At 34.8% G+C, this 119,354-nt stretch overlaps 12 protein-coding genes and 1 pseudogene across 21 annotated transcripts; 5 read left to right on the forward strand and 8 right to left on the reverse strand.

The window, feature by feature from the left end:
• Positions 1–589: 589 nt before the first annotated feature.
• Positions 590–4,393, reverse strand: LOC147394663 (uncharacterized). Of its 2 annotated transcripts, XM_086453870.1 has the most exons (5): positions 4,207–4,393; positions 3,652–3,718; positions 1,912–2,844; positions 1,086–1,243; positions 590–995 (listed from the first exon to the last, which is right to left on the reverse strand). In XM_086453870.1, the coding sequence occupies exons 3-4, from the start codon at positions 2,772–2,774 to the stop codon at positions 1,090–1,092; spliced, it is 1,017 nt and encodes a 338-aa protein (XP_086309996.1). In that variant the 5' UTR covers positions 2,775–2,844; positions 3,652–3,718; positions 4,207–4,393; the 3' UTR covers positions 590–995; positions 1,086–1,089. The 2 variants fall into 2 exon arrangements, with proteins under 2 accessions (XP_086309996.1, XP_086309997.1); XM_086453871.1 differs by lacking the exon at positions 3,652–3,718.
• A 1,933-nt stretch (positions 4,394–6,326) lies between these two features.
• On the forward strand, positions 6,327–9,755 carry CRR7 (chlororespiratory reduction 7). The gene is made up of 3 exons (XM_086454807.1): positions 6,327–6,477; positions 8,360–8,487; positions 9,310–9,755. Exons 1-3 carry the CDS (start codon positions 6,423–6,425, stop codon positions 9,595–9,597), a joined length of 471 nt encoding a protein of 156 aa, XP_086310933.1. The 5' UTR covers positions 6,327–6,422; the 3' UTR covers positions 9,598–9,755.
• On the reverse strand, positions 9,561–11,178 carry LOC147394665 (hydroxyproline-rich glycoprotein family protein). Its single transcript, XM_086454809.1, has 3 exons — positions 10,973–11,178; positions 10,769–10,874; positions 9,561–10,600 (listed from the first exon to the last, which is right to left on the reverse strand). Exons 1-3 carry the CDS (start codon positions 11,143–11,145, stop codon positions 10,577–10,579), a joined length of 303 nt encoding a protein of 100 aa, XP_086310935.1. The 5' UTR covers positions 11,146–11,178; the 3' UTR covers positions 9,561–10,576.
• Positions 11,179–21,323: 10,145 nt separating this feature from the next.
• EXO70E1 (exocyst subunit exo70 family protein E1) lies at positions 21,324–24,691 on the forward strand. Its single transcript, XM_086453643.1, has one exon. The coding sequence runs from the start codon at positions 22,510–22,512 to the stop codon at positions 24,469–24,471; it is 1,962 nt and encodes a 653-aa protein (XP_086309769.1). The 5' UTR covers positions 21,324–22,509; the 3' UTR covers positions 24,472–24,691.
• Positions 24,692–27,147: 2,456 nt separating this feature from the next.
• Positions 27,148–32,713, forward strand: LOC147394667 (glycine-rich RNA-binding protein 4, mitochondrial-like). Its single transcript, XM_086454167.1, has 5 exons — positions 27,148–27,288; positions 29,441–29,592; positions 30,446–30,514; positions 31,083–31,189; positions 32,147–32,713. Exons 2-5 carry the CDS (start codon positions 29,457–29,459, stop codon positions 32,477–32,479), a joined length of 645 nt encoding a protein of 214 aa, XP_086310293.1. The 5' UTR covers positions 27,148–27,288; positions 29,441–29,456; the 3' UTR covers positions 32,480–32,713.
• A 1,217-nt stretch (positions 32,714–33,930) lies between these two features.
• On the reverse strand, positions 33,931–40,030 carry LOC147394668 (uncharacterized). Of its 2 annotated transcripts, XM_086453893.1 has the most exons (4): positions 39,854–40,030; positions 38,565–39,516; positions 36,327–36,757; positions 33,931–34,785 (listed from the first exon to the last, which is right to left on the reverse strand). In XM_086453893.1, exons 2-4 carry the CDS (start codon positions 39,436–39,438, stop codon positions 33,979–33,981), a joined length of 2,112 nt encoding a protein of 703 aa, XP_086310019.1. In that variant the 5' UTR covers positions 39,439–39,516; positions 39,854–40,030; the 3' UTR covers positions 33,931–33,978. The 2 variants fall into 2 exon arrangements, with proteins under 2 accessions (XP_086310019.1, XP_086310018.1); XM_086453892.1 differs by having other exon boundaries at positions 38,565–40,030.
• A 5,493-nt stretch (positions 40,031–45,523) lies between these two features.
• Positions 45,524–56,139, forward strand: LOC147394669 (cyclin-T1-3-like). Of its 4 annotated transcripts, none has more exons than XM_086454030.1 (7): positions 45,524–45,845; positions 47,309–47,659; positions 50,855–50,936; positions 52,573–52,707; positions 54,011–54,186; positions 54,284–54,435; positions 54,779–56,139. In XM_086454030.1, exons 2-7 carry the CDS (start codon positions 47,433–47,435, stop codon positions 55,744–55,746), a joined length of 1,740 nt encoding a protein of 579 aa, XP_086310156.1. In that variant the 5' UTR covers positions 45,524–45,845; positions 47,309–47,432; the 3' UTR covers positions 55,747–56,139. The 4 variants fall into 4 exon arrangements, with proteins under 4 accessions (XP_086310156.1, XP_086310155.1, XP_086310157.1 ...); XM_086454029.1 differs by having other exon boundaries at positions 47,321–47,659; XM_086454031.1 differs by lacking the exon at positions 52,573–52,707 and having other exon boundaries at positions 47,321–47,659.
• A 1,074-nt stretch (positions 56,140–57,213) lies between these two features.
• LOC147394670 (ureide permease 2-like) lies at positions 57,214–61,494 on the reverse strand. Of its 2 annotated transcripts, XM_086454033.1 has the most exons (8): positions 61,346–61,494; positions 60,431–60,733; positions 59,126–59,264; positions 58,810–58,984; positions 58,559–58,602; positions 58,360–58,460; positions 57,910–58,284; positions 57,214–57,674 (listed from the first exon to the last, which is right to left on the reverse strand). In XM_086454033.1, exons 1-8 carry the CDS (start codon positions 61,373–61,375, stop codon positions 57,516–57,518), a joined length of 1,326 nt encoding a protein of 441 aa, XP_086310159.1. In that variant the 5' UTR covers positions 61,376–61,494; the 3' UTR covers positions 57,214–57,515. The 2 variants fall into 2 exon arrangements, with proteins under 2 accessions (XP_086310159.1, XP_086310160.1); XM_086454034.1 differs by lacking the exon at positions 60,431–60,733 and having other exon boundaries at positions 61,346–61,485.
• Positions 61,495–66,652: 5,158 nt separating this feature from the next.
• Positions 66,653–71,063, reverse strand: LOC147394671 (ureide permease 2-like; annotated as a pseudogene). The gene is made up of 8 exons (XR_015181460.1): positions 70,947–71,063; positions 70,066–70,361; positions 68,546–68,684; positions 68,230–68,404; positions 67,980–68,023; positions 67,781–67,881; positions 67,330–67,704; positions 66,653–67,092 (listed from the first exon to the last, which is right to left on the reverse strand). The product of XR_015181460.1 is annotated as an ureide permease 2-like (transcript).
• A 4,416-nt stretch (positions 71,064–75,479) lies between these two features.
• Positions 75,480–79,706, reverse strand: LOC147394672 (ureide permease 2-like). 2 transcript variants are annotated; one of them, XM_086453717.1, is made up of 8 exons: positions 79,585–79,706; positions 78,655–78,957; positions 78,079–78,217; positions 77,795–77,969; positions 77,586–77,629; positions 77,383–77,483; positions 76,889–77,263; positions 75,480–75,936 (listed from the first exon to the last, which is right to left on the reverse strand). In XM_086453717.1, the coding sequence occupies exons 2-8, from the start codon at positions 78,889–78,891 to the stop codon at positions 75,778–75,780; spliced, it is 1,230 nt and encodes a 409-aa protein (XP_086309843.1). In that variant the 5' UTR covers positions 78,892–78,957; positions 79,585–79,706; the 3' UTR covers positions 75,480–75,777. The 2 variants fall into 2 exon arrangements, with proteins under 2 accessions (XP_086309843.1, XP_086309844.1); XM_086453718.1 differs by lacking the exon at positions 79,585–79,706 and adding an exon at positions 79,176–79,305 and having other exon boundaries at positions 75,481–75,936.
• A 2,268-nt stretch (positions 79,707–81,974) lies between these two features.
• On the forward strand, positions 81,975–90,679 carry LOC147394673 (alpha/beta hydrolase domain-containing protein VTE7-like). Of its 2 annotated transcripts, none has more exons than XR_015181396.1 (11): positions 81,975–82,293; positions 84,029–84,123; positions 84,211–84,308; positions 84,409–84,458; positions 85,448–85,543; positions 86,337–86,426; positions 88,425–88,517; positions 88,708–88,803; positions 89,279–89,344; positions 90,191–90,316; positions 90,409–90,679. XR_015181396.1 is itself a non-coding variant. In XM_086453719.1 (11 exons), the coding sequence occupies exons 1-10, from the start codon at positions 82,117–82,119 to the stop codon at positions 90,274–90,276; spliced, it is 993 nt and encodes a 330-aa protein (XP_086309845.1). In that variant the 5' UTR covers positions 81,978–82,116; the 3' UTR covers positions 90,277–90,316; positions 90,409–90,679. The 2 variants fall into 2 exon arrangements, 1 of the variants encoding a protein (XP_086309845.1); XM_086453719.1 differs by having other exon boundaries at positions 81,978–82,293; positions 90,145–90,316.
• Positions 90,680–92,180: 1,501 nt separating this feature from the next.
• On the reverse strand, positions 92,181–95,519 carry LOC147394674 (protein CANDIDATE G PROTEIN-COUPLED RECEPTOR 2-like). The gene is made up of 6 exons (XM_086454697.1): positions 94,940–95,519; positions 93,165–93,356; positions 92,871–93,033; positions 92,659–92,761; positions 92,488–92,569; positions 92,181–92,390 (listed from the first exon to the last, which is right to left on the reverse strand). The coding sequence occupies exons 1-6, from the start codon at positions 95,234–95,236 to the stop codon at positions 92,313–92,315; spliced, it is 915 nt and encodes a 304-aa protein (XP_086310823.1). The 5' UTR covers positions 95,237–95,519; the 3' UTR covers positions 92,181–92,312.
• A 3,007-nt stretch (positions 95,520–98,526) lies between these two features.
• On the reverse strand, positions 98,527–112,277 carry VIP4 (leo1-like family protein). The gene is made up of 12 exons (XM_086454696.1): positions 112,080–112,277; positions 107,713–108,053; positions 106,798–106,930; positions 106,493–106,678; positions 104,790–104,966; positions 103,638–103,769; positions 102,953–103,132; positions 102,557–102,688; positions 102,175–102,282; positions 101,831–102,070; positions 100,418–100,580; positions 98,527–98,731 (listed from the first exon to the last, which is right to left on the reverse strand). The coding sequence occupies exons 1-11, from the start codon at positions 112,197–112,199 to the stop codon at positions 100,446–100,448; spliced, it is 1,884 nt and encodes a 627-aa protein (XP_086310822.1). The 5' UTR covers positions 112,200–112,277; the 3' UTR covers positions 98,527–98,731; positions 100,418–100,445.
• Positions 112,278–119,354: the final 7,077 nt, after the last annotated feature.

Genomic DNA, 119,354 nt, shown 5'->3' on the forward strand with positions numbered 1-119,354 from the left:
CACGTTCTTTCCCAAAAAAATTTAGAATTACATTTACCTGTCTTTTTTGTTTTCTTCTTTCTTCGCCCATGACATACAACATAATTGGAGCATTTAAAAATGAATTTCAATATGCAATAATAATACATGCAAAAGAAGAAAAATGTCGAATCTATTTGATTTATAAATGACCTTTTTTATTATGCAAAGAACATCATTATAAAAGTATTAGTTATATTTTTGCAATAAATATAAAAAAGTTATTTACTACGATCACATTCAATTATTCCAATATCAAATATTTTTTCTCGCTGAAAATATAAAATGGTAGTATTTAAACTAATATTAATGTAGGGAACTAAAATTGGAATTTAATTAAATGGATTTGAAACTTGAGATTTATAAATGTGTGGTGTGGTGGCTACCCTAACTTTATAAATTATTTAAACATATTTTATTTATGTAAAAAATTCTAAACATGTGAAGCTTACGCCTCAAGGCGTTGGCCAGTCAAGCACCTCATCTCATGCTTCAATGTCTAGAAACATTGTTTCAAAGTCAATAACACATTAGATGATCAACCAATTTTGAGAAAGATTAAAGAATGATGTTAGAACAAAGGCACTAAGACTATTAGCTATATATCATGTATGTCGAAGAACAATTATACAACATTGTCATCAGAAATGATGCATGGAGATATAACAACATAAGTGAAGAAAAATTCTAAACAAGAGATACAAGTTTCTTCCCATGTTCTACCACCTTTGGTTCTTCCTTCTTTCACTTAATCTCATATACAAGTGAACCATATAGAACATGGGAGAAAGAAATGTATCTGAACTCAAAAGTAGATAGATAGTACAGTATATCAAGTTGATTGATCCAACGGTGTGTGCTAGAGACAGACAAAGACCTACTGTAAACTATAAGCCTTTGCACTTTAATAGACCGATGATGCTTCAAACAATGCAACAAGCTTCTAGACTCCCAATATTGGGAAGAACACTAAAAACCTACAAGCAAGTTAGGGAAGTATTCGTTAATGGCGGTGTAGGTGTTTTCAATGTTATTTATGGAAGAAAAGAGAAGTGTTGACTACTCACACACTTAACGACAAAACGAACAAGCGAAACAAGAAAACCACTTAGTGTCCGTAACAACTGGAACCGTTCCCGGGAGTGTCTGTGGTTGTGGCTGCTGTTGGGGTTGTTGTTCGGGTTCCACCTTCACCGAGACACTTTTGTTTCCTTCGCCTGTCAATCTGCAATGTACCAACAGACTATAAATTAAGTCAATTTGTTGGGAGATGCTTGTGTGACACACTGACATGTCCACAGTTTTATTATGGCATGAAAAGACATATTAGTAAGTAATTATGCAAATAACAGTTTATAAAAAATCAATCAAGATTTTTTTCACTAGAGTTATAAACAGAGGTAAGAGCTTCTCTCATAGGTAGACCTTGGACACATATAACCAGATAAGGGTCAACTACCATACACGATGAAGGATTACACCTCTAAAATGCTTTGCCACACAGAAGTTTGTCTACAAAACAGTTGTGCATGTTTTGGTAAATCTGCCTAACTTTATTGAGCCAAAAATCATAGATGGTATGGATACATAAGTAGTTCATAGAATCAGGATCCATAATTGGTGTCCCATTCCTATACAATAGGAACAGTGTCAACTTGGCACGTTTTATTTGAACTTTGAAATGCGTTGGGCTCCTAACCAAGCCATTTTCTTCATGCCACGCAGTCCAATGTGTTTATTTTCCAATAAAAATGTGTCACGTAGACACCGTATTTTGCTATAGGAACAAGACACTGTTCTGGATCACGACTCTAGTTCATATACACCTAGATATAGATGCTTGACACACATATGTTTGTGTCTACTTAGATAGCATCAAGAGATATATCTTACATTGGAAACGCAAAAGAAACGATGCTGGCTCCACTCCCATCAGAGCGGTGAGAAACGCTAGATGAAAGACGGGTGCCCTCAGCAGGAGGTGTACTTTCCTTGTTACGATCTTCCGCCGTTGCCCTTAACACCTCCTTCATGGTTTCCGCTGCTGCTTCAGCAACACCTAAGTTCTCCCCCAAATCTGAACTCTTCTTCTCAGGGTTCACTACTGCTGTCGACGCTGGGGAAAGGTTATTAGGAAAGTTCATCATCAACTCCCCAGACATCGTATTAGGTAACGTAAACAACTCCCCGGACTTTCCAAGCTCTCCGGATCTACCCATTAAAAAAATTTGATCTCTTGAGAAACTATTATTCCCCATATGAATGCTAAACAACGACTCGTTAGATGCCACACTCCACTCGACGGGTGTTGTAGACTTAGTTCTTGCGAATACCGTAGATGGAATCCTATATGGATCGGGTACATCTGACCTCTCCATTACTTGGACTGGAGGGGATTGCTGTGGTGACTTGCCGTGCAAGCTAGGTTCGGGAGTAAGAGCGGGCATACCCGGTGGGGATATAGGTCCAAGGGACCCCATATCAGGTGATCCAAATGCGGTCGGGACATCCTTTTTACCATCTAGAGCTAAATGAGCACTCTCATCAAATTTAAGAGGGCCGGTAATGCCTACAGAGGACTTACGAGGTGCACTTTCATCCAATAGAAAGAAATCTTCATCAAACGAAGAATTCGAAGAAGAAGAGGAAGAAGAGCTTGATTTTTTTCCTAGCTTAATACGTTCACCTTTGTCGGTAGTAGCCTCGGGAGGTATCTGTGAATGCTTACTACTTCCATTCTCATGTCCTGTTTCCATAACTCTAACCTTTTTTATCCAAAGTTAGGCTTCAAACCTCCAAAACCATTTCATCATATGGACATTGATGCTGAAATGAGAAAAAAAAGCTGTAAGGTTCACAAATCAATTGCATTGAAAAAGATACAAAAGCACAGCCTAAGAGCTTCATATGTTGTAAAGTTGATTTTCTTTTTCGCTTAAAGAAAATGTACAAACAGCCATCCAATTTGAAAATACAAAACAAATATCAATTTGACTAGCAAAATAATCCACATATTATCCATGAATCAAATAAGAATCGTGATTTTCTGACGTCCCCTCTGACACATGCCCCCATACACTCCTTGATGTGGTATGAGTTAGAACCATAGATTTCTTTACCTCGAGATACACAGCTATACATACCCATAAATATGTCAGGGGGGGGCGTATGGAGGCATGTGCCAGAGGGGGGCATCAAAAAATCATTATTCATCAAATAAATGTTCGAACGCGCTTTGATGGTTGAGAGAAGTTTTTTATGAAACTTCCCGGGTGTCAAATAGGCCTTTTCCACAAAAGAGGGAATCTTTTCTCACAATAGAACCGTAAGAGATGTTCATTATTTAAGAATCAAAGTTGATTTGCTTTATAAAAAGAAGATATCAATGAACTTCTATGAATGTTTTTTTTTTTTTTTTTTTTCGGGATTCAGTCAATTATCTCGATCGTGAGATATCATTGAGAAATAGAAATCAATGTATCGAAGGATTTCATGTTTCATACGAGACCATTTTATAGAAGTTTATTGATATCTTCTTTTTATAAATTGACTTCGATTCTTGAATAATCCATGTCGCTTTTAATTCTATTGTAACAAAAGATACCATAATCTCTAATTGGTTATCTCACTTACATTGGTTGTGTATTTTGGCCCAATTTCACTAATTAAACCACAATCTCTCCACCATCAATATTTCTTCCTGAAAAGAGAAAAAAGAATATATATATATATAAACACAACAAAAAAAAAAAAAAAAGATTTATATTTTAAAGCATAATCTCCAAAATCTGAAAATCATGAAAGTATAATACAAGTCCTACTAAAATCCATACAAACAAATTAATTAATGATTTCTAAGGTCCTAGAAGAATAAAAAAGAAACAAAAATACCCAATCTGATATTTCAAAAATATCATTTTTTTTTTAAATTTCTTAGTCAATTAATTTTTCATAATTTTAATATTTATTATCTTAAAAAATATATATAATATTGTAATTAAACATCTTCTAATCTATATTATTTAATTTAAAAAAATAATTATAGATTCATAAATAATTATAAATCGAGTTAAATAGTTTATCTGGTCGAGACAATATATTTAAAACCAAATTATGGATACCGATGAAATTACATTTGAAAGAGAGAAGAACAAATGAAGAATAAACGAAGTTTCAAAGGGTACTCACAGAATTAGAATCAATTGGAGACGAAATGCACCAAAGAAATAAACCCTAAAATCGTTTCTTCTTCTTCTTATTATTTTTCTTCGATCGAAAAAAAATTTAAGAAATCAAATTTCTTTGCTCTATGTAGTTTTTTCTATTAGATTTTTTAGATTCAGCTCTAATTAGGGTTTCATGATCATCATCAAAGTAGAAAGATACGGTTAGAGTAGTTGATGTAACGGTTTTTTCCGTTAAATATTCTCGTTAGTTAAAGTTCGAGCAAGTTTCGGGCTGTGGACCAAATCTTAATCATAGGAAAATAACCGTCACCTATAAAAGACTCTAACGCCACGTCATCAAATAAATTGTTTTTTGCTCACAAGCGCAGTGACGAATGTAACGATAGATAAAATTTCTCTCTCCTGTTAACGGTGAAAATTCACATTTTTGGGATTAATAAACATGATCCAATACGACAGTGTTGTAGTAGAAGATTAAATTCGACGAATTTAAAAATAAAAAATAGTTATTTTTCACCGTTTAATTTTAATTTTGGGTGCTCGATAACCGTCCATTTTTTGTACTATAGATCAAGATCGAATAACTTTAATTTTTTTTTTTTTAAATTGATCATAAAATTTTTAATGAAATCTAGAAGGTTGTGGTGTTCGATTACCGATATGATAATCCATGTGAGCCTTACGATTGTTTTTAAAATTTGAAATCTGAAAATTAAAATTTGTGGGTAGAGGATGTGAGGGTAGGGGGTAGGAGAGAGCATATATTATTTACGTCATCTATGCCATGTGTCAATCGATTATTGGGCTGTGAGTAAATTAACTCACAGACAGAATTGTGAGCAAGGTTTAAAATCTTTGCAAGGTTAGTAAGGAAAATGTTTCTCTTATGGGAAGAAGAAAGAAATAAGAGTCCAACTAGCCTTACTAAGTTAGTACGGATTTCCTTGGGCCCACCTTGTGGTATCCAAAAACACGATCTGATACAAAATTTTATGAACTTTAAAAAAAGAATTTTCTGAAAAAGGTTATTTTGGGTCTGATCCGATCCATTGACAGACCTAGATTTATGAAGGAAAGTGGGTGCATTGAGCATAGAAATGGTGGATGCAAAAAGCAAATAGCCTGGACCATAAGCATTGGGCTGTTGTTAGAATGGACATGGACTATTCTCAAGCCTAGCTCATTTGAATGGGCTTGGGCTTGACACTCATTAAGATTGACTTGACTTGGACGAATCAAATCCCTATTAAACCAGAATTGGTCCAGTCCGCTTCAAAATTTTGAAGGAACTCTCTCCATTGGATTACACGTGGCATTTCTAAGGAGGTGTTTCAAATTTTGGTGGAAATGTAGGGGCATTAAATAATGCAAAATACCACGTGTCTGATAACAAGGAGGGTTCCTTCAAAATTTGAAGTGGGCTGCCCGCTTCAAATTCAGACTCGTAAACAATGGTCATCAATGGATTGGATCAGACCCAAAATCTGTTCCAATAAGACAATAATTTTTGGGTCTAGATCGAGGAGAGTTGCACTTCGATAAGGATCCAATCCAATATCTTACTAGATTGATTTTAATTAATCATGTCCCGATCTGATAAAATGTGAGAAAATATATAATTATATTATATATTTTATTTAAATTTATGATGTTTTTTTTAGATTTTATATATTAAATTGGGTTTAGTCTTATTCCAACCCGGTCCAATTATTGATGGATCGGGTTTGGATACTAATGCTGAGATTCGATTAATCTAACAAAAGCAAGAGTTTTGTATGACAAAACTCTTGCTTTTAAATTAAAACATTAAACAAGAATACATTTTAAATGTATAATAATTTTCCGACACCCCCATCATAGAATCATAGATCAATTGCCTTGGGATACGCATAATTATAAATCTTTTTCTTGTGTATCCCGAAGTCATTGATCAACGGTTCTATGAAAGGGACGTGCATCAGAATGGGCGTCATATTATCACGACTATTTTAAAATATGTTTACGAAAGAAACATAATTGTGGAGGATGTTGCGGTCGAAAAAATCTGATATGGAAGAAAAATAGTAGGAAATAGAACTTAAAAAGAGATTGGGGGACATTTTAGTAAATTTGTTGTGAACAAAGGGGCTAAAAAAAATAAGGAAATATGAGAGGTACAGTTTAGTTTGTTATCCCCTAAGATTTTTGCTCCATGAAGTTGGAAGGAGTCTGATATCAATGGTGGGAGTTTTTGAGAAACAAATTTTCAACCTTGGAGTTCATAGCTTCAACTGTAAGTTATATCTATTCTTCTGTTCTTTGCTTGAGTTTTATTTCTTTAACTGTTATCAGATGGGATTTATACATATATATGCAAAGAAGTAGATAATCTTAAATGTAGGAAGAATTTCTTTGATGAGTTTATGTGAAAATTTGAAGAAAAAAAAAATGTTTGGGTTTTTGAGAAATTTGTGAAAATGTGAAACCTGTTTTTTTGATAATTCGGAAGCTAAATTTGAATTGGGTTCTGTAGATTTATGGAATTTGTGGATATTTTTAACAAGATCAGCAACTCAATGGTGCAAATGGGTTTTAGTAATTTTGAACATAAATTATATAAAGAAGTAGGTAATCTTAAATGCAGGAAGAGTTTCTTTGATGAGTTTATGTGAAAATTTGAAGAAAAAAAATGTTTGGGTTTTAGAGAAATATGTAGATATTTATTGATCTATTGTGAAACCTGTTTTTTGATAATTTGGAAGCTAAATTTGAATTGGGTTTTGTAGATTTATGGAATTTGTGAATATTTTTAACAAGATCAACAACTCAATGGTGCAAATGGGTTTTAGTAGTTTGAACATAAATTATATAAAGAAGTAGGTAATCTTAAATGTAGGAAGAGTTTCTTTGATGAGTTTATGTGAAAATTTGAAGGAAGAAAATGGTTGGGTTTTAGAGAAATATGTAGATATTTATTGATCTATTGCGAAACCTGTTTTTTGATCATTTGGAAGCTAAATTTGAATTGGGTTCTGTAGATTTATGGAATTTGCAGATATTTTTAACAAGATCGGCAGCTCAATGGTGCAAATGGGTTTTAGTAATTTTGAACATAAATTATATAAAGAAGTAGGTAATCTTAAATGTAGGAAGAGTTTCTTTGATGAGTTTATGTGAAAATTTGAAGAAAAAAATGTTTGGGTTTTAGAGAAATATGTAGATATTTATTGATATATTGTGAAACCTGTTTTTTGATAATTTGGAAGCTAAATTTGAATTGGGTTCTGTTAATTTATGGAATTTATAGATATTTTTAACAAAATGAGCAACTCAATGGTGCAAATGGGTTTTTGTAATTTTGAACATGAATGAAGGAACATAATAAATGTTTAGAAAAGAGTTTTATGGAGTTCCCAAGTAGTGGCTATTAAGGTTTGAGGAGATTTGTACATTTGGAGTAGATTTCTTATCTAGTTTGACATGTCTCGTGCTTTGGCTTTTCAGCCTCCACTTGATTGGCCGAAGTGCTAAAGTCCCTTCAGGAAACCTTATGGACTATGGGTTGATACCGATAATTGACGATGAAGGAAAATGGGGGGAAAGGGGATCCAAATGTCCCATCAATAAAGTGAGGGCTTTCCGGATTAAAATGCCTGAAAGGGAAAAAAATGAAGAAATCAATTTATGTTTGTCGAAATTTCCTTAGATGTGGGTCTTCAATGTAATATAAGGACCTAATGAAATTGGGCAGGACCATGGTTTTAAATGTCATCCGATTAGTCTCGGTATCGTCCACCAATGAGACAGATAGACAAGTCAAACATATCGGACGAGATTTAAAATCATAGTTCATTATTCTCATTGTTGAACGAGACGTCTCAAACGTATCAGAAAACTCGTCTAAGACGACATGGATGAGACGAGACATCAAAACGAGTTTTAAAACCATGGGCAGGACAGAAAAGTTATTCTTGTTAGCTCTAGATGATGATCTGTTTTAGGCATCTGATGTAAGTATTTTGATTTTCATTTTGTGGTCGAGTTAGTCATCCAATCTCTAATTCACTATCAAAATTTTATTGTACAAATAATCAGATTTGCAATTAATCAATCTTGAGAGGATGAATTTGCATTTTTGGCTTACAAAATATGTAAACCCATTATCTTCATTGCAGGCAAAATATCATGGAGATGCTGTATTCGGACTCCGTTTTTTCGAGCAAGACCAGTTGCTATAACTGGCTATGTGGGCTCTTCAGAGTATCTAAAACTGCCCAAAATTGCCAGACATGACAAGCATCGGGTAAAATGTAAATTTGGTTCTTGCTTTCTTATTCATAAGTAAATTATTTTATCTATTTAATCGTTACTTTTCATATTGATCCAATGCAATTAATGTTCATATACTCAAATATATTTACAAAGTGGAACTACCGAAAATTCTTTTGTTATCAGGATTTTCAAAATACTAACACATTTGTTAGTACCATCACACAACCTTATATGATTTGTTCATAATCACAATGTTAAGAACCTAAACCAATGATCCAAAAGGCCTAGGAACGCATTGAATTTAAACCCACCAGGCTCCGCAGCCGACGTCCACAGTGGCTTTCACTCTGAGTGGGACATTTCTCAGCATTTTCTTCCCGTAGTCCTTGGGCACTTCTCAGGGTTTTTCCGTAGCATGTAGTCCTCCCAGGTAGCCTTTTCTGTGACTCGAACTTGAGATGTGGGGTTGGCTCTGATACCAATTGTTAAGAATCTAAACCAATGTTCCAAAAGGCCTAGATCTACTGGAATGCATCAAATTTAAACCCTTGACCACTTAGGCACGAAACACACAACCTTGGAAGGACGACCTGTGTTTCTTTAAGACATTTAGACAAGAAGATATTTTGAAGTAAATTAAATCCGAGAGGGGATTGCTTGGTGATTTTGTTCGTAGAAATTCTGTATTCACAACCTCGTAGGATGATTGGTTTCTTTGAGACATTCAAAGAATTTCAAAGCCCACTTTTATTACACGTGTTGTATTTTCATTGTCCGCATTTCTCCCAAATTTTATTCAACATAATCCAGACTTAATCTACGAAAGGCTGTCCAACTTATTCAAAAATATCAGATTTGTGCAATCAGGAGGAGAAGAGCATATTTACAGACCGAAACTTATGTTCTATTGGAACCGGGCAAGAATGAGGAATTTGTTTCTGAGGACGAGTTGAAGGAGAGGTTGAAAGGTTGGCTTGAAAACTGGCCTGGAAATGCCTTGCCTCCCGACCTTGCAAGATTTAAAACAATTGATGATGCCGTTTCTCACCTTGTAAAGTCTGTTTGTGAACTTGAGATCGATGGAGAAGTTGGTTCCATCCAATGGTATGAAGTTCGATTGGAGAATGAGTCAGGCACTTGATCAGAGCCCATCCCACGTTACATAGTCCACTTTCTTTAAATCTGTTTTATCTACATGGCATAATGCGCTATACTAAGAAAAAATATTGGTGTAAGAGGCACATTTCATGAATGTGTAATTCTGGCTGTGTTCATATATATAGTTTATATTAGAATTGATGGAGATTTTTATTAGATAAGCTTAATTTTGACAAGAGCGATTAAGCTTTTTTCCTCTATTTTCTTTATTTATGTGTGGAATGCTAGCAAGCAACGCAGTAAAGGCGTTTGCACACAGGTTGTAAAACAAGGAAAGTTCTCCAAAAACCACACTTGATACAACCATGACAACACATGATATGGGGGCCAAAGCACTGAGCAACTTTGCTAAGCTCTGGAGGGGCTGTGGAGCTTTCCAGGTTAATGCGCACTTGGCGCAGTAAGCCAAGTGCAACACAAGCACACACCGACACAAGATAGGGCCCGAAACACCAAAAAAGTCTCGTACCGAATATAACTTGGTGCCGGCCCCTCTGGATGGGTCAGAGCAAGTTAATTATAATCATTGTTTTTTTTTGCATTTCCCCATATTTTTGTTGAATTAAGACAGAAGAAAACCTACTTCGGGATTAACTTCGCAAATAAATCAGTTTGCACTTTTTTTTTTTTGGAGGGGGGGGGGGCTTTTGTTATATAAGTAGAGACATCAATTCAATTTTCCAAGCATGCCAAATGAAATTTTGAACTTCGAGAACCTCTTTTAATTGCAGAATTATTTGCAAGATTGCATATAACAGAACTTTCAAGGAAGTCCAAAGAGTTCTAACCCAGCCCATTTCGGGGGAAAAAAAAAAACTTTACAGACACAAAGCCCAAACATTAAAAACACTAACTCCAAATGGATTGTTGTCATCCATTTCCATGACATAGCAGAAAACCCATAGCAATTTCACCAAGACCACAAAAATCCATCCGATTAAGCTTATCCGCATTGCCGATACTCAGATTTGAAAGATACCCACATCCTGAAAGCATGGATTTTGAATCAGTAAGTACTAGAAGACATCAATCAATAAAAATTGAATCTGTAAGGGTGATATCTAAGAACTAAGGAATTGCCCATCTCTGGGAAGAAATCAATTTCAAGAGTGATCTCTAAAATTAGTCCAAATGTAAAAGATGAAAAGAGGCACCTTTGATTGATTCATAGCGGGCGGCAAGGGTAGGACCGATTTTTTGTTTCTTGCAAGTAGGCCTTTGGAAACAGGGGACATCATGAGATCTGTTGGGCTCCTATACCTGCAAAAATGTATCAAATAATCTGTAAAACAGAACACAGAGAACACAGATTTTGAACCCATTATTGGATTGGAAGTTAGATTGTAGAATTTAGGCACCTTTCGGGGTATTTGAATGCTTTGGGGACTTTGAGGGGATCTGGGGTGCCGTATTTACGAGCATCTTCGATGGAATTTGGGGATTTCTGATCAACTTTCAGAGTTTGAGGTGGTGTTTTCTCAACCAATTCAGCGGGTTTGAAGGGAGGTGGTGTTTCTTGCAGTTTCTCCATTGGATTAGAGAGAGAGAGAGAGATGTGGATTGAGGTTAGAGTGAGACTTTAAATATTTAAATTAACATGGAATTGAAGAGATGACCGTTTGGGGTAGGAAGTACAACGGTCGAATTCAAAGAAGAGAAAAAGTTCCTTTTGAATTCGAAAAAGAGAAAAAATTTGTATATTTTCAGTCACCCAATTTACCCTCTCTAAACATAAAATTACATATTAGGAATAATATTAGGGGAGTTTATATTCCCACACCAATGTTTACTAACGCCTCACCAATTGTGTGCAATTATTTGAAGATTTATAGAGGGCTTAAAATGGGTTGAGTTTGGGCCGGATATGTGTCTACCCATATCCATATCCGGATTTTTAATTCAGGTCCAAATCCAATCCGACTGGATTAATTGAGTTGGATCGGTTGGGTCGGATAATTTCAAACCACTACAAAGTAATTTCAAACTCTTTTGAAAAGAAACTTTGACCACTATACTTAATACTCATTTGTTCATAAATAATAGGATAAAAAATATAACATACAAAATAGTATATCATCCGGATATAGGAGGATCTATGGATCTGTATCTGACCTTTATCTGATTCAGGTCAAAGAACATCAACCTATATCCAAATATTTTAATTTGGATATACTTCAATAAACCAAATCCACTAAAAATCGGATTCGGATCACTCGAATTTTGGATAAAATCCAACCCATTTTAAGCCCCTCGATTTATACATGAATTGGTGTGGCATTAGTAAAAGTTGGGGGCGGGGCAGGGCAATAGTAGCTCTCTAATATTAGTAAGGGTTCATTGGCGTTACCATTAAATGGAGATGGGACCCACAGTGCACAACTAATGTTAAACAAAAGATGTCAATGGGTACTCATATTTAATTGGAATCGAAAACCTCGATTTAGTTCCCTTTTTATTGGAATCCATTAGAATTGGTTCTAAATGGAACCGCACCAATTGGAATTACAACCATTGATTTTTATCCTATGGGAATCCATGGGTATTTTGAATTTTGATTTATTTAGTCATTCTATAGATTTTTTAATGTTTTCATATATTCTAATATGAATACATATTATATAAAGTTCTTCGATTTTTCATATAAACTATGCATTGGAGTTTAAAATGTGTATAATTTTATTACCTATAATTATAAAGAAGATGAATTTTAATTTTTGAAAAAAATCATTAACTCAAATTTTTAGTAGAATAAATTGTAATTAAGTTGATAGTTTTGCAGATAATGTGTTGATTTTTTAAAAGGAGAAAAAATTTTATACTGATTCCACATTTTTTTTCTTATTTGAGACGACTCGGTTTCGTTCACAAACGAGACAAGACGTCAAAAAACATTCATTTACGATAGATAACAAAGATTTGAGAGAAAGAAAAAAAAAATTAGAGAAGTGATAGGGATTAGGTCACTTTCATTATTTTGGATGAGTCAACAACATTGACAAAAAGTCGTGGTGTAAACCTAATCCTGTATTTCGTCGGGTACCACTAATTTCTACGATTTCTTGGAGTGTGAGATAAACCTAAATTTCTCAATTTGATTTCGCTTTGATATTAATATCATTTTGATTTTTCTTCCTATGAATCTAATCTCATGTACCCTATGTACGATTTTTCATAATTCTCCATTTGAATTGGTGATGTAGACACAATTGCGAAAGGTAAATCGACTTTTTGACGTAAGTGCACCTAAAATAATTATCACTTGTACCTACCGAATTTATCAATTTTTCTTCCTCCCATTGTCACTTTTTGCCCGTCGTTTCCTTTTCCCATGCTAGCAAACAAACAATCCTTTTTTGTTTTTTTTATCCTCTTCTTTACAACGAAGCAACCTAAAGAAAGATATATATTTTTCCTCTCCTTATATTTTCTATTTGTTGTCGTCTATTATAATGGTAAAATGATAGAAATTTAGGGTTTCATTTGAGGTAATTTTAAGATTTCCTTCTTTATTTCCCTTCTTCCTTTTTTCTACTTTCAGTTAATCAGATAAAAAAAAAAAAATATAACTTTTTGTCAATCCATGTCAATAGTCTAGTGTTGACATGGTCTGAACCATGTTGATAGGAAGCTATCAATATGGCTTAAACCATATCAGATGAGCCCTATTGACACAATAAGGTTTCAAGTTTTTATTTGTGTCAATAGGGATCATTGGAGATGGCCTATTACATGTTGAAAAATCAGTGTCAACACATAAAAATAGTATTCATTGAGCCTTCCTTTTCTTTTCTAACATATTGTCTTGTCTTGCTCATTGACTCATTGTTCATTGAATCTGTTTGAAGTTCTTTGAATTCAACATTCCATTTTTATTGAAATTGTTGAGTTCAATGGTGAATTCACTAGGGCTTAGACCCATAGCTCAATTGGTTTGACACATTGCAAAGCAACTTTGAGGTTGTGAGTTCAAGTCTAGCTTACCCATAAAAAAATGGTGACTGCATTAAAAAAATTTTAATGTATATATCTCGATTGACACACATCTATTGAAGTAATCTGTTGAAATTTGGCTTTATATAGGTTTATAGTGGAATAATCGATCGAAAAATACAAGAATTAAGATTTCCAATTCGTCCAAAGTAATTTTCTTTTTTTGTTTAAGGGGATGTACTTACATGAAATGGTAGGTGCAAATAGAGCGACCCCCAAGTATGGACACATGTATTGTCCAAATGTATGGTTAGACACCATGTGGGATCCGAGAAGATGATCATTTGTGTTAACATGATAAGCATTTAGGGGTGCACATTGGATCGGGTCAAATCGAGAATCGAACCAAAGTATTTTGGATTGGGTTGGTTTGGCTTTAGCATGCTTTGGTTCGGTTTTGGGTTGTAAAAAAAAAAATCGATTGATTTGATTTGGTTCTCAGTTCAGGGGTATCATAAAATGGAACCAACTGAAAATTGAACCAATATATAATTTATTTATTTAACAAATAAAATAAATCTAAAACTCATTCTATCTTTCATCTCTTCTCTCTTCCTTTTCAAGTGTGGAACTTAACAAACTCTAGTCGTCATCTCCCTCACTAGTCAAGTCAACGTCACAACCACGTCAAAAAATCGAAGAGATAAGATCTCTCTCTCTCTTAAATTGACATTTCATTTGGAACATTGGTGTGCACAGATGATGGTCACAGAACCATAGATGCTTCTCACTCGTATCTCGATGAAAAACATATACGATTTTATAAACACATTCACGTCAAAAAGGTCTCCAACATTTGGGACATTGAGTCGTGTTACTGGAATAATATTGAAATTGGTCGTTTGGGTTTGGGAACTGAGAATCGCAACCAAGGTCGATTTTGGTTGGTTTGAATCCATGGGGTAATTATATTGATTTCGGATTTGTAGAATCGATCATGTTTGATTCGGTTCCAACTTTACCACTAAATCAAACCATGTACACCCTTATAACTAGGTACATTTTTGTTGATCATTTAATTGTGGTAACTCTCTAGCAAGGGTAACCCAAATTGTCAAATCCCAAGAAAGATCAAGGATCATGATCAAAAGGAATCAAAGTGCAATCAATGACTAAATTGAGACCAATTATTGAAGCCAAAATTTATATAAATTTTGGTGGTGGTCCGATGTGATGTATCGGACCAAGTTGGATTTGGTGGGAGAGACCAAGTCCGATATTTTATATCTAACTAGTTAGAGAATTGGTCCCCCACATGCCACATATCCAACCAAACTTGAATTTATTAGGCACTTAAACCTTTGGCAGTACTGGGACATTCTTATCTTTTCAAATCAAATATCTTTAGGGTACATTTATCATTCTACCCCTCTTGCAAATCTTGAAACACCTAAACACATCGATTTTGCATTTACATTCCTTGAGTTCACCTTGTGACACCCAAAAATATGATCCAATGCCACAAGGTTGTAGAAGACAAAATTCCATGAGCTTTAAAAAATTTAAAAAAAATATATATATTTTTTTTCTGTTTAATTTTAATTTTAAATTTGGGAGTTCTATGAAAATTCGGTAGCCATCCATTTTCAAACCTTGGATCGAGCCAAACAAATGTTTTTGGAATCTTTTATTTTAAATCTAAGTCTTTCCACGAAATTTAGAGGGTTGTGGTGTTAGATTGCCAACGTGGTAATCCATTAGAGCACAAAGACCCACAATAAGAGTTAAAATCTTACTTAGTAAGTAAGGTAAGTGTTTATCCTATGAAATCAATCTCATGCATTATACCCATCGAGGCTTAACTGAAATGGTAAGAAGGGTCTGAGTTTGCTCCCAATGTCGTGACTTCAAGTCTCTCTATATACCCCTCCACAAAAATGTGACTACTTACTTGTCGTAATACATGACTCGGTGGGAAGATGTGTGCGGCCCAGGGAGATTAGCCACACCAAAGGTGGGGATGCTCCTTGGGTTTCACAATAAATAAATAAAATCCCATGTATTATAAACTGGACATAATTAATAAAGTCGATCCGATTAAATATAATCGAAATTTTCTAAAGACCCCAATTTTCTTATAATCGATGTTTCATACATGGAATCAATTGAAAGTCTGGTTTGTGTAAATTATTTTAGAATGTAATTTTTTTTTCTCAATATATGATTTTAGAAAAGATGATGTGTGAGTCAAAATTAACAAACTATCATCATAGGATTTATTATTATGTAGGAAAAGATGAGAGTTCATAAAAAGATTGAGAGTTAATTCGAGGTGTTGGATTAACAAGAAAAAAATAAACTTCACAAATACCATAATTTGATTAAATATTTTTCTAATTGTTAATGGACTTGAGATACTAAGAATTTTTCTCCGATTAATGGGAAGATCCTTCAATAATACATATTAGTTCCTTCGAGCACTTCTAACTTCATGAAGAAGCTAGAAGTGATTCCAGAATGTTTTGTACAAATTACAAGAAAAAAAAAAAAAGATAAAGAAAGAAATTGGCATCACTCCAATAATTCCTTGATTAGATTTTTTTTATTTTAATATTTTAATATTAACTTTGAATTATAACCATTCAACATTCATGATCCTAGTGACATCTGTAGTCACTAAAAATATGAGAGAGAGAGAGAGAGAATATTCATCATTTTGCATTGAATAATGCTGAAGTGACGTCATTGGACCTCACATTGCACACCGTGACGTAAAAGTGTATGAGAATCATAGATACTTTCCTCAAGATACGAGTAAAAACATTTATGATTCTTATCCACTTTCACTTCAAGATCTACGATATGAGGTCCAAGCTTGAGGTCATTCCAACACAACTCTTTTGCATTTAATGTGTGTTTGGCAACACTTCGGTGGTTGTCTGAATGTAGGTGGTCCACTTTTAAAATTCAGACTTCATAAGTTTTATTTTTATTTAATTCATTTCAGAATCGATATTTAATAATTTTGAACCAATGGAGGGGGACGTTGGATGAGAATTTTGAAGTTTGATTTCTAGTTTCCAGACTTCACATGTTTCTAGACTTTAAACTTCAAATTTCAAAAATGTTACCAAACATAGTCTTTGACAAGTCAATACCATTGGCCAAAAGTAAAGGGGTAAATCTAAACTTGCAATTCATGGGGGCAACACTAATTTGAATGATTTCATGGGAAGAGAGGTAAACCTTAAATTTTCAATTATATTATGCTTCAAAATTAATTTTATTTTGATTTATTTTTTCAATGAATCTAGTCTCATGTACCCTATGTACTATTTTTCATAACTCTCCCTTTGAATTGGTTGATAACTCTCCCTTTGAATTGGTGAGGTAGACACAACTATGAAAAGGTAAAAGAACTTTACAAAAAATAGAGCATATTTATTTCCATCTTTAAGATTGTCTATCCTTCATACCTTGAGAATTACATAGGGACAAAACATTCAATGATTTCTTAACAAGACACTGTAGAGGAGATCGAATCGGTGAAAAATAATTTACCTAATAGGTTAAGATACTGAGAAGATGACGACTCTCGAAAGTTTAAAAAATATATATAAATAAATAAATAAAGGGTTTTGACTAGAAGTCGAAGATGAGGGTATTTAGGTCATTTCTTGTTAGACTTTTGATTCTTATAAAATAGGATTATGCCATCAATTTGAAAACACGGGGGTATCTAAAATAATAATCAAAACATGGAGGGGTTATGTCTAGATCACCCGAATATTTAAAGTTTATAAACTTGTTTAATAGATTGTTGTTCTTTTCAAAGACATTTAAGACAAAAAGGTTTTCTTATTAAACCCTTGGTTCAACTATTACTAAAGTTAAAATCCTTCCCATGATTGTAGTGGAAAATTCAAAAATCAAACCAATATTTTTTAAAATCGGACACAACCAATAATGTCGATTAGGTTCTTATAGATCCAAAATTTTCTAAAGACCCTTGGGAGTCAGAATTTGTCCTATATGACTTAAAAGTTTTGGATTAAATTGATTTTTTTTTTAGGATGATTTTTATGGTGAGCAGAAAATCCTCACAAAAAATCAATGATTTATCACGCTTCAATTGAAGATTAAAACACTCTTAAAACATTTATAATCTCAAAATTAAAAAATACTATAGAACTCATTCAAACAATTTTAGTAGATGTTTACAATTATGATTAGGCTTGTATAAAATCCTAAACTCAGAAGTATAGAAAGCTAGCAAAAAAAGAAGAAGATATATTTACTATTTTATAAAACAATAAATATTTTCCACTTATTACATCAAATATTTTAATGACGGATATGGGAATTTACCATTTTGAAAATTAAAATGAATATTCTATATTGTCTTGGGTGAGAATTAAAATGAATATTCTACTGTCTTGGGGTATTTTTTTTTTTCAATTTTCAGGACATGTTTTCGATCAAGGAGCTTCAATTGTCACACCAACTTTTGCTAACGCCACCCCTATGCATGTGTTAATTCTTTGGTGATTACTTATGAAATTGGGGTGCCTTTAGTAAAAGTTTGTGTGGCAATATAATCTCTTTTTTATAAATCAACATTTTTCATATGTTATTATTTTAATTTTTAATTAAGAAATTAATTGTGAATCTGACTTAGGGGTCAAGTGTTCTTTCAATGGGATTTGACATATTAAGCATTATTCATCGATGATCTCAAATATCATTAACATGAAAATCTTATCTCAAATATTTGCGATCAGTTGAACAATTATAAAGTTGATATTATATTTTTATTAAACTAAAAAAAAAAATAAATAAATGAAAAATAAGTATATTTTTAAATTTTCATAAGAAATGATAAATCAATTGAACCAAATTCAATATGCGTTTGATCACGGATCAATTTTGAAAAATACATGATTTCGTCTTTTTAAAATTTTGAGCATTAAGTCTCAATATGGGTATTTGAGTTTGGTACCCAATATGAACATTAATTCCTCAGGGGCCACCCTCACTTACTTGGTGCATGTTATGTGCGGACATTGCAGGTGTCTCGAGACTTGTCTTTGGACAAGACCATGGTCTATGGACTGGGCAAGACCCAAATATGTGGTCATTGCCCAATCCATTATTTATTTGGATACTCGATTATAATAAATAAAAAAAATAAAAAACAAAAAACAAAAAAATGTGAATTGAAATTGTTAAATGGAACGTCCCATGGGGGACACTTTTCTTAATGGAAGTCGTCTCCAATGATAGAATTGAGTGTGGGAATTGGATTCGCATGACTTCCCCTACTAAATTGAAAATAAGACTAACGGATGATGACGATGTCAAAATACAGGAAAAATTGTGGTCTACAAGGAGAGCTCCTTTGACTTTTAAATAAGAAGACTAAAACAAGTAGAGTTTTATTTTATTTTTTAATTTTTTAAGTCAAATTCAAGTATTTTTTTTATTATATCCCTTAATAGTTAAATAATTCCCTCTAAACCTTGTTTAAATCTAGTTACCAACTCCACTGGCCCCCTCTCACAAAATTGTTTATTATATAAATGATTATTTAACCCTCATTTACAATAAAAATAATAATACTTATATGTTCAATAAAAATATTATTTATTTTTAAAAGATAAAATATGCCCTCTTGGGAGTATAGTTAATTCATTTTCTTCGTTGATAGAATATAAAGATGTTGTACACTAAAACAATCCATTACCGTTAATATCTGATGATCTGTATGTTAAAAAATCTAAAATAATGGTAGATTCGCATTGACAATCAATTTTATGAGGAAAAAAACAAATAATTGGAATTTAATATTTTTGAATTAAAAGTAACTAAAAAGAATATAATTTTAATGATAAAAATTTAAAATTTGAAAAAAAAAAAAAAAAAGAGGGGGAATCTACCAAGATTTTCGGATTTGCAGTATGTAACTCATATTGCATATCCTAGTGTGTAAGAATCACAAATATTTTTTATCGAGATACGAGTCAAAAATATCTATGATTCCTACACAATTTCACGTTAAGAAGTACAATATGAGGTACAATCTCGAAGTCACTCCAGCACGACTCTATGTAATACAATATTAAGGATCCGAATAGGAACAAGAAGCATTTTCATCTTCCCATGTTGGATATTTTAACCAAAATTGGCCGATGATATAATTATCTTATTGTAATTTATACTCATTTAATGCACATTAACGATACAAGGGAGAATATATAACAAACCTAAAAAAGTAAGGTTCGGACGAGAATTATTTAAAATTTAAGGGAGAATATATAAATAATACTTGACTTTGGACCGACCTTAAAAGATTAGTCGAATAATAGAAGAACTATTCTAAGTTTGAATAAAAGAAAGAGACAAAGAAGAAGAAAAAGAGGATGGTTTTAATAATGTTAGTCTTACTTTGCTATTGGTCAATTGAGTGGGAGGTATTATTATCAATAACTATTGTGCTTCACTTTTTTACTGCAACATGCTTTATTTTTTTCAATGAAGTCTCACCAACCTACAAAACCCTAAACAATGATAAAAATTATTGATATTTAGGAAAATCGAGTGTTTTTCAAAATTTGAATTTACGAAGGTCGATGACCTATCGAATTTAGTTCATCTAAGTTCTTTAGTGAATTTATCTGAAAATACTCTGACAATCAAATTAGTGATTTTTTAATTATTTATTATAAAATATAGGTTTGAGAGATGAAACTATAATATACGAATCAAGTCAGTGAGAATTTTGATAGAATGTAAAGCTTGAAAGACAAAATTATGATTGCAATTGTACATGAAACGTTCGCCATTTTCGAATTGTGAGTAATTTATTTTTTCTAGAGTTGCAATGTTATTTGGATTGTTAAGTTACTAACTTAAGAAAAGATATATAACTACACAAACTTTCATTTATGTAACCTAACAAATGAGTGGGATTAACTACATCATTTTTTTATTAGAAACTAATAGGCAATTCTGGATCCCTTTTTATTAGAACTGATTCAAGTCATGTCTCTTAGAATCAAATCAATTGATAAAAACTACGTCCAAACCTGACCTGAAGTTATATTCCCTTTAAAACAGTCAATGGGTCGGATCAGACTTGAAATGCAATTTGTTCCAATCCAATAACTTTGAGTTTGAATTGATGGTTTGGATTTTCGATATGATATCTTATTGGAACATATATGGATCAACCATGTATCGATCCGATAAGATCCCTATCCAATAATATGTTAGAACATATATAAATTATGTTATATATTTGTTGAGATATATTAAGTTTATTTAAATTTTGTTCATAAAATCGGATTTGGCCAGATACAAACCCAATCTAATTCTAAATGGATTGGGATTTGGATCTCACATTTTGAGATCCGATAAAACTCGTTCCGATACTTATCGAATCAGTCCTGGATTCGATCCTTATTGGATCTGTACCAAATCAACCCCAATCCGATCCGAACGGAGCCCCTTGACATACTTATCGCCCTCCCCCCTTCTCAACCAACCACACACACACACACACACACACACACACACACACACACACACATCTCAGTCTTACCATTGACACCCCTCTTTTAACTTTCCTTGAAATACTTTTTTTTTTGTTTGTAGGGTTTCACCATTTAAAGTCCAAGCTATCAAATTTCAGAAAAGGACAAAAGTGGGTGTGTTTTTTAATTTCCTATAATGTTAAAGGATCATGTCGAAAAATATAGTTGTCTTCAAAGACTACAAGTCAAAGCTCCATATCTCCATAGACGAACAAAAGCAGAGAGAAGTTGCAGAGATCCAACTCCGAAGTTGCAGAGAATCTTCAATCCTCAAACCAAATTCACAAATACAAAGCTTGCGGTTCACTTCTCTTCTTTTCTCTCACAATTTTTCTATTTCTCTCTAATTTCTTCATCGATTCCACGTAATTTCTCAATTAGAAACCCTAAGTTTTTTAATCCCCCTCTCTCTCTCTCTCTCTTGCTTGTTAGTTCGTTGAGGGCTTCGTTTGTGGACATCGCGGGAATCAAGGTTTCTTCGAAAAGTTGTTATTTTTTTACTGGTTTGTCTATCGAATTCTGTTGTTCGATTTCAGTTAACCTAATTAGTTGGGTGTGTGTTTGTTTTTGTGTTCTTTTTGGTCTGGTTTCGTTTTTCATACACGAGCGAAATTAGGGTTTCTGTGGAAGGTTGTTGGTTAGATATTTTTCTGGTTTTGGTGATTCTTGTGTTGATTATTGAGTGATCTTGAGTTGTTTATTTCGAGATCGTAACTAGATTCAACCTATGTAATTTGATTTTATTATTTTCTGCTTAGAATTGTGTGAAATTGTCTGTTTGATTCGGTTGCATTTCTCTGAAACAGTACAAGAGGATTTAAGAGAAAGAAACAATGAGATTTTTGTTTAATTATTGAATCTCTCTGGTTAGAATTTCATGTGATTGATCCCAATTTGTCTTACTGAGATGGATTTCTTGGAATTTTCGTTGTTCCTTGTTTCTGTGGGTGCGTAATCTCAGAAGAAAAGTCTGAAACCAATACTAATTTGATTTCGTTCCATGGTTCCGTACCTCTAAACTTCTTCCTAATCCATTCGCACAAAGGGAGAAGTTTGTCATTCTGTCTGTCTGCGTGCAAGTTTAGGACTCCGTTTCTGGTCATTTTTCTTTGATCCTTTTTCCAATTCTATTTCCATTTCTCCCTCATTGTTGGAGACTTTGTGGAGTTTCTCTGTTGGAAAATTCTAAGCGACCAATAATTTTTAGTGCTTGTATCATACAAGTACGAGTCGGGTTTGGGTTTGGGTTTGGAAAGAAAATATTCAGGTTTCATTCAAGGGAGTAGGATTCAGGCTTCTGGTATTTGTACACTTTGAATTCAAGGCTTAAGTCGAGCTCTGTGGTTTTTGTTTCTCTGGTCATCTTATCGGCTATGTCCACAAATGAAGAAGAAAATGTGATTGCTGCAGCACAGAAACTTGTAAGGGCATTAGGGACAAATAAAAACCTAACTGATGAAATGAGAACTCTCTTGGAAGATCTTGATACCCGATTGTCCACCATGAACGTAAACTCTGAAAATGAAGTAGGGGGAATAAGTGAGATTGGAAAACAGCTCAGCTCTGTTAAGGATAAGGTGATGAGTTGGGAATCGGATGAATCTATGATATGGGACTCCGGTCCGGAGGCAGCTTCGGAGTATTTGCAAGCCGTTGGTGAAATTCAAAGATTGGTAGAAATCTTAGGAAGCGGAAGCTTGTCTTCGAAGGAAGGTGGAGAGGAGGGCGAGCTTCTACGCCAAGCCCACATTCTTCTTCAGACGGCAATGGCAAGGCTCGAGGAAGAGTTCAGCCATATTCTTGTTCAGAATAGACAAGCATTTGAGCCCGAACACATGTCTTTCCGTTCATGTGAAGAGTACATTGTAGATGAAGACTCTTTTATCTCTGTCGAGGATGACCCAATCGAGGAATCACTTCGTAGAGATAGTAGTAGCAAAGGTTTGGAGGAATACATCATCGATTTGATCCAGCCAAATGTAATTCCCGATTTGAAAAACATTGCGAAAGTGATGTTCACTTCGAATCATGACCAAGAATGTTGCCAAGCTTACACCAGCGCCCGTAAAGATGCTTTGGACGAGTGCATGTTGGTACTTGAAGTGGAGAAACTGAGCATTGAAGAAGTGTTGAGGATGGAGTGGAGTAGTTTGGATCTCAAGATCAAAAAATGGATGCGTGCTATGAAGGTTTTCGTGCGGGTTTATCTCACCAGTGAGAAATGGCTCTGTGACCAGATTTTTGGGGCGCTTGGGTCACCTAATCCAATTTTTTTCGTCGAGATTTCAAAGGCTTCAATAATGCAACTCATGAATTTCTGTGAAGCCATAGCCATTGGGCCTCGTCAGCCAAACAAGTTGTATAGGATCCTTGACATGTATGAGACGTTGGCGGAGCTTCTCCCGGATATAGATGCCTTGTACTTGGATGAAGCTGGCTCTATTCTTAGAATTGAGTGTCACGAGGGTTTAAGGAGATTGGGTGATTCTGTTTGGGGAAATTTTTATGAATTTGAGAATGCGGTTAGATCAAATACGTCGACGAACCCATTCGCTGGAGGTGGGATCCATCATCTAACAAAGTATGTCATGAATTACATCAAGGTCCTTACTGATTACAGTGAGACCCTTAATTTTCTTCTTAAGGACCATGGTTGTCAAGATCCTTTGTCATCATTGCTGCCCAGTATGAACCCAGTTGAAGAAGAGGGGAATGAGGGTGGAAGGTCTAGAGACAGTTCTACCCCACTGGCTCATCGTCTTAGAGCGATTACTTCAGTTCTAGAATCAAACCTTGATGGTAAATCGAAGTTGTACAAGGATGGTTCTCTACAACACTTTTTCCTCTTGAACAACATATATTACATGGTTCAAAAGGTGAAGGACTCTGAACTCAGACCCTTTTTCGGGGACGATTGGATCCGACAACACAATGGGAAATTCCAACAGCACGCAATGAACTACGAGAGAGCCGCTTGGAGCTCAATCCTTTTTCTACTGAAGGATGATGGGATCTATCATCATGGTTCTAGTTCCGTATCTAAGACGATTCTTAAGGAAAGGTTCAAGAGCTTCAATCTTGCTTTCGAGGAGATTTACAAGAGCCAGACAGGGTGGTTGATTCCTGACCCTCAGCTTCGGGAAGATCTTCGGATATCGGTGTCTCTGAAAATAATCCAAGCGTACCGAATATTCTTAGGCAGATACACTAGCTATCTGGATGGTGGAAGGCACAGTGAAAGGTACATCAAGTATAGTGCAGACGATCTGGAGAATTACCTCTTGGATCTATTTGAAGGGTCCCCGAGATCATTGCACAATCCTCGCTGGAAATGAACTTGCATCACCTCTTGGATCTATTTGAAGGGTCCCCGAGATCATTGCACAATCCTCGCTGTAAATGAACTCGCATCGGGTCTCAAGTTTGAGGTTGTTTCTTTCTTGTTATATGTATTGTCTTTAGCTTTTTTTCCTTCTATGTTCTTGTATTGTTATTTTATGTCCAAGTTTGCAGTTTGTATTTTAATCACACTGATCCAATCATTCTCAAGCAATCTGTAGTCGTAATTTTTGTTCTTTTTTTTTTTTTTAACTTTTGTACTTCTTTCTTATGAAAATATAAATTGAGAATACGATAATTTTAGCTAAATTTGCTCGGTGTTTCCTTCGATTGCCTTTGTATGCTTACTTTAATTTATTTCCATCTTCAACGTTCTGTCATGGACCTAAACCCTCGTTACCTAACACATTCGTGTGGCACTCAAGTTAATCTCCACGATCTAGCTCAAGTCAACCTTATCCATGTGTCCTAGGAGTCTCGGCAACTCACTTAGGTCCACACTAGTGTAGAACTTGGAAATGTTCCTTATATTTCTTCGTATTCTGATCGAATTTTAATGGATGAAGGAACCAACATGTCTGATCAAGTTATTATTATTAAGGCTTGAATATTACTCCAACACCTATGGGGCCATCATTGGGAATTTGACCACATGAGATACATCTGATGGACTAAAACCCCCCATTAGTATCCAACTTCACTTGTTTATCTCTGATTTTTTTTTAACAGATAAAAATGTCTCATCAGATAAATTCAAGCCGCTCAAGATGATCAACCCACATCACTAACCACCTATAAAATTGAAAGAAGAAATCCGACAAATCCACTCTCATCTTCCTGTGAAATTCTTAAAAAATAAAAATAAAAACAAATCCATTAAACTCGTTAGGCATCCAACACCGAAAAAAAAAAAAAAAATTCCAAAATTCAAAATAATTCTGTGTTTTACGGACTGTTCGTTTCCTTCAAATAAAAACGCTACAACATTTAAGATAAAGAAGCAAGTAAAGCTAGAAGAGCGGTGGCTGGCTTCTGCCCCACCTTTATCATCAGGTGGGGATCTACTAATGAGTTGATTTTTTAGTTGGCATTTAATGTAGATTGGGACCATTATTTTATGTCTCAGCCTGGGGGGTGGGGGGCGGGGCAGCGCAGACAAGCGCCAAGTCCTGGTCCTTTCAATCCAGACCCATTCATTGTGAGACCAATTCCCAATCTTAATGAGTCATGGCCAAGTCAAGCGATAAGATGGAGGCACGGGTGGTCTATGTTGTCTCAGGACTCAGTAATTTGGATTTTCTAAACCATAGATACGACACTGGAACTGTGAATTGGGACATATAGGTTTAATGGTGGTGGTTGAGGTTTAATGAGTGAGAATGATTTGACTCTGAGATGCATGGATTCATTCGATGTCAAATTTCGAAGAGAATTTTCCATTTTTAAGATTCATCCAAAGTCAAATGACATATGGTTTTGAGGAAGATGTGTGAAATTGTATCTTCGACATATGTCTAACAAGTGATTACGATTTATCCCAAGTCAAAGAGGAATCGAGATAAATCCAACAAATGTAAAAGCAATAATAATGAACACGCACTCTCCCTACTCATCGATATCGTGCCACCAAGCACTTTTTGACATTGATAGAGGTGCTTTCATTCTTAGCAAACGGAGGTCCTCACTACACTCCAATATAAATACGTAGGCCCTCACTCACTCGCCATGGTTACTAAGGGTTCCAAGGATTCAAGAGTAGGAATGTTAATGGATGTGATTTGGAATCAAGTAGGTAGATTAACAAAAACCGAAGATTTCACATAGTAGTTTTGATAAAAAAATCAATATGATTTATTTCGTACCCTTCACTCATCTCTATAATTTAGTCTACAAAAGGTAACAAATTAGAAAACGAGAACCCAAACGTGTTTCCAAAGCGGAGACAACCCGGGTTTTGGGATCCAACTTGAGTTGGGTCAGGTTGTATGTGACTAGGACTGCCAATGGTTCGGATCATACCCAAACCCCGATTCATTCCAATTGGACAATTTTACCTGAATTAAGGATTTGGGTTTTCAATAAAGACCCAATCCAATGAGAATCCAATCTCATAAATTGGATCAACCATCTCCCAATCTGATTGGGATCCAATTCAACAATGTGTTTATAATAAACAAAATATTCATATTTATATTTTATTATTTCGATATATTATGAATATTGTATTTTAATATATTTATATTAAATTGAATCAGGTTGCATTATAACTGATCTGAAAACTAGGACGTAAATGGGTCGGGCTGATTTAGCAAGAAGCGTTGGTCCTATGCCCGACCCAAAGGCCACTTGGATTCAGGCTCTGGATCAGGCCTACTGAGCCTGGCTTTGAGCTGGATTACAATTAGATTAAAAAATAATTTTTTAGTTAAAATACATAGACTTTTAATTAAAAGAATTTGACAAAAAAAAAAAAGGTTGAAAATGACCTATCAGGCAGGTTTCCAGTTGAATTTGGATCAGATCCGGGTCCGATAAATTTCTTTCTCACTGGATCAGTACCAATTTGGTTCCAATCCAATCTGAATCCGATCCATTAACAGCCCAAGATCCAAATTGCCCCCAAACCTAAAATACCTCCCAAGTTCCCTTGTTTCATCTAACGGTCCAAATTGCACTCCTAACAATGAAACTTTAACGGACCAGATTCACTTATACCACAAATAAATATCGTTCAACTTTCATTTGGGAAACCCTGGTGTCATCAAACTGAGGGTTTTAGTCTGAAAGAAAGAAAAGAAAGCTAAAGTTCGAAGGTACGCTTCTTCTTACTCTCTATCTAGCTCTCGTTCTTATCATTTTGAAACCCTAACCCTAGATTTTATTTTCTAGGGTTTTGAAACCCTAAAGAGGGTGCTATTTTTTGTTCCATCTTCTCTCTCTTAGAGGTTTTAAAAAATCTTAGTTGTAACTAAGCTTCTGCGACCGATCATTTGTGTTTCGAGATCACAAATGGTGGGAAGTTTTCTATTTAGTTTCATTTGTTTGATGAGCTACGAACCATTTAGAGTGGAAGATAATGGTGGTTTTTAGGGTTTATTTGTGGAATCCATGGTTTCAAAGCTCAGTATTACGTCTTGTCTCGTTCACCACAACTACCGAGTTGACTCGACCGAGTCATCTCGTTTCAGACTATATAAATCATTTAACTCGGTTTGCGATTATTTATTAAACTATTTTTTATATTCTAATATAATTGGATTAGAAGATTCTTATTCTAATATTACGTTTTCTAAAGATAATAAATGTTTAAATTATTAAAAATTTATTATTTTTATAAAAGAAAGACAAAAACCCAGTTGAATCGTTTGAGTTTTATTGACTTGGAAGATCGATCCTCCATGAATGATACTGAGATGACTCGGGTGAGTAGTCCGAGTCTTGGACGATTTTTAAGACCATGGTGTATTTATTTATTTATTGTGTTATCTGGACATAAAATAGTAGTTTTGGGATTACTTCATATTTATACAATTTTTTTTTTTAGCTACTATGTTACACATACACTTGTAAATGTTTGAAATATAGATGCTTTGTTCATGTCCTGTACCATTGTACATATATATGTTTTGGGAATTTATTTGAACAATTTTGTATCTCTAATAATTTTCTGACTCAAAAAATTTCACTCGGTTTGTACTTGGCTGATGTGGCAAGGGTACAAAACTGTTGATCTTTTCCTTGTGTATCCCGAAGAAAAGATCTATGGTTCTATGCCCTTGTGATGATAGACTAATTTAAAATTTTCGAGTCCAAAAATCACGACTCATTTTGTATTGTATGTGCTTGCTTGAATGTATGTGAGTTTTCTTTCTTGTTAAGTCCTTTATAATTAGTAAAAGGGTAGGAAGTACTTGATTAAGTAATGAAACAACGGTATCAAGGGATTGCACTTCTTCTGTTTGACTGTTTGAGGTTTGAAGGAATTCTATCCAATATAACTTATTCTCTTCCTCTCTTCTCTGCGAGTATTGGCATGGAGAGAGGGGCAACATGATAGGTGATATGAGAAAACCATAGTGACAAATTATCTGCAATTTTTTTTTGGAAAAAATCTTATTATTTTTGTTTTTTAAATACTATTTTTTATTTAATATGTAAAACACACACAGACACACATATGTATATTTACGTTTTTTTATACTTGCAATAATTATTTTTTTACTTTTTAATCTGTCTGATGTTTTCCTGATTTTTTGTGAAGCTTTCTCTTGTCAAATTATTCCCGAACCCCAACTTTGTCACCATGGAGAAAACTGTAACCTATTTCGGCCTATCTGTGTTTCAATAACGGATTATCTCTTATTCACTTGCCTGTCCGTCTCAGACGCACAGACGTCTGCACAAGTGTGTTCATACCCTTATTTATTTGATTAGTTGTTCTTGACACCCATTGGGGTATGCATAATGGGAACTGAGGTGTATATCATTTAATGTAGTCGTGGGTCCTATTTTGTGTTTTCTGATCTACTTTGTGGTAAGGTTTCCTTCATTTCTATGGAATTCAATGGTGATACCCAAAGATTTATCTGATCTACTTGTTACAAGGCATATGCTTCCTCAAGTCAACGTTGTTTTTGACTAATAAATTATCTTTTCGGATAAAAGAAAAAGAAAGAGTGCAATTACCTTAATGGCTTCATTATTTCATGAACACTTTTTGATGTATTCCAAGGTTATGATTGAGTATTCTTTAGCTCCACCTGAAATTTGTTTGTGAGAAGTTCCTGCAAATGCATATACCTTGACCGCGTATAGACTCTTGTCCATTTTATTTTTTGTGTGTGTGTGTGCAATAAATAATTGTATAACATGAAGATAAGATGCTTATAATTTGTTTTCTTTCTTTTGTTAGATATTTACGAAAAGATTTGATGGATTTTTTTTTTGTGTGTGCCTTTGTTCTAGGTTCTAGGTTTCAACAATGGCTTTCATTAGTAAAGTCGGGAATCTACTTAAGCAGACTGTAAGCAAGCACACCAATTTGGAATTGTCAGGATCCAATCCATCTTTATTCCAAGCAATAAGAAGCATGTCGTCTTCCAAACTCTTCGTTGGAGGTGAGTTTGGTATTCAATTCTGTTATGTCAGACATTTCATTATTTTATCTTGTTGATGATGCCCTCAAATTTGGTGATCTCAGGTTCATTGTTTTCGAAGGCAGCCCTTTTTTGAGAGCCTTGCCATGAGGCAAGCCTCAAGAATATAAGCCTACAATGCCTTCGATCAAAGGCTTATGCCTTATTCAGGAGAGGCATTTTTTTGTTCCTTTTGACAAAGATCCATGTCAAACTGTGGGATGTGTTGCATTTCTTTTCTTCTTCTTCTTTTTGCCCCCCCCCCCCCCCCCCCTCTTCTCCCTTCCCCCTTCTTCATATCATTACATGGAGGTCTTAACTATAACACTTAATTTGCATAAATGTCCTTATCTATATATGTATTACTTTTTTTTTTTTCCTGATTCTAATCTCTAGCAGCCGTAGCTGATCAACAACTCCAATCTTTGGCCCATTTTCTTCCATTAATTACTTATTTCTCCAATATTTCTATTTTTCTCTGAGTGAACCTTTTAACTCCACTTATTTTTAGTCTTGACGGTATTTTTATTATTATTTATTTTATTTTTTTGAACTTGGAGTGGTTGTTACACTATTACTCATTTTTGCCAAGGTGTAGTTGGAATTATGAATCAATGGATGTAGTTAAGTTTTAATTTGATTGATGTGTTTGGAATTTGGATATATTAAGCAAAATTTTGAATTTTTTTTTTAAATTTTTTGAGATGTTTTACTTGATTTTCTTTTTATTTAATTGTTTAACAATGTAAAAATGCATGTTTGTAAGGTTATCCCTCGAGGCTTTGCCTAATGAAATGCCTCACCTCACAGCTTAGCATTTAAAAACACTGTTCAGGTCTATCATATAGCACGGATGACACAAGTCTGAGAGAAGCTTTCACTTCATATGGGGAAGTCATTGAAGGTATTTTTCATGCTTTTCCTTTTTCAGCTTTAGTTGACTGCAAGTTTTTTAATTTTGACTCTGAAATATCTGAGTACTTATGAAGGGGGCACAGTGTGCTGATAATCGGTTTTTATGGTGGGTAAGCTAGGGTTTCTCCGGGCTTAGACCCATAGTTCAGTTGGTTTGACACATTGCAAAGCAACTTTGAGGTTCAAGTCCATAAAAAAAAACTATGTGTTTTAAATATCACTTTCTTTTCCAGTTATATTGTACTTGCATGTGTGCATCATGTGCCTTTTTCATCAATCTATACATGTATGCATGACATGACATGCTAATATTTTTAGGTCAAATTAGATCCCACGTTGACTTGGACCATAAAATGCACAAGTTTTATCCATAAAAGTTGAGCAATGATTGTATTTGGTTACCATGTACCATAATTGAAACAAGAAAAGAGTGAGAAATTGTGAATTTTGTTCTAGCAATAATAGTATGTATGGATGTTTTTCTGTTTTAGTGGTGTGTTTCTGTTACAATCGCTTTGGCTTTTGGTTAGTGCTGAAAAGCATAATATTTCTTGCAGCGAGAGTTATCATGGATCGTGAGACAGGTAGATCCAGAGGCTTTGGATTTGTTAGTTTCACATGTAACGAGGAGGCTTCCAGTGCCCTCCAAGCTCTGGACGGAAAGGTGCTATTAGCAACTTGTTTTAACTTCATTATGTATGTTTTGTACTGGCCCATGTTTGACCTGACGATCATGGTGGCAAAAGATATTGAAAAAGCCAACGTTACATGACTTTACATTGCTAGATATCATTGTCCAATAGCATTTTTTTTTAGAGAGCTTCTATTGCCACACCAACTTTTGCTAATGCCACTCTGCTAATTCTTTGGTGATTTACATGAGTTTGGGGTGGCATTGTTAAAAGTTGGTGTGGCAATAGAATCTCAAAAATTAAGATGGACATTTGCTTATATTTTATGGTACTAATATTAGATAGGGAAAATTTTATTGATCCATGTGAAAAACATAAAAATTCTTATTAAGGTATAAAATGGGAATTTTGTAATACCATTAACATTTTGACATTCGATGCAGCAATGCTTTGGAAAATGGGGATCCTTGTTATCTATTACCTGAAGGAACAAAAGTTAACATTGTCTATTACCTAGTTAGCATTCTACTATGGTATCTGCATTTAAAAGCACGATGTTTATGTTTTTTTTCCATAAAAGGAATGAAATGGCTGTGTATTTTTCAGAATTATTTAAAATTTTGTTTTTCAATGCTAAATCATAATTTCTTTACTTTTTAGTTATATATTTATATTTTCCAAATTGTAAGTACAATTCTGAATTTAATGCAAGACTCGAGTCTTGATAAAAAATTGTCTGCATTTGATTCGAAACTTCTTTGTGACAATTCTATGTAAGAGGGAAATGGTTCATTAAGAATTGTTTTTTAATTGACACCCTAACTTCATACTTTACCCATAAAGAATAGGTAATGGGCAAAGCTAGATAGATGTATGTCAACAAACTATGTTCAATCATATGATAATTAGACGGAGGGTCTTACATTAATGAGCAAATACATGGAAGTCTATGGTCGACTTAAAACTATTTTTTTTGTTCTTCTCTTCAGGATCTTCACGGCCGAATGGTGAGGGTCAATTATGCAACTGATCGGGCAGGAGGATTCCGTAGTGGTGGTGGCGGCTATGGTGATGGTGGCGGCGGTTATGGTGGTGGCGGTTATGGTGGTGGTGGTGGTGGTGGTTATGGGGGTGGTGGCAGCAGCGGCGGTGGTTATGGTGATGCAAGCGGTGGTGGAGGTTATGGTGGCAGAGGCAGTTATGATGATGGAAACAGTGGTGGAGGTTACAGTAGTGGTGGTGGTGGGGGTTATTCCCAAGCTGGTCCTCTAGAAGGCGACTTCAAGGACGATGATGAACCCAAGAGAGAAGCTAACAATTAGTTCTGCTACCGCTGCCGCCGCTCAAGTTTTAAATGAACAGAGAAATTGACTTTTCATCTTTTGAATCTTCTAATTGAGCATCATTTTAATTGCTTATGCAAGTCTGAAAACACAATATGCGATTGTGATGAATTTTGTTTGTTAAGTGGGGATTTGATATCTGAAGATGTTAATAACAATCTTTCGATATGTAGCCCAGTTTTCCAAAGATCGTTGTCTTTTAAGCCTTTTGTATTTTTTGGGGACAGTTTTCCAAAGATGTCATTTAAAATCTCTTTCTTTATTGTTCTTTAGGTTTGATGGTTGAAGGATCCTTTGGTTGAAGTCAAGGGTAAGAAGTAGGAAGTTTTATTGTCTAACTTGAGGACAATGGATTTTTTTTTAAGTTTTCGCAGGGGTTGGGAGAATCTAGGTTTGAAGAAAAGGGCATTTCAATCATTTTAGATAGTCTCTCAAGAAAGATACAAGTCAAGGAGTATGTTGTATGTTGGTAATTATATAATATAAATTTGGGGTATAGTCAAATTATAATGGTGTGGTAATATCACAATCCTTTTTCTTTATTTTTTTTTATGCTAAAATTAGAGAGTTGCTGTTGGCGCCCCAACTTTTTTCCCTTCTTACAACCCAATTTCTTAAATTATTTATGGCACCCCAATTAAAGATTAAAACACTTATTTTGTTACAAAGGTTTGGCTCAAATTATAATCTTGAGTCTCAACATTATAAGACTCTTTCAAACAATTTCAGTAGTTTGTTTAATATTATGATATAAGTTAATATAAAAACCTAAACCCAAAAGAATAGAAATCCAGCAAACACGAACAAACAAATGAGAGAGCTTCTATGGGTACCCCAACTTTTACTTATTCTTAACACTTCACTTATTTTAATTGGGGTGTAATAAGTAAAAGTTGGGGTGCCAGTAGCAGCTCACCAAAATCAACAGGGGTAGGTGTCTCTGGAGTGGCACTACAGACACCTGGCGGTTGACGGTGAAATAGGACTCATGTTGCAACTTCAATATCATTCTTCTTTCTGATAAGTAACTCTTAATAGTTTTAGTCAACAAATGCTGAAACATGGTTGGTTTAAATGAGAAAATGGATATCAAATTCCTTGGTAAAATTTTAAAAATCTGTCTAAATGGGATTTAGAGGAAGAAGACCATTGATCTAAAAAGTTTGGCAAAAGTTTACTTAAAACCCACCATTAACCATAAATATGCATGCAAGAAAAAACTACTAGGTTCGAGGATCACGTAAGATTTGGATATAAAAAATGGAATTTAAAGTTTTCCGATACTGAAACCTATTGAAAATGGTGAACTTTTAATTTTAGTACTTAATGAAATGGAGGAACATAATTTGTTTCACGCCTAAAAGATGATTAAGAATTCGTTGTTATCGTTTAAAAACCAATAATAGAGGTGAAAGAAATTCACAAGATGATTCAAGAAAATTTATTTTCTTTCTATAAGTCAAAAAAATAAAAATAAATCATTCCAATTGAAGTTTTTCATCTATTGAAAAGAGCACTTTTTGTGCATTTAAAACTGCAGGAGAACCTTGCCTGGTTTTCTCCACAATCTGCTTAATCAATAATTTCCCCATCTCATCGCCTTCATCGGTATCATCTTCACAATCACCAACTTTGTCCAATCCCCAACTCATTGAGACACTCTCCTTCCATTTCCTGACCTTATCACAAACCAAACTTCCCGAGTCCCTCTCTTCAACCATTTTCAAATGTGTCAAGGACCCATTTTCCTCACCTTCATTTCGGCCACAAAAGAAAATATGCTCCAATGGGTGCAATTCTTCTTTGTTGATTTGATTACTCTTATGTGCCATGAAGGTAGGTTCGTCTTCACTTGTCCCAGTTACCTTCATAAATACTTCATAAGCCTCACCAAATGCATCATGAGAATCCTCAGAAAGATTCGGAAACAAAAGTCGGTCCATGGTGTTTCCTTCTTCAATCATGGTTGGACTACCTTGGGACGAGGATCCTATTTTGCTGTTTGAGAAGTCCATTCGCTTGGGTTCCATCAAGTGCACCCTACTTTGGCTATTTTGGAGAGCGGTCTCAAGCTCCATGACCCGCTCTTCTAGTCTTGAACGAATGACTTCATGTAATCGCAAGCTGAGTTCTCGAGGTGACACAGCATAGTTTGCATTTTGAGTTTGAGTGGTGGAGGTGCCACTCGTGTTTTTGTCTGAGTCATCTTGGCTATCAACTCCCCCGTTCACCATGTCAGCTCTAAGTTCACCCTTGACAATGTCTCCCACAAAGTCTGGATCAAGCTGCAACCAAATATCCAACCATAAATAACAAAGACTACATCTATTTATAGATCAATGTTCTTAGACAAACCAATTTTTAAAACAAGTGAACCCATAATCATAATTACTAATCTATCATCTATTGAATTCTAACTAATAAAACTTGCCCACTATAAATAGTAAATACTAAACTAACTCTAGAATTTATTATAAATAACTCATAAAAAATAAGTTAGTGATTTACAAATCAATATAAATAGTAAAAATAAGTTTTTTTTACGAATAGATAATTATGTCATACTAGGGAAAAAGTACGAAAGTGCATAAATCATCAAATTACTACGAATTTTTGTTGAATTCTCTAAGCAAAGTTGTTGTACATAAACGAACCCAATCATCAGTTTTTCCTTCGGATAGTAGAAAGAGATGACTGTTTGTGTTCCATAAATATAGCCCCTCTCCTTATAAGAAAAAAGAGATAGAGAGGGAACTGTGTCCTCGTTGAAAAGCATGATCCCTCTCCAAAAAGCACAAACAAAACAAAACAATTAAACAGATAAAAAGTGAGGGAGAATAAGAAACTAAATCAATTTTTTCTTAGTTTCAGAGAAATAACCCCTATCTAAAACATAAAAGACAGAAAGAGAGAACTATGTTGCACAAAAAACCCCTCTTCTATAAACAGAAGAAAAATAGAGAGAGGGTTGTTTATATGTTTGTAACTGACAATATAAGAAGAAGGTCACATAACTAGGACTTCAAAGCTTGGTAGCTATGCCCGCAAAAGGTGAATAAAGGAAAGAAATAGAATGATTGTTATGGAAGCATTGCCTCGAGACGAGATTTTAAATCTTGCTATGAGATGCTATTTTAGAGTTTCTTTTCAACAATTAACTTGGTCAATTGTTGTATACACTACACACGTATGATTGTAGAAAATCTTCAAGAATTAAGAGTCCTAAGATGCTTGGAAAGGGAAAGGATAATGGCCAAATAGAATCATTGTTGGAGCTTTCTGTATAATTGAATTTTGTCTTGAAATAACCAAACCCCACCATTGTTAAACAAAATCCATCTGTGTATTATGAAGATGAATTGGTTCAATCTGTGTAATACTTCATGAGATAACCAAACCCATCAAACATCAAACAAAGCCATCAAGCTATCATGAAGATTAATATAGAGAGCTGCCATTGGCACCCCAACTTTTACTTATTACACCCCAATTTTTTAAATTATTTATCACACCCCAATTAAAGCTTAAAACACGGCATTCTAACATTACATAGGTTTGGCACAAATTATTATCTCAACATTATCAAACTTGTTCAAACAATTGCAGTAGTTGTTTACAATTATAATTTAGACTCGTATAAAACCTTAAACCCAAAAATAGAAATCTAGCAAAAAAAAAAAACCGAGAGCTTCTATTAGCACCCCAACTTTTACTTATTCTCAACCATTTACTTATTTTCTTTATTTTTAATTGGGGAGTAATAAGTAAAATTCGGGGTGCCAATAGCAGCCATCTTAATATATCTAAAATAAAAATGCAAGCTTACCTCGACAAGACCAGATAATTTTCCCTCCAAACTGGATGCATTCATGTTCAGTTCCAACCTCTCTAATTCAGCTTCGAGCTCTGCTTCAATTTTACTCATAGAATCTGAGTTCTCATCTGACTTCTGAAGATCTTCGGGTCTTTTCACATCAGATTGAGAGGATTCATCCAGTTTTTGTGCAGAAAAATATGAGGTCGGAGCCCAATTACGAAAGGAATGAGTAGTTTCTTGGGATTCGTAACCCTCATTAGCTAGCTCCTTCACCGTCAGAGAATCTTTCATCTCAAGCTCCTCTTGTAGATCTTGTACCAAGTTCTCAGTCTGCTTCAACAGCTCATGTAATTTGTTAACTTCTTTTTTGCTTGCTACGGCAGTAGATATTACACCAAGAGTGACCCCAAGACAGAAAAGAAACATTCCATCGGGTGAACCTGATGAGAGTGAACAAGTGTTAAAAGTCGGAAAATAACCAAAATGTAAAAGAAAAGAGAAAATAATATCACGGTAAATGAAGTTGGTATAAGACCATGGATGGTACGCTCAGACAGATGAACGAAGAAACGCAAATCATCAACATGCACATTATGGTAAGCGAAGTTTGAAAATATGGAAGGAATTTTCATATAAAATATTACTTCATGCCAATATAATATTAAAACAAATGTTTTACATTGCACAAGGGAACTTCTAACCAATGTTTAAATAAGAGCAAGACATGTATAAGACACTTTTAACACGCAAGGCAAGGTGTAAGCCTCAAATTTTCAGAAAAAATTTATAAAAAAAAATCATAAATTGAATAACGAATCAACTATGGAGATAAGAAATAAGTTGATGCAACTTGGTATGTTGGTAAAGTCTGTGAGTGTAACACAATAGACCTGGAATCAAAACCCTGCCTTCACCCTTATGTCTATATTGGAAAAAAACATATAGAAAGAAGAAAATAAGTTAGAAGCTCTTTTGTTATATGATTTACCACAAAAATCCCCTATATTATAAGGTTTGTTTATAGAATGCTAAGCACAAATTCTATTTCTATCATTTGAAGGCAGTTATTACTTGTTCAAGTATCATCTTTTATATTTACTAAATACTAAATTCAGTGATACATGATTTCCCTCGATTGATCAACAAACAAGTATACAAGGAACATATTAGTGAGCATAATGACGTCAACAATAATGGTTGGTAATAGGTTGATAACTTAATTGAAAGCCTATTAATTTCATTCTAAGGAATCTTTGTCCTTCTCACATAAAGCTCAAGTTTCTAAGTAATAGGCACTCCAAAAAAATTTGGTTTCTCCACCTCTACAAAAATGCAGTCACTTGAAGATACATTTAGTTGACACTACTTAAACCATGTATGTTAGATTTGCTAGTACAAATTTAAGGAAGATGATTTAATCACTTTTGTGAGAGTTGTAGAAAATGAAAAGTAGTAGTATTTTAAGATAAATAAGGGAAAAATATATATGTTCACCACATATATATCTTGTAGAGTCGGGCCACGAAGCAATCAAGAAAATTTAACCTTGGCACTAACAGCTTGAGCATGAGAGTTTTTATGAAACTTGCACCTTGCTTGAGGTGGAATTTCTTAAAAAATGGTACGATAAGCCTGACACCCCTTATCCTCAATAAAATATGCCACTAACAGCTAACGCATGGTCTGCCAACTCATCAATCTGGACCATTCCATTGATGGGCCATGATTCTTAAATGGGTGCCAATCAAAATCAAGACTCCTCACCCCCAAATAAGGACTGTTGTGTAGCACACATTAGAATAAAAAAGATGAGAGTTTTCTTGTTTCACGGAGTAAAATATACTTTACCCAAAATTATGGATGAGGTTCTGTTAGATTGACAAAGTTTTCAGTCAAAGCAAAGAAGGGTTATAAAGACAAACCAAGTTCTATAAGCTCTTTTTTTTTTTTTTTGGTCGTGAATAACAAAGGTCTATATTTATTTTGGTCAGTATCAAATTTGTCCCTTAAGATTCTATAGATATGGTAGAAAATCTTTTCTCTCTTTTTTTCAGACAAAAACCAGTTTTATTGAAAACAGAAATGAAATAAATGAATTACAAGAAGGTAAATAACTAAAAACAAGGCATTTGAAGCATAGCTAACTGTGTCAACGCCATCACAAGTAAATCCCAAAAAATATATAATTTAAATTAAATGCAAAAGAAAGTTCATAAAAAATATGTTAATAGCATACCGAAGTACTACCTTGTGAAGGGAACAGTATACCAGAGACCTTTGTATTAGATCTGCTCAATCTTCCAAGCCGCCCCATTCCTCTCTTTTGTTTTGGTTTCTTTGGAAACTCCATGGGGCCAATCTCTGGAAGTGGTGGAACACCCAACACCGTCCCCTTTTCAACAGAGTAAAAAGCATCTTCCTTACTCAACTTGGTTCCCCCATTTTCAAACTGTAATCTGTATAATTCACTACTCGCTCTGCCAGTTATTCGGCTCCCATCAGTCGCAAGCATTGACCTCAAAGTTGGTGTAGACGGCGATGGAAGTGAACTAAACACATATTCATCCATCTCACCATGTTGTTCCTTATACATCTGAGCTATGAGGCAACTTTCTAGAGAACTTAAAGGCTTAACAGAATACCCATGAGTCCGTCTACTTCTAAGAGAATTTGTCCTTTTTACGGAACCATAACAAGAACCCATTTCTCCTCTTGAAAGTTCAGCTAATCCATCATCATTATTTCCCTTGTTTCTATCCACAATTTCCTGATTATCTCTCTTTGAAGAGGACCCCAATGGCCAACTTGATAAAGAAAGTACATTGTATTCCTCGCAAATCCCATAATTCACCGACGTTTCATCATCAAACGCACTAGTCGAAACCTCTGACAAAACCTCTTCTTTACATGAAGAAACATCTTCACCTAATACTCTCCGACCCAACTTGCGAAAAGGAGAAGTCTTGTTGCTTAGATGCTCCAAAAATGGCCGGGAATTGGACTCCCCACTAACGGAATCACCCAAAAATGACTCTAAACTTTCCCCCTCTTTCAACAAATGCTGCCAATACTTAGCTAAATATCCAGCACCAGCAGCAGCTGCAACTACCCATAAATCCATTTTTCAAAATCCCAAAACTCTACCGCAATTCGTCAAACTTCCTGAAACATGTCTTCCCCTTTTGTTTCAATTCCCAATCTTAAAAACGAATAATAGAGATAACCCATGAATCAGTACTCAACAAACAATGCCCAGAATTCAAGAACTACAAACAATGGCTAAACTAAAAAAAACCCTAAAACAACCAAGAAAAATACAAATACCCAGAAATTCAGAAACTGGGATCAATAAGAAAACCCCATAAAAAACATCAAAAACCAATCTTTTTTTTTATTCTGCAACATCAACCAATCAAACCTTATAAGAAATTAGACCAAGACAGATAAAAAGTATGAGAAATCTGAACAACCCAAACCATGCAACCTTTCAACAAGAAAACCCATATCAGCTCAGATTGAAGAAGAAAGACTCTTACTTGTCTGGTCCAAACATGAGAAAAAAAATCTGTATTTTTTTTTCTCTCAAGTTCTGAGGGGAACCTAACAACACCTCGCAACATTCCAAACCCATGGATTATAGGTTGTAAACCTACGTCAAACAAGACCCATTACTCCATTATCTAGAAACGATATTAGGTGTTAAAATCTGTGAGAGAGAAAAAATAAGAAATAAAAAATGATTTTTTTTTTCTTCCAAGTTGTTTTTGGGTTGTTCTTTGGCTTTCCCTCACTAATATGGCATATTAGAATTACCTCATTTTTTCTAAAACATTGAAGTTTCCTTCATTGACCTTTGACTTTGACGAATTCTAATTATGAATGAAACTACCCTTTAAATGATTTTTGTCCTATTTATTTTCAATAATCTGTTTGAAACAAATAGTGAAAATTTTTAAAAAAAAAAAGATGGGCAATTTCGTCATTTAACATAATATTGTCAAGGTAGGTAAACAGAGTTTTAATATATGGAGGTATATTGAATATATCATATTAATAAAGGATGTATTAGAGGTATTAGTTGTAAATTTAATTAAAATTGAAGCGTTTTGTTTATTGTACTTTTTTCTAGTATACAACAACGTTAGACATTTATTGTCCAACAAAGAGCTGAGATGGGAAAGATATAAATATTTTTGATTGATCAATATAAACTTCTATGGATCGTCTTCCCCAATGCCTAGGTTTACGTTGGTCGGAGGTGTTGAAGTTTGTTACTGGCATACTACGACTTTTCGACCTTTGTTTGCTAAGTTAGATTCTCTGAACATCATCATCTCAACTTAGTTGTACCAAGATATTCCCGATAAAATCCTTGTCATTTATAATATCTTCCCCGATCGTCATCTTAAATGCATAAATTTTTCGTGAAGTAATCTAATGAATCTTGACCCACCAATGGTAAAAAATGCATAAAAAAAATTCTAATATGATGGGTTATTTCTAACCATTCGATCTAAATATTTTTTATCGAGAGCTTCGATACAAATTATTTTTCCTACGATTTTTTTCTTCTTGAAATCAATAATAATAATAACCCAAATCCAATAGCTAGAAATTACATGTTAGAGTGAATTTTGGGATGTTAGGCAAGATTAGGTCAAACATACAAGGGTTGGTGACTTGATCAAGTCAATCGAGAGGTATTAGTGACCAACATCTAAATATTTTAAAGAATAATGATTTTCTCACACCCTTTTGTCTAATGCCTCCTAATGTGGCATGTAACACAATCATAAATTCTTTTCTTGGGATACACAATTATTCATATTTATCGGGATGTATAATTGTGTATCTTGAGAGAAAATCTATGATTCTAACCCATGCCACATCAAGAGAAAACATTGTAGTTGTTGAGATTGAGACCATAAGTCTTTGCCCACCTAATCTAATTAACTACCCCTTTGAAGCCACGTGTCTGTCACATCAAACACTAGGTGGACACTCGACTCAAAAATTTTCACTCAGTTAACGTGGCAAGTGCACAGAACCATAAATCTTTTCCCTCGTGTATCTTAAAGAAAAAGATCTATGGTTCTGTGCCCTTGCCATATCCACCGAGTAATAATTTTCAAGTCAAAAAATCACGACTACTACCAAAATATAAGTCTATTATACAATAAATAATGTAATGTTGGTAGTTATAATGCATTAATACTCCAATTAATGCAATTGTCTTGATAGTTATAATGCTCATCATGTCAACTTGACCAACTCAAGTCGACTCAATTGAAATGAGTTGACTGAGTCCCATAACTCAAATGAAACCAATTTGTCAAGTTAGATAATAAAAAACCATCAAGTCAACTAGTCATGTCAATCGAGTCAACTTGAAGATGCATCAAGATATATCAGAAAGTTGATGAAGTTATTAACTATTTGTAACCTATAAATTCTGAGAGTATTCTCAGAAAATGGAGGTAGAAGAGAAAAGACAATAAAATTATGACAATCTTATAATCGCAAAAGAAAAGTTAAAGTTTTCATTGAGATTCGTAGTAAGATTGAATCCCAATCCCTCTTTATTATACAAATCATATATTTAATTGACTCGTTTGAAGCAATACAACTCGCGAGTCAAGTTTTTGAGTTTGAAAATCATGATTGTTTTAAGAGGAAAGACATGTTCCACCTAAGGTTCATCAACCCCAATTGGCCCTACTCACTTGATGCAAGTGGGCCCATTCTAATCATATATGCTTTATAGCTGGATAAAATTATTAGTTCCAGATCAAAAGGTTAGAAATTTTGATCACTTCCACTCCCCCACATCCATGTGGCATACCACCCATTGAAAAAACTCAAATTTGATTACTTAGTGGGCCACTTATGGCTATAAAAGGCCTAGTTGTTCAAAATATTAAACCAAAATAATATTTTTAATATATATATAAAAATCGAAATTAAAATAAGAAAACGTAAGATTATGAGTCGTGATAATATGACCCCCCCTACGACACACATCCCGTCTTAGAACCGTAAACCATTTGCCTCGGGATTCACTAGAAAAGATTTATGATTATTCGTATCCTGAGGCAATTTATCTAGGGTTTTGTGAGGGCGTGTGTCAGAGGAGGGCGTTAGAAAATCGTTACACTAATATTATTGATTTTGTGCTAAATAAGTAGCATTGAAATTATACTAATGTCGACGACTATTGACTTAGTCATATTCTCTTAGGTCATAAGCCACTTATTAGGCAAATTTTTTTATTTAAATTAGTTATCATTAATTATTTTTAAATGAGTTATATTAAATTTAATAAGGATTAGTAGGGTATGTTGTGAGCACATACTATCTAATGGCTAATAACCAGTTAGCTTTCAAATGTCTAGAGGATGTTGGGCTTGGGTCAAAGGCCCAGACTACGTAGGTTTACGGGCCAGAGTGCCCAGCTTATAAACCCACCAAACCATACCACACGACAGGGCCCATGGGTAGCAAAAAATCAAATCATTTTTGTTCAATCACATTAGAATATTCCGAAAACTCATAAACAAACATGCAATCCAACCATTAAAATATGAAATCCAATGGTCGAGATACATCTTTGGGATACATGATGTATCCTCAAGTCATGTGTTTTATCCTAATTATTGGGTTTCGGATTCTAAGGGTTGAGATTGCATGTTTGTCATGTTCCTCGAGATGCATGTGAGATTGAATATTGGTCGCCTGGGGCCTTAGTCCTAACCCAAGCTCAAATTTGACCTGTTCACCATGTTTAAGCTTGACACAAAGTTGAGACCATCGGTCTTGGATAGGTTCGGCCAAATTGCACACTACAGCCTACAAAGTCATAAAAAAAAAAAATTAGTACGAATTTTGATAATACTTCGGCACTGCAAAAACAAATTTAACAATGATTAAAGTAAGAAACATACTGATTATTTTTTTTTAAAACTACAATGATCACTATACTAAAAACAACTTAATGACTCAATGTGCAGTTGGAACGTGCTACATGTTATCAACATGATAGCCATGATGAGTACACATACAAGTTGAAAATATGGTAATTATCTTCCCGTGAATTAATGAATCAGGCAAGTTCCTTTCATGCAAATGAGAAATGTCGGGTCAATTTTCATAAATATCATTGTCGACAAATTAGATCTTGCATAATAAAACACATTTTAAAGGTATGCGGGCTTCGGTTCAAAGCGATAATATTGAACTATTGTGGACTTGGGACATTACAAATGGTATCAGAACCAAGAACAACTCTTCGTGTTTGGTGGGGAGGTTGTCACAGCCTTGCCATTGCGCCACTGGTTGGATGTCGTAAAGACTGTAGAGACCGCGTGATTGAAGTGAAGTTGTCATGTTGCGGGGGTAGAATTACATGGATGAGTGAGAAACTTATTCTCACATCGATCAGGATAATGATCAGATCCTAGTCTAGAAGGACAAACCATATCCTAAATAATACAATGCATTTAAAAATTGTGTGGACTTCAACTCAAAATGAACAATATTGTACAATTGTGGGGTTGGGGTGTTACAAATATTTCTTGAAATAATATTTTAATTGTAATAGGAAAATATTACATGATTAATGTGGATTATCAAAATATATGATGATATCTTACACCATATTGTAATACATGGTATCAAATACATGATTTTCATAGAGGAAATGGGTTAAAACGAAAGAAGAGTGGTTCAATTATCATCACTCCTTGTGTAGAAACATTATAGAGCATTGTTTCGATACATTAAATAAACGATTCTCAATTTTAAAATAGATGACTTCATACTCCTCTGTAACTCAGATATGTATTGTATATATGTCAATGACATTACATAATTTCATCCAGCAACAATCGATTACTGATAATTGATTTATGTAATATGAGGATGAAAATATTGAACTTGGTAGATGAAACGCATTTAATACAGTACGAAGTGAGGTTGATGATGATTTGATTCTTATTATGAATACTGGTAAGATGAGATTACTCAATAGATTTATAATGTTATACATAAATGATGATACAATTTTTTAGTTAATTATTTATTTTTTATTTAAGAAAGATTAAGTATGTTACCAAAGAAAAATGAGATGAAATTGAATTTTAATGAAATTAAATCATATGTATGCTTATTGTTAAAATCTTATTATTTAAATAATCTAATTAATTTTTGTAGAAATTTTATTTTAAATTCATTTAGTAAATTCAAAACAATATGTTACCAAACAGTTCAACATCTTAACAACATAATTAGATAGCAAGTTACCAAATAGTATACTCAATCCAATAAGTTGATTCAGCAGTAATAACAACAACAAGAACAATAACTTTCTCTTAGTTTCAGTAATAACTTTACACACAACTTTTTTAAAATAGTAAGGAAAGTTCTTTTTTACTATTTTTCCCCAACAATTCTTGATTAGTTTTCTTCTTGTTGATTGATATGGTAGTCCCTAATGATTTTTATTTCCATCTTTTGGGTATAAATTCAACGTACCTAAAACGTCAAGGTTTTCCCCAAATGAGGGTATTTTGGTCATAGGACTTAGGGACATAGTTCCGTTGCTTTGACACATTGCAAAACAACTTTGAAGTTGTGGGTTTAAGCTAAGATTGGCAATAGATCGGTTTGGTACCATATCAATACCACTCCAATACTGATATGATTTTTTTACACATGCCTTATTTTCCAATGATTAATGTTCAAACAATTAAAAAAATATAAAATCATATAAAATCTACTTTCTAACTACAAATATAGAGGGAAATAAAAAAAGACTAAAACATTTTATCTATATGTATTTATATGAAATTAAGAATAAAAAAAATGTTCAGATCTGATTTTTTTTGTTTTGGAGTGAATTGGGTTAGATCCGAATCCGATTTTTTTTTTTGATCTAAGATTCCAATTCGAATCCGATCTGAAAATCCGATTTTTCATGTTTTTTCAAATTGGATCGGTTCGGAAATTGGGTATATTTTAGATCATTCCCAACCCTAGTCCAAGACCAGCTTACCCATAAAAGGGTATTTTGGTCATTTTAGTCTCTATGTAAGACTATGGTCAAGGGGTTATGTTACGAGTTTGATAATTCAGGGGTATCTGAAATATACACCAAAACCCAGAGGAGGTGTGTATCAAAATTACCCTTCAGAGTTCACAAATACTTCACGATCAATAATACATCCCTTCCCATATTCTAAAATTCCAATCTAGGGTTTCTTATTATCATCTGCTCGAGAAATTGTGAGCGACGAAGAGACTTGCAGGTTCCATCACTGCCTTTAATTAGGGCACCATAGTCGCTAACTTTACAATCGAATTGATTGTCGGTGAATTTGTTGTCTGAGATCGATCGATTGTTCAAGCTTGTTTAAGAAAGGGTTAGAATCGGGAGTTGGATTGATTTATTCAAGTTCGATTTTTTTCGTTCGATGTTGAGGGTTTGATTCGGAAATAAATTAACTTACGTGGTGATCGATTCCCTACTTTTAGGTCAGTAATTTATTTATTTAGTTTTTATTTCATATATCCAGATTCTTGTTTCATTTCTTCATTAGCCCTAATTTACTGATACAATCATCAGCAGTTAACAGGAAGCTAAAATTACCCGAAAAAAAGTGCCAAAGAAAGCTACTTTTCTGTGTTAATGATGTATTAAGTCTTTTGTTTCTTTGAATGATGAAGATGTCTAGGTTTATAGATTGTAGGATCTTGTGATCCATGGCCATCTTTTGGGACTGAGTGGAGAATAATAAATTATAAAATTTGGGTATATTTAATTCTTTTTAACTGAATTCAATTATTTATGAGTGTCGATTGTCTGGTTCAAGTTTTAGCCATAATTATTTCGATATTTGTAATGTAGTGAATGCTTCAGAAAGTAGATTTTATCCTTTAGGGGGTACCACAACTTTGTTTAAGGCAATGAATGGTGTTCTCATATTAAACACTTTCATATAAAAAGAACAACTTTAGTAAACTGGATAAGATTTGTTTTTTGTTTTTTTTGGTGGGGGGGTTTCGAATTTACGTTGCAGAACCAGAATCGCGATGCATTCCTTTTGCAACAAATGACAACATCCCCAGTAGCCCTCTTTGCATGAGTTTTTGAAATAGAAAAGATAATGGGGTTTATGGATTTTAAAATCGGAGGGGAATAAATGAACGGTTGCTTTGATTTAAAACATGGGTATTGCTGAAAAAGGAGAAAGGTAAATGGGTTTCTTGGGGTTTTGAATTAGGAAGGAAATTGGATTGCAAACTCCCTCGGTAACAATGCCAAATGTCGCTAAACCTCGAATGTTGCATATATGGTTTTTTAGATTATACAGCGTACCTTGTTGCCAATTTCAAGATTTTGAAATAAAGATCAAGGGTTTTAGGTTAAGTGATTTTTGTTGATTAAGCACTATATCAAGTTTTTGGAGTACTTAGCTGAGTACTGTTATGTGCTCTAAATTTTGCGGTACTTCTGAACACTGAGCAGAGTCTCTATAAAGCCAAGTCCTGGAACGAGAGAGATGTTCAAGATATTAGAGGGACCTGTGGGAGGTTTCAAGTTAAAGGAACTGAGTTTCTGATAGATTTGTAGCTTGGGAAAACATGAAAAGGTTGTCTTGGGCACTTCTAAGTGATAGGAGTCCACGAATTTCATGATTATTCTGGACTTAGACCTTTTCCTTCAAAAGTAAGAAAAGAAAGTGAAAGGCTGGAACGAAATGACTGTGAGAGAAAATTTTCAGATGTTAAATGTGTGTTTTTGTTATCCGTACTGTATATTGTGACCTGTGGGAGAAATACCACAATTTTTTTTTAAACTTTCAAATGTACTAATTTAGTAACAAGTAGATATGCATTTACTAGATCTTTCCTATGCAAACCATGAGATTTTATGCGAGTTTGTTTTGTAACATGAAACCCATATGATCTTGTGTTATTACTGAATTTTCTGTTAGTCCATGTTACAGGAAGCTCCCTATTTTTTAATTTATATACCGGCCAACACCCAGCTGTGAAGACCTATTCTAGCACTACTAGACATATTCTTTTATTATATTGTACTCTTGGAAAAGAGATACCATGTCTGGGTTGTTGCTTGCGGATCCTTCACATCACGGAATGGCTGAAAGTGGGGCATACGGCTTTTCCCAGGATGATCAAGACGAAGGTAGCTGTTGGTATCTGTCTAGAAAGGAAATTGAAGAAAATTCCCCCTCTAGGAGAGATGGCATCGACTTGAAGAAAGAGACATATTTACGCAAGTCATACTGTACTTTTCTACAGGATTTAGGAATGAGGCTCAAAGTGTGAGTTTTCTACCATGGTATTCTAGCTGTTGCAATCTCTTGTACCTTTTCCTTTTCTATCACATGAGTACTTGCATTAATTTGTTTTGTCATTTCAAAATTGACATACTATGCATTGACAAGTCCCACTTCTGCCTTGGACATTGTGGGAACTTATCTGATTGAACTTCAATTTTTGTTAGTTCACTAATTAATTTCAACCAAGAAGTCAACTATGACTCCACCATACCAAAAGCCAAATCTTAGGTTATTGTGGTAGTTACATTAGGTTTAGAGTTTAACGAATGCTGAAGGATGACTTTCAAACGTTTTGAAGCGTCTTATTATTAATATTCATTTTTTTTTTATTGGTAATAGTCAGTTTCTTGCTTTCCTTTCCTAATTTAGTATTAGGAAATCTGTTACGACCCAAAGAGATGAGGGCCATTATCGCCTACTCTTTTAGGCATTTTCCAATCTTGGATGATCAGAGACATACCAACTTCAAGGAAAAAATCATTTGGTGTCAACCCCGTTTTCTGTGCGTTGGAGCTTTTGATTGGAAAGGAACAGCAAAATCTTTAAAAGGGAGGAGCAAAAAGTTTATGAAGCGCTCTTTTTCTATTATGAGTTTATTATTCTCTTGGAATAGGCTGTTTAAGGAGTTCAAAGGAGCCTTCTTTGAAGACTTTATCTTTAAATGGGATAGATGTGGTGTTTGAGGGATTGTTTTCTTTGCTTTTTGTCCTTTGTTTCATTGCGAGTTTTGTTAGGTGACCATCTTGACCACCGACTTTTTTTTTTCCACTTCTTATTCAATAGGTTTGCATGCCTATCAAAAAAGTTCAAATGGTATTAGAGCCAGCACCATGTTATGACTTCGAATCTCGGAAGGGATGATATGGGGAAAGGGATATTTGGGAGCCCCAAAAAAGCGCTCCAGAGTGAGCCACCTCAGAGTAGGCTCACACAGCCATAGTAACCAATGTCGCCGACTTTTTCAAAAAGTGTTTAAATCGCAGTTTTATAGGCAGTCGATTAAATCACGAAGTTTTCAAAAAAATCACGTTTTAAACGAACTTCACGGAGGGTTTTTTCATAGTTAATTTAACATTAATAGCGAACATCACTACTTAATCGTCCAATTCTTGGAGGGTTTTTTCATAGTTAATTTAACATTACATGATTTTTTTTAATAGAATTTTTCAAACCCAAAAAGATATTTTAACAATTTAATACAGCATTAAAGGGTAATGTTTTAATAAACATAACCTTCTCTAAAACTAAAATTGAACTCAAAACTCAGAAATCAGAACAGAGCCCAATTTTTATGTTCTTTAATGATTTATTCTTATAGTTTAAAATATGATTTGATGATATAAATGATAACACCACTTAGTAAAAAAAGATTATATTATCCTAACACTATTTCGATTTTTCCCCAACTTTTTCCTTTTTTTTATCCCTTGACTTTTTTCCTTTGCCTACTTATTCCCAAACCCTGTCTTGGTGACTATGCATGCGGCTCAGGGGGAAAGGGCTACTGGGGGCACAAAAAAAGAATACTAGTGAAAGCTCCACAAAGTAGAATGTTAGTGATGTTGGCTGTGGAGTGGTGGTGGTATGTAATGACCTTGAGAGAGACAGATGTGATTTACACCGTTATCGCCTAGTTTCTTTTTGTGTATTGGTTAGGTCTATCAAAATGTAATAGTGGGAACTGAACATCAAGTTTTGTGCATGACAATTGAAGATTTATGGTTTTCCCAAAAACTGCCTAGTGTGTGTGCCCCGAGGATTAGTCAGGTGTTATAAGAGGCCCAGATACCTTGGCTAAAAAATAGGATTTATGGTTTCAAGTTTGTCTTTACATGTTGGTCGGTACGTGTGTGCATCCTATTAATATCAACTGTGGCCCTCAAAATACTCTACACTGTGTTTGATGAATAACCTTTAACAACATATTGATTCATTTTTAGGTTAAAATGTTTTATTTTTTATTTTTTGATAAGTATAATATATTGAAGAAAAGAGGGAAAACAAAGTACAAGGAGGCCGAGGGAGCCTCTATAAAAGCAACAAAAGCATCAATGGTGACATAAAGAGTTCCATCTAAAAACAAAGTCGTCAAAAGTAGTCTCCGTGAATTCTAAATTATGTTTCGACCAAAAATACAACAGGCCCAAGATCTCCACAAAGCTATTATGAGAGCATCTCATCTTAGTGTTGAACACCCTGTTATTTCTTTCGTTCCACACCCCCCAAGCAATAGCCAAGGGAAGCAGAGCCCAAAGAAGTCTCTCTCTGGAAGAGAAAGCATTACTCGCCCACCCTTCAAGCAACGAGAACTTATGAGGAAAGACCCAATGAATACGAAAAAGACTAAGGAAAATTGACCAAATATTATGAGAAAATGGGCAATGAATTAAAATATGGTCGACAGACTCCCCATCCTTCAAGTAGAGGGGACAAACATTGGGTGTGATCCAATCTCGAGCAATCAAATTGTCCATCGTAAGAATCTTTCCAAGGGAAGCCAACCAAACAAGGAAGGAGATTTTAGAAGGAATTGAATTGGACCAAATAATGGACCCCAAAAAGGATCGATCTGCATAAGGGTTGAGCCACTTATGGAAAGACTTGACAGAGAATCTCAAGTCCCATATGGAGGTTTTCCTTCACTGCTATTTACTTTGTCAGTAGTGAAACCCGTAGCTTTCAGGCTTCAATTCTAATATTCGTCATTTTTTATACCGTGTTGATTTTTTATTTTTTTTTAACATTATTATTGAGCTTGTTTAAGTTTTGAAGGATACATTAGCTTTTGAAAATTTAGAATCCCCGTATAGGTCTATTATTGGTCCCTTTAGCTTTAAAGATGTAAATAATTTTTTTTGTTGGTTTTGTTAACGTGTGTCCTTAGGGTACATGTTAAGATGCATTAAATACACCTTGGAAATAAGCATCCGAGGGCATTTTTGGTAGAAAAAACTTTTGAGGGTAATTTTGGTAGAAAAATAAGTTTTGGAGGTTTATTTAATGCATCTTAATGTGTGCGCTTAGGGCACCTGTTAACAAAATCCTTTTTTTTTCTTGTTTCATTTATTGCATTTTAAGGGAACATTCTTTTTTTATTTTTATTCTAGTACCTAAAGCATGAGAATTTTCTGATTATTACTTTGCTGTGAGTGTGACTTGAAATAGTTTTTAATGCAGACCGCAGGTAACCATAGCTACAGCAATAATATTTTGTCATCGCCTTTTCCTTCGCCAATCTCATGCAAAGAACGATAGAAGGGTAAGTGATTATTTTATTTTTCTAGATGAATGCTATTTTCTTCCCAAATTCATTCATATCAAACTTTTACTTGTTATATACAATAACTTAGTGTTTATTTAGTTCTAGTTCTAACTTGAATAATCAGTAAGTTAATACAAATTGACTAATGTTTGATTAAATATTCTGAACGTTAAAATTGGTTGCGGAGCTTATGACTGTTTTCGGTTTTTGAGGTACCTGCCATGGAGAGGACTAGATCTTGTGTGGTTTCCACGATCAAAATATTCTCACTTTATCCAGATTCATATTATATTAGTCAAGCAAATGTAATTTGTATTCCACTTCCACATGGAGAACAAATCTTTAGAACAGGCTCAATAACCTAATTAGTTCAGAATATTTGAGCATGCTCTTGTATTGTAAGTTGCAACAGCTAGGGGTTTCAGATTCATGATTTCAATCGGTCTACTAATAGATAGAGAGGAAATCATCATTCAGTCAACTTGGGCGGGATCAACCTGGGCTTGATGGACTCAACCTGATTTTTGGCCAGGCTTGGCTTAACATTTGTATAGCTTGGGTTGGGTTTGGGTCAGGGTTCATAAAGCCTTGCTTGAGGTCTGAGACAATCCATCATAAGGTGCAAAATTCTTCTGTCTACGTGTATGACACATGAACTTCAAAGCACAATCTAAGTGAGGGAAAAGGGGTTGTAGGTTTGAAAGCCAAGAGATTATCACGACTCACATGGCAATGCATCGCATTTTATGGGTTATTGGATGAGAGAGGGTTTTGACCATTTTCCACATTTGTAGCCCATAAATAAGGGCTCTAGGCGGGGTGGGGAGGGGTAAGGTTTGAAATGGTGGGGCTTATTCTCGGTATCAAGTAGATTTGGATATAGATTTAAAGGCATGTTGAAGGCTCTAAAAGAAAATCTACCAACATGAAAAATCAAGATATTTGGTAGAAGGTGAATAAAAGGGTTATTCTCCGGGAGATTGATCTACTGGATAAAAAGGAAGAAGACGGATGCTCTTTTATGGAGAAGATAGCATCTAGGTTTTACTTGAAGGAGAAATTCCAGAAAGTGTTGTATTAGAAACATAAATCTATTATGAGCTGGTTGATGAAGGAGATATAAGACCAAGTTTTTCCATCGTATGGTGACCAGCATGATTTCCCTAACAATCAGATCATTAACTTTCCTGTATGGGAGGACATTTTTCTGACTATCCAACATAGCAGCGGAATTAATGTGCTGACACAAAGGGGGGGAGGGGATTCTCTATATTTTTTTGTACATCTATTCAACATTTCGGGGAGGAAACTAAATGAGATGGTTACATGAGTGAAACATAATAGTATATAATGTTCTGGAGCTAAACAAAGTTAAACATAAGCCGTAGAAGTCAATTAATCAGGTTTCCTTATCTTTCTTAGTTGGTGTTACGTAAATCTATTTTTCGCCACTGAATTGTTTTGAATCTGTGGCTTAGACTTTGTTTTAAAGTTTGATTGTACATGATTTGCTTGCACAGCGCAGTTGATAGCCATACTTAAAAAGAATAGAAGTTTGAGTGCAGATTAGACATAGATATCCTTTTGCCTAGTTATTTGATGAACTGCACTATTTATTTGGAATGCTTTGCAGACCATTGCAACAGTGTGCATGTTCCTCGCGGGGAAGGTTGAAGAAACTCCTCGGCCGCTAAAGGATGTTATTCTTATTTCCTATGAGATCATTCATAAAAAGGATCCTGCAGCAGCCCAAAGAATCAAGCAGAAGGTACCATTCGTGGTGCTTTCTACCTGTTTATTTATCTACCTCTCCCCATTCTGGCACGTGTCTACTCGAGGTTGTTTCTACCCTTATCAAAATTATACTAAAATTTTAAGATTTTTTTTTTCCGTTTTTTTTTGGGAAGAGGAGAGAGAGAGAGAGAGAGAGAGAGAGGGGGGGGGGGTCCATGAAATCAAATAAATTGTCAAAAAATCAGAATGGGTATAAAAGACATTTTTTAAGTTCTATCCCTGGATTGAGGAAAGAACTATCTATAATTCCAACTGTTTCATTCGAGGAGAGCTTACTTTCTCAATTTCTCCATATTGAATGCCAATAGTACCACCCAAGAGAAAAATCGAAGGTAACCCCTACCAAGTAGAGACCATAAAGGTGGTCTCTGCCTTCAACATGGTTATACGCATGAAGGAGGATTGGACCCACTATTTGTTTAGTCCCCTCCTAATAGTTCTCCAAGACTAACTCAACCTGATTTGGTGATCCTGATCACAAAATTATGGATTTCTTTCTGTCATTATTTGTATTTTCTTTCTGGCACCTTAAAGATCAACCTTTGGCTCATGTCTTTGGGTCGAGAGGCCCAATCCCCCCCCTCCCCTTCTCTGACCACTTACCCCTAAAATGTGGCTATGCCATTGAAAGGACCTCTGCCTAGGGCATAAAATGGGTCAGATTTTATCCAAAATCCGAACCTAGCGGGTTTGGGTCCTTGGAGTAGATCCGAATATTAATGGGTCAAATATGGTTTGATGTCCTATGATCCGAGCAGATACAAACCAGATACGGGTCAGATACAGATCCATCCATATATCCCCCTAAATCCAAATTATATATTGCTTTGAAAATTATACTTTTAGGTTTTTCAAAATATCATTTTCTACTACTTTAATATTACATAAATTTTTATAAAATAAAATGATTATAGTGGTGAATAGTATAGCAATTAACAAGTACAGAAGAAAAACTGATGAACTATCTGGAATAATCCATCCCGATCCAACCCAAATCGAGCAATTCGATCACGTCGGACCCGGATTAAGGGAAATCAAAATGATTTGGATATGGTTTATCTAATAGGATCTGAGTCAGATCCAGATACGGATTCATTTCCAGATAAAGAAATTTGGATCCGAATATGGATATAATCAGATCCAGCCTGAATCACACCCATTTTAAGCCGTACCTCTACCTGGTACCTTAGATATCATTGTGCCCAAAATCTCCTTTTATTCTGATTTACAAATATCAAGCCTTTTAGTTTACTCATTCTTATACATCCAATATGCAGGAAGTGTATGAACAACAAAAAGAGCTGATTTTGATTGGGGAGAGGGTCGTACTTGCTACCCTTGGTTTTGATTTCAATGTGAACCACCCATATAAACCCCTTGTTGAAGCAATAAAGAAATTCAAAGTTGCCCAGAATGCCCTTGCCCAAGTGGCGTGGAATTTTGTTAATGATGGGTATGGTAGAACTCCTCACCCCCACCAACACACACGTCCCGCATTACTGGCGTGGCTCCCTTGTTTTCTATTCTTCACAGTGGAAATTGTCATGCAGGCTACGGACATCTCTCTGTTTACAGTTTAAGCCCCACCACATTGCAGCTGGTGCGATCTTCCTTGCTGCCAAGTTCCTCAAAGTGAAGCTACCTTCGGATGGCGAGAAAGTCTGGTGGCAAGAATTTGATGTCACCCCACGCCAATTGGAGGGTTTGTGTCTTACTTATCCAAAATAAATAAATAAAATAAATAAAAATGGAGTTCGTATCTCATCAATTGCTCCACAGTACATTACAATTGGGTATTATATACCCAAGGGGCTGTCTGCTAACAGCACAGCGTACTTGTGGTGTGATGGTTGGGACAGATCATTTGAAACAGTTTTAATCATGATATATCCTTTTCCCTACTCAGATGATGCAACCATCCATTCTATGTAATACTTTTGGATGAACAAGAAACAAAAACTTGTCCTGAACAAACACTTTTTTTACATAATTGAAATCTTCTTCCATTGATGTTAAATTGCTAGGCTATTGTGTATTCACTGCAGAGGTTAGCAATCAAATGTTGGAATTGTACGAGCAAAATCGAGCACTGCCTTCCCAAGGGAGTGAACTTGAAGGAAGCACTGGTGGTGGAGCTAGTCATCGGGCCCTGACGAAAACTCATGCTGCCAATGATGAATCAGCTTCAGCAAATAGTTTTGTACAAGCTGGTGGGACATCTACCATGAAGCCAGGAGCCTCAATAACTTCATCCAATCGACCAGGATCTCACCAATCATATTCTGATAATCCAGGTGGACACCATAGAAGTATCCAAAATAATGGTGACTATGTGAGCACAGAAATCAGTGCCATTTCAGACCATAAAGTGGATGACGAAATCAAAGATGGTCGGCATCCAGATCAGGAGAACACTGGAAGATCTAAAAACAAGTCAAGGTTTGGGTCGGAGCGACTTGTTGAAGGAGATCTAGAAAGGGATAATGGGAGAAGTGAAACAGCGGGGGAATGGAAGAACGAAGATGCACCGTACAAGTCTGGTAGCACAAGTGGTCAAAATTTGTACAGGGAAGGTCCTCTTGGCCAGTCACCCCATGATGCTATGAAAAAGATTGATAAAGATAAGGTGAAGGCTGCGTTAGAGAAACGAAGGAAGTCTCGTGGTGATGTGGTGCGCAAGATGGAGTTAATGGACGATGATGATCTCATTGAGAGGGAACTTGAAGACGGTGTTTTGGTGGCGGCTGAAGATGGAAAGATGAAGAGGGAGAGGAGGCTAAGTTGGCCCAAGTCCTTAAACAGGCAAGAACCTGAGAATCTGACTCGAGTGAAGGATCATGAAGATATTAGAGATGGGAATTATTCGGGAATAGAAGGGATGTCATCAAGGGGACCAGATGCAGAGAATGTGGAGGAGGGGGAGGTGTACTTTGATGATGTTAATCAGGGACTTCAGTCTTCCAAGCCCAGTAGTCGGAAGAGAAAGGCGGCAGGCAGCCCAGAAAAATATTAGTTGGAGGCGATGTAGCTTATAAAAAATATTAGTTTGATGATGTTAATCACGATGTTTTGGGAGAGGGAAACATGATGGGCCCGTCTAGGTTAAGTTGAAAAAGACCTCAAAAGGCATGTACAAGAAAATCACTTGTGAGGTGTTCACATTGTTCATGCATGCGTGCAACATGAACGTCTGGAATTGAGATTTCCATGTAACTTATAAAACCATGATAGAAGAGGGAGGGATGGTTTAAATTATATTCAAATGTGACCTGTTATTATATTAAGGAAACTTCTGTATGAGATAGGATCCATGGAGCGGCTTTGTCGAGTCTATGTAAGGTTTTGTGTATCCAATTAGTGTCTACTCTTGATCTCAATTAAATTGTTTTGGAGACTCTTTCTGGTATTTAGCCTTCTTGATCATCTTAGATATTTGCCTGATATACCAAATGAAAGTATCCACTTATACTTACGTTGACTCAGGACTCGATTGTCTCGAGCCTCTCAACATAGGCTCCTGCTAGCACAAACATGGCTCACCCATGTTTGGTGGTGTCGCTTTGATCAATCTCCTGAGAGTTTCAGCTACCCATTGTTAATATACAACTATCCCATTGTTCACTACTACAAAACTGCACAATTTATCCAGCACTCTACTTCGGCGGACAATCATAGGTGCTTGATGTTCCAACTTTAACTGCTCTATTAGCTTATTTCATGAGTGGCTTAGCCTTTTAGGCTGGACAGTGGAACCTACATCACATGCTCTCATTGTGAATGTGAGTGCTTGTGCCCATGTAGCTCAATAACTCAAATTGAACCCATCGCTGGATGTTCTCCCATAATGAAATATTCAATTCTAATGATGCTCAGTAAGACATTAACACCAAAGTTGCAAGTCTTCTGGTATGGAAAGCTCAGATAAATATGGTGTTCAAACCCATTCGTCAGCCAATAATCTCACCTGAACAAGGAAAGTAAATAAAATTAACCCAAAAAAAAAACCGACATTTTTTCACCATTGACCATAACATTCCAAATTCGGGAGTTCAAATGCCGTCTATTTTTCAAGCTTTGATCTGGCATAAAAAATCTAGCATTTTTCCATAGGTATAGATCAAAGCAAAGAACAAATACCGACCAAACGTTAACCAGGAAGCATTTAAGAAGTCAGCAAAAGTAAAATAACCAAGAATTAGTCAAGCAAACTTGTAATTTTGATTGAAATGTTTAACAAAGTGTTGATATGAAATAATTTCTCATAAAAGTGAACATTTTTATGTAATCTTGTTTTGAAAAAAGCATATGAAATTAATAAATTTTTATACTTGCAATATGTTGTTGCTATTAACAAATAGAACACAAACCATGGTTTTCAAACTCATTTAGACGTAGTCTTGTCCGTGAACGAGACCGAGTCGTCTCGGACAAGTTTCCGTTTTGTTTGAGATGTCTCGTTCAACAATGAGAAAAATGAATGTGAGTTTTAAATCTCATCCGATTATGTCCTTTTTTAATTCCAGGGTCTGATCATATCATAATAACACTTTGAATAGATACATATTCCAATAGATCTTCAAATAGAAACATATCTACTAATGGGTTTATTCTTGTAAATACATTAAATTGAGCCAATATCAACACAAGGCGTCACCATGCTGAAGTTTAACCTTTCTGGCCATCAAACTCTGAGAATCATTTGAGTATCAAACGGACCTTCGAAGATTTGCATAGGGGCAATGGGAAGATTTGAAGGGGGGGGGAGAGTGTTTCAGGCCCACATTATGATGTTCGTCGATGGCCGGAAGACGCCATAAGCACCCCAACAGCCACCATGAACGTGAACAACATGCTCACAAGCAAAATGTACGTTCTTTTGGACGATCTCCTGTAATCCCCGAACAAAACTATGCCCCAAAAGGTGCTCACAAGTGGAAGCGCCTGATATCAATCATATACAAATCAAAATGAAGTTCGTCGTCTTAGTTTCTAAGGTTATATCTTGCATAAGCATCTACATGTACAAACATGTTAATAGATTGAGCGTAACAAAGATAATGATGTTTAGATGGATGAGTAGAAAAACTAAGAACGATAAAGGTAGAAACGAATGTTTGTAAAAATTTATTAGACTGAACATACTTGAATGGACATAACCTTTCACACACACACAAACCTGAACTGCGTCGGCTGCTGCATATCCTGCAGCTTGACCCCCCATGAACTGCAGACCGTTCCCGAACCCACACAAGAGTCCTGCCAAAAAGGCCCAATGTCTACCATTCCAGTCTTTTATATAAGCCCTTACAGATGATTTTGGTAAGTCGAGTATGGGGTGATACAAGAAGATGACATTTAGAATGATCGCAATGACGAAACATGAGACCGAGAAATAGAAAAATGCAGTGTAGACGACCAAATGAGGAACCCCTTCTTTCATCGTGTTCCATTGGTCATTCGTCGCTAGGTTGACCGCAGGTGAGAATAGTGAGAAGCACACGCCAGCAAAGAAAGTTATGCCAAGCCCAATCATAGTGTTCTTCCCGAAAACCTGCCCGTTAAAAGGATTATCAGAAGATAATCACTAAAAGTGAATGAGGTCCGAGAGGTTCTCCCAAACTACAACCTTAATTGCTCTTCTGTTCTCGACCTCCATGAGAAAATCTGCAGTTCCAACTTTCGCTTTCTTGACACCCCCACTTACACTCTCCAAATCATTTGTTCCATCTTTGACAGTTAAATTTTCATGAAATCGATATTATTGGTTCATTCAATACTAGGATCCCAAAAAACACGACATTGAATCCAAAAAAAATTTTACTTACCTTCGTTTGGAAAAGCATTTGTAGACGTCGAGGTTGCTTTTCCCCTGAAATAGGCCAAATTTCAAGCATATGAGTTCTATACTAGTCTAAAAATTTACAAGCAATCTTCAAAAATTGGTACATTTCTGAATGAATGACAAATGCTTGGAAAATAAACACCCCTAACAATCACAAAAGGCAAAAAAGAAAAAGAGGCCACAAGTTCACAAAATCCCTCTTGAGAAAGATATCAGTAAGGGAAACAAATATACCCCGTCCCGCTGTTGGAACTATTCAACAGACCAGTAAGCTTGGCTTCATTATCGGCCGCATTGGATGCATGAACAGCGGATGCAAGACAAACTGCGATGAGGAAGCATCCAACGCCAGGAAAAAGAATCTCGGCTCTATTGATTCGATCATCTAAGAAGTAATTCAAAGTTGTGCCTGTAACATTCAGGATGGATTTACAACTAAATTATTGAGACACTTAGTTTACAAATACTCTACAGTGTTACATGATAAATATGTTAAATGATCTTTGAAGAGAAATCAATGAAATTATTGTTCGGTTTATGTGAGATGTACCTATAACAACAATTATGCTTGAAGTGGTCACTAAGGTTACCGACAGACCGACGAAAGCCCAAGCATACTGTGTAGAGAGATTCCCAAGGCTAAGAACCAACCCACCTGCCATTGCGAACAACACACATGGCCAATTGTCCTACATCAATTACCCGAAAATTATTAAGACAAGTAAGTGATCTAAAATATGAGGAAGAAGAATGATAAAACACTGCAAGATTAAAATCTAAGAGATTAATTCGAACATCGGTTTGTATGAATTAGCTCAAGAAAGAATCGGGTTCCTCGCAGTGATCTAACATTATCAGAAGGAAGAATTTATTTGTGTAATTTCGAATATAGTTTTAACTGCGCATTTCAATCAGTCCCAAAAATTTCTTCATCTCTTGACTAACAAAAGGTCCCAATTCAATGTGACGATCACTTGTATCCCAAATAATTCTAGTTATATTTCATTGTAAAACAACTTGTACCAAGTGAAGTTTACTCAATGAAGAGTTACTAAGAACGTGGAAAGTCAACTTGTGAATGTGAAATCCTGTATCAAATCACGAAGGCCGTAAAAATAGAACAAAGAACATACAAGGTACAACAAGATTTAACATGGTTTGGTAGTGCCTATGTCCACTGATGAAATAAGAGTGATCCACTATCTTGGAGAAGCCCAAGATTTTCCTCCCAATACCTCTCTCAAGCCTCCTAACCCTGAATCTCTAGTTTTTTTGTTCGATTTCACTCCCTCGTATAATATACCATCATCATCATCATCAAAGACTTATCCCAAGGATTTGGGGTTAGCTAAATGAATCCCACTCCACCATTTATATCTGTCTAGAGCACATGTTCTATTATCGAGTGTGTTCATATCATCTTTCACTATCCCAAACCACATTAGTCCAATTTCATCATTGCCTTTCCTCTTCAACCTCTTCAACGTTATCGTCTTTCCTCTCCTCCCCTCAATAATATAATATCCCTCCAATTTTATTGTCTTTCCTTTTTTACCCCTTCATTTTCAATAATATCCCCCTAGCTTTACTATCTTTCCTCTTTAACCCAATATGGGTAGTGTTCAGTACAACGCTAGCAATCAATCACCAACTAGATTCAAGACCTTATCACAACAAAACAAAAATGTACACACATTAGAAGAATAAAATCAAACCTCAATCTATAACCTATTAGATCATAAACTAAAACATTCTCCCATTCTAAGGCAAACAGAATTCAACCAAAATAGCCAAACCAAATTCAATCAACACTGAATAAAGCTTACTTGAAAAAAAATAAAAATTACTGACTCACTTGTGAAAGCTGAGTAATGAAATTTGGTGAATCAGGTTTGCTCTCGCCGATCTGGCCAAAGGTTAAAGCAATGATCACGGCGGCTAAGAAATTCGTGATTGAGTAATCAAGGTAAGTGTGCTGTGGAAGCCGACCACGTCTCTCTAAGAGCATCATAATAGCTGGAAAAGTACCCAAGAAGAGAAGGGCAAGGAACATACAAGCTATGGCACCTACCTTGCTCTCCACTACATACATCTTCAAACCACTAAACCAGATTGGTTCGATTGAACGAGAATTCGATAAAGGAAAACTAGAAAAATCCTACAATAAAAGAAGCTGTTAGACCTGAAACATCTGAGCTGTTTTTTAGTTACACTTAGCATACCCACTTTCCCTTAGAACCCACAAAACATTATGTATTAAAATTGAACATCAACATACTACATCTAAAGGAATACATAAGAGAATTACTAACTATTATAAGGTCTTGTTGACTTGCTGACGATTCAAACAAAGAGAGAGAGAGAGAATTGATCCTTATACGAAAATTACAAATATTCAACACCACAAATAAACAAAAAGAAAGGAACAAGAGAGATTTTACAATATTCTAAACAACAGAAATTGGACTACTTTTTGCATTTTTGAACTAAACTACAGTAAACCCATTTGACTCCAATCATTTAATCACGGAAACCATCCTCAGACTCCTCTAAAGTAAACAAAAAGTGGGTTAGAATCCTAGAAAAGGACTTTTGTTTTTAGAATCTAAAGAGTTTCAGAGATAAATATATGAGAAACTCAACATACCCAAGAGGTCAGTTATTACAGAGAAGATGTTAGTAAGGAATTTGAAATGGGTTTGTTTTAAAACTTTTAATTGGTTCTAAGTTGTAAAAGATTCTATCATGAATTTAACATAAATCTGCTTACCAGGAATCTGGAAATCCATGAGGATTCCATGAATCTTTTCTGGTCTGTTTGGTCTCCTCCACATCAAGATTTGTTGCAGTAAAAGTTAAATCATAATCCACTTAATGATCGTACTTCCAAAGTTTGTTCCAAATAGGTAGATATAATAACTTAACTTTTGTGACTTTTCAACTTTCACCATGAATTCTTTACTTCCAAATAGACCCTTAGAGCCCGTTTGAATATAAATTAGAAAGCAACTTTACGTAAAAGTAATTTTTTAAAAGTAGAAAGTAACTTATTTTTTCTTTTTTAAAAGTTAAATATTTTTATTTTTTAAAAGTAGTTTTGTTAATGAGTCATGATTTTCTGACTTGTGTATTTTCACTCGGTCTAGCGTGGCAAGGGCACATAACCGTTGATTGTTTTCTTCAGGATACACAGGGAAAAATCAATGGTTTTTTTTCCCTTATCATGTCAGGTGAAAATACTCAAGTCAAAAAATCATTAGTCTTTGTTAAATGAATCCAAACAATTTTTTTTTTTTTTTTTTCAACTTTTAAAAGTAAAAAAAAAAAAAAAATTTACTTTTTCTTGTATATCCAAGAAAGATTAATATGTTTCACAATATTAAGATAAGGGATTTCTTTTCCTCTTAGACAATGTTCTCGGCTACCCATGCCAGGATGAGAGGAAAAATCAAAGACTTCTCAAAGGATCAATAATATTACTTAAGTTTCATAAAACAGTTCAGATTATACACAGGTAGGATGGAGGATTAAAACCCTCCTCCCACACCTCAATACATGTCACATGATTAAATCACAATATCAGCTGCAAAAATATCTTCCTTTCATAATTTCCTTTGATTGTGGCTTACTTGACATATTTTGAGGTGTTGTGGAGTATGTGATCGAATTCTAGAAACGGATCCTTTCCCGTAACACCTTATGACACAGATCCAACGGATGAGAGAGATATATCTTAGAAAAAAAATATTAATATCTCAGCCTCTTGTGATCATGACTTAGATATGATTTAAAAAATAAAAATAAAAAAATAAAATCAAAAAAATCAAAAAATAATTTTTTCCTTCAGATCCATGTCTTTGAAAATGAACATCTATTGAACACCCAATATTTTAAATGTGGGATCTAATTGTATTACTGATGTGGTGCTCTTTCAACCGTTGGATCTGTGCTACAAGATGATATAGAAACCGTGTGCTACAGAGGATCCGCTTCCCCAGATGATTGTTCATAAAATTTTCTTAATATCCTCCCATCTTGACACTTGTTTGATGTTAAGCCTCAAATATTGTTTGAGCCCAATGTTTTCTTAGAAGGGAAAATCTTAGCCTCTCATCATGTCTAGTTTCTTCCGAAATGAGATTTTTTCCCTTAATCTAATCCAATATCAAAAGTCTAATTTGAAAATATATTTTCTAAGAGCTTAGCCAATAAAGGAGATGTAGAAGTATGCTCATTTTGAGAAATCCAAGACTTTAAAATTGAACACATTTAAGGTTTTTCAAGACCAAAAATGAAAAATATTAACCAAAATAATTTTATAGAGTTGTGATAATCTAACGTTCTATATTCATACTCCCCCATCATAGAACCGTAGATCATTTGGGGGGTATAAAAAAGAACGTCAGATTAATATTAATCAATTTTATATTTAGCATATCTTTCCCATCCATTTCTCCTTGGACTTTCTTAACATTGACCACTTGTTCCCTTCCCTAATTATGCTAATTATTTTGACAATTATAATGAGGAAAGATCCAATAGGTGCTTGTTGACACAAAATGTGGAAGATAAAAAATGCCCTACATTTACATTTAATTTTATATCAAGGTCATTTTCATTAAAATGAATAATATTACAATCCCATGATTCCTACCATATCAACTAATTTTCTAAAACTGTAATTATTACATCTTTAAAATCGGCTTAGTTAATATTTTAAATTACAAAAGAACCCTTACCATTTAAAATTACAATCCCAATACTCCTATAACCATTTTAGTTAGTTTTCTAAGTTACAATAACATCCTTTTATTATGTCATCTTCAAAATTACTTTGTAATACATGTATATTTGCACGTACCACCTATTAGTATCCACTTAAAAAAAAAAGAGTTTAAAAGTACTAAATCCCCCTTACAGACAATGTTGTGGTGCTTTACCACGAGCCATCACCTTTCACCTCTAAGTACCTATATGGTTAGATTGGATAAAGTTGATTTGAGCTCTCAAACTTGATTTTTCATGACTCTTGTGCTAAAAACCAAGTTCCATTGCTTTATAAAATCTATACATAGAGGATAATCCCATGTGATTAGGGAGAGAACGAGTCCAAAGAACTTGAAGAACTTGTGAGATTTGATTCAATTATTATTATTACAAAGAAGTTTTGGAAATATATCTTGATAATTCACTATAACCCACTTAAATATAGTGAAAAGTTAGAGTTCATCTGAAAATTTCAATGGTATCGTTAGTTCTGAAAATCTTTCTTTACGAAATGCAACATGCAAATGATTTTTGCCTAGCAAATGAGTTCCACATGGGCGTACCGCACATCAACGTGGTATTTAAGAACATGATGAAATGCCATATGGATGGGAAATTATATTGACACATGTTAGAACTCTAAGGGGTCTCCAATTTTTAGGGACACCTCTAAAAATCCAAAAAAAGTTGTGGTCACTCCTTGTCAAAGGGCATCCCTCTCATCGCCAACAATTCCGACAACTCAAGTGAGGAGGAGGAGAGGAAGAAAATCAAAGAGAGGGAAAGAGATCAGAGAAGAAGAAGAAAAATATAGAGAGAGAGAGAGAGAGAGAGATTAGAGGAGAAGATTCTGGCTTGTGGCTGGTTTCTGGCGTATTGGTTCACCAAAGAAGACGATAGTGCCCTTAAAACAATTTTTTTTTCAACCTAGCCTACCCTTAGATATTGTGGCGTGCCAATAAAATTTCCCTAAATGGATATAGAGCATAAAATTCTTAAAACTTTAAGTTTGATTACATGGAAAGTGACTTTTCATGGAATTTGAAATCCATGGAAAAATAGTGGTGAAAAATAGGTAGGATTGGAAAAACAAATTCCATTGTTTGATTTTACTTGAATAAAATCATGGAAAAAATATGAGAAAAAAGAAGAAGAAGAAAGAGAGGAGGAGGAGGAAGAAGATGAGAGGAGGGGGAGAGGAAGATGAAGATGAAGAGGAAGAGGGAGGGGGGAGGATGTGACGGCGGCGACAAAGGTAAGTGTGGAAGAAGAAGGGAGAACATGGTAGTAATGGTGGCGGTGGCGGCGGAGGTGAGGGATGGAGAAGGAGAAGGAGAAAAGAGAGAGAGAGAGAGAGAGAGAGAGAGAGAGAGAGAGAGAGAGTGGTCGGAGATGACGACGATGACAATGATGGCGATGGTGGTGGTAGGGAAGAAGAAGATACTGAGTGGAGAAGAATTGAGGATGGAAAATATGGGTGGATTTTACTTTCCCACCCATATGGGTAGGAAAGTGAAATCCATGTTTTAATGGACTTTTTGATTGGGTTGGAAAATGAATTTCAATTTCCATGTGCAATCAAACATTCCCTAAAAAAATAAAAAATAAAAAAAGATATTTTTTAGAGTTCAATGGCTGTCATTTTTTTCTACAATGTAGGCTATCCCACATCCTTTCGGGATGTAGACTAATTCCAACGGTTGCATGTCCATCTTCATGGAAGTTTCTCAACATGCAAAAGTGTAAATTAAGAGGCCACCAAGTTTCGAAAATGTAACATTTTTCAATCATTTTAGGTCAAAGAAAAAGAACATAAACTTGATCAAAGCTTCAACCAGCAAGCATTAAACATGCTTGCACGAAGAGGAGTCAAATAAATTTGCAATTTTGATCGAAATGTTTTAAGAACTGTTAAAATGAATTGATTTTCTGATAATTTACGCAAATTTTTTACGGAGTACTTACAAAATACTAGCAATATGCTGCCACAAATAAATCGCAAACAACCAATAACATACATTATGAACTCACTTTTTTCACTTTTTCCCCCCTTAAAACAGGATTAGACACATTTCAAATCGAAACACATCTAATAAAGGGTTTATTCCCACAAATACATTAAATCAAATTAATATCAACACAAGGTATCACCATGTTGAAGTTTAAGCTTTCTGGCCGTCAAGCTCAAACGAACCTTCGTAGATCTGTATAGGGGTAGAGGGGGGTCTGTCCTGACTCCTGCATTAAGATGTTTGGCGATGGCCAGAAGATGCCATGAGCACCCCAACAGCCACTATGAACATGAACAACATGCTCATGAGCAAAATATATGTTCTTCTAGACAACCTCCTGTACTCCCCGAACAAAACTATGTCCCAAAAGGTGCTCACAAGTGAAAGTGCCTAGACATATACAAATCAAAATGGAGTTTGTCGTCGTAGTTTCTAAGATTATGTATATATTGGGCAATTAGGAAACATGTTCATAGTTTGGCATAGCAAAATGATGATGTTGAGACGGATAAGTTGAAAAACTTAAGACAATAAGAATTAGAAACAAATACAACCGTAAAAATTTAGTAGTAGTCACAATAGTGATAAACTAAGCAGAAAGCCAATTACATGAAAGGCCAATTAGAGCAATTCCAACTAGTCTTCAATCTCTAAATATAGAGATAGAGAGACCTCCGTACCAGACTCCAACTGCTCTCCATTTATGAAGATACTCCCTCTATGTCACTATTCATGTCTTCAAATACGGAATAGGAAAGAAATTTTGAAGAGCGATTCTAAATTGTTATTCACTCTTTCAAAATACATATTAGGACCTTTTTTCATAAATGCCATTTTTGGCCTTCTCTTTTCACGAAACATGTTTTAAATATCATTTTTGTCCCCAAGCAATTTAATTATTTTAAGAGAATAAATAGTGTTTCAAAGAATGAATAGTTATATCGGTGTTCAAACCCAGTCTTCAGCCAATAATCTCACCAGAACAAGGAAAGTAAATAAAATCAACTTAAAAAGATGACATTTTTTTCGCCGTTGACCACAACATTCTAAATTTGAGAGCTCAAATGCTGTCCATTTTTCAAGCTTTGATCTGGCATAAAAAAATCTAGCATTTTTCCATATGTATATATCAAAGCAAAAGAACAAATACCGACCAAAGGCTAACCAGGAAGCATTTAAGAAGTCAGCAAAAGTAAAATAACCAAGAATTAGTCAAGCAAAATTGTAATTTTGCTTGAAATGTTTTATGAAGTGTTAATATGAAATAATTTCTGATAAAAGTGAACACTTTTATGTAATTTTTTATTTTTATTTTGAAAAAAGCATATGATCATATCGTAATAACACTTTGCATAGATACATATTCCAATAGATCTTCAAATCAAAACATATCTACTAATGGGTTTGTCCTCGTAAATACATTAAATCGAGTCAATAACAACATAAGGCGTCACCATGCTGAAGTTTAACCTTTCTGGCCATCAAACTCTGAGAATCATTTAAGTATCAGACGGACCTCTGTAGATTTGCATAGGAGCAATGGGAAGATTTGAAGGGGGGGAGTGTTTTCAGGCCCAGATTATGATGTTCGTCGATGGCCGGAAGACGCCATAAGCACCCCAATAGCCACCATGAACGTGAACAACATGCTCACAAGCAAAATGTACGTTCTTTTGGACGACCTCCTGTAATCCCCGAACAAAACTATGCCCCAAAAGGTGCTCACAAGTGGAAGTGCCTGAAATCAATCATATACAAATCAAAATGAAGTTCATCGTCTTAGTTTCTAAGGCTATATCTTGCATAAGCATCTACATGTACAAACATGTCAATAGATTGAGCGTAACAAAGATAATGATGTTTAGATGGATGAGTAGAAAAACTAAGAACGATAAAGGTAGAAACGAATGTTCGTAAAAATTTAGTAGAATGAACATACTTGAATGGACATAACCTTTCACACACACACACAAACCTGAACTGAGTCGGCTGCTGCATATCCCGCAGCTTGACCCCCCATGAACTGCAGACCGTTCCCGAACCCACACAAGAGTCCTGCCAAAAAGGCCCAATGTCTACCCTTCCAATCTTTTATATAAGCCCTTACAGATGATTTTGGTAAGTCGAGTATGGGGTGATACAAGAAGATGACATTTAGAATGATCCCAATGACTAAACATGAGACCGAGAAATAGAAAAATGCAGTGTAGACGACCAAATGAGGAACCCCTTCTTTCATCGTGTTCCATTGGTCATTCGTCGCTAGGTTGACCGGTGGCGAGAATAGCGAGAAGCACACACCCGCAAAGAAAGTTATGCCAAACCCAATTATAGCGTTCTTCCCGAAAACCTGCCCGTTAAAAGGATTATCAGAAGATAATCACTACAAGTAAATGAGGTCTGAGAGGTTCTCCCAAACTACCGACCTTAATTGCTCTTCTGTTCTCGACCTCCATGAGAAAATCTGCAGTTCCAACTTTCGCTTTCTTGACACCCCCACTTACATTCTCCAAATCATTTGTTCCATCTTTTACAGTTAAATTTTCATGAAATCAATATTATTTGTTCATTCAATACTAGGATCCCAAAAAACACAACATTGAAGCCAAAAAAACTTTTACTTACCTTCGTTTGGAAAAGCATTTGTAGACGTCGAGGTTGCTTTTCCCCTGAAATAGGCCAAATTTCAAGCATATGAGTTCTATACTAGTCTACAAATTTACAAGCGACCTTCAAAAATTGGTACATTTCTGAATGAATGACATATGCTTGGAAATAAACTCCCCTAACAATCACAAAAGGCGAAAAAGAAAACGATGCCACAAGCTCACGAAATCCCTCTTGAGAAAGATATCAGGAAGGGAAACAAATATACCCCGTCCCACTGTTGGAACTATTCAACAGACCAGTAAGCTTAGCTTCATTATCGGTCGCATTGGATGCATGAACAGCATATGCAAGACAAACTGCGATGAGGAAGCATCCAACTCCAGGAAAAAGAATCTCTGCTCTATTGATTCGATCATCTAAGAAGTAATTCAAAGTTGTGCCTGTAACATTCAGGATGGATTTACATCTAAATTATTGAGACACTTAGTTTACAAATACTCTATAGTGTTACATAATAAATATGTTAAATGATCTTTGAAGAGAAATCAACGAAATTATTGTTCGGTTTATGTGAGATGTACCTATAACAACAATTATGCTTGAAGTGGTCACTAAGGTTACTGATAGACCGACGAAAGCCCAAGCATACTGTACAGAAAGGTTCCCAAGGCAAAGACCCAACCCGCCTGCCATTGCGAACAACACACATGGCCAATTGTCCTACATCAATTACCCGAAAATATTTAAGACAAGTGATCTAAAATATGAGGAAAAAGAATGATAAAACACTGCAAGATTAGAATATAAGAGATTAATTCGAACAACGGTTTGTATGAATTAGTTCAAGAAAGAATCGTGGTCCTCGCAGTGATCTAACATTATCAGAAGGAAGAATTTATTCGTGTAATTTCGAATATAGTTTTAACTGCGCATTTCAATCAGTCCCAAAAATTTCTTCATCTCTTGACTAACAAAAGGTCCCAATTCAATGTGACGATCACTTATATCCCAAATAATTCTAGTTATATTTCTTTGTAAAACAACTTGTACCAAGTGAAGTTTACTCAATGAAGAGTTACTAAGAACGTGGAAAGTTAACTTGTGAACATGAAATCCTATATCAAATCATGAAAGCCGTAAAAATAGAATGAAGAACACACAAGGTACAACAAGATTTAACATGGTTCGGTAGTGCCTATGTCCACTGATGAAATAAGAGTGATTCACTATCTTGGAGAAGCCCAAGATTTTCCTCCCAATACCTCTCTCAAAGCTCCAAACCTGAATCTCTAGTTTTTTTGTTCGATTTCACTCCCTCATATAATATACCATCATCATCATCATCATCATCAAAGACTCATCCCAAGGATTTGGGGTTGGCTAAATGAATCCCACTCCTCCATTTCTATCTGTCTAGAGCACGTCTTCTATTATTGAGTGTGTTCATATCATCTTTCACTATCCCAAACCACATTAGTTTAAACTGTAAGTTATAGTGGAGTGGGTCCACATTACCCTCACTTTATTACCTTTCCTCTTCAATGCTATTGTCTTTCCTGTCCTACCCCCTTCCCCTCAAAAATATAATATCCCTCTAATTTTATTATCTTTCCTCTTTTGCTCCCCCCCTTTCAATAATATTCCTCTAGCTTTACTATCTTTCCTCTTTTACCCCTTTTACCCAGTATGGGTAGTATTCAGTATTAGAAATATTAGAACAGTTAGTTTTTGTTTGTCTAATATTAATTTATTTCTGTTCTTTCTTCGTAAGGACATAGTTGTCCATTAACTTATTATTGGTTATATATATATGTGCCAAGCTCTCGTTATGAGACTTGACTTTTCTCTTCTAACATTTTTCTTTCAGTACAACGCTAGCAATCAATCACCAACTAGATTCAAGACCCTAATCACAGCAAAACAAAATGTACACACATTAGAAGAAAAATCAAACCTCCATCTATAACCTATTAGATCATGAACTAAAACATTCTCCCATTCTAAGGCAAACAGAATTCAACCAAAATAGCCAAACCAAATTCAATCAACACTGAATAAAGCTTACTTGATAAATAAAAAATAAAAAAAATTACTGACTCACTTGTGAAAGCTGAGTAATGAAATTTGGTGAATCAGGTCACCGATCTGGCCAAAGGTTAAAGCAATTATCACGGCGGCTAAGAAATTCGTGATTGAGTAATCAAGGTAAGTGTGCTGTGGAAGCCGACCACGTCTCTCTAAGAGCATAATAATAGCTGGAAAAGTACCCAAGAAGAGAAGGGCAAGGAACATACAAGCTATGGCACCTACCTTGCTCTCCACTTCATACATCTTCAACCAACTAAACCAGAACGGTTCGATTGAACGAGAATTCGCTAAAGGAAAACTAGAAAAATCCTACAATAAAAGAAGCTATTAGACCTTAAACATCTGAGCTGTTTTTTAGCTACAGTTAGCATACCCACATCAGTTTGATTGTATTAAATTGAACATCAACATACTACATATAAAGGAATGCATAAGAGAATTACTAACTATTATAAGGTCTTGTTGACTTGCTGAAGATTCAAACAAAGAGAGAGAGAGAGAGAGAGATTGATTCTTATATGAAAATTACAAATATTCAACACCACAAATAAACAAAAGGAAAGAAAAAAGAGAGATTATACAATATTTTAAACAACAGAAAAAGATGAAATTGGACTACTTTTTGCATTTTAGAACTAAACTACACTAAACCCATTTGACTCCAATCATTTAATCACGGAAACCATCCTCAGATTCCTCTAAAGTAAAAAAAGTGGGTTAGAATCCTAGAAAAGGACTTTTGTTTTTAGAATCTAAAGAGTTTCAGAGATGAAAATATGAGAAACTCAACGTACCCAAGAGGTCAGTTATTGCAGAGAAGATATTAATGAGGAATTTGAAATGGGTTTGTTTTTGTAAAAGATTCTATCATGAATTTAACGTAAATCTGCTCACAAGGAATCTAGAAATCCATGAGGATTCCATGAATCTTTTCTGGTCTGTATGGTCTCCTCCACATCAAGATTTGCTGTGTAACAATGCAATTATTTGTACTTTCAAAGTTTGTTCCAAATAGGTAGATATAATAACTTATAACTTTTCAACTTTCACCTTACCTTGAATTCTTTACTTCCAAATAGACCCTTAGAGCCCGTTTGAATATAAAGTAGAAAGTAACTTTACGGGAAAAAAAAAAAAAAACCTTTTAAAAAGTAGAAATTGGCTTATATTTTCTTGGGACAATTATCAAAAAAATACAACAAAAAAAAGTATTTATCAAACAAATCCAAATTTTAAAATATTTCAAAAAAGATACAAAATCGGTCTTTCAAAGACCGATTTTTCTCTCTCTTCAAATTTTCTCAACACATTCTCTCTCCTCTAATATTTAAAAAAAAAAATGAAATTTTTTTAAAACCGATCTTTCAAAGATCGGTTTTTATCTCTCTTCATTCATTTCTCTCACCATTTCTCTCTCTTCTATTATTTTAAAAAAACAAACGAATTTTTTTTAAAAAAGTTTTTCTCTCTCTTCATTCATTTCTCTCACTCTTTTCTCTCTCCTTAAAAAAAATAAACGAATTTTTTTTTTAATTTTTTTCTCTCTCTTCATTCATTTTTCTCACCCCTTTCTCTCTCCTATTATTTAAAAAAAAACGAATTTTTTTAAAAAATGTTTTTTCTCTTCATTCATTTCTCTCACCCCTTTCTCTCTCCTATTATTTAAAAAAAAAAAAAACGAATTTTTTTTAAAAAAATTTTCTCTCTCTTCATTCATTTCTCTCACTCATTTCTCTCTCCTATGTTATTTAAAAAAAAATAATCTTTTTAAAGTAATTCTTTTGGAGAGAAGAGAAGAGAAGGGTAAAAGAGATAAGTAAAGAGAGAGAAAATTTTTTTTAAAAAAAATTCGTTTTTTTTTAAATAATAGGAGAGAGAAAGGGGTGAAAGAAATGAATGAAGAGAGAGAAAAAATTTAAAAAAAAATTCATTTTTTTTAAGGAGAGAGAAAAGAGTGAGAGAAATGAATGAAGAGAGAGAAAAACTTTTTAAAAAAAAATTCGTTTGTTTTTTTTAAATAATAGAAGAGAGAGAAATGGTGAGAGAAATGAATGAAGAGAGATAAAAACCGGTCTTTGAAAGACCGGTTTTAAAAAATTTTCTTTTTTTTTTTTAAATATTAGAGGAGAGAGAATGTGTTGAGAAAATTTGAGGAGAGAGAAAAATCGGTCTTTGAAAGACCGGTTTTGTATCTTTTTTGAAATATTTTAAAAATTGGATTTATTTTGATAAATACTTTTTTTTTTGTATTTTTTTGATAATTATCCCTATTTTCTCTTAAAAGTTATTAAATATTTTTATTTTTTAAAAGTAGTATTGTTAAAGAGCCGTGATTCTCTAATTCGTGTATTTTCACTTGGTTTGGCGTGGCAAGGGCACATAACCATTGATTGTTTTCTTCGGGATACACGAGAAAGAATTAACGAGTTTTTTTCTCTTACCACGTTAGACTGAGTGAAAATACTCGAGTTAGAAAATTATTAGTCTTTGTTAAATGAATTCAAACAAATATTTTTTACTTTTCAACTTTTAAAAATTTTAAAAAAAATTTACTTTTTCTCATATATCGAAAAGAGATTAATATGTTTCAAAATATTAAGATAAGGGATTTTATTAACTCTTAGAGAATGTTTGTGGCTACCCATGCCAGGATGGGAGGCAAAATCAAAGACTTGTCAAAGGATCAATACTATTACTTAAGTTTCATAAAACAGTGCAGATTATATACATCTATGATGGAGGAGTAAAACCCTCCTCCCTGACCTCAATACATGCCACGTAATTAAATCGCAACATGAGATGCAAAAATATCTTCCTTTCATAATTTCCTCTGATTGTGACTTATTTGACATATATTGAGGTGTTTTGGAGTATGTGATCAAAATCTAGAAGCAGATCCTCTGTAGCACACGGTTCCCTTAGCATCTTGTGGCACATATACAACGGATGAAAAAGATCTATCTTAGGAAAAAAATATTAATATCTCAGGCTCTTATGATCATGGCTTCGATATGATTATAAAAAATAATAAAATAATAAATAAAAAAACAGTTTTTTCCTCCAGATCCATATCTTTGAAAATGAACGACTATTGATCACCCAATATTTTAAATATGGGATCTAATTGTGTTACTGATATGGTTCTCTTTCAATCGTTGGATACGTGCTACAAGGTGCTACAGGAACTGTGTGTTACAGAGGATCCGCTTCCTCGGATTGTTCATAAAATTTTCTTAATATCCTTCCATCTCAATCAGTTGTTTGATGTTGAGCCTCAAACATTGTTAGAGCCCAATGTTTTCTTAAAAGGGAAAATCTTAACCTCTCATCATGGCTATTTTCTTCCGAAATGAAATTTTTTTTCCTTTATTGTTCATTATTATTTTTTAATACAAACCCAAACTCCGTTGAAATTATAACTAATAATTTTGACCAAAATCAGACTTGGAACTCGTAATAGCCAAAATTTATTGAATATAATATTAGGTTTTAGTAATACTGGAATCGATCCATTGAACCCCTACCTAATCCAATATCAAAAGTTTGAAAAGATATTTCCTAAGAGCTTAGTCAATAAAGGAGATGTAGAAGTATGCTCATTTTGGGAAATCCAAGACTTTAAAATTGGACACATTTAAGGGTATTCAAGACCAAAAATGAAAAATATTAATCGAAATAATTTTATAGAGTCGTGATAATCTAACGCTCTTTTTTCATACGCCCCCATCGCAGAACCGTAGATCCTTTGCTTTGGGATACACAAGAAAAAGGCTTATGATTCTGTAACTGTCAGGTCAAGGAACGTAAGAGGGGGGGGGGGAGGGGGAGATGGTCCAATAGGTGTTTGTTGACACCAAAATGTGGAAGATAAAAAATGCCCCGTTTTACATTTAATTTTATATCAGGGTCATTTTCATTAAAATGAATAAAATTACAATCCCATGATTCCTACCATGTTAACTAATTTTCTAAAATTGTAATTATTACATCTTTAAAGTCAGCTTAGTTAATATTTTAAATTACAAAAGAACCCTTACCATTTAAAATTACAATCCCATATAACCACTTGAGTTAGTTTTCTAAGGTACAATAATATCCTTTTATTATGTCATCTTCAAAATTACTTTGTAATACATGTATATTAGTACATACCACCTATTAGTATCCACTTAAAAAAAAAAGAGTTTAAAAGCACTAAATCCCCCTTATAGACAATGTTGTGGTGCTTTACCATGAACCATCACCTTTCACCTCTAAGTACCTATATGGTTGGATCGGAAAAAGTTGATTTGAGCTCTCAAACTTGAATTTTCATGACTCTTGTGCTAAAACCCAAGTTCCATTGCTTTATAAAATCTATACATAGAGGATAATCCCATGTGATTTGGGAGAGAACGAGTCCGAAGAACTTTTGAGATTTGATTCAATTATTATTATTACTTAGAAGTTTTGGAAATATATCTTGATAATTCGCTATAACCCACTTAAATATAGTGAAAAGTTAGAGTTCATCTGAAAATTTCAATGGTATCGTTAGTTTTGAAAAACTTTCTTTACGAAATGCAACATGCAAATGATTCTTGCTTGGCAAATGAGTTCCACACGGGCGTACCACACATCAACGTGGTACCCAAAAACATGATGAAATGCCATATGGATGGGAAATTATATTGACACACTGTAGAATGCTAAGGGCTCTCCAATTTTTAGGGACATCTCTAAAAATCCAAAAAAAGTTGTGGTCACTCCATGTCAAAGGGCACCCCTCTCATCTCCAATGATTTCGACGACTCTAGTGAGGAGGAAGAGAAGAAGAAGAAAACCAAAGAGAGGGAAAGAGATTAGAGAAGAAAAAGAAAAATACAGAGAGAGAGAGAGAGAGAGAGAGAGAGAGAGAGAGAGAAGATTCTGGCTTGTGGCCAGTTTCTAGCGTATTGGTTCACCGAAGAAGACGACGGTGCCCTTAAAACAAAATTATAATTTTTTTTTTCAACCTAGCCTGCCCTTAGATATTGTGGCGTGTCAATAAAATTTCCCAATATGGATATAGAGCACAAAATTCTTAGAACTTGAGAAAAAAAAAGAAATAATAAGATATTTTTGGGGGTTCAATGGCTGTCAATTTTTTCTACAATGTAGGGTATCCCACATCCTTTTGGGATGTAGACTAATTCCGACGGTTGCATGGCCATCTTCATTGAAGTTTCTCAACATGCAAAAGTGTAAATCAAGAGGCCACCAAGTTTTGAAAATATAACATTTTTCAATACATTTTAGGTCAAAGAAAAAGAACATAAACTTGATCAAAGCTTCAACCAGCAAGCATTAAACATGCTTGCACGAAGAGGAGTCGAATAAATTTGCAATTTTGATCGAAATGTTTTAAGAACTGTTAAAATGAATTAATTTTCTGATAATTTACGCAAATTTTTTACAGATTACTTACAAAATACCAGCAATATGCTGCCACAAATAAATCGCATACAACCAATAACATACATTGTGAACTCACGTTTTTCAAAATTTTTTCCCCTTAACACACGATTTGACAAATTTCAAATCGAAACACATCTAATAATGGGTTTATCCCCACAAATACATTAAATTGAGTCAATATCAACAAAAGGTATCACCATGTTGAAGTTTAAGCTTTCTGGTCGTCAAGCTCAAACGGACCTCCGTAGATCGGTATAGGGGTAGAGGGGGGTCTGTCTTGTCTCCCGCATTATGATGTTTGGCGATGGCCAGAAGATGCCATGAGCACCCCAACAGCCACCATGAACATGAACAACATGCTCACGAGCAAAATATATGTTCTTCTAGACGACCTCCTGTACTCCCCGAACAAAACTATGCCCCAAAAGGTGCTGACAAGTGGAAGTGCCTAGACATATACAAATCAAAATGGAGTTCGTCGTCTTAGTTTCTAAGATTATGTATATATTGAGCAATTAGGAAACGTGTTCATAGTTTGAGCATAGCAAAATGATGATGTTGAGACAGATAAGTGGAAAAACTTAAAAAGATACAAATTAGAAACAAATACAACCGTAAAAATTTAGTAGTAGTCCCAATAGTGATAAACTAAGGAGAAAACCAATTACATGAAAGGCCAATTAGAGCAACTCCAACCGGTCTTGAAATCTCTAAATATAGAGGTAGAGAGACCTCCGAACCAGATTCCAACTGGTCTCCATTTCTGAAGCTACCCCCCTCTATGTCACTATTCATGTTTTCAAATACAGAGTAGGAAAGAAATTTTGAAGAGCGATTCTAAATTGTTATTCACCCTTTCAAAATACATATTAGGACCTTTTTTCATAAATGCCATTTTTGACCTTCTCTTTTCATGGAACATGTTTTAAATATCATTTTTGTCCCCAAGTAATTTAATTCTTTTAAAAGAATAAATAGTGTTTTAAAGAATGAATAATGATTTAAAGAAGGGTTAGTTAGAACTCAAAGTAGCTCAAAATTGAAGAAGATGTCGATTGGAAGGAAAAAATTTGAAGATGTGAGTTGAAGATGCTGTTATGGCTCAGTTAAAAGGAACCTACAAGTTGAAAGTTCTATAAAAGTGAGAAGAACTAAAAGAAAGGTATTGAGGTCATGAAAGCAGATATGAACACACTTGAATTGACATAACATGACTATAGTACATATAAAGTTGAGGACGAGATTCATTCAACCCACCCCAGATTCTACGATGAGGATTTGATGATGATGTAGATAAACTTTCAAATGCATGTATGATTGGTACAAGTTCATCAATTTATTAAAAGGTTTTTTCGCGAACTATTTGCACTTAATGTAGGAGAGATATATGTAGCACTAACCTGAACTGCATCAGCTGCTGCATAGCCCGCAGCTTGACCCCCCATGAACTGCAGACCGTTCCCGAACCCACACAAGAGTCCTGCCAAAAAGGCCCAATGTCTACCATTCCAATCTTTTATATAAGCCCTTACAGATGATTTTGGTAAGTCGAGTATGGGATGATACAAGAAGATGACATTTAGAATGATCCCAATGACAAAACATGAGACCGAGAAATAGAAAAATGCAATGTAGACAACCAAATGAGGAACCCCTTCTTTCATAGTGTTCCACTGGTCATTTGTTGCTAGGTTGAATGCAGGTGAGAATAGCGAGAAACACACTCCCGCGAAGAAAGTTATGCCGAGCCCACTCAAAGTGTTCTTCCCAAATACCTGCCCGTTAAAAGGATTATCAGACGATTAACATTAGAAGTAAACGAGGTCCGAGAAATTCCCTATAATTACATAAGTCGATGCACTAAACATGTAGGCAATGTAAAAGAACTAGTGACCTTAATTGCTCTTCTGTTCTCGATCTCTATGAGAAAATCTGCCGTTCCAACTTTAGCTTTCTCAACACACTCACTTACACTCTCCAAATCATTTGTGCCATCTTTGACAGTTAAATGTTCAGGAAATTAATATTATTGTTTCATTTAGTACCAGGATGCCAAAAACACGACGTCGAATCCCAAAAGAAAAAAATCATAATTACCTTTGTTTGGAAAAGAAGCAGTAAACATCAAGCTTTCTCTTTCCCTGAAATAGGCCAAATTTCAAACATATCGGTTCTATAGTAGAGTCTAAAAATTCACAAATAATCTTCGAAAATCTACATTCTCTATCCGAACAAAAATGCTTGAAACAGAGAAAAAGAGGCCACAAGTTTATAAAACTGCTCTCGACTAGGGGAAATGAATATACCTTGTCCTGTCGTTATAACTATTTGACAAACTAGTGAGCTTTGCTTCATTATCAGCCGCATTGGAGGAATGAACAAAGGATCCAAGACAAACTGCAATGAGGAAGCATCCAACGCCAAGAAAAAGAATCTCGGCTTTATTGATTCGATTATCTAAGAAGTAATTCAAAGTTGTACCTATAACATGGAGGATGGATTTACAACCAAATTCTTGAGACACGTAATTTGTTAAAGAATCATTAAAAAGAAATTGACGGAATTATTTTTCGGTTTATGTGAGATGTACCTATAACAACAGTTATGCTTGAGGTGATCACTTGGGTTACTGATAGACCGACGAAAGCCCAAGCATATTGTGTAGAAAGGTTACCAAGGCTAAGAACCAACCCACCTGCCATTGCGAACAACACACAAGGCCAATTGTCCTGCATCAATTACCCAAAAATATTTAAGACCAATTAGTGATCTATAATATGGAGAAGAAGAATGATAAAACACTTAAAAGGTTAGAATCTGAGAGTTTGATTCAAAAATATCGGTTTGTATGAATTAGATCAAGCAAGAATAGGCGTCATAAGAGTGATTGAATAACAGCTTTTTTTACATCAAAATTAAGAAGAATTTGTTCGTTTAACTTCAAATAAAGTTTTAGAAGGTTCACTTGAACATTTCTTCGACATGAACCATTGTGAGCCCAATATGGGAATAAATGTCTGGTACAATGCTACCGAACAATCATCAACTAGATTCAAGACCTCTATCTACAACTCCCATTCTAAGACAGACAGAATTCACCGAAAATAACTAAACCAAATTCAATCAACATTGAATAAAACTTGATTGTTAAAAAATAGTGACTCACTTGGGAAAGCTGAGTAATGAAATTTGGTGAATTGGGTTTGCTCTCGCCGATTTGACCAAACGTTAAAGCAATGATGATGGCAGCTAAGAGATTTGTGATTGAGTAATCAAGGTAAGTGTGTTGTGGAAGCCGACCACGTCTCTCTAAGAGTGTCATAATAGCTGGCCAAGTACCCAAGAAGAGAAGGGCAAGCAACATACAGGCTATGGCACCCCCCTTACTCTCCACCACATACATCTTCAACCCACTAAACCAAATTGGCTCGATTGAACAAGAAATCAATAAAGGAAAATCTGCAAAATCCTACAACAGAAGAAGCTGTTAGATCTAAATCATCTGACCTGCATTTTAGCTAGATATAGCTTACGCACTAAGAAGCCACAAAACACTTTGTATATAAATTGAACAGATTAAGTACAATGGAAACATAGAGAATTACAACACCATTGAACAGTGAGAGAGAGAGAGAAAGAGAGAGTTGGAGTTTTAGAGGAAATTAAGAAAACCCATTTACCACTCACCATATTGAAGAGATTATCAGATAGAATCAAGGAACCCAAATGTATACAAGTATTTGTAAATCACAGAAAACACCAAAAAGAGAACAATTATTGCTTCTAATATGAAAACTGCATATATTCAATCCCACCAAAAAATAATAATAAAAAACAAACAAGTGAGAGTATACAAATCAACCACTTATGAACAGAAAATTATGTAATTGGACTAGTTGTAGCATGTTCCAACAAAACGACAGGAAACCCATTTGACTTAAATCATCAATAATCAGATCAATCAACCAACCTCAGTTTCCTCCAAAAGTAGAGAAATCTTACAAAAAGTTAGTCGAAATCTTAGAAATGGTTCTGGTTCTTTTGTTTTTAGAATCTAAGGAGTTTCAGAGATGAATACAAGAGAAACCCAACATACCCAAGAGCTCAGAGATTGCAGAGAAGATGTTAGTGAGGAAATTTGAAATGGGTTTGTTTTGAATCTCTTGATTGGTTCTGTTCTGAGTTGTAAATGATTCTGCTTACCTGGAATCTGAAGATCCATGGGGATTCCATGAATCTCTTTTACTGCGTTTGGTCTCCTCTACGTGAAAAATGCTTACTTCTGCACGCGGTTGAGTACGCGAATGACGTGGTAAGGGCAGAGAACCGCACATCTTTTTCCAGTGTATCCCGATGAAAACGATCTATGGTTCTGTGCTCTTAACACGTCATCCACGTACCCAATCGCGTACTAAGACTCCGTGCGTTCATCACAAATCAAATTTATAAATCCGTTAAATTTTCAACGGTACATAGTCAATGAAAAGCAGCAGCTATATCACCTCTTAGAGCACCCTCTACTGATACCCATTTTAGGTATTATGGATAGCAATTATGAGTATCCATGTAACATGCACTCTAATACTTATAAGTGTTATTTTTAAATTGTTTAATAATTTTTTAATTCAACTTAAATTTAAAAAAAAATTGAAATTAACTTTTTTTTCAATATAATTGCTCAAATTCTTTCCCTCCAAAAAGGATGGACAACTAAGTGAGAGTACCTCTATTTTAGTATCGAAAATTTGGATCTCAAAAATTGGTGATGATGGGTCCTGTGTTGGAGTTAAAATTTTTGAACTCCATTACCCATATCGACAGTTGGGAATTGTTGGGTAGAAGGAAGGGTACTGCATTGGAGTTGCTCTTGTGCATGTTAAAATTTTAAAATATATTGTCATGTATTAATTGAGAATATCCTTACCTCATCTACTATTTTACGAATAAAATTTGATGGATTAAAAATGTTTGTAATAAAATTATTATTATTATTAGAGAGTTTTTATTGCCACACCAACTTTTATTAACGTCACCTTAAGATTGGACTAATTCTTTGATCATTTATGTAAATTAAGGTAGTGTTAGTAAAAGTTGGTGTGGCAATAGAATCCCTCTATTATTATTATTAGAATAATGCTAAAGTGACCATAAATTGTACCTCATATCTCACTTTTCTAACGTGGGACCATAGATGCTTTTCATCAAGATTTCATGTCAAGAAAGTGATATATGAGGTACACTCTCAAGGTCACTTTAGCATATCTCTTATCATTATTATTTGTAGCTACGGTGCCCTGGCGTCTTAGACCCAATCCAGCTACCCTTGTAATTTCTAAGGGGCAATTCTAATTCAAGACATCAGCCTGATTGTCAAACGACAATTTGATTGGTGTGTGTAAAGGAAGTTTTGAAAATTTATCTTTACTATTATACATATAATAATAGGCCGAGGCAAGTGGTTCGACACCAAAATTTATTTAAGTCGCGATCCTTAATGATGTCCCGTTCCTATAACAACATTAATTGTCTACATGGCAAATTTGTATTGGAGTTCAAACACATCAGGCACCATGCACAACTGGGTTAATAGCCCTATGTGTTTTAAACTTCAATAAAAATGTGTCATGTAGACACATTATCTTTATCATAGGATCATGACACCATTCCTAATCCTAACTCAATTTATTTAAAGCTTTCTGACACGAGTATTGTCACTCGGTCTATTGAGGTAAGGGCATGGAACTATTGATTGATTTCTTGTGCATCTCGAAGCATCTCGAAAAAATTGATCAACAGTTTTGCACCCTTACCATGTAAGATTGAGTGAAAATACTCAAGTCAGAAAATCACGACTCTTTATTTAATTATTGTATTACAACCAAAACGTGATTAATGATCTCCACTAATACTGAAGTGACACAGGGTATATATTGCGATTCTCACAATTCTGATGTGGAATGTGCACATAACCATGGATGTGTTTCCTTGCAATAGGAGTAACAACCATCTACAGTTATGTATACATCTCCACGTCAGAATTGTGAGAATTACTATAAATCTTGTGTCACCCTAGCACGACTCAATGATCTCTCTTCCCATTCAAATTTGTGAAATCCTTTCCTTACTAACATAGGAAGATTTTAAATCTTACTAAAGGATGTTTTTCTCAAATGGATTAGCACATCAAAAATCCAACACCACATGCCTCTAAGTTTCATTGAAAAATTCAAATCCAATTTTCTTTTTCAAAAATCAATTTCTTTTGAATTAAATTATTTTAAAAGTTGATGGTTATCAAACTTTCACGTAACTCCCAAACTTAAAAATGAAATTCAACAGTGAAAGATAACATTTTCTAAAATAAAAAATTCAAAATTCATAAAATTTTGTCCTCTACGACAAAGAATTGGATGACAAGGGTGGTCCCAAGGACCCTTGGTAAGGTGAAATCCTTACTAACTTGGTAATGTTAGGGGGACTTCAAATTTCCAACTAAAAAGTATTGTTTCGGAGACAGAACAAGCTAAGGCTTTTAACAGAGACCACAAGTCTTTGTGTAGTATTATTAGTGCAAGTGTGGAACGTTGGCTGGTGCTAACGTAAGCCTTGGGAGAACATTAGTGAAGAAATGCTAGCTCTCACAGCTGTTTCTGCACCAATCGGAGTGACCACGAATTGCAGAAACTTGAGAGGATTTAGGGTTTCTGGAGATGGGTTTCCATCATTTCTTCCGAAACAAGTTGAAAGAATCAAAGACCCATTCGCTCGAACTTTGGCTAAACGAATTGAGAGGCTGCCCGTACAGGTTTTTTTTTTTTCAAAAATATAATTCCTTTTTTGGGTTCTCTAACTTTAGTTTTAGCTTGTAATCTTAATGGGGTAAGGGTTTCACTTGTCAGTTATTATTTTTATGGTTTTCTTTCCATTTTATTTGTTTTGGTGGAATTTGGATAAATAGAAATTTATCGAGTGTGTGTTTTTTTGTTTTTTGTTTTTCTTGTTTTTTTTGTTTTTTGTTTTTTTTTGTTTTTAATTTTTCTTACTTGAATCCCATTAGTAATTATTTATCTTTTTTTAGCTACATTGATTAAAATTTTATATTTGGTGTGAAATTGGGGAAATGGGTTTACTTTTCTAGTCATCTACACCATTGATTAACTATTTTCTGTGTGTCAACTTGTAAAATGTACTATATTTTGTGTGAGTCTGATATTCATCAGGAGGACACTTAATGCATGTTTGGATTGTCCAACATGATTTTCATGTGGGTCCTACCATCATTTTTAAGAATAATCGCGATCTAGAGCGGCGTCCTGTTCCTATAACAATATACGTGCCTACATGGCACATTCTGGTAACATCTTAGGAGCCCGATGTGTTTTAAACTCCTACTAAAACGTGCCAGGTAGACACCGTTTCTATTCTATAGGAACGGGACACCTTGTAAGAATCAAGATGCATGTGTGTATGTGAGTTGATCTTATACAATTGAGGATGCTTATATAAACACAATTATCCATCCAATTGGACTAATACCTACAGTTTCACACCCCGACCCCACATAAATTATCATTTTAGTGGTCAAAAAATACATTATCTATGTGAAAGAATGCAATTGATCAAATGGTTAGGGAAACGTGTTTCGTTGATTGAATGGTTCAGATAGTGGTCAGTAGATGAAGATGGGATTTGAGAACAGGTCTCTAGTATTGAGTATTAACACCCAAAGAAATTACTATATCTAGATACATTATGTTTCAATTATATTCTTTTGTCTTTTTTTGGAAGGAAATCGGGGGGTAAGGTAGACCCCCAACCAGAAAAAGAAAAGAGAGATGCTACATTCTTTTGTAAAACCGCCCCCTCACATCCTCTCTTACAATACACATAAGATGCCAAGAAATCAGCTGCACGGTTTGTCTTCCTATAGGTGAACCAAGCTCGACTTCCCTAAAGTCCCTCGAAATGTTCTTGATAGCATTGATCTCGCGTCTTTCCCTCCAAAGCACAGAGCAATCACCATTATGCCGCCTTGGAGTCATATTTAACCTTCAAGTTCATGAATTTGGTAGAGAGCCATCATCGTTCCTTTTTTCATCGCTTGAGGTTCTTGTACGAGGCAAATTGTTTTAAATATACTGCATATACTTTAATGTACTGAATCACCGTATGGACGTGTCGGTGTGTCACTTTGTTGGGAATTGGGATTAGCTTGTCTAACACCTCATATCTGTCATACACCAACACTTCTGTTTCGAAGTTTCATAGAGCTTGTATTGCAATAGTGAACTTTTGGATTGAAGCTTTAAAGTAGTTTAATTGTTTCTTGTTATTAAGTGATTTACAACCAAGGTTTTTGAATCTTGGTTTGAATACTGACTTTGCCCACCAGAAATCAAGTACAATGTGAGCAAGCTAGGAATGACTGGGGGGTTGTTTCTGACATAGAAGATTTCAAATGCCTTTTAATCTTGAAAATTAGTGGTCTCCTGTTTGTTGTTATTTATAGGACTAATATGGGGTGCCACTGGGCTTTGCAGATTAGTTTCTCAGAGAGTTCAATTATGAGTAGTTGTGTGAAGCCATTAGTGCAAAATGATACCAATGCAGTGGTTCTCCTCCATGGTTTTGACAGGCCAGTATTATATGGTATTTCTATCTACATTTTCAAAAATATCGTTGCTTTCTGAGCCTGAACAATTCACTCCATCTTGTTCTTCAGTTCTTGCTTGGAATGGAGATACACATATCCGTTGCTTGAGGAGGCTGGATTGGAGACATGGGCTGTGGACATTCTTGGGTGGGGTTTCTCTGATTTAGGTCTGAATTTGTCTTGGCTCCAAATTTGTATTGGAATGAATTCGTGGTATCCTGTCTAGTTCTTGGATGATGTATCCGGTTTTGGTTTTGACTTTATTAGAAAGGCTTCCAACATGTAATGTGGTCTCCAAGCGTGAGCACCTCTATCAGGTATTTCTTGTAAGATATTTTTATTTATTCATAGTAATTATTTCTCCTAAAAAAAAAAAACTCTTAGTACCCAAAGATTTGGGACCAAAGCGGTAGCCAGTGACCATTCAATAAGCTCTTCAGCTTGAGTTGGGTTAAAAGCACACACACACACACTCAAAAAAAGACATGTTGTCTAATACCCCATCTTGTTTTTTTTTTTTTTCTGATCAGTAATATAACCCCATCTTTAAAAATGTATATTATGTCCAAAGGTGACAACACGCATTAGTCCAACTAATCTGTAAAATCCCCCAATATTTTCTTCTAAAATATATTTCTATTATATTTTATGTGCAAAATTTTGGTTAAGTTACAGTTCTAATGGTATATGATACATCTAAATCTGAGTTAATTTTGTAACTCTATAAAATCTGAACTTTTGAACTGTCAGTTTTCTCTATAAAATATTCAATGTTTTTCCCAAATACCCATGATGATATTATTTTATTTCCAAAACGTTATTTTTCTCTTTAAAGGGTAGTACAACTTATTTCATAAATAATTCAACTTGTTTTACCTTATGATTAATCTCTTAATTTCTTTATAAAGTCTTCCACTTGTGAGCTCATGCAAGGAATTGGTTCATCTTGTCTTCACTTGAAATGGTTAGTTTACGTTTTCCTTTTTTAAAAAAATCCTCAAATCTACGTCTTGACTCACGGGGTGTGAGTCAGGTAGTGGGCTCGAATTTTGGGGCATCACAGGCAAGTATCCAAGCAATGGTGTGTGTCCATATTTTATCAGCCGGGGCATCCCTTCACCTATTGGACTCCATAGTCGTGATGCTCCATCAATGGGATGGATTGATTCCACATTTGTGGGTGGAGAGGACAGTTCCTCCATCCTTTATGGACATGTCTATGTCTCTCGTCTTCTAGTACATTTATCTCTTTTATTGAGCTGGGATACTAACTTTGTTTTATGTCATGATCTCATTTGTGCAATAGCTTTGGGAGTCCTACATAAAGAAGCCCATGATATTAGTTGGACCAAGTCTTGGTGCTGCGGTGGCAATTGACTTTGCTTTTAATCATCCAGAAGCTGTAAGCGTTAAGACTTTCAATATAACCCTTTATGGAAAATGTGAGGTTATAATGTAATTTTGAAGATATATGTTTTGGACTAGATATCACCGGAGTCATAAATTATTCACGTAAGATACTTCCAACCAACTACTCCAAAAGACTATCTGGTGGGGAAGGTGCAACTATCAATATAAGAGGGTCACGAGTTGAATTGGGGCACAATAAGTGAGCACATGACACCCAGGAGCGGACTACACTCAACACTTTCCCTCACTCATAAGGGTGGAAAATTCCCTTGAGGAGACTCGAACCCGTGCCCTATGTTGACCAACCAACTACTCCAAAAGAGCAATCTATTGGGGAAGGTGCAACTATGAATATTAAAGGGTCAAGGGTCAAACTGGGGCACGATACGTGAGCACTTGACACCCGGGAGTGGAGGCGGATAACACAACACTCAACAAAAGTCATATCAATGTTGAAGTGATTGTGGGACTTGAATGAATCACAAAACAATGGTTGAGTCTATCTGAAATGATGAGAGTCCAAATATTATTATAAGATCGAGTTTAATGTGACTTGGTTTTGTTGACTTGAATGAGTTATACAGACTCATCATGTACTTTGGGATGGGTGAGCTTGTGTGGATACTGGGGTTTTAAGTCTTGAGTTGAGCATGCACCATTAGATAATTCACAGAACCAAATTTCCAAGCCAAGCCTTAGAAATAGAAGTGAGTGAGATGATCTCTTTTGTAGCAGTGATCGGGTTTTATATGATTCTCAAAATAATTTTCTTCTCAATGCCTCAGGTTGCGAAGCTGGTGTTAATCGATGCAAGTGTCTACACAGGAGGCACAGGGAATTTATCCAAATTACCTAGAACACTAGCATATGCTGGGGTGAGTGTTTGTGTTCCATAATTTTGTCAAGAATTTCGGACACCATTTTCTATCCACTTATTGGACAGATTCTGACACTTTTTCAAACAAATATTAATTAAATATAATATTTTGTTTCCAGGTATTATTTATATATTGGTTAAATGATTTTTAGTGTCATTATCATCGAGGCCTTGTCCCAACAATTTGCAGTCGGTTGAACCTATTATTTCCTCCATTCAATTCTACCTAAATCCATGTCTTATGTATGTTACATGTTGGCTTATAGAATGAACTGTGCGTGCAAGTTGGCTGACTCTTCATAGACACACGCACGCCATATACCCATGCCCATGTCCACCCCCCCTCTGCTCCCCCCAGTTCGCTAAATATTTCTGTGAATATTAAATTTTGACCAAAATAATCAAATTTTATGTTTAAAAAAATGCAAGATTTGGTGTTTATATTTCGATAAGAAGTAAAATTAGACCAAAATATTTTATCTTTTGAAAAATTATTCTAAAAGTATTGATAGATTTTATAAAATTACCAAAATTATAAGTTCCTTGTATAAAGGACTTGAAAATTTTATTTAAAACATAATATTCATTCATCAGTAGAAATGAACTATAATTAATTAGATATTCTAATATACTCTTATTTTGATGTATTCTATGCATATTAGCACATTCATAAAAACAAGCACACACAATCATCCATGTTCTTATTGCTTGGATATTATTTTAAATATCTCAAAAGTAAAAAAATAGTAATGCATGGATATAATACTTAATGGTTTGTTCATTTAAGCAAGTATTTTAATATGAAGGTATATGTAGTTAATGTGGCATTGTTATTTTAATTTTCAAGTCCAATATTGTTGTTTTTAGCTGTCGAGCTCTCAATACCTGTGCTGACATGGGGTGGAACATTATTGATCTTCATTTCCACATTCCATGTGGTTGCTTATTATAAATTGATGGTTTATGAATGTGTTTTCATGTCTATTTTACTATTTTATCCAATTTCAATGAAACATCTCTCAATATTTTGATCATTTCTACAATAATTCCATCATTTTTCATGAAATTATACTTTTCCCACACCAATCAAAGTATTTCCAATTCTAGGTTGCTGAAATAGACATCAAAACCTAAATTTAATACCTTGGTTATCATTAATGAAAAAGTGGATGTGGTTGCCAAAGATGGCTTACATTGGAGAAACATTTTGATCTCTCCATAGAGAACAAGCGTGTGATCTATTGGATTCAAGCACAGCCTATGTACAAGCCATGTGTACATGGGAAGGAATGAACTCTATGAAAATCATACTTCCAGATGTAGATGGTGGCTCCTGAATCCCAGGAGATCACTATTTTGATCTATAAGAGGACTCAATTTGTTTCCCCAAACCTTGGCCTTTTATGGTACAAAGGGGATGATAGTTTCAAAATATTGTGGGTTTTTTTTCTTTTAATTTCTTATAATTTTTCTTCTATTACCATAAAAAAATCTTAAATAAAATATTTCAGGTTGGCACAAGATGTCTGATACGGTGAAAGATGTTTGGTAATATAAAAACCTCACATGCTTTAAAAGATGCCTTAGTTATAACACTAGAGGAATCACATTCAACCATCAAAGCTTCAAGAAAAGGTGGTTTAAAGATTTTGAATCTTTAAAAAGAGAGAACTTTTGGGGTGTTCGTTTTTTCCATTCGTGAAATGTCCAACCACTAAAAAGTGAAAAACCATGAAAAAAAATTCCTTGATTATGTTGTATGATTATCAACATTTTTTCTAGTCATTATTATGTAGTCTATTTTTTGGAGGAAACCATATATACAAGAATCAATAGATTCCTTATATGGGTCCTTCACAACATCCTATGTAAGTACATCCTCCATTGACTAGTATACTAGAAGTTTCCTCTTTAGTTCCATAATTCTTTTTTTTATGTACTTCATATTAATTCAATTCTCTCAAATACTTGAACAGTGGATGTTGTCTTGGATCAGGTCTCTTTGTTGAAGAGCATTCCATTACGGTTATACGTGAATTTTTTGGCCTTCAATGGTATTTCCTTTACTACCAGCTTAGACTGGGCTAATGTGAGCATCTACTATCATACTCTTCACATTTGTTTAGTGCCAAAAAACAAAAGGTTTCATAAAATATTGTTAGTCCTAAATGAGAAATAATGCATCCTTGAATTTTATTTTTGTTGTTGTAAGGTTTGTCTAATGTTGCAAGGGTGAGGTAGAGGATCTGATGGTGTTTACATCTCATGTTACAATCTAGGTGGGCCGCTTACATTGCTTGTTTCCTTGGTGGGATGATGCAACTGTTGATTTTATGATTAGTGGGGGCTATAATGTTAATACCCAGATAGAACAGGTATGCCAGAAATTCTGAATGCATTTTAGTCAAAAAAGTATTGGTAGGTCTCATAAAATCTCAACTGCTATCTAGGATTGGCAGTGGGAGTCTAATTCTACTCAGTTGCTTTTGAATTGAGTTGAGTTTTAAAGCATTGGTTTTGACTCCCTTGAATGTATGCATGTATAAGTGTATGACACAGGTGCAATTAAACAGACTTGAATGGAGGAACAGGATTTGTTCTGCCGACCAACCCAAAAAATTTGGGATTAGGTTTTGATGATGATGGGTGATGTGTAGACCCAGTCTAGTTGAACACAAAAGGCACCCAACACCAAGGAGAATGTGCCATGTGTATTTTAAGCAATTGGGTTTTTCTATGAGCACATGTAGGGTTGTGGTATCAACAATCGCAGACTTAACCATCTTAGCAAGCTGGCACCTTGAGTCATACTGAAGCTTGTTCTGATGCTATGGTATTTGTGTTAAACAGATAAAACAGGAGACACTTGTTATATGGGGTGAGGACGACCAGATTATAAGCAACAAACTTGCAGAGGTTAGTTAATTTCTCGAGCTGACTATTAGATACGTTGCCTGCATACAGGTACGGGTGTCAGAGTCTAACAAACCCCAACAAAAGATTGGATTCATCAACTTTGCCTTGTATTTTTAATTAATAAACAAAAAATGAGTATCCTTATATAAGGACAAGGATAATAATGAATTAACCAAGTGGATACTTTTTGTAATGGGGAGCGTTTGGAGGCCCTAAAGAGAGCCAAACATGGGCTAGAAGTTTCGGAATGGGCTGATTTTTTTTGTGAGGATGATCTTTGTGGTGAGGAGGTCCTCCTCCCCAAAAATCAGCCCATGCCAAAACTTCTAACCCAAACCAAAGTGGTTTACAATAATTGGACGGTGTACTATTCATCAACGTGAAAACTCACAAAAACTCAGACCATTCTGAAACTTCTAGCCCATGTATTGAAAAATGTTTGGCTTTCTGTAGAGCCTCCGAACACTTCCATTTTGTAATAAATATATCTTGTAAGTTATACCTATAGATACCATACAATACATCATTTACATTTAGTTCTTGCTCAACATGATACTATCATTTGGAAACGAATAAGCTCACAATCTGTGAAAAATGTTAATCGATATCTTACAGTAAAGAAAAAAAAAATATTAAGTGTCGCACTAGAGCTTGTTGAGCGTCGGAAAGAATCCATGCAAATTAGAAATCCATTAGGAAACAGACCGAAATTAACTTTCTTTTATGAGTGTTAAAGAGAAATGAGATGATGGAGTTTGGCCTTCACAATAAAGTTTGTGCCCCATCATACATTATTACAGAGACTTCGTAATGAACTGCCGAATGCTGTCCTTCAACAAATACCAGATTGCGGTCATCTTCCTCATGTGGAGAAGCCAAACTCTGTTGCCAAGTTGATTGTGGACTTCGTTCAAGTTGCTGCTCACAGTTAAGAAGGCTAATTGCACTTTGTCGTGTCAAAAACTCAAAAAGGTTCACTCTCTATCTTTTAAGTAATTTGGAATATTTCTGTGTTTCATTGTTAGTGAACCCATTGGTTTAGCAGTAATGTTTCTTGATTTCAGATAATGCATGGTTTCTGCCAACTTAATAAAAGTGCCGCCCCCTTAAGGTTGTACCCTTGATCCACAAGGCTGCATCTTGGGTTTCAACCGACAGTCCATTTTTTGAGGTCAGAGGTGAATTACAGCTTTACTTGATTGGCTTTGTAAGGTCCTTGAGTTAAGAAGTTAGAACTGTAACAGGAGCTGAGTCATTTAAAGGAGCAGGACTCATTCTTTTTGCCTTCATGTGGATGAAAGCTAATGTTGAATGGTTCGGATTATGTTTCACACATTTTCTTTTGGCAAAATGATGGTATCCACCACCATTGGTAAATTACCGAGATGTGAACTATAGTATCTCGAAAATACATTAATGAATCATGGCTACATTACCTACCATAGCCGAAACCACCTTTGACCCAACCAATATCCTCTTTGATCAAACCAGGCTGGGTTGCTTTTTTGGGATTAGTCATATGCAATGTAAATAAAATATGCAGTGAAATGCAATCAGACATGATCAACATCACAAAAAGAAAAAAAAATGAATACAAATATAAAGAAGTTTGAAAAAATTTATAAGGTATTTTTTAATGATAATAAGGTATTTATAAAAGTTTTGATCCTTGGGCAAGACAATGTATGCAGTGGCATGATGACTAGGGTTGCCAATCTTAGCACGACCTGCAAACACAACTTGAAAATGATGCAAAATTAGTTGATTTGGGTTATAATAGTGTCAACTCATTTTGACACATTTGGTTATTCTGTCGTGTATGTGTCATTTTAAAGGAGGTATCTCAAATGTCAACAATTATTTTAGGGTTTTTTCATTATCTTTTTTTTTTCTTTCTTTCTTTTCAGAATTTGGTTGATCATTTTCATAATATATTTTTTCAAATTTTATAAAATATAAAGGATGTTTTAAGATATTTTTTAAATAATTACCCATTTTCTTTTTCTCATCCTTTTAATTGTGATACATTTTTTACGATAACAATTAGTTTATGTTTTGTGATAATTTATGTAGGTAGATATTTGTTTATGGTTGTGTGAATTTATTTCTAATAATGGTATTTTATTTTTAGTGGTGGAAATGGAACTTTTCTTTTTATAAGTGAAAAATCTTTATCGAGAGACAGTCAAGACTCGAGACGACAATGCAAAAAGCTACAAGGAAATAGTAAAACAAGAAAAACATAAAAGCAAAACAGATTACATCTCGATACTACACACCCTGCCCCACTTTGTTACAAAATCTTCAAAGAACCCCATTGAATACCTTAAAAACCTTTGCTCCAAGGAAAGATAGATCCCAAGATTGAGAATAAGATTCGTAGACTCCTTTTCCTCAAAAGTCCTAAAATTTCTCTCTTTCCAAATTTCTCAACAAATTGCAAATGAAACTTATTTTTCCGATTAAGATTAGAATTTTAGTACACAAGTGACATTCGTCGTGCCTGTTTTTTTTTTGTTTTCTTGGTTGGGTTTGGAAAATTTCATGGTATCCTTGCCTCAACACGAGCTGACCCATTGCCACCCCTAATGACGACTTAATGGCATATGTGATTATATATAACAACCATTTACATACAACTTTCAATCCATTCTAACATACTTAACCTCATTAAAACTCTCACAGAATGAGCTAATTTTTCATAATAATGATCAACAAGTTGAAAATAATGTATTGTTGGATTCTTCAAAATGTTATCCATATGATTCCCACAAGCTGGAATATAAACAATTTGTAAGTATAGACTAAACAGTTGAAATCAAACAAGTACACAACATAGAAATAAGTCTGTTTTTCGGTAAAAGAAGTTTCATACACAAAGTCACTGATTCAAACCATGATACATTTGGTTTATTTACAAGATACTATTAACCACAGATTTTCTTTCTATCCCTGTGTCATCACGAGATTATTCCCAATCAGCATCAAAAAACCCTGCATCTTTCATCTCGGAGTAGTATACATTTTCCAAATGAAAATCTTCCTCCTGTAATCATCACAAACACAACAAAAGTGATTTGTTTTTCTTCGAAAAAATAGAAAATATAATAGCATTTAACGACATTTGAAGGGGGAAAGATGACCTGGAAAAAATCCGAAAGAAATGTCACATAAAGTAGAGGAAGATAAAAAGCGTGATAGCAGATAGTCGTGAAATTATACATCCTGTAAAAAGAAAACAAAAATAGCTCGAGATTACTGAATAATTATCAAATTTTCGGTGACGTTTTATTTGGTTTGTATGAGAAACGTACCAGAAACCAAGGCCAGCTCCATTTCCTATAAGCATACATGAAAATAATGCTATTGCATTCAAGCAGAACATCACAGTGATATAGTTGTAGAATGCAGGTCTTGCTGCAACAAAATTCAAAAAGATACCCAAGTTAAATCAAAGCAGATACCTTCATGGTTTGAAAAGTCCTGATTCCTGAGCTTGATCATGGAAATGAGTCCGGAAACTTACCAGGTAATCTCTCTCTCCATTTTGAATGATGCAGGAACAATATGAAGCCATAGACGGCAGTAAGTAATAGCCTGTGAATGATCCACAAGCCCCACTTCACCTTATTTGTTGTTTCACCAATGTCCATGAACAATGGGACTGCGAAACCAAATACATATATTGCCTGCAAAAGAAATTATGATAAAAGAGGATATAATATGCGACAGACTTAAGATTCATATCAAAGATTTGTTTTAAACATGAATACAAAACAAGAAGACCATAAGTTGAGTAGCATATGCCAATAGAAAATACCTTGAGAAGTACATCGGCCCCAACTACGAGGCCAGAAATAACAAAAGTCCGTGTTAAAGCTTCCAAACCACTCGAATAATTTCCTTGGAGTAAGAAAGCCACCAAACTAATTTCCAAAAACATCATTCCAGATGCTGTAAACAATGATAGAAGATTCCATGCCAATTCCCTGCCGGAAGTGCACTCCCATGCCTATGTCAGCAAAAGTCAAACAAAAAATAAGAAAGAAGATATGACTGACTAACCAATACAGAAAGAGAATATTTGTATCAGAAGGATGAATACTGACAAAGAGAATGAAACCTAAAAGGGCAAGGAGATTCATCAAAAAGCAAAAACATTAACAAGTTCCATTTACAATGCTGCTCCACCTGAATACAAAATCATCAAAGAGGAAAGCTTTAAGCCCTTTCACTGCCAAAGATCATCGATACAAAAGGGTTTTATCTTCATGAAATGAACTTCTGGATCACTCCCTCTTTCCCAACATTTTCATCATAAGAGCAAGGTTTGTTAGCTTGGGAGTTCAATCCAAAATAGAAGATATTAGGTTGTTCCAATCCTCAGCTATACTTCTTCTGATTCATGCCATCCATTGAAAGATTTCAAATACATCTTGTGAGGATTTTCCTTATTCTTCCAAAATCCAAAACGCATGAAATCGACAGTCCACTACTTTTAGAATGGCTTCAAGCTGATATTCTTCCAGTACTTGGATTTTGCCTATTTTGCGTTGAAGTCTACCAGCAAAATAAAAAACCTCAACGGGGCCACTCCATCAATAAATCAAGGGAAACTAAATCTCTTAAAAATTCAAAGCAAACCGAAGTTTAGTTCAACCAGCACAGATTTGACATTTTATTACATGCCAGTATTATCCTTCTTCAATTTAATTAGTATAAAAATTAATTCATTGTCCTTTCTCCAGAGGAATTTGGATGTTTTTTCTTAATCATTTTCAAATAAGTTGGTTTTTACCACCAACTTTCTTCTCACTTTTGGAGGGTTGGGCTTTGAATATCTTTTCTCTTAGAAAAAGATATATGTGGGCTACTCTTCCTTCGGTCATTGCTTGGGATGTTTGGAAAGAGCGAAAAAAGAGGGTGTTCCAGGGCAAGGAAAGTATGTCTCATGTTGTGATTTTGACGATTTTGGGCTTGCTCTACCTTTGGTTGAAGCTAAACAAGAATTTCTTAGGGGCATCCTTCAAGGATTTTGTGTTTAGATTGGATTCTCTTTGTGATGTGTAGCTCTTTCTGGGGTGCGGTTGTTCTTTGTTTTTTTATTTATTTTTGTTTTTCTATTCGTTCTTCTCTCAGCCTTCTTTTCCTTGTTCTATCCTTTTTATTATTAATATTATTACACTCATATAATAAAAAAATTAATCACTCAAAGAAACTCTTCCAAAGCGTCAAAACCGTGGTGCCTATGTAAATGCCACACCATTTATTTGTTCGCATGTCCATCCACGCTTATCATAACCAGGATGTCAGGTTTTTGTACCCAAAAATCAATTTTTCCTAAGCAGTTGTTGACAAATATATTTTTCTATTGTAAGAACTACAGCAACCAATTCACCCCTAAACTAAATTAAGATAGAATCCTATTATTGAATTACTAATAAACTCAGCAAAAAAAAAGATACACCTACAGCAAATTTACAAAAATCACAAAAATTTTAACAACCAAACACCCATCAACATGAACAAAAATCCAATCCAATTGAACCCTAGATTTCTTAATTACAATAAATATAACAAATTAGAACCACGAACCTGAAGAAGGCACCAAGCTAGGTTAAGCACGCTAACGAGCCAAAGAAGCCCGTAATACGATATCATAATATACGATCTTCCATGAGAGAGCTTCGTGAAGCTCTTCCTCGACTGCAACGCTAAGTACACAAGAAAGAGAGCCGAAGGAACGATCAAAGCAACGTTATACCACAATCCATGGCAGTTCGAGATCCAACCAGAGAATCTCGGATTGTAATCCCTCACATGTGTGGAAAAATCCGACGAGACCGGTGAGATCGAAAGCGGAACCTCTACGATTTCTTCAAGAACTCTCATTTTCTCAAGCAAGAGCGAGATGCATTACGAAAACCCTAATCTACAACCCTACGATGTTGATTATAAGAAATCGGAGTTGAGAAACCCTAAAAAAAACCAGAGATCGAGAACATCAAACCCTAGAGATAACGTGAGAAATCGAAGAGAAACCCTAATTCTAGCCTCAATTGAAGAGTTTTCTTCTTCTGTTCTTGATCAAGCACGTAGAATCAAACAAGAAGAAGCTTTGAGATCAAAATATTCCGAATTTTCGAGGAATTTGCAGCAGAAACAATTAAAAACAAATTGAGAAGAAACGATAAGAAATGAACTTTTCTAATTTCAAACAACGTTTGATTTTGAACATCAAATGTACGGACCAGATGGAAGAAAAAACAGATTAGATCTCGAGATAATTTAATTGAGAATCTTTAGGAATAATCTCCCATTTCATCTGTACGTTTGACAATCGGGTCAGAAATCGTTTGAGGTGTGTATTTTGCATAAAATATCTTTATTTTCATATTTTGTCAAATTTTCTGTTCTACAAGAGATGATCACAGCCGTTGAATTCTTTCAATTCCATTAAAAATTAAAATATATTATCTTTGAAAAGAATAAAGATTTTGACTGTGTGACCAAGGGACACATGGGGTTTATAGATATTAATGAGAAATATTTTAAAAATAAAATATTATTTTATTTTATATTAATATAAAAATATGTATTTTTTATAATTTAAAAAAATTATTTAATATAATGATTTTTTGACACCCCCACCATAGAATCATAGGTAATTTACCTTGGGATATGTAGAATCATAAATCTTTTCATCTGTATCTCGAGGTAAATGATCTACGATTCTGTGATGGGGGCATATGTCGGGGGGGCATTAAATAATATTCATTCTTCTCTCACTATAATATTAAAGATATACAAAACAATAGCCTAGCTCAAGTATATAGTAAATTGATCAAGCTATACATGATTTGTCGTGGAATTAGTACCCCATTACGTAGTCGGTAGAACACTCGAGCTAATTCTCATGATCTAGCTCAGTCAACATCCCCAAGAGTCTTCGATCTTACTTAAACCCTTTACGTACTTGAAGATTTACAATGGGGGTAAAAGGGATACTTGCCTCACAAGAATAACCGAAGCATTTATAGAATTATTAAAAAATATAAGACCCATTTTTAAAATTTATAAATCTTAATTGCCCCCACGTACACAAAAACCTAGATCTGCTTTCAGGGGTGGAGCTAGAATTTTTACCCACATGGGGGGGCAAATAAGTGTAAAAAAAATTTGTGGAGACAATAGCAACGGATTTTTTTTATCCCCCGTCGTTATCTATCCAATAATTGAAAATTTCTCATAGAATTTGAAAATTGTTGTGGGGCAAGTGCCCCATTGTAAATTTGTGTGTCTATTTTTGCCTTTGCTTTTGCCTTTAAGACACGTACTCTAGAATATATTAAAGGTGTTTTTAATTGTATAAAAAATCAAAATCCATGAAAAAAATACTAAGATGAAAAAATTGAATCCATTGTTTAATGTTATTTTAAAAAAATAACAGAAAAAAAAAATGAAAAAAGAAAAATGGAACGTGGTGGCGGCGACAGAAATCAAGGAAGAAGAAAAGAGAGAGAAGAGGGGGACAACAACGAAAATGACGACGACGATGATGACATTGAGGTTGAGTGTAATGGTGGATATGGTAGTAGTGGGGAAAAATAAGAGACAAATAAGAACTTTAATTTGGGAATGAAAAATACTCATTTTCCTATTAATATGAGTGAAAATGTGAAATTCAATTTTTGTTGGACTTTTGAATGTAGATGAAAAATAATTTTCCATGAAAAATTCAATCAAACACATGAAAAGTGATTTTCTACCCTATTTTTCATGTGCAATCAGAGTAAAAAATCTGTTGTTACGATAAAAGGTAAAATATTAACTTAAATTCTTACAGAGCAACGTATGATATTTTAAGGAAATTCTTCCCATTTGAGCCATAGGTTTGACAAAAAGTCTCAAACCTCTTTCATACTAAGGAAAATAAAAGAGAAGAGGATTTAAATCAAACCTACGGCTTGGATGATAGGGAAAAAACATATGTTTTCTAGGTATTAGCATCATGAGTTTAAATCTTAAGATGACTTGCCCAAGTCATCTCAATCTCAATCTCATTAAGCAACGATATGGATATATCGGACGATATTTTGAAAATCACAATCGAGTCAATCAAGATTTTATAGATTTTAAATTATAATAATTAATTTTCATAGAATTTCAATATTTATTATTTAAATAAAACATTATTCCATCCCTAACCATTTTCTATTTTATAATTAAAAAAATCATAATTACTTTTAATCTAAATATACGTCAATCAATCAATATAAATCAAGTTAAATGGATTGTCTCGTCCGAAACAACTCGATCTCGTTCATGGATGAGACGTTAAAGCGAGTTTTGAAACCATGATTAGTATTCATTCCTCAAGAATATATTCTTCATGGAACCCCATGATTCTCTAAGAAAGCCCACCAAAAGGTAGGCAAGAGAATTGATGGCAAGATGCCTGTATGAAATTTTATTATTACTTCACACACACCATGTATAGGTAACTTAAATTGGACAACTTCCTAACTTCATAGAAGCATATATTCATGCACATCTCTAAGCCATTTTAGAACCATTTGTATAAAAAAAAAATTATCAAATTATAGGTTCAATTTCCATCACAGTTGAAAAAATGTTCAAACTTCTTACTATATGATATACTTTATTTAGCTTTTATTATAAATCATTTACGTCGTAATATATTGTAACATATAAAACACAGTTACAAAATATAGCAGGTCATTGTTAGACCATAGCTTGACCGTAATTAAAAAGACTCAAAAAATGTGAACCCAACCCTTCCTTTACGAGCTCGAGCTCGAGATCAAGACACTAACCCTTGACTAAGACGAGTTAGCTGGTCAAATACCAAGAAATCACCAATCAGGCCATCTTCAGCTGGGCCAAAACATTCTTTGGTAAAGGCTCGCAAGTATGGTTTTAAAACTTGTTTTGACATATCGTACAAGTCATCTCGGGCTCGGACGAGATTTAAAACCATGCTCACAAGAGAGTAAAACAACTTGAAAAAGCGATATAACTCTTTGAGTGTACAAGAAAAAAAACTCTTCCATGAAAAATTATTCAACTCAAATTTGTTCATATTCAGAAGGGGGCATAACAAATACCCACATTATCCAGGGAATGATTAAGTTAAAAAAAAACAAATAACACCATCACCCTCACTCTTTAAAGTCTTTCATGGATTGAGTTATTGAAATTTGAATTTCATTTTAAATGTCAAATTAAAAGGGGCATATAATCAGAATAATATGTAACAGTCGATCATTTGCATGTTTGAGCTTAAAATTACGAAAATTTATAGAAGAAAGAAGTTTCTCACATCAAATTAATTGAAAGCAATGACCTCATCTTCCACCTCAACTCCTGCAAAAAACAAAATGGAAATAACGTTAGAAACTTGACGATGAAAAACATTTTATGGCATATGTACGACAAGGCTAAGTCATGGAGAGGTGGTGCCTCTCTGGGTGGCCTGGACGAATACTCAAATGAGGTCTGGAACACCACGCGAATGAGTTTTCGTCCAAACAACAATCAGGAGTATATTACATGCCTAGACGGTGCGTTGGTGCCCAAGAAGCCATGGACGAGTCAAAATTGCCCCTCTCCGGACTTTCTATGAGTCCACGATGAATATTAAACTAAGGTCAAGAATACCACACAAATGAGTGGTTACTTGCAAAGGGCAACATGGCTATTCAAGTATTAGGGCACCCTTGGGTTTGTTTTTTTTTTGAAAAGTATAATATATTGATCAGAAAAGAAAAACAAGAAACAAAGAGGCCGAGGAAGCCTCAAATAAAAACAACAAAACAAGGAAAAACAACATTAGTAATTACAAAAAGAGTGCCATCTAAACACAAAATCGTCAAAAGTAGCCCCCGCGAACTCTATATTCTGCTTTGACCAAAGGTATAGCAAACCCAAGATCTCCAAAAAACCTGCATGAGAGCTGCTACTCTTATTATTGAACACTCTGTTGTTTCTTTCATTCCAGATCCCCTAAGCGATAGCCGAGGGGAGCAAAGCCAAAAGGATCCTTTTTCTGGTATGGAAAACGTTACTAGTCCATTCTACTAACAACAAGGAGAACTTACGAGGAGGGACCCAATTAAAACCAAAGAGACCAAGGAAATGCGACCAAATATTATAAGAAAATGAACAATGGATCAACATTTGTTTGGTTGGCACCCTTGGGTTTGTTAAATTCACACAACCAGTCTGATTACAAGCCTACATGTAGAGGTTCCCTTTTAACTTAACAATGAACTCTAATGGAAACAAATCGTGGATCACCAGTCATCTTCAAAATTTTCAGGATGAAATAAGATTAGAAATAAAGTAAACACTCTCATTGTCTACATCTTATACCAAATATGGGTAACATGAATGGATTCTATTTCACCATTCAGGTTAATCTTGACCGGAAGAAAAAGCTCTCTAATGGTCTATGGAAAATAGTACAAACGAACAATGTTTCTTTGTGGCATAGATGCTGTATAATCCCCAAAAGGTTTCATAATGATCATATTCACAGGAGTGTTTAGAACCTCTCTCTAGATTCGAGATGAAAAGAAGAGAAGAGAAATCGACTAAAATAAAACAAAACAACTTAGCTAAGTGGCAAGACGAGTGAAGTGTTGTTCCCACGTCCTAGGTTCAACACCCCCCCCCCCCCCGACCCCCCTCTGAACCCAACTTCATTTGCTAACCACTAACGCTATACACAATCTAATTGAGTGGTCTTGGGGCTCATGGCATTGTGTGTGTGTGTTCAGTGAAGCGCTTGTTGTGTTTTCTGAGCATCCCATTGTTCTTATAATTGTTTTTCTTCTTAAATGAACAAATTTCCCGATTAGGAAAAAAACAAAAAACAGATCTTGTGAACATGTCAGTGTAAGTATGTAGGTGCATTAATCGGCTAAGCAATAATTGTATACACATCCCAAAAGGTGCAGTCTACATATGCATGCAATGTAATGAACTGTCAAAGAAAGGAAAATGAATGTTGAGTCTGAAGAATTTCTCAGACAAACAGGAATTACTCACTGCTGTTGTGATCTTCAGGAGCTAGTTTTCATTCTTCATCGCTATCATAAACTAACGCCATTCGGCGATGAGTTGTTGTCTTTCTTGGAGGAGAGTCCTCATCCGACTCAATCTCCTTACGCTTAATTCCACCCCTAGAGTCTTTATCCCTTCGCCTGGGCTCCTGCAGAAGACCCCAAGAAACATAAAATTATAAAACATATGAATGCATATTATGGTCTGATCTAAGGTCCCTCACAACCTTATACCAAAATACCATCGATACAATATATCAACATTTTGATCAGTGAGGAAGTAGACTCATCTTTCATGGTCTTTGGGCCAAAATACACCCAAGTGGATTATTACAATTTATAAGTATTATATTCTAGTTCCAACCTATTTTTTCTAATACTACATGGTTGGAATAGCATACTTTGTTCTAATAGGGTTTGTAGGTAGGATATAACAATCACCTCCACCCCACCCTCGTGAAAGAGAATTTCTCTAAGCCATTGTATAGAAGTAACAACTATACAGCAGCCTCATGACTATCTCTCATCCCATTTAAAGCAAGAGGGGGGGAGGAGACAGACATGCACGCATCGATAACAACTTGTAGGTTTAGGATGTGAATTTTGAAGTTGTCCTCAAGTGAAAATTAATGTCAACAATTTCCTGTTTAATTTAAGTATTTAATATACAATAGTACTACAAAAGTAAAAAATTAATAGATCTTTGGATCAAAAGATGCATTTAAACTTCTATTTGTTACCATTCAAAATTTTAGGGTAAGAAAACCCAAAAAATGAACATATGCCAATATGGCCATGAAAAATAAATAATGTAATTGAATTTTACTATTTAAATTACAAGAAATAATAATTAATTATAACATTTCCTTGGTCTTTCATATGCTTATGTCTGCGTGTGGACTGCTAGTCCTCCAGTAAATTTTATTCCAAATGAATGTCTTCTTTGTGAGAAAATGAATTGTGAGTGTTGTAAACATGCATGTTCTATCATTTCTTTTAATATGAGTGAGTTATTCCCATGTTGTGGTAATCATTCTCTAAACTAATCTAAATTGATGAATCCTGACATAAGTATTCCATGTTGGATTAAACTTCCCCGAAACACTCCCCAATTTATTACTTGAGCATGTTTAGGGAAAAGTCGAAGTTTATACCATGTGTACAGCCAAGGTTTAAAATTTCATATCAATTGAATGTTTCGGTTAATGAAAAAACCGATACGGTATCAGTTGATACATTCGCTACATTCCCGAAACATTAGGGGCTAATGTTTCATATCGGTCTTCGCCAATATCGATAAGTATTGGTCAATACATTCCGGTATTTTAAATCATGTGTACAGCTATGCCATTTGTACACTATTTTATGTTTAGGCAGAAGACCTTAAAGACATCCATACCTCAGCTTCTTCCTGTGATGATGCTTCATTTGCTCCTTCCGCCTCCTCTTCATCTGGTTCATCATCTTCATGCTCTGGCTCCTCTGCCCTCTTACGCAAGGGAGACATCTCATCTTCATCCCCATCAGTTTCGTACTCAGACTCCTCTTTCTCGCTTTCAGAGAACTCCTCTTCTGGACGTCGAGACGATCGAACAGCTGGCACAGATGATTTCCGCGGCATATCTTTATGTACCTGTGTCTGATAATGGTAACCAGGATACAGATTTTAGCAAGAAACAGCAAAAACAATTAGGCTTGCAAATGTTTAAACAAAATCTATTCTAACAATCTACAAAATTGTACCCTCTTTGCATTGATAATGCGCTTCTCAGCTTGTGCTTCTACTTCCAAGTCTTCCTCAAAGCGATGGCGAGCTGAGCGACGAGATTCGTAATAGTCGGGCTCGTCATCCTGGGCAACAGTAAGAAAAACATTTGAAAAAAATGTGTGAGAATGTGTGATTGTGTTTTCTTTAAACCCATAAAAGGAAGAGTACGGGCTATAATAGGCCCATAAAATGTTTGTGCTGTGCAAAATTATCGACCAAAAAATTAATTAATTAATTAACTGGGATTGGTCCTATTATTTTCATAAAATTTATAAACAACGCTCTTTCAATTGTCAAACACAATTGGGAAAGCCAAAGCAGAGATTGATAAAAGGGAAAAAATGGCAAGCAGCACACCTCATCAAGTGCTTCCTCCAAGAACCCGGGCGAAAGTTGACGCCCCTTGTCTACTCTTTGTGTATACTTCCTGGTGACCTTTTCCCGCTTCCGATGAAGAAGTTCATTAGCTCTGATTGATTGTCCCTCGGCCTGTAAAAGAACAAGAAATATAGAAAAACATAGCATGGCCAATGATCAAAAACTCGGACTCAATTCAAGACTCAATCATTAAATTTGCAAGTTTGACTGGCGGAGCTAATACGGGTCACGTCAATTTTACACGAAACTACTGGCTGACAGGATCTCAACTCTTGAATGCCCAGCCGAATCAATTCAAGGGATAAAAATTCCCAATACAATCAGCATTATCAGACATGTTAATCTCCAAAAGTTTCACCTTAAATAATTAGTTACCTTTTCCTTTTCTTCCTTCTCTCTCTCAGGATCAATGTCAGTGATGCAGTTCTTGACCTTATAAACTTTTTTATGCCGCGAATCAACAAGAGCAGTCAATAACCGATGAGAATTTGACGTTAAGGATGACGGCATAAACCTCATCTTCTTTAGAAGTCTTCCTTGTGATTGGAGGATTCCCTACATTGATAACATAGAAAAATTTCAAGGATAAGTAACCAACCAGTCTAGTTTCTGAATAGAAATGGAAATAGAAAAAGTCCAGCAGAGTTTAACTTAAAAAAAGGCGTTTGTACAAAAAGAAAAATCCATACGCATGTACAGAAATCCAACTTCAAAAGGTCCCAAACTTAAGAAACGGAAAGAAGAAAAAAATGGCATAGCCAACGAAGCCTTCTATCAAAACTACAGATTGGATTAGACAAATGAGTAAGATAATTCTTTTAAAAACAGGGGAAGAAAACAAGGAGATACCAACTGATTCCCCCAAAAGATGAGACTTATAGTAAATAGAAGAAGGTTGTAACATGCAACCTCAATTAAAGTTTTCGTAAACCCCTGGGGTACAAAACCGTAATTGCCCCAGTATGAGCCTTGATAGGAAAACCACAATAATTTGTTAAACATCAAACAGTATTTAGTTCACAAAGGGAATATTAGGCTGTCAAAAGGGCCTGAGTACCACCTTTCCATGTCGAAGGAAAAGGTGTGCTTGATCATGCTGCGCCTCTTGCACTGTTATGTCAAGAACCTCATTCCCAATTAATAACTGTAAACTGCCATCAGACCACCTAACGAAGCGTGCATTGCTCTCACGCTGCATACACATAGAACTGTTAAGAACATTTTCAAAAATAAATCAAGTGTCAAATAAGTATAAAATGCATTACTTTCAACAGCTTCACAGACGAACTATACCATTTTTTATCATTATTATTTTCTCTTCTTTCTTTTGGGTACATAGAATTATAAGTTTTTTCCAGCATTTAAAATTGCAGCACCACATGTGGCAAGAGTAAATCCAAAAGTGCGCTTCTTAGTTCTTTATTCAACATGATTCACATAATATGGAATGCGTGACCACTGTTTGGGAACCATGAGACCACATCACTATAATAGTTCATGAGTTTTTGTTGCCTATCAATCATGAAATTCAATCTAGTAAATTCAAGGGAGGCCTGGTGTTCTAAAAAGAAACATACTCACTAAGTAGAAATGTACACATAATACCTTGAAAATTAAACTACAAATAAGTAATAAAAGAATATCATTTTTAGGAAGAAGAATACAAGGAGAATACCAAGGCCTTCCCTTTGGATGCCATGGATTAGCTGGTCAGAGGTAGAGTTCAGACTACCCAGCTTGATACGTCAACACCCATTTTAAAGAGAGGGATGATACAGAATAGGATCTCTCCTATTCAAGAGATAAAAGAGCCGATAGGTTCATAGAATTCCTGATTAAATAGGGGCAAATCTGAGAGGATATCTAAGGAGATCAAAGACCAGTTTTTCATATAAAATTTGGAGATAAGATTGCAAAAAATGTCACATAAAAGAATGGAGAAATCTGGGTCTTAATAACTACTTTTTGTTCCATATGAAAAATCTGGTTAACTGAGTAAGGATGTGTATTTACAAACACTTTCAACAACTAAACTCATTCCTGAAGAAAAAGCATTAGCTTGGTGAATCTATCTAACATTATATATATAACATGATATAGTTATCCGTCATAGATTCATGAATGATGAGAGACAAGTGTAAGTAAGAGAACTTATCTGAATGAAAAGGAAAAGTCATGATAAATATATAGTTAAAACCAGGCATTTACTTACAGATATTGTGCCATCTGGATTTTGAACTTTCCTCCAACGAACAATATTGTTTTCTAAGCGTATACGCTTCTTAGATCCAGATTCATCTGTCACAAACATATCTTCTTCCACATAGGTCTTAGGATCAAATGGTTTTGGTTCAATGCCCATAATGTTTGAAACTTTGATCATGTTCGTCTGAAACATTGAATAACCATTATAGGAAAATTGACAGTAGTCAAGATTGAAGCTAAAAATATATTTAAGGAAAATTCCTAGCAGTAGATGTCAAAGTGAAATAGAAACTCATGGGTTTCTAGCATGAAAAGTAATAAGAAGATGACTGAGCAAAACAAAAGGATAAATAAAAAAAATAAGTTAAATGAAAATTCAAAAAACAGAAGATTACTTAAATTTAGGAAATCAAAACAAGTATTCCAATCAACAATCGAATTTATGTAAGAAGGACCACTTAGCTAAGTGGTAAGACGTTGTGGAGGTTGTTCCCAAGGTCTTAGATTCAAACCCCTTGAACCCCTTCTTACACTAACCCACCTAGCACCACAACAAAAAAAAAAAAAACAATAGAATTTATGTTGCATGGACTCTTCTACACAGGTATACCCGTGTTGGAGATTTGTAGATTATGAAATTCCATAGATTCAAGCACAACACTTTCAAACTTTTCCCCTTAACTGCAAGCTTAGTTGTGTAAGCAGAACAAGTGTAGGAGGGAACTAAGCTGTAAGAGGGGGAAGAGCTAGGAAATGGTTGTTGCAAAACAATTTAAATTAAAGAAAACAAGAGAGATTCTGGAGTGGGAAAGCGATTCAGCCCAAAATAGCAAACCAAATGGTCAAAGATCAAGAGTGGTATGGAACACAAAGCTACAACTAATAGATACTTGGGAAAGAGAGCAGGATCTTCCAGTCGAATCAGGTTTAGAGACAGAAACCTTGAAAGAAGCATAACTTTATACTCAAATGTGCAATTGAGAAGCTGCCAGTTGTGTTGCAAAGATTGTTTCGAGATCTAGTACCACTTCACGACTTCTTTTAAGATTATAACATTTTAGACCGCATATAGTGCCCAAAGTTTGAAAGTAATCGAAGTGACAATATGTAAGGGTATTTTAATCATTAACACAATAACACCCAAAAAAAAAAGTTAGTTTAGATGGATGGTGGGTATTTGTTACTTACATTCTAAGGTTTTTTTTGGATTAGTGTAAAATTTGATTAATGAGTAGAAAAAGATTAAAGGAGGCTGAGCATGACAATGCAAAAAAAACTACAAAGCACCCAAAAACTAAGCATGACAAAGAGAGACCCATTTGAACACAAAATCTTGGAAAGAGGCCTCCACGAATATTGAAAGAGATTGCCTTCAGGGTTGAGGGCTTTATGTTCTTATAAATAGATTTTATGGTATCATCATAAAAAGAGACATAAATATTGAATGAGATTCCTTCAGGGTTCATAAGTTCCTTTTGTAAACTCTTGAGGCTCGGATTAACCTCCTACTTTACCTCTAAGAAATATGGCTTCATCGGTAATTGAAGTCTAATCTATTACCCCCCGTCCTACCATTTTTCTAGTTGCATAGTGCAGATTAATCGTCCCTCCGTCAAGTGGTATCAAAGTAGATTCAAAGACATCTTATGGTGCTCATTTTACGAAGCTAACTAAATTCAATTATATATAGAAGAAAGAATATAAATGAACCTTATCCGGTTGACCCGGGGGTGGACGCAGTGGTATCTCCAGTTCCAGCGGAGGGCCAACTGGTTTCTCCTTTGGTTTTTGCTCATAGTTCTCCTCTTCTGATTCATACTGAGCATCTTCATCGGGAACTATATCCTCTGGTCTGAGATTCTTCTCATAGCTCCCTTCTTCTTCCACAGGAGAACTCTAACAGAGGAAGAAAATGATTTGTTTATGTATAATTTTTACTAGGTAACCCATCGATGTCACTAAGAATGTCAACAGTTGAAAATTTTAATAAAAATACATAGTTTTTTTGCACTCACATGTGATCGTTGCTTGAGGTCATTTTGATTACCATACTCAGTTGATTCATCCTCCTCAGAATCACCAAATACATCACGAATCTCAGCAACTGGGTGTGAAACAGGAATCTGATCTTTTTCCTCACTGGGAGACCTACTTGAAGAAACTCAGAATCATGCAATTTATCTAAAGTAATCTCAGTAAATTAAAAGATCATTATCATCTATTATTAGGTGGGTAGGGGATAACAATTTTTTTTTGTTAAAAAAAAAGGTGGACAACAATAATTGCTTTCAAGAAATTGAAATTAGATGCTTTTTAGGTCCTGAACCAGATATTTTGGTGCAGCGGAGGTCCGAAGCATGAGTGGGCATGGATCTTGAGAAGACATTGTAAAGTAGAAAATAGGTTATTTTGGAACCAATCTACAAACCCCAAAGCAGGCATGGCGCAGTAGCAGAACATTCTTGCAATAATGGTTTAGAAAAACCATAGAGACCTAAAATGAAGGGAAGAAATGAAGCATATCCGAAAGTATGGTTTGTTCATAATATGTGTGCATTGAAACTAATGCAATACTTTCATAATGCCCATGAATGTCATTCATAAAATTTGTAATTTCTTTAGTTTCTGATGTCATTTTTTTTTTCAATTTCCTGAGCAATTTCCCTGATAAACAAGAAAATTTGACTTTTAAAATAATTTAAAAAAAGCCTTCTCAAGAAACTAATAAAAAAGTGGTTTGTAAACATAGGTGCAACTATAAAATCAAAACAAGGCCCAGCTCTACTGGACCCGCAAACATGTAAATAAAAGCAAGTAATTCAGCATGCATGCTAAGGGGGAACATGGAGATGATAAAGAAAAATCAAGAAAGAATTCTTAGAGAGGCATCAAACGAAAAATTGAGAAAGAGAATAAGTATTAGGAATTACCTCGGTTCTCTGGTAAGATCAGCCACTTCATCTTCATTGTCAACATAATGGTTTTCCTCAGACCTCTCCGATTCACTATCAATTACTTCTCGCCTCCTACTTGTTACGACCCTTTGGCCATATTCTTCTTGTTCATCACTTTCAGCTTCTTTTCCTTCACTCTCTACCTTTTGATCACTAACTTCCCTTTCTAGGGAGCTTTGAGCCCTTTCAACTTCACTCTCTCCTCGATCAGGATCTACCTCATGTAATTCTGCTTCGCTCTCCACATCCACCTCTCCTTGCCCCTCAACATCAATTTCACTTTCACCCTCAAGCTCTGCCACACCTTCCCCTTCACCCTGGATAGAAAATATCACATAATGATGTCACAGTCAGTTAATAATGCATATTGTGCTTCAATTTTCTTTAGCTACTTCAAGTATACAGTGAAGGGAAAAAATAGAAAGTTACAGAAATCACTCGATGAAAAGCATCATGCCCATATTACAAGGGAACGGAAACCAATAATTAAGAACCCGTTTAAAGTAAATAAGAAATTCAAAAGTGACATGACCACCAAGAAAAAAATTCCCCATTTTTTCCCAACTTTAAACTTTTTTTTCCTGAAATCTCACCATGCAGAATGATTCATGTCTTTGTCACAATGTTCAAAAGCCTTGATGACAACATTACAACTATTCAAATCCAACCTAGTCTTCCACTATTCTTCTAACAAAGGTCTGCAAGTTTACTTGTGGTTTCCATCAAAATAATATATTTTTTATTGATATAAGATTAATAGGTAAAAATAGATTGAGCCTAGCAGCATACACGAACAAGGAAAAAATAAAAACAACAAACCAGCCCGGAAAAAAAAAAATCCTACTCTCTAAAACTGCACATCCTATCAGTCTATCCCAAAGAAGGCCCCTTTGAACTCCTTAAAGATGTTTCACCAAAACTGACGAAGATCTCCTACAGAGAATGCTCCTCCCCCTTGAATACATAGCTTTTCCTCTCATTCCAGATTCCCCAAAAACAACAAATGGAGTTAAAACACATAGAATCCTATTAGTACTTGAAAACTCCTGACAAAGCCAACTTTCAAACAGCGAATAACCTGACTTAAGGAACCACCACATCACACAAAATAGAGATAAGAAATGATGGCATGATCAATGGCCATGATGTGCACGTGGACAGTCGGATCAATGGCGAAGTCTACAACGAAATTGTTCGTAATTCTATAATCAATGAAGGTATCAAGGGACGACCATAAAGAGATCCGAAAACTGATTCGTTTCCATTGATGTTTGGGATGCCTCTCATACTTGCTATTTTGGGATTTCAATAAATGGACCAGATCAAGGGTCCAGCTATTGCTTTCTTTTTTAGTTTTGTTTTTCCTTTTAATTTTAATAATGGTGAAGGAGTGACAAGTATACCGCAGTTCCTTCTTTCTTTGGTTTACCTTACCTATTAGGGAGCATATTCACAAAGTCGGAGTTCGGGAATAAGTCGGCAAGAGGAAAAAATCGATATATTCGGTTAACATAAAAAAAAAAATCAAGTTAGGCTTAGGACTTGTAATTGTTCCTACTAAGTGGTATTCTCATTTTATATCATTAAATACCATATTGAACTATAATAATCAATTACCAAACCCCATACTGATTTCATCCATGCATTCACAACAAGTAACCACATGTCCACAATATAGTCAAGATTTATATTATTCAAAATATAAAAAAGATAACAACCATAAGTCTGACTTAGGATTTATCAACTAGACTAAAACATCAAATTCAATGTCATCTTCATTTACATCATTATTATCTCATGTTTTATTGATGGAATGATTACCACCATCTTCGTTGAGGTCATATTCTCTTACTAGTATATCAATTTCATATTTCATTTTTCTTGATTAATCGCAAAGTTCATCATTTAATCTTAAAATTTGTAATTTCGTCACGAAGCTCGTAAAAATCGTGCCTTAAAAAAAGTCGCAATTAAACCGTGATTAAATCGGTGAAGAAAAAAGTCACGACTTAATCGTGACTTTTTCAATAAATTGGAGACTCTGGTGACTATGTTAGGGAGGATATAATGGTAGTGGAAGAAAAACTAATGGAGGTAGTTTTGAGAGGGGGGTTTAATAGAATAATTGTGCTAAGGAGGAGATGTTCTTTTCCCAAGGTTACACATCGATTTGGTTGTTCACTTGTACCCCTCTTCCCACTCTCTATTTTGTTTCTCAAATACGAGTTCCATCTAGAATCATATTAAGAAATGGGACCAAATTTCACAGGATAATACACTATGGATGAAGCATATGGTTAAAGGTGAAAGGCACACTTAAGGTGCATGCCTGAGTAAAGTAAGGTACAATAACATTATAAAAATTAAATAGTGAAAGGTGGGTTCTACATATTTTAGTATAAATGTGAGTTTTTACAAACAAGTTAAAGTATTCAACACTTCAAGAAGAAGAACAATCAATAGTAAAAGAAAAAATAGAGAGAAAAAGAAGTAAAAGTAGAAGTAGGCCAACTAGGACTATCAATGAGCAGGTTCAGGTCAGGCATGGTTGAACCCTGATCAGGCCCTAAAAATGTGGGCTTAGACAATCCATGTACCCTTATCAGGCCTAAGTCGACTGAGCCCTAACAGGCTTGGGCCAAGTAAAAAATCACCAAATGTAAAATTCCATATTTTTAATGGTAAAAAATTGAATTTTCCAAATAAATCTTATTTTGTACGTAAAAACTATACAATCAAATATGAAATAAGTGTCTTATTTAAATAAATTAATTCATTTTTAGTGAGGTGTGCGCCTGGTGCGTCTTGCGCTCGGATTGAGGAGTAGTCAAGGCGCGAGCCTCACTCAAATTGCCGAGCCTCACATGTATTAAAGCGCCTTTGGTCCACCTCACCATAAGGCACTCCCCTTAACCACACTGGGATGGAGAGTTTGTAGACAGATACCACATCGGACTTACAAAGTGAAAACTGTGAAAACCATGAGCAATAAGACGATCCATCGTGAGAACTTTTCCCAACATAGCAGACCAAGCAAAACTGGCGAGGATTCATTTAATGTCACTTAAAGAGCCACACAACTGTTATCAAAACATTTTTAATAAGAGGATCCCATTTCTCATGCTTGAAACCTCGTAGCAAATTCTGTTTATGAAGAAAATATATTTAAGAACAAAGAAAAGTCTTACTAAACCAGCACAGGGAATTAAAAGCATGGTTTTAAATCCCGTTTGAATCGTTTGACTTGTTTATCCGTCTCGTTGGTGGACGATACCGAGACATATCGGATGAGTCGTCTTAGTCTCAGTCTCTCGTACGAGATTTAAAACCATGATTAAAAGTACCCGAATTAGATGGTTTCTACGACTAACTCAGAATTAGAAATTAAGATGCTTGCATGAAATTAACAGACCTAACTTGACCCACCAAAAACAAAAAAAACAAATCTATATATATACATACAAACTAATGGGGGCAGATCATGGGACATAAGCGAAAACATATGTAAAAACAATGTAATAACAATCGTTTTTCAAAATATGGGTTAAAAGTTTCGGATTGAGCTGATTTTTTGTGAAGATGATCTCTATGATGAGAGCATCGTTCTAAAAAAATCAGCCCAATTTGAAACTTCTAACCCCATCAAAAGTGATTTAGAAAGTGGACCGTTGATTTTGTACCAATAATTTGTAAACCACTTTTGATGGATTTAGAAGTTTCAGATTGGGCTGATTTTTTGTGAGGATGATCTACTCATCATAGAGATCATCCTCACAAAAAATCAGCTCAACCCATATTTTGAAAAACCATTGTTTTTACATATGTTTTTACTTATGTCCCATGATCCGCCCCGTACACCAATTCACACATTTTCCAAAATAAAAGACAAATACATACAACTTTTATTTCCCATGCAATGATCCAAACAACTCCAAGGGCAACAAAAACAAACAAATACACGATCTCTCACCAATGTTTCACATTCTTCCTATATGCAATACATATAAATCCATAAATGGTTCTAATTAAACCTTTCTGACAAACATATCTGTATAAATTCTGAATTTTTACATAAAAACACCGAACAACTCCGAAACATCAATAGAGTTTACATAGATATTTTCAAAAAATATATTTAAAAATAAAAAATATATATTTAATTATCAATTAAGGAGCTCGGAAACGTCTGTAAATTCCGGAAAAGAACTATGGGTATAATTGCAGAGAAATAGAAACCCAAGTCTAGGGTTTTTCTTTCAGATAGTAACCCAATTCTAGGGTTTCTCTATCAATTTTTTTTTCTTCGAAGAAAAAAAGAACAATATTAGGAAAGGGGGCCTTACAGAGAGGTAATCAGGTTGATGGGTCGAATCCTGCGCTGAATCGACTTCTTCTTCTTCATCATCTTCAGATTGATCGCCAAATAAGTTCTGCATCATCTGGTGTCGCTTCTCTTCTCCCATCTCTCTCTCTCTCTCTCTCTCTCTCTCTCTGTCTCTGTCTCTGTCTCAGTCTCTCTGTCTCTCGAATCCCGATTTAGTTTTCTTTGAAGCTCAAAGTGAAAAAATAAGAAAGATGCTTCAAAGCCTAAGGAACGAATTATAGGGATTTGGAATTTTCATTGAGAACTAATCTCTAAGAAATCTGTATTTATCTTTCCATCTCAACCGTTGGATGAACACCATAATAGTCCATAGGAAAATAAGGAAACTGGTTTTGACTCTAATTCAAAATACCACGTGGCATATCCTTGCCTGCTCGGCTGTTTCCATTAATTTTCTAGTCGGTTTGTAATTAATTGGATCGAATTAAAATCTCATCTCGAGGTAATGTTTCGATTAGGAGAGAAATCGAAATAATCTCTATCAAAATAATTGGAGACATTCTAATTCTAAGATAAGATGCATATTGTGAGTGTTCAATTATGTTTTCAACGAAAAATATGTTCGAACATATGAGAAGATTGAATATGTTCGAACACATGTTTTATTATTAAAGAGAGAAAAATATCATATTGTTGATGAGTAGTTAGAGTTGAGAAGTTCACGTATTAACTCTCCTCGAATCCTGAAAAAGATCTAATCGGAGTGACACGTAACAACATTAACGTTTTCGACTGAGTTCCATTAAACTTATTATAAAAATCAAAAAAATAGAGAGAATCTTTGTGAATCCTAATAGAAGGGCGGACGTTATAAGTTAATGCAATTAATGAGCCAAGACAAATTGACACCTAATTGATGGTTGCCATGTGTCAGCTTTTATGTATCTCGAGGTCTCAGATATAGATCCAAGACCTTGAGAGGGGGTATTGTGGAGAGTAGTTATCGGAGCTATTCACACATGGCGACCAACATAAATAATTACCGACCCACCGAGTTATGTGGAAAATGTACCGAGCTTAAAATACAAGTCGGATTACTTAGGGCTGACGTGACAACGCTATCACTGACAGGACAGATGTGATAACTCACTGCCTGACAGATTGATTGCAACTGCCCTAGACCTATCAGGATAGTTGTAGCAACTCCTGCAACTATCAAGTTAAAGAGCAGGTGCAACAACTCTAAGAGAAATCACTAAGAATATCTTGGGAAATCCATCAGTCAAGAGCCCTATAAATACCAGGTTGCAACTCGTGTCAAATATTAGAAAAAATCTACTCTGAGAACTCTTTATTAGCTCGACACTAATACTAACTTGATCGTCAGAATATTCTTGTTGCAGGCCGCCCACCGAGCTAAGAGCTTTCAAGGGAGATCTCGAGGTAGAGCGAACTTCTACAGTTGATGAGTGGTTAGAGTCGAGAAGTTCACGTATAAACTCTCATCGAGTCCTGAAAAGGATCTAATCGGAGTGACACATAACAACATTAACGTTTTTGACTGAGTTTCATTAAGTAACCCTTAAACTTAGTAAAATGAAAAATAAAAAAATATAAAGAAAATCTTTGTGAATCCTGCCAGAAGATCTTGTTTGATCCAAGGATTCCAATCTTAGTTATAATATATATGTTAATTAGTAAGTGATCGTTATTAAAAAGAGTCTCGTTGTAATACGTTATTAATAAAGATGACAATGAAAATATCTTAATCCAAATGAAATGATACAATAATCACAAGATTTTTGTAAATACAGTTATCAATGTGAGAATGACTCCTTAAGTCTAAATATGAAGTTCATCGCACAGATAAAAAGGCATTGGACTCGTTCTTTGTCTAAGCCCTTCATTATTTTTGTTAAGTTGATTGTTAGAGGATCATGATTTGGGAAATCCTCCCAAATTTGAGATTTTTTTACAAAAGACAAAAGGGAAATCTTCATCAAGATAAAAGTATGGTGATGAGATAATTTATTTTTACCTAATATCCTTCTTCAAACCTTGCTTATAAAATGTTCAACCTGGCTTCCAAGTACAATATTTTTTCCTCGATAAAAATATTTTCTTATTTATTGTAAGTGGCTCGTCTCTCTCTCTATCTATCTATCTATTTATCTACAATTTTATGGGATTCACTTTATTTCCTTTCATATTCAATCCCTCTAACTTTACTATATTTTCACTTTACTCATTGAACTCACTTTATTGTTTCTTGTCTTTTACTCTTTGACCTTGAATTTTTTTTAATAATACCCGCAACTTTAATTTTTTTCATTTTTACCCCCTTATTCTCAAAGAGGATGCTTGTGCATACAACACAGGCAAACTCTAATATATAATAAAATACAATTATATGACCTACTTTGCTAGAGGTAGGGGATAAACATCACCTCCAATTACAATTTTGTAGGGTCAACACTATCTTTCTTTCCACTTTACCCCCTTTAACTTTATTATATATCATCTCATCCCCTCTCCATTTTTCAATAGTACTCCTCTAATTTTACTATCTTTCCTATTTTACCCATTTTTGTAATAGTACCCTTTCAAACTTTATTATCTTCTTTTTTTTAACACCCCCCCTCCCCTAACCAATTTTTGTAATAATACTTTTTCAACTTTATTGTTTTTTCGATTTTACCCCCTTTAACCCTAAAGAGGATTCTCGTGAACTATGATATATAATAAAACACAATTGTAGGGACTATTTATTTATTTAATTTTACTTTTATTTATTTATTTTTATTTTAGTTTATTTTATTTTTTTGGGTGTGGGGGGGGGGAAGTCCACTCATGGGGATAAACATCACACTCACCAATTATTTTGTGGGGTCCACCGCTACCTTACATTAATGACTTTCCTATTCACTCATTCAACTTTATTATCTTTCCCGTCTAACTTTGTTATCCCACTTTATTATCTTTCTTCTTTTCTCCCTATCATAATAAAATATCTCCAACTTTATCTCTTTCACCCCTTATTAATAATACCTCTCCAACTTCACTATTTTTTCTCTTTACTCTTTAACCCCAAAGATTTTTAATAATACCCCCTCCCATTTGATATATATATTTTTGGGGGTAGTGTCATATCGTAAGGTCCACATAAATATCTCATCGTGGGATCTACACTCCACACTATCCGCTTTTTTGCATTTTCCTCTTCACCCCATTCAATTTTATAGTCTTGCATCTCCTCCTCCCCATTAACCCCAAAGAGGATTTCCATGTGGGCAAACCCTAGTACATTTTTTGTTGTTGCATTTCTATTCAACCAAGCAATTGCAAAGTGTTGCAATAATTTTTAGAATGGTTTACCAAGCAAACACAACGTAATTGACCGTGTAATGATGTAATTCCAAAAAATGGAAAATGCAAAACTTTGCATTTTATAGGCTTTCGCAAGCAACCAAGCAGGGCCTAAAACACAATTGTAGGGACCATTTATTTATTATTAATTTTTTTTTTTTTTGAGAGGGGGAGAAGTCCACTCATGGGGATAAACATTACAATCACCAACCATTTCGTGGGGGTCCACTGCTACCTCACATTAATGACTTTCCTATCCACCTATTCAGCTTTATTATCTTTCCCATCAAACTTTCTATTTCACTTTATTGTCTTTCCTTTTCTCTCATTATCATAATAATATATCTTTAACTTTATTATTTTTTCTCTTTTGTCTCTTATTAATAATACCTCTCCAACTTCACTATTTTTTCTTTTTACACCCTTAACCCCAGAAATTTTTAATAATACCCCTCCCACTTGATTTTTTTTTTTCACTTTTACCCCATTAACCTCAACGAGGATGTCCATGCGGGCAAACCCTAGTATATTTAATAAAACACAACTATACGATCCACTTTGCTGTAGTGTTTTTTTTTTTGGGGGAGGGAGTGGGGAGCATCATTCGTAAGGTTCACACATAAATATCTCATCGTGGGATCTACACTCCACGCTATCTACTTTCTTGCATTTTCCTCTTCACCACATTCAACTCTATTATTTTTCCTCTCCTCCTCCCCACCCTTTTAATAAAATTTCTCCATTTTTACTATCTATGCTCTTTTACCCCCCTTTGCAATGATACCCCTCTTCTCTTTTTTTTTATTAGAAGGATATCTGGGCCAGCTTGCGTGCACCAACTATTCCCTCCTCCCCGAACAAGGCTTGCGAAACAGGGTTTTAATCATGCCGTCCATGGCCATTGATATTAGTAGCCGGTGGGAATCGAACTTGAGACCACAGGGGGAGCACACCCCTTGACCCCAAAGTGCTACCACTCGACCACCCATCTGGTGGTTAATGATACCCCTTTAACTTGACTATCTTTCATCTTTTACCCTTTTATTGTCTTTTCTCATCTTCCCTTTCTTAATTGTACCTCTCCAACTTTATTATTTGCCACTAATACCTATTTAACCTCAAAGAGGATGCCCATGCCTATGCAACAAGTGAAGTAGGCACGAGCATCCTCTAGTATATACATACTCTCTCACTTTTCTTCTAAGCAAATGATCTTGATAAGAATTGAATCCACAACTTCATTTATTGAAAGGAGGGCACTTGAATCAGAAAAAATGAGTTCAGTAAACAATTTTATTAACACACGTGTAATCTTTTTCTTTCAATGGTGTTGGTTTGACGACATAAAAGATGTTAAATTCACCATATTTTCAATACGTTAAGTTACATTTAGATTCAAATCACCATTTTTCCCTTTATTTGCATGTTAGTAAAAGAATTAGACAAAATATGAGGAAAAAAAGATTTGGTAGGGTTACAATTCAAATATATGAAACAAATCAAATAAAAGTATAGGAAAAAGGAACAATAGATTAGGATCTTGGATCTTTATTTCAAGTAGAAAAATTGCTTCCACACAAATTTTGGAGAGATTAAATGAAAATGATATATAAAAAGAATAGGTAGGGATTTTGGATTAGCTTGGAGATAAAAGAGTAGAGGTGATTCAACTTGGACAATTTTATGGAAAGAGAAAGTATGTGGAACAAAAAAGAATTGGGCAGATAAGTACTACTTTTGTCTTTTATTTGCATTTGTTGCTCTAATATTTGATTATTGTGCATCTTACTTTCCTTGGATGGCTGTCACGTCGATGATTCTAATATAGTAGGGTTTTGTGACCCCCACAATGTCTAATGATCAAGAAAATCAATTTCTAATGAAAATTTCATAGGTCATCTTCAAACTCTAGAAGTTCAATGATCTCATGATTTACAAATAAAAGTTAATTTCATTATGTATTTTCTTAATTGTTTCATTGTTATTTAACTTAATTGGTTTTTAAGAAACAATTAACTTTTTACATCCTAAATTGAATGTTTAATAGATGTTGATACATTAGCATTTTGTAAAGTAATTTAAGAGCTTATGAAAAAAATGATATATACATATACAATTATACATATAAAAAGAAATGGGGATTTGAAGCAATTTTTGTATTTTCTTTAAAAGACAAGGGAAGAATGTATGAGCATTAATTCCTCAGCGGCCACCCGCAAGGGCACACCCTCACTTACCTGGTGTGTGTGATGTGCAAGCGTTGCACGTGTGCCAAGACTACTCCTTGGACAAGTCCATGGCTTATGGTCTAGTCTAGCCAAAGCCCATATACGGGCTTAGTCCCCTATCTACAAGGATACCTGATTATCAAAAGCAAAAGAAAGTAAATATTTCATGAAAGAGTCGTGCTAGAGTGACCTCAGCGGAAGACATCTTGATGTGGTGGCGCGTGCATGTCCGTAGATGTATTTTACTCATATCTTGGAGAAAACTCATCTATGGGCATGCACACGCTATCATGTCAAGATGACCCTTGTGTGTCTCCCATTGAGGTCACTTTATCATTAACTTTATGAAAACTTGACCTGGAACTCATTTGAATTAAAATTTACCAATTGTAGCAAAGTGAAATTTGCAAGTACCCCTATTTTGAAACCTAGAAAATTGAGAAGATCATAGGATTCTCAAGTTCTCACTGATCTTGTTGCATATCTCGAGGTGATGGCGCTAAAAAAGAATACAGACATCCACAAATGACTACAAATGATTGCATCTTGTGTTGCTTTTGTACTATTTAACAGATTTGCAATACAAATGATTGCTTTTATTTAGAACTTTTACTCAATTAGGGACATGAAAACCATCTATCAAGTGATATGATGCCACCATGGTTTTAAATCTAGTCCGACACCAAGATGACTCATTTGAGTTGTCTCAGTATCGTCCACCAAAGAGACGAGTTGACAAAATCATCTCAAAGACATGGTTTGTCCTAATTCTAAGGTATTTTTTAAAATCTCGTCTGAACAACTCAAACAAATCGAATATCTCGTCCAAGATGACCCAATCTTGTTCATAGATGAGATGAGACTTCAAAACAAGTTTTAAAATCATGGATGCCAAAAGATAATAGTGCTATCAATGGATCGGGTCTAGATCGGATCAAGGTCGATTTGATACCGATCTAATAAGGATAAGTTCTGGGACTGATCCGATAAGTGACAGATTGAACCTTTATCGGATCTCAATATAAAGATCCAAATCTAATCCATTAACAATCGGATCAGGCCAAACCCTATTTTTGCATACAAAATCTAAATCAATTATATACATTTCTACAAGTATATAATATAATTTATATACTTTCTAATATATTATCAGATAAGGTCCTTAATGGATTGGGACATGGTCGACCCATATCCAATCCAATAAGATATCGGATCCTTATCGAAATCCAAATAATCGATCAGACTTGAAGTTATTGGAACAGATCAGATATCGGGTTTGTTCTGATCCATTGACAACCCTATAAGACACAATGATATTTTAATATATGGACACAATCAAAATATCTAGCTATCGAAACTGAGCATTTTCGAATTCTCATGGAAGGTTTTAAGAACATGTTCATGGTGGGTCCAAGCCAGTGATGAAATAAAATCAAGCTGATTTTATCTTTACTTAGTCTACCAAGTGGTGGGTCAACGTGGAACATGATGTCAATGATTCTAAAATAACAGATCACGTGGCATATAAAAGGTCATTTAGACTTTACCTTTCTAGATCTTGGTGAATATTTGAGACACCATCCATCTTTATATCTCAATACTGGGCAGATTTACAGTGAGGGTAATTAGGGCACTTGCCCAAATAAGATTTTTCAAAGTTTATAAGAATTTATGAGTTATTACAACAGATAAAAAAAATC

This window comes from Akebia trifoliata, chromosome 9, assembly GCF_017979445.1.
Source record: "Akebia trifoliata isolate Shusen 1 chromosome 9, ASM1797944v1, whole genome shotgun sequence".
NCBI lineage: Eukaryota > Viridiplantae > Streptophyta > Magnoliopsida > Ranunculales > Lardizabalaceae > Akebia > Akebia trifoliata.

Excerpts from the sequence above, each read along its gene's own strand:
- LOC147394668 (XM_086453893.1), bottom strand. The coding sequence starts at position 39,438 with ATGGATTTATGGGTAGTTGCAGCTGCTGCTGGTGCTGGATATTTAGCT. Across the intron at positions 36,758-38,564 it reads TATACTGTTCCCTTCACAAG|GTTCACCCGATGGAATGTTT; the intron begins GTAGTACTTCGG and ends CACTCTCATCAG. Across the intron at positions 34,786-36,326 it reads AATTATCTGGTCTTGTCGAG|CTTGATCCAGACTTTGTGGG; the intron begins GTAAGCTTGCAT and ends ATTTGGTTGCAG.
- LOC147394665 (XM_086454809.1), bottom strand. The coding sequence starts at position 11,145 with ATGGAGAAACTGCAAGAAACACCACCTCCCTTCAAACCCGCTGAATTG. Across the intron at positions 10,875-10,972 it reads GCATTCAAATACCCCGAAAG|GTATAGGAGCCCAACAGATC; the intron begins GTGCCTAAATTC and ends ACATTTTTGCAG. Across the intron at positions 10,601-10,768 it reads CCGCTATGAATCAATCAAAG|GATGTGGGTATCTTTCAAAT; the intron begins GTGCCTCTTTTC and ends CCATGCTTTCAG.
- LOC147394663 (XM_086453871.1), bottom strand. The coding sequence starts at position 2,774 with ATGGAAACAGGACATGAGAATGGAAGTAGTAAGCATTCACAGATACCT. Across the intron at positions 1,244-1,911 it reads GTTTCTTTTGCGTTTCCAAT|ATTGACAGGCGAAGGAAACA; the intron begins GTAAGATATATC and ends GGTACATTGCAG.
- LOC147394667 (XM_086454167.1), top strand. The coding sequence starts at position 29,457 with ATGGCTTTCATTAGTAAAGTCGGGAATCTACTTAAGCAGACTGTAAGC. Across the intron at positions 29,593-30,445 it reads TTCCAAACTCTTCGTTGGAG|GTCTATCATATAGCACGGAT; the intron begins GTGAGTTTGGTA and ends AACACTGTTCAG. Across the intron at positions 30,515-31,082 it reads ATATGGGGAAGTCATTGAAG|CGAGAGTTATCATGGATCGT; the intron begins GTATTTTTCATG and ends TATTTCTTGCAG.
- CRR7 (XM_086454807.1), top strand. The coding sequence starts at position 6,423 with ATGGTGGGAGTTTTTGAGAAACAAATTTTCAACCTTGGAGTTCATAGC. Across the intron at positions 6,478-8,359 it reads TGGAGTTCATAGCTTCAACT|GCAAAATATCATGGAGATGC; the intron begins GTAAGTTATATC and ends TCTTCATTGCAG. Across the intron at positions 8,488-9,309 it reads CCAGACATGACAAGCATCGG|ATTTGTGCAATCAGGAGGAG; the intron begins GTAAAATGTAAA and ends CAAAAATATCAG.
- LOC147394672 (XM_086453718.1), bottom strand. Across the intron at positions 78,218-78,654 it reads TCATTACTCAGCTTTCCCAA|GACAATTGGCCTTGTGTGTT; the intron begins GTGAGTCACTAT and ends TAATTGATGCAG. Across the intron at positions 77,970-78,078 it reads AAGCATAACTGTTGTTATAG|GTACAACTTTGAATTACTTC; the intron begins GTACATCTCACA and ends TCCATGTTATAG.
- VIP4 (XM_086454696.1), bottom strand. The coding sequence starts at position 112,199 with ATGGGAGAAGAGAAGCGACACCAGATGATGCAGAACTTATTTGGCGAT. Across the intron at positions 106,931-107,712 it reads GATCTTACCAGAGAACCGAG|GTCTCCCAGTGAGGAAAAAG; the intron begins GTAATTCCTAAT and ends TTCTTCAAGTAG. Across the intron at positions 103,770-104,789 it reads ATCCAGATGGCACAATATCT|CGTGAGAGCAATGCACGCTT; the intron begins GTAAGTAAATGC and ends ATGTGTATGCAG.
- LOC147394673 (XM_086453719.1), top strand. The coding sequence starts at position 82,117 with ATGCTAGCTCTCACAGCTGTTTCTGCACCAATCGGAGTGACCACGAAT. Across the intron at positions 82,294-84,028 it reads TTGAGAGGCTGCCCGTACAG|ATTAGTTTCTCAGAGAGTTC; the intron begins GTTTTTTTTTTT and ends TGGGCTTTGCAG. Across the intron at positions 84,124-84,210 it reads CTCCTCCATGGTTTTGACAG|TTCTTGCTTGGAATGGAGAT; the intron begins GCCAGTATTATA and ends CTTGTTCTTCAG.
- LOC147394674 (XM_086454697.1), bottom strand. The coding sequence starts at position 95,236 with ATGAGAGTTCTTGAAGAAATCGTAGAGGTTCCGCTTTCGATCTCACCG. Across the intron at positions 93,357-94,939 it reads TAGCTTGGTGCCTTCTTCAG|GCATGGGAGTGCACTTCCGG; the intron begins GTTCGTGGTTCT and ends TTGCTGACATAG. Across the intron at positions 92,570-92,658 it reads GGAGCTGGCCTTGGTTTCTG|GATGTATAATTTCACGACTA; the intron begins GTACGTTTCTCA and ends TTCTTTTTACAG.
- EXO70E1 (XM_086453643.1), top strand. The coding sequence starts at position 22,510 with ATGTCCACAAATGAAGAAGAAAATGTGATTGCTGCAGCACAGAAACTT.
- LOC147394669 (XM_086454030.1), top strand. The coding sequence starts at position 47,433 with ATGTCTGGGTTGTTGCTTGCGGATCCTTCACATCACGGAATGGCTGAA. Across the intron at positions 52,708-54,010 it reads CCCAAAGAATCAAGCAGAAG|GAAGTGTATGAACAACAAAA; the intron begins GTACCATTCGTG and ends TCCAATATGCAG. Across the intron at positions 54,436-54,778 it reads CACCCCACGCCAATTGGAGG|AGGTTAGCAATCAAATGTTG; the intron begins GTTTGTGTCTTA and ends TATTCACTGCAG.
- LOC147394670 (XM_086454033.1), bottom strand. The coding sequence starts at position 61,375 with ATGGAATCCTCATGGATTTCCAGATTCCTG. Across the intron at positions 58,461-58,558 it reads AAATGCTTTTCCAAACGAAG|ATGGAACAAATGATTTGGAG; the intron begins GTAAGTAAAATT and ends TAACTGTCAAAG. Across the intron at positions 58,285-58,359 it reads AGAACAGAAGAGCAATTAAG|GTTTTCGGGAAGAACACTAT; the intron begins GTTGTAGTTTGG and ends TTTAACGGGCAG.